Raw genomic sequence first — 129023 nt, forward strand, 5'->3', positions numbered from 1 at the left:
TTTCAGATTATTGATGAACAAATACCGGAGGCTTTCAAGGCCTGGAAGGCCCTCTCCCTTCTCCAAATCTAGCTCTTCACAATTCTGTATATGTAACTTTTGAAGGCCGACAAGCAACTTCATATTGTTCGGAAGACTTGTCAATTTTGGACAGTCATTGATGCACAAGGTTCGGAGGGAAGTAAGGTTCCCAACATCTTCCCACATTGATATCATACTTTTACATGAATCAAAACTCAGGAATTGTAGAGAGTTCAATTCAGAGAAATTGGAGTCAACTAAGCTCTCCTGACATGTTGTCACCCTGAATTTCTTTAAGCTTAGCAATTGATGTATATCCTTCGGCAGCTCTTTTAATTTTTTCACATCCATTAATACAAAATGTTTCCAAATTCAATAGATTGCATATTGTATCTGGAAGACATCTAATGATGGGATTATTGGACACATCAAGATACCTTAAATGCTTCAATTTCCCAATGGACCTTCGCAACTCGTCAAACCATAGATTCCCAAATTCTAAAATGCGCAAATAGCCGAACTTGGATATAATAGATTCAAGAAAGGAATGAGGGAGCCCCAATTCCTCATTATGAGAAACACTTTTGTTTCTTATAATGGCATTTTGGAAAATAATGTGATGTTTTTCACCAGTGGGGACCACGTATGTGTCATGAGTGGGAGCCCCATATCTTGACACATACCCCATGAGAAACAAAACTTGTTTCTCACAATGAGAAACAGAGAATTACCTGAAAGGAATGGCTTACATGTTGATTCATTTCAAGATTGAATCGTAACGTTCGGGCTTTTATGGCTTCAAGGGGCTCTTTCTGAGATTTTATATCTTCAAAGTTATGACCACTCTTTACTTTCCAAACTATATGCCTCGCTGACTCTCCAATTATCCCGTAATTCACACTATCCGAAATTACGTTGATAGCTAATGCTTCCCCCATACTATGGCGGACAGCTAGATCAAGCAAAAGATCATGCATTTCACACTTGAGATAAATTCCATCGAAGTGAATACTCGGTTTTTCAATAAGGGACTTAGATGCTAGTTCGATAAAGTTAGAGTATCCCAACCCTTCAATATCCTTGTGTTTGTCTTCTGTTGGCAATAAACCAAGTGCACTCCAGATGTATGGTACATGATCCGTAGAAAGATCCGTATCCTTCATAAGTGACATAGAAGCAAAACATGGTTTTAAGTGAGACGAAAGTTCACAGTAACTCAATTTGAAGACTGCCATTGATCCAAAAACATCCATTTCACTGATTTGTAGCCATTTATGCGCATCTCTCTGACTCTTTAACAAAATCGCTAGAACTTTAATCACAAGAGGGATGCTGCCACATTTCTCAATAATGGACTTGCCTATCTCACAAAGAATCGGATACATGTCTTCTTCACCTTCCTTGAATGCAAATTGTTTGAAAATTGACCAGCAAACATCATTTGGAAGACTGTCCATATGATATGACTCAATTGTCCCACTAATAGAAGCCACCTTGTTGCTTCTTGTAGTGATCAAGATTACGCCCTGAGCTACCAACAGCCAGCACTTCCTTTAGCTATAACCACATTCCTTGATCGTCTTCCCAAACATCATCCAACACAAGCAAGTACTTGTTCCCATATAACAGATGATGGAGCTTTTCCACCAACATACTCATATCTTCGTTGGGTGTACCATCTTTCAAAATGTCCTTTATGATCTTGGATATTTGAAACTTGTGTGGGACTTTTAACCAGAACTTTAAATCAAAGTGTTGGACATCTTAATACACTAATAACTTAGCTAATGCAGTTTTTCCAATCCCACTAATCCCAATTATAGAAAACACGAAAAGCTCAGTAACATCATTGACAGCTATGAATCTTTCTATAATATAATCCTTAGCCTTATCTCTACCAATAACATCGGGTACATGGACATATGAACTAGCTTAGTATCAAAAGGATCTCTGTTGTCAACAATATTGTACTCAGCCAGACGCTTAGTAAAAAAAACACGAACCCTATTGTTGTGCGACTGATAGGCTTATCGCGTACCTAACAAAAATAACCTAACTATTCCTTCTAACTGTGTAGTAGGGCAAGTAAGGATCGAATCCCAAGAGACTATGGTTCATTCAATTAATCAGACTCAATTAATCACTAAGCACGTGACCAATCAATAATGGATGATAATAATCAACTAATTTATTAAATAACACAATTAACTAGAGGAAATATTAATCAATAAACTAAAGCATCCAAGATCAAGCATCACCACGATTATGATTGATAAACTAATAAATCTACCCCCAATATATAAATCAATTGACAAGAAGAAAAGCAATCCCTAATAATAATACCAAAGGTCTCTTCCGAGTTATCAATGGCTTCCCAAATTAACTATCAAGCCTACTTCCGTGGAATCAAGCGAATAAGGGACATTAAACACCATGCCTAGATTCCTAATTATTCAATCATCTACTTCCGTGATGATCTTCAAACCCTTAATTGAAATAACCTAATCCCGTTAATACCCAACTTCCGTTGCAATAAGAACAAAGGGATGATAACAATACTAATTATCCCTAATCTAGTATTGGCATAAACACAATCAATTAAGCATGTCAATTGGGATTATTATTGGGGAATTTAAAGATCTACTTTATACATCAATCATAATCGGGCTTAGCAAGATCCCGGATTAAGGAAACTACTCACAAATCATAATTAAATCAAAAACAAGATCTAATAGAGAACACATAATTAAAGAACTATAAAATAAATAAAAGAGATGGAAAGTAAGAAATACCAAATACTTCAATTGATGATCTTGAATTCTTGAGGAACAATTAATAAAACTAGGATTAAAGATTGAAATTGCTTAAGAAAATAAAACTAGGGTTCTTGAGAGTTTTCTAGGGCTTAAGGAGAAAACTAATGAAAAACTAACTGTCTAAAAGTTAATTACAAAAGGGTATTTATACCCCCAAAAGATAATATTTCGGAAAAATAAGAAAATACGCGTTCTTGAGCTTTGCCCGGTCTGACCGGGCGGACCTCGCCCGATCGGGCGGAGGAAGGCTGCGTAAAATACGACAGTTTTCCTTCTTTGCCCGGTCTGACCGGCCTCGCCCGGTCGGGCGCGCGTAACACGTTTCCAAAATTGCATCTCATAACTTGATTTCTTCATCGCCCGGTCTGACCGGGCGAAGCCTGCCCGATCGGGCGCGCGTTGCACCGTTCAGAATTGGGCTTCTTCCTGTGAACTCCTCATTGCCCGGTCTGCCCGGGCAAGCCATGCCCGGTCGGGCATTCCACATAAATTGCAGTTCTTGGCTATCAACTCTTCCGAATCTACTAAAAACACGTCCAATTGCCTAGAAACGCTTCATATTCCTGAAAAGCTTACTAAAACAATCGAATACACTAAAGAAGAGATTGTTAGCAAGAAATAGCTCCGTAGAGCTCAAAACCATGTAAAATCATGCAATCAAACCGGGGAAAACCATTGTATAAAACACGTATATCAAATTCCCCCAAGCTAAACCTTTGCTTGTCCCTAAGCAAAGCAATGAATAAATAAATCAATACTTCACCCCAAAAGTAACTCAAATCAATAAATACGATTAAAGGTAAACTCGACAGTTATGCATCAAAGTCAACCAATCAAATCCATCTAACTACTCATCCTGTCTGACAATGGTCAAATAGAGCAAACCACAAGAGCATATAGAATTCAAGACTAGTGTTCACACACTCAACTCTCATTTATGTGGCGAGTAAAAGATATACTCGGTCGCTCTCCATCCAACTCCTTTAAATGTGAACAATGCCCTCCCAAGCTCACGCACTCGTGTGTTTTAAGAAAACAAGCACTCAACCTAGCAGTCGACTCGAAATATATCAAATCATTCTTTGCATTGGAAAACAACTAATTTCACATTCACACAACTCTATGCACAAAGGTCAGAAGGTCTTCAAAGCTTGTAATGTAAGGCTAGGGTAAAAGGTGGGAAATATTTGGGAAAATGTAAGAGTAAAGCTATGCTTAAGGGAGCCAAAATCCTAATAAATAAAACCAAGGTCAAAACAAATTAATGACCAAATCATCTCCAACACAACTCAGCTCTACCAAAAATTCACCAAACATCCCAATTATATTAAAAATTTCCAACACTTAAAATTTCACTCATATATACAAAATATAAAATTATAGAACTTGAGTAAACAAACAAACTTTGAACTCTCTTTTTTTTTCTTGAGCAGCCTTCAATTAGAACACTTGAACATTGAAACAATTTTTTTTTCCTTTGCTCTTTCTTTTTCTTTTCTCTCACATTGGAATTTTTTTTTTTTTTTTCTTTGCACAATAAATTTTCAATTTTTTTTTCTTTTTTTCAATCCACAACAATAAGAACAAATAAGAAACTTCTCAAATCCACCCAAAATTGTGCAAATTACATGCACACTACAACTCCCTCGCCTCACTCACTATTAGCTCCCCCAAGCTAAGCTTGGGACTAGTAACCAATGGGGCTTAAATAGGCTTGTAATGTGGCAAAATAAACAATAAAAGGGCACAAGCAACAACATGGGTAGCAAGAAGGGAACAAATGTATCTAATATCGTCTGAAGGCCACCTAGAGGAACAAATGCCTTCGTCCTCCTCAATGTGCATATTAATGAGTCATGCAAACATTACTCAAAGTTATAAACCAATACTCAACTTCATTGACATACCAGGAACTAACACACATTCCTAACCAAATCAACTAGTCAAGCACTATATTCACAAGTAGTTGGGCAAAATTGACTCATGGTAAGACATCCAAGCAATCAAACATCAAATCATGGCTAACCTATCCACAATACTCGTCATCATATACCAAGAATTAAAACAATTTTCATGAATGGGGCACAGGGAAGCATGATTTATTATTCATTGGATCGTATTTTTGTATTTTTTTTTTTTTTTTTTAAGAAGAAAATAACTAAAATAACTACACTAAAATAAAACAAGAAAGATAAGAGAGATAAGGAGAGAGAATACCAACATGTACGAAGTAACTCCCCCAAGCTAAACGCGGCAATGGCCTCATTGCAGCTTAAGGAGAGCATAGCAATCTCGACGGCTCCTCAAAAGGAAGCGGAGGGGCCATCATCATCACCACCAACATCATCATCATCAACATCATCATCATCAACATCATCATCATCAACACCATCATCCTCGACACCAGCTGTGCCACTGCCACCTGCCATATCTCCCGCACCGGGAAAGTGATACCAAGAAGGATGGGGACCATCCCTCGGGATATACCCTTGCCTGCAGAAGTAGTCATAAACAGGATACATAGACAAGCGAAAATCCTGCTGGCCTGCGTTAAGCTCCCGAAGGTTAGTCTCTATGGTCTGGACTCGGGTAGAAAGGTCCAGCTGACCTACCCTAAGCTCCCTAATACCGGCCATAATGGCCTCGTGATCGCTAGGAGGAGGCGGAGCAAGGGAGGAGGTAGAGGGTCCAGCAGACTCTCTCCTAAAATAGGTCCTAGTGGGGGCAGCTGGTACAGGGGTAGACGAATCACTAGGGAACTGGAGAAGGTAGGAGGGCTGGTGAGGCATAATCTTAGTTAGGTCAGGGGAAGGTAAAGGCACAGAAAGCCTGTTGGTTCTCCCTATGATCCAACTAAATCTATTAAAATCTATGGATAACCAACCCGCAGTAGTGAGATAATGCTGATCTAAGGTAATGGGGCCAGGCACTGGGCATCGGCTGGCTTCATCAAAGCCTTCCCGAAGTGCTAGGTGAGTGACAAGGCCTCCTAGGACGATAGGAATGTTAGAGCGTTCACCATTCGATTTAATTGTCGTATAAGTGGTGCCTTGCTTTTTAAGGTGAAGGGCAAACAAGTGTGCAATATTCATTTTAAAGTCTCCATCCTCATCCCCACGCCTTAAATAGCTACCTAAGATCGAAATCTCGTCCGACCTAACATTATTAGGTTCGATTCTACCAAAAATAGTCCACCCAGTGAATCTAGTCCACAGCCTAAGGAATGGTTGGTGGATTTTGTGTGAAAGGGCGTGCTGGAAAGATTCAATGTTTTCACCAGTCATAGCAAACCAAAGTTCCCCAGAAATGAAGCTACTAGGTTGCACAGTTAAGCCGGTACAAGGAAGTCCAAACTTCCTAGCAAAGCCTTCTAAGGACATTCTATGAGACCTATTCAGCAACCTATACACAACATACTTCACCAAACCATTCCTACCCTTTTCAATATCAAATGAGCTCAAAAATTCAAGAGTTAAATCTTCATAAGTTCTATAGTTCATATTGAATAGTTGAGACATTCCTAATTTTGCAAACAAATTCTTACATTCCGAATCTATTCCTAGCTTAGAAAGCAATGAACGGTCAAAGAATCGGGTAGGGATTACCTTTCGGCGCGAGAGCTCGATGAACCGCTGCTTTTGGTTTGGGAATTCCGGAACGAAAACCACGTGTGGGCACCCGGTTACACTTTCCAAGTCCAATTGTGGTTGTTGTTGGGGTGTGCTTCTCGTTCTTTTCCTTTGAGACATCTTCAAAAGCTCGAAATTATGTGAGTGGTGAGATAGCCTGGGGTTTTCTTGAGGTTGAACAAAGAGGAGGGACGGAGTTGCAGAAATATTTTGCAAAAAAAAAAAAAAAAAAATTGGGTTTGTATGGTGAATTTGAGGGATTTGATTGTTGAATCTTGATGAAATTGGATGGGAGATGAAGTTAGGGTTTTAGAATTGGGGATTTTTAGAGAGAGAAAGAGTAGAGGGTATGAGAGTTTGAGGAATGGGAATGAGAGAAGATGCTGAAATCCTAATATAAACCCGCAGGATTCCATCGCGCCCGATCGGGCGCTCTTTGCCCGGTCTGACCGGGCGAAGAAGACTGGACTTCAATTCCTTTTTTTTTTTTTTTTTTTTTTTTTTTTTTTTTTTTTTTTTTTTTTTTTTTTTTTTTTTCAGATTCTGCTACTCGCGCCCGATCGGGCGGGCTTTGCCCGGTCTGATCGGGCGGAGAGAAGCTTAGCTTCATACTCTTCTTTTTGGCTCTCTGTTTCTCGCGCCCGATCGGGCGGAATTTGCCCGGTCTGACCGGGCGAAGAGCAAAAACGCGATAACTCGATCTTTGACTGCTCTCTTGACATCCCACTTCGTGCTTAGCTTGATACTCTCTGTAAAACAGCATAACACAGACATAAACTGAAAGATAAAGTATAAAATATTAAGGAAAATAGAAAAAAGAATCGGGTTGCCTCCCGCAAGCGCTTGTTTAGAAGGTCATTAGCTTGACCGTATTCATCCTCATTGAGTTTGTGGCGGGGAAGAGAATGTGATATCTGACTTCTCTTCAATAGGATCTCCCGCTCGATAGTGCTTCACCCTTTGTCCGTTGACTTTGAAGGTGCCCCCGGTGTTGTTCCATAATTCAATGGTGCCATAAGGATATGCTTTGTAGACCGTGAAAGGGCCCGACCATCTTGACCTGAGTTTCCCTGGAAATAGTTTCAACCTTGAATTGAATAGAAGGACTTGATCTCCTTCTTTGAATTCTCTTCTTATGAGGCCCTTGTCGTGCCACCTTTTTGTTTTCTCCTTATAAAGCTTTGAACTCTCATAGGCTTCGAGGCGGAGCTCATCTAGCTCATTCAACTGCAATAGCCTCTTCTCTCCCGCGGCCTTAGCGTCAAAGTTCAGGCTTTTGATGGCCCAAAATGCTCGATGTTCTAGCTCGACGGGTAAGTGACAAGCTTTTCCGTATACAAGTCTGTACGGGGTTGTACCTATTGGAGTTTTGTAAGCTGTTCGGTAAGCCCAAAGTGCATCATCAATTTTGTCAGCCCAATCCTTTCTCGTTCTTGCAACTGTTTTCTCTAGGATGGACTTTATCTCTCGATTTGATACCTCTACTTGGCCACTGGTTTGGGGGTGATAGCCAATTCCAAGTTTGTGCTGCACTCCATATTTCTTCAACATTGCTTCGAATCGGCTCTCCATGAAGTGTGTTCCCCTGTCACTAATCAACACACGTGGGATACCAAATCTATTGAAAATGTTTTTCTTGAAGAATTTACTTACCACACGGGCATCATTGCTTGGTGTAGCAATGGCCTCAACCCATTTTGACACGTAGTCAACGGCTACCAAAATGTATCGATTCCCCTTAGAGGAAGAGAAAGGGCCCATGAAATCTATCCCCCACACATCAAACAACTCGACCTCGAGTATGTTGTTGAGTGGCATTTCGTTCCTCTTGGAAATATTTCCCGTTCGTTGACAACGGTCACAGGCCTTGACATAGGAGTACACATCCTTAAACATAGTGGGCCAGTAAAATCCGCATTGTAGGATCTTTGCAGTTGTTTTCGAGGGGCCTGCATGTCCACCACAAGGTAAGTCATGGCAATGAGAAATTATATTGCTTACCTCACTTTCGGGAATGCACCGTCTGATCACTGCATCGGCACATAGTTTGTACAAGAAAGGGTCTTCCCAAAAGTGTCGGTGTGCCTCATAAAGGAATTTCTTCCTTTGTTGATAGGAGTAACCGTGAGGCATTGTACCTGTAGAAAGATAGTTAGCTAAATCAGCATACCAAGGAGATTCAACCTGTAAAAGAGCTAACAAACGCTCAACGGGAAAAGAGTCATCAAATGGGAGGTTATCCTCATCCTCCTCATCAAGGAGGAGGCGAGAGAGATGGTCTGCGACGACATTCTCTGTCCCCTTCGTATCTCTGATCTCTATATCATAATCCTGCAATTGGAGGATCCATCTAATCAACCGCGGCTTGGCATTGCTCTTGCTCATCAGATATTTCAATGCCGCATGATCTGTATGGATAATCACTTTCGACCCAACTAAATAAGAATGAAACTTATCTATTGCATATATGACAGCTAGCATCTCTTTTTCAGTAGTTGCATAATTCATTTGAGCAGGGCTAAGAGTTTTACTAGAGTAATATATAGCATGCAATTTCTTATCCTTTCGTTGCCCCAGGACGGCCCCTATCGCATAATCACTAGCATCGCACATGATTTCAAAGGGTAGGGCCCAATCCGGGGGTTGTATAACAGGAGCAGAGGTTAAGGCTTCCTTCAACCTGTTAAAAGCTTCAAGACAAGCATCATTAAAATCAAATTGGGCGTCCTTAGCTAACAGTTCAGTTAAGGGTCTAGCAATTTTTGAAAAATCCTTGATAAACCTGCGATAAAAACCTGCATGGCCAAGGAAACTTCGTACTCCTTTCACAGAATTTGGAGGGGGAAGTTTCTGTATTACCTCTACTTTGGCTTTGTCCACCTCAATCCCTTTGTTTGAAACTACATGGCCTAAAACGATTCCCTGTTGTACCATAAAATGGCACTTCTCCCAGTTCAATATCAGATTGACATCCTGGCATCTATGGAGCACCTTTGTTAGATTTTCAAGACAAATATCGAAAGATGAACCATAAACAGAAAAATCATCCATAAAAACTTCCATAGAATTTTCTATGAGACCTGAGAAAATAGCCATCATACACCGTTGGAACGTGGCTGGGGCATTACACAGTCCAAATGGCATTCTGCGATATGCGAAGGTGCCATATGGACATGTGAATGTAGTCTTTTCCTGATCACAAGGGCGGATGGGGATTTGAAAAAAACCGGAATATCCATCCAAGTAACAGAAAAAGGAATGGTTAGCCAATCGTTCGAGCATTTGATCAATGAAAGGCAAGGGGAAATGATCTTTACGGGTGGCTTTATTTAATTTTCTGTAATCAATGCACATCCGCCACCCTGTAACAGTTCTTGTGGCAACAGGCTCGCCTTTGTCATTCTTGACAACTGTCATACCTCCTTTCTTTGGTACTACTTGTACAGGACTAACCCACTTACTATCTGAGATAGGGTAGATTATTCCTGCAGCAAGCAATTTGAGAACCTCTTTCTTGACTACCTCCATCATAGTTGGGTTTAGTCTTCTTTGAGGTTCTCTAGAGGAGGCATGATCGTCCTCAAGAATGATCTTATGCATACAAAAAGAGGGATTAATACCCTTGATATCATCAATGGTATACCCAATAACATTTCTATATTTTCTTAAAACAGCGAGAAGTTTCTCTAATTCAATGTTATTAAGCTCAGCATTAACAATAACAGGGTATGTATTTTTGGGACCAAGATATGCATATTTAAGATTAGATGGAAGGGGTTTCAACTCTACCTCGGGAGGCGTTGAACTCTCCCCAACACTCGATGTACTAAGGACTTCCTTGACTGGAGCGATGATTGGATTAGCTTTTGCGTCTTCTAGTAGCCTCGTGTACTCCCTTACTTCCCAATCTTCATCATGGATACTTCCTATCAACACCGTTTCAAGAGCATCTTCCTTTTTGATCAGGGGAAGTTGTTCTTGTTGTAGATCATCGAGGACATCCACTTGACAAATAGTCTCACCCATAGACGGATTTCCCATAGCATTCAGTAATGAATACTCCATTTTCTCATCCCCTACTTCAAATGTTATTTTCCCATTCTTCATGTCAATAATTGCACCTGCAGTAGCTAAGAATGGTCTACCAAGAATAATAGGGACATGGGCATCTTCTTCCATTTCCATAACAACAAAATCACATGGAATAAAGAATTTACCAACTCGCAATGGAACATCTTCAAGTATACCGAGGGGAAATTTAACTGACCTGTCTGCAAGTTGCAGAGATATCCTTGTAGGCTTTAGCTCACCCATTTGAAGCTTTTCGCAGATGGAGAGCGGCATAAGGCTTACACTTGCACCAAGATCGCATAGCGCTCTATTGATCTCTATATCTCCCAGCTTCACTGGGATTGAATAGCTGCCTGGATCACCTAGTTTCTTAGGAAGAGTGTTTTGCAGAATGGCACTACATTCTGCAGTTAGAGAAACAGTAGCATTCTCTGCAAGCTTTTTCTTGTTAGATAGCATGTCTTTCAAAAACTTTGCATAAGAAGGCATTTCAGAAATTGCATCCAAGAACGGTATATTAATGTGAAGTTTCTTAAGGATGTCTAGAAATTTACCGTACTTTTTCTCTAACTTAGCCTGGGCTAACCTCTGTGGAAAAGGGACGCTTGGAATGTATTCCCGTGGCTTTTCTTGAACATCATTCCTTGGAATTGGGCTGTCTGGATCTCGCGCCCGGTCGGGCAGTGATTGCCCGGTCTGACCGGGCGAAGAAGAGCTGCTTATGTTCTTTTGTTTGTCTGGAATTTCTTCGTGCGCCCGATCGGGCGGACTTTGCCCGGTCTGACCGGGCGAAGAAGAAATTCGCACATTCCCCTGTTTTTCGTCGACTGCTTCTCGCGCCCGATCGGGCGGACCTTGCCCGGTCTGACCGGGCGAAGAAGAATTTTGCAAAATCCCCTGTTTTTCGTCGACTGCTTCTCGCGCCCGATCGGGCGGACCTTGCCCGGTCTGACCGGGCGAAGAAGAACTTTGCCGATTTCCCTGTTTTTCACTCATTCCCTCAATATCTATCGTTGATGGTTCCCTTACGGGAAGGCCTTCCAACTGTTTTCCACTCCTTAAAATTACAGCATTCATGTGCCCCTTTTGTGGTTGCTCTGTTTGGCCAGGAAACGTACCCGGTGTTTTTGAAGATTGGCCGACTTGATGAGCAAGTTGGCTTATTTGATTTTCCATGAGCTTATTCTGGGCTTGTAACTGTTGGATGGAATTATTTGTGGTGTTGATGAAGTTCTCCATCATTAGTTCGAGATTGGATTTTTGAGGGGGTGGTTGCATGGGTTGCATGGGTTGTTGTACTAGGGGTGGTCTTGGTTGGAAACCAGGTGGATTATAATTGTTGTTTCGAGGTGGGGGCGGAGGTGGATTTTGCTGAGCTTGGGTGTTTTTGTATGAGAAGTTTGGGTGATTCTTCCAACCTTCATTATAAGTATTAGAATGGGGATCGTATGGTCTTTTAGGGTTGGAATTGTAGAAGGCATTGGCTTCCTCAATTGATACCTCATTCGAATTTCGTGGGCAATTAGGTGCGATGTGACCTTGAGTATTACACATTTGACAAGTTTCTAGCACATTATTGGAAGATCCAGTTTGTAGTCTATCGAACTTGCTTGAAAGTGCCTGCACAGAACTAGTTAAAAGAGTTAGAGCATCAACATCTAATTTACCTCCTTTCTTGACATTATTTCGGCCGCCTGGGTGATAGTTGTCATTGGCTGACATCTTCTCAACCAGCTCCTTTGCTTCGGTTGGATTTTTAGTTAGAAGGGAGCCTCCAGATGCGGCGTCGATATAGATCCGGAACTCATGGGTTAGACCATTATAGAATGTTTGGATTAACATCCATTCAGGTATGCCATGATGGGGGCACTGTCTCTGTAACCTCTTGAATCTCCTCCATGCGTCATATAAGGATTCTTCATCTGATTGCCTGAAAGTGGATAGCTCGTTCCTTAATCTTGCAGTCTTTTCTTGTCCCAAGAACTTGACCAGAAAAGCTTTTACTAGTTTATCCCATGTATCAAAGGAACCAGAACCCTCATCTCTTAACCATTCCTTCGCCCTATCCCGTAATGAGAATGGAAAAAGGCGAAGTCTAAGAGCATCATCTGTAACACCATTCAGCTTCATAGTGTCACACTTTTCCAAGAAACCATCTATATGATTCACTGGGCAATCAAGAGGTGTGCCAGCAAATGAATCATTGGATATGAATTGAATAAATTGCGGTTTCAATTCAAAATTCTGAGCGGTGATAGGTGGTCTAATAATGCTAGAAAGGAGTCCGGTTGTTGTGTCAGGGATACCGTACTCCAAAAGAGACTTTGTTGCTTGGTCTTCCATATTTCTGTTACCTGCTCTTCTTCTACCTCTTCGTCTTCTTGCAGTCGCTTCAATTTCTGAATCGAGAGGCACTAAGTCGTCTGACCCTGAGTGACGTGTTTGCATACAACAAAGAACTAGGCAAAGAACATCAAAAACACAGGAGACAATAGCCGAAGCAACAAACAACGCTTAGTATAAACGAATCACGAAAAATCAATATGAAACCGTTAGTCCCCGGCAACGGCGCCAAAATTTGATAGGCTTATCGCGTACCTAACAAAAATAACCTAACTATTCCTTCTAACTGTGTAGTAGGGCAAGTAAGGATCGAATCCCAAGAGACTATGGTTCATTCAATTAATCAGACTCAATTAATCACTAAGCACGTGACCAATCAATAATGGATGATAATAATCAACTAATTTATTAAATAACACAATTAACTAGAGGAAATATTAATCAATAAACTAAAGCATCCAAGATCAAGCATCACCACGATTATGATTGATAAACTAATAAATCTACCCCCAATATATAAATCAATTGACAAGAAGAAAAGCAATCCCTAATAATAATACCAAAGGTCTCTTCCGAGTTATCAATGGCTTCCCAAATTAACTATCAAGCCTACTTCCGTGGAATCAAGCGAATAAGGGACATTAAACACCATGCCTAGATTCCTAATTATTCAATCATCTACTTCCGTGATGATCTTCAAACCCTTAATTGAAATAACCTAATCCCGTTAATACCCAACTTCCGTTGCAATAAGAACAAAGGGATGATAACAATACTAATTATCCCTAATCTAGTATTGGCATAAACACAATCAATTAAGCATGTCAATTGGGATTATTATTGGGGAATTTAAAGATCTACTTTATACATCAATCATAATCGGGCTTAGCAAGATCCCGGATTAAGGAAACTACTCACAAATCATAATTAAATCAAAAACAAGATCTAATAGAGAACACATAATTAAAGAACTATAAAATAAATAAAAGAGATGGAAAGTAAGAAATACCAAATACTTCAATTGATGATCTTGAATTCTTGAGGAACAATTAATAAAACTAGGATTAAAGATTGAAATTGCTTAAGAAAATAAAACTAGGGTTCTTGAGAGTTTTCTAGGGCTTAAGGAGAAAACTAATGAAAAACTAACTGTCTAAAAGTTAATTACAAAAGGGTATTTATACCCCCAAAAGATAATATTTCGGAAAAATAAGAAAATACGCGTTCTTGAGCTTTGCCCGGTCTGACCGGGCGGACCTCGCCCGATCGGGCGGAGGAAGGCTGCGTAAAATACGACAGTTTTCCTTCTTTGCCCGGTCTGACCGGCCTCGCCCGGTCGGGCGCGCGTAACACGTTTCCAAAATTGCATCTCATAACTTGATTTCTTCATCGCCCGGTCTGACCGGGCGAAGCCTGCCCGATCGGGCGCGCGTTGCACCGTTCAGAATTGGGCTTCTTCCTGTGAACTCCTCATTGCCCGGTCTGCCCGGGCAAGCCATGCCCGGTCGGGCATTCCACATAAATTGCAGTTCTTGGCTATCAACTCTTCCGAATCTACTAAAAACACGTCCAATTGCCTAGAAACGCTTCATATTCCTGAAAAGCTTACTAAAACAATCGAATACACTAAAGAAGAGATTGTTAGCAAGAAATAGCTCCGTAGAGCTCAAAACCATGTAAAATCATGCAATCAAACCGGGGAAAACCATTGTATAAAACACGTATATCAGCGACAGCGGAAGCAAAGGTCGAAAACAAACAAGAAAACAATAAAGAAATTCAATGCAAACAATAAGAACAACACCAAGAATTTACGTGGTTCACTATCGATGTGATAGCTACGTCCACGGGCACCGAGATCGAATGATTTCACTATAAACTGCAAAGATTACAAAGATGATTCTTGTATTTCTCAAGAACGGCTCTCACTCTGTCTATCTTCACCCTAATACTGATATTAGGGAGGTTTTATATTAATCCCTAATTAAAAGATACTTGGGCAAAAAGATAATAAAATAAGATAACCTAAAACCGCAAAATCCGCGTTCCGTATTTTTCCTTCTCCGCCCGGTCAGACCGGGCAAGGTCTGCCCGATCGGGCGCGAGAAGAAAACTCCATACGAATGCTTCAACGTATCCAACCCCCACCGCCCGGTCAGACCGGGCAAGGTCTGCCCGATCGGGCGAAGGCTCGCCCGGTCGGGCGAAGGCTCGCCCGGTCGGGCGCGAGAGCAGCTTCTTCAACGAATTTGCCAGGCACCTCTTCTTCTTCCGCCCGGTCAGACCGGGCAATGTCCGCCCGATCGGGCGGACAAAGCTACGAAGTACGAGTCACCTAATATACTTATCAACAATCTCCACCTTGACGAGAACTCGTAGTCAGCAAACAACCCCATCAAGACATAGTGAAAAAACATCTCAAGCCAAACCCGATGCAGGACTCATGCATAAGCCATACATCCCGATAAGTCTTCAACCAAGACCCATCACATACTCGTCTCCAAGTATAACAACTCATAATGCTCCACCTGCATCACAAGCCCCGGGCAAGCTCCACCTTAAGGCCAACACACCTACACCAGGAGCTCCCCAACTTCGCCCCTCAGGGCCTACTACATCACGTAGTAATCAATATTTAACAAGTCTAAGCAATGTTTAAACTTGCTAAACGGAACAGGCTTAGTGAAGAAATCAGCCGGGTTGTCAGCAGTCCCAATCTTCTTCACCTTAATCCTCTTGTCAGTACGCAAGAAATGATACCTGACATCAATGTGCTTCGTCCGATCATGGTGTACTTGATCTTTAGCTAAGCAAATCGCACTTAGACTATCACAATACACTGTAGCAAAATCCTGTGCAATACCCAGTTCACCTACTAGGCCTTTGAGCCAAATAGACTCCTTAGCTGCAGAAGTTAAAGCCATATACTCAGCTTCAGTAGTTGACAACGTAACTGATGACTGCAATGTAGACTTCCAACTAACCACAGAACCACCCAAAGTGAACACATAACCAGTCACAGACCTCCTGGTATCCACATCAGCTGCATAATCAGAATCACTGTACCCAGTGACCAAGCATTCCCTACCATTCCCGTACACAAGACCAATATCAGTTGTCCCTCTCAGGTAGCGAAAAATCCTTTTCACCCCTTGCCAGTGTTCCCTCCCAGGTCGAGCCATAAACCTGCTTACAACACTAACAGCATGCGCAATATCCGGCCTAGTACAGACCATAGCATACATCAAACAACCAACCGCGTTTGCATATGGAACTCTAGACATATAAGACAACTCCTCCTCTGATTGAGGTGACATAGACAAAGACAACTTACAACTAACAGTAGTTGGCGTACTTATAGGCTTCGATTTTTCCATCCCAAAACGAGACAGAATCTTTTCAATGTAGCTTTTCTGAGTCAAGAAAAGCTTACCTCTAGCCCGATCCCTGTAGATCTCCATACCCAAAATCTTCCTAGCTGCACCCAAGTCTTTCATGTCAAACTCCGAGTTAAGCATCTCCTTTAATCTAGCAATATCAGATTTATTCTTTGTGGCAACCAACATGTCATCAACATATAACAAAAGATAAATCATGGAACCATTATCCAGCTTACTATGATACACACAGCAATCATATGAATTCCTGTCAAAACCTTGTGAAACCATAAAAGAATCAAACCTTTTGTACCACTGTCGGGGGGATTGCTTAAGTCCATACAATGACTTTAGTAATCTGCAGGCATAGTGTTCCTTTCCAGGAACTTCGAATCCTTCGGGCTGCTTCATCAGAATCTCCTCCTCCAAATCGCCATGAAGGAAAGCCGTTTTAACATCCAACTGCTCCAGCTCAAGATCAAAATGTGCTACAATTGACAATAACACACGGATAGAAGTATGTCGAACCACAGGTGAGAATATCTCAACAAAGTCAACCCCTTCTACCTGACTGAACCCCTTAGCAACTAGCCTAGCCTTAAAACGTATTTGCTCAGTTTCCGACAACCCTTCTTTCTTCTTGTAAATCCATTTACAACCCACAAGCTTCCTCCCTTCCGGTACCTTTACCAGTTCCCACACTCTGTTCTTGTAAAGAGACTGCATCTCTTCACCCATTGCGGCAAGCCATTGCGCAGACTCACTACAACTAATTGCTTGTTTATATGTGGCAGGTTCAAATGACTCTACATCATCAGCTACACTCAATGCATAACCTGTCATCGCATCAACACAGCAATTTCTTCCCTCCATCTCTTCAATCAATCTAACAGGCTTCTTGATAACTCGTTTAGGCATCTCAAGAATGGTGTCAGGTTGACTAGATGACCCCTGATTAGATTGCTCCACCTCATCCCCAGAGTTAGAATGAGTAGGAGTAATCTCAGGTTCAGGAGTACCCGGCACTGGAACATCAGCATCATCATCAATATATTGTACCCGAGGTAAATCAGCAATGGTAGACTGATGTACCTCAAGTACCCCATCTGTCTGTAATAAATTGTCTCCTTCCCTTCTCAAATCTGAAATCTCTGCATTTTTAATTGAATACATGGTGTTTTCATCGAAAGTAACATCCCTACTAAGAATGACCCGACCCTCCGAAGGTGAAAAAATTCTAAACCCCTTCACACCATCCCCGTACCCAACAAAACACCCCTTCTTGGCTCGTAGATCCAGCTTACCCTCAATAACATGATAATAAGCAACACAACCAAAAATCTTCAAATTCGAAAAATTAGGCAACTTACCACTCCAGATCTCAAACGGAATTTTGGAATCAATTCCAGAATGAGGACCCCTATTAATGACATAACAAGCTGTTAACACAGCTTCACTCCAGTACCTCCTCCCAAGCCCTGCATTAGAGAGCATGCATCGAACTCTCTCTAGCAGTGTCTGATTAACCCGTTCTGCTACACCGTTCTGCTGTGGTGTCTTCCTGACAGTATGATGCCGACCTATACCCTCATCTGCACAGAACTGATTAAACTCGTCTTTGCAAAACTCTAGCCCATTGTCCGTTCGTAGCTTCTTGATCTTCCTTCCTTGTCGATTTTCCACCAAAGCTTTCCATTGCTTGAAAACTTTGAAGGCCTCATCCTTTGACTTAAGCAACCTAAGCCATGTGTATCGGGACTTGTCATCAACAAATGACACAAAATAGTGGTAACCTCCCATACCTTCAACTCTAGATGGACCCCAGCAATCTGAATGGATGTAATCGAGCACTGCATCAGTAATGTGAGCACCCTTGCTGAACTTTGACCTGTGTTTCTTACCAAACACACAATGCTCACAAAATTCAAGGTTGGCAACCTTGACCCCGGATAGAAGACCCCTCTTGGACAATAGCTGCATCCCCTTCTCCCCCATATGACCAAGCCTCATGTGCCAAATCTTAGTCATCTCCTGGTGAGATACAGATGCGCAAACCGCAGAACTAGGCAGTGTAACACCCTCAAAAACATAGAGGGTGTTCCTTTTGATACCCTTAAGTACCAACTCAGAACCTCTGAAAATACACAACTCCCCATCTGAAAACACACCATTGTACCCCAATTCATCCAGGGTACCCAATGAAATCAGATTCTTTCCTAAAGCAGGAACATGCCGTACATTAGTCAAAGTTAACCTCCGCCCATCAACAGTCCTCAACCTCATGGAACCAATACCTGTGACCTTACATGGAGCATTGTTACCGACTATAACCATACCCCCATTGCGAGGTTCATATGTATCAAACCAATCTCGACGTGGACACATATGGAACGAACACCCCGAATCTAGAACCCAGTTATCAGATAAATCATCAGACCTAGCAGAACTGACTAATGCTAAATCTTCCTCTGAATTATAGCTCTCATTCGGTTTCTCTTCAACTACAGCAGCCTGGGACTTGTTTTTCCTCACCGGACAATTATTCCTAAAGTGACCCGGTTCTTTACAGTAATAACATGTTTTAGTAGTAGTTTTACTAGATCCATCCTTGCCGTTTCCAGCACCCGACCCAGCATTGTTCCCCTTGTTAAACCCCTTATTCTTTTTAGACTTTCCGGACTTAACAAACAACCCACTACCATTATCCCCATTATCACTCGTAGCTTTCATTCTGAGTTCCCTAGTATGAAGTGCTGCCTTCACTTCTTCTAAGGTTATAGAATCCTTACCAACAACAAAAGACTCTACAAAATTCTCAAAGCTAGACGGTAGAGATACAAGTAAAATCAACGCAGCATCCTCATCATCAATTTTAACATCTAAATTACGTAAATCAAGCAAAATAGAGTTAAGTTTTTCTAGATGTTCCCGTAAGGAAGTACCTGACTGCATCCGGAGGCTAAACAACCGCTGTTTCAGTAATAATTTGTTGGTCAACGACTTAGTCATATACAATGACTCCAGCTTCAGCCACAATCCAGCCGCCGTTTCCTGATCAGCCACCTCCGTGATGATTTGATCATCAAGACTAAGTAATATGGTAGAGTGTGCCTTCTCTTCCATAACTTCTAACTGCGAGTCAGTCGGTCCCTCTCCTGACTCCGAAGTAGTACTCTTTGGAGCCAACGGACGCCATATCTGCTGTTGTTTTAACAGAGCCTTCATCTTAATTTGCCATAGCCCGAAACTATTTTTCCCGGTAAACTTCTCAATTCTTATTGTTGAATCTCCTGCCATTGTTATCTTCAAGAAACTCTCCAAGGATTGAACCTGAGCTCTTGATACCAATTGTTGTGCGACAGCGGAAGCAAAGGTCGAAAACAAACAAGAAAACAATAAAGAAATTCAATGCAAACAATAAGAACAACACCAAGAATTTACGTGGTTCACTATCGATGTGATAGCTACGTCCACGGGCACCGAGATCGAATGATTTCACTATAAACTGCAAAGATTACAAAGATGATTCTTGTATTTCTCAAGAACGGCTCTCACTCTGTCTATCTTCACCCTAATACTGATATTAGGGAGGTTTTATATTAATCCCTAATTAAAAGATACTTGGGCAAAAAGATAATAAAATAAGATAACCTAAAACCGCAAAATCCGCGTTCCGTATTTTTCCTTCTCCGCCCGGTCAGACCGGGCAAGGTCTGCCCGATCGGGCGGACAAAGCTACGAAGTACGAGTCACCTAATATACTTATCAACACCTATTATCAGTCAGTACAGCCACAAGGGAACCTAGATTGTCATGTAAGCCTCGTAATTTTTGCCTCAAACTCAAAGGGAAAAATAAGGGATTTGAGGACAAATAGTACCTAAGCTTGCGACGAAGATAGCCTTCATTGACAAAGCTTCGTAAAGCATCAAAGGCCATTCTATCCAAGAGATCATCAATTTCATAAATAAATCGCCTGAGATCTCCGTGCCAACCTCTTATAGAATTGATTGAGTATCCCATGAATTCTGCTATTTCTGCATCTTCAAGGATAGAAAAAATAGCAGTGAGATTTTCAGCTATCTTTTTGAGACCTTTATTAACGGAGTTGGGAGCATTGATTGAAAGAGTTTATGGAATATTTTCCTCAAGGGATTTCATTCACTGACTTCCCAATATATACAAGATAGCCGCATGTTGCTAGCCATAATACAAGGCACCTATTTAGGAACTAATTACAATCATATCAATCTAAATATATGCTTAGCTAAAATACAGTAACAGAATATATTTACATATATATCTTAACACACCCCCACAGTCGAAGCGGGAGGACCACGGACGCTAAGACTGTCACGAAAATCCTCAAACAAGACTCGCGGAAGACCCTTAGTAAAGATATCCGCAATTTGATGTCGAGAAGGCACATGTAGAACCCGAACTTCCCCCCGTGCAACCTTCTCGCGTACAAAATGAATATCCAACTCGATGTGTTCCGTACGTTGATGCTGAACTGGATTTCCTGACAAATAAATAGCACTAACATTGTCACAATAAACCAGGGTAGCCTTTTTAATCGAACAATGTAACTCCAAGAGAAGATTCCGAATCCAGCATGATTCGGAGACAACATTTGCCACCCCACGATATTCGGCCTCTGCACTAGATTTAGACAACGTGGGTTGGCGCTTAGACGACCAAGAGATTAAATTATCCCCCAATCTGCATCAGTATATGCAACCAGAGAAGAAATAGACGAGGGATACAAATGTAAGCCATAATCAAGAGTACCCTGAACATACCGAATAATCCGTTTGAGAGCAGACATATGATCAACCCTGGGGTCGTGCATATGTAGACAAACCTGCTGAACAGAATAAGAAATATCCGGTCTGGTGAATGTAAGGTACTGTAGAGCCCCTGCAAGACTCCTATACAAAGATGGATCAGCAAAAGGAGCACTAGTAGAAGCGCCGATCTTGGACTTCGTGTCAACCGGTGTTTGAGACGGTTTACACGATGACATCCCTGCACGATCAATTATTTCTTCGGCATATTTCCGCTGTGAAAGAAACAAACCATCCTTATGTCGAGTCACAACAATACCCAAAAAATAATTTAAAGGACCAAGGTCCTTCATAGCAAACTCAGAGCTAAGAAGAGATATAATAGAACGGCAAAGAGCATCAGAAGAGGCCGTCAGTATAATGTCATCCACATATAACAAAAGATAAGCCATATCTGACCCTTTGCGGTAGATAAACAAAGAGTTATCCATCCTGCTGTGAGTAAATCCAATAGATAACATATAATCATCAAAACGCTTATACCAAGCCCGAGGTGCCTGTTTAAGTCCATAAAGAGACTTATCCCTGTAACCAACTGGTTGATGCATATAAACTGTTTCCTGCAACTCACCATGTAAGAAAGCATTTTGCACATCCAACTGATGAATATGCCATGCCTTTGATAGAGAAAGGCTAAGAACAGTGCGGATTGTAGCCGGTTTGACAACCGGACTAAATGTCTCACCACAATCAATGCCAACCTGTTGAGTTTTGCCATCACCTACAAGACGGGCTTTGTGCCTCTCAAAAACACCGTTAGACTGGACTTTATGAGTAAAAATCCACATAGAACGAATAACATTCACATTAGGTGGACGGGGCACCAACTCCCACGTCTTATTTTTAATAAGAGCACTAAACTCATCATCCATGGCCATTTTCCAATTAGGATCACGTAAAGCCGCGACCGGATTACGAGGTAAAGGAGACCTCGTGACAGCAACATTGGAAAAGTATTTTTTTATTAGGCTTAACAATGCCATTTTGACTTCTGGTCACAATACTTGGCTTCTGGATTGGAATATGGGCAGAAGGTGGTGCGGTTGGGCCATTCTGCATCTGGGCCGAGAGAGAGGGAGGTGATGAATGTTGTGGGGAAGGAGTTTGTGGGCTTGACAGCAAGGGTGGCCCAAGCGCCTCTTGGGAACCCACTGCAGGGGAGATGGGAGGAGTGTGGGCCTGGGCTGGATGGGAGGGAGGGGTAACGGGCTGGGTCGCAGGGGAGGGAGGTGGAGAATTATGCTGGACGGTTTGTGTAGGTTCAGCAGCTTGGGTCAAGTGATGAACAACCAAAGGATGTAATCCATCCCCCAAAAAATCATACGAGGTAGAAGTTGGAGTATGAAGATTAGCAAATGGGAACACACTCTCATCAAACAAGACATGGCGACAAATAATGATTTTATTTGACGATAAATCAAAACACTTGTAACCACGATGATTAGAAGGAAAACCCAAAAAGACGCAAGGAGTAGACCTTGGTTGTAACTTATTAATGGTGGTAGAAGGAATAAGAGGGTAGCATAAACACCCAAACACCTGTAAGTGTGAGTAAGAAGGAATTCGTTGATAAAGAATTTCTAAAGGAGACTTATTACCCAACAACTTACTTGGAAGAATATTGAGAAGGTATGTAGCCATTTGCAAGGCATGATGCCATAAGGAAGGAGGTAGAGATGCATGAGCAAGAAGAGTTCTAGTGACATTGTTAATAGTTCTAAGTTTCCGTTCGGCTTTCCCATTTTGGGAAGAAGTATGGGGACAAGAAAAACGGAAAGATAGGCCATTGCGTTTGCAAAATTCCCAAAAAGGACCATTATCAAACTCCCTCCCATTATCACATTGAATATTTTTGATATTTCGTTCAAATTGAGTGTGGATATGGGCTTTAAAAGCTAGAAAAGTGTCATACACATCCGATTTCTTGGCTATAGGAAAAGTCCATAGATATTTCGAAAAATCATCCAATAACACAATGTAATAACGATGGCCTATAGAACTTAAAATAGGTGAAGTCCACAAGTCACTATGAATTATATCAAAAGGCATAAGAGTATTAGAAGTAGATGGAGCAAAGGGCAATTTAACATGTTTGCCATAAACACAAGAATTGCAAATGCTAGAACAAGAATGTTTATTACAATCAATGTTTTTATTATGCCTAAGAACATCTAAGATAGGAGCACCCGGATGACCCAACCGATCGTGCCAAAGCTTAGGTGAGATGGCGGCAAAGGTAGAATGAGGAGCCTGATTTGTGGTAAATGGATAAAGGTCCCCATGGCTATCACTCCTCATGATTGGCTGCCCCGTCCGAAAATCCTTCACAGAAAACCCAAAGGGATCAAACTCAACTTTCACAGAATTATCGGTGGTAAATTTTCTAACAAAAATGAGATTTTTGATGAGTTTAGGTGCATGAAGAACATTTTTCAGAGTAAGGGGAGCAGTAGGGGAAGACAATTTAGTATGACCATAACCAAGTATAGGAATAGTATGACCATTACCAACAACAATGCCATTATTAGGATGAGTGCTCAAATTAAAATAAGACGAGAAATTACCGGGAGAGGAGGTCATATGAGAAGTAGCTCCAGTGTCCATGTACCATGCCGGATCGGGTTGAGAAAGAGTCATAGTGTGCATCGCGGACTCAATGTCAGTTGGAACATAAGACGGAGCATAGGACGTGGGCTGCCCAATAGAAGAAGCTGCATAGGCCTGCTGGCCTTGTTGTGGTCGTGGCCCCAAGATGCCAGGTTGCTGCCTGGGTTGGAAATTGGGCTTGGCCCAATTCTGAGTTGGGTAAGGACATGGTGGCACGGGCCACCCTTGAGGCATCCACCCCCATGGTGGACACTGTTGCTGCCAGAACGGGGAGAAGGACTGCTGGCCGCCTGTCCCACGTGGCGCACCGCCGGAACCACCACTAGAAAACTGACCCGCCTTGCCGCCACCGGAGCCACGGCCTGCACCACCAGAATTCTTGCGGTTGCCGGAATTTTTCCCTTTTTTCTGATTTTTCCCTTTCGAGTGACCATGAGAACCGGAGTCAAGCTGAGAATTATCAAATGATGCCGCAACCATTGCCGAGTCCGACCCTTGTGAAGCATCCTTGGCCAAGCCGACCTCCTCTAAAGTAAGCATGGATCGTGCTTGATAAAAAGCGGGTAAGGGATTGCTCTGCCTAATAAGCGTACCAACACCACTGTACGCTTTCGTAAGGCCCCCAACCATCTGAAGAACCAGTCGACTGTCCGAAACCGGTGCACCTACATTCTTGAGTTGATCGGCAAGAGACTTCAAACGTTGACAATAAGCCGAGACATTAGGAAAGTCCTCTAAATTTGTGGTTGAAAACTCCTGCTCAAGAGTCACAGCCCGAGAATGTTTATTGTTCTGAAATAGGTCACGCAACCTATTCCATATTTCCATTGCTGTTGCATCTGGTTCGATAACGGTGTTGATAAGGTCAGTCGAGATAGTACCATAGAGCCACGATAAAACCGCAGCATCAAGGGTCTGCCATAGTTCCATTTCTTCCTCGGTAGAAGGAACTTTCTCCTTGCCGGCAGCAGGGGGAATGATATGGTGAAGGACTCGATGAGATTTTGCGTGAAGCTTGAACAACTCCGCCCACGTAGAGTATTGCATATTTGCCATTTCGAGAGTAATGGGAATGTTTGCCTTGATGTTAGGGACAGCAAGAGCAGGGTGATATTGAGACTTGGATTCACCCATGGTGAAGAATAGAGAAGAGAAGAGAGTAGATGGAAAGAAAATGTGAGCAATAGAACAATAGCCGAGGAAAGCAGCGGAAGATGAAGGAAATTGTGCCCTAGGCAACTGATACCATGAAAGAGTTTATGGAATATTTTCCTCAAGGGATTTCATTCACTGACTTCCCAATATATACAAGATAGCCGCATGTTGCTAGCCATAATACAAGGCACCTATTTAGGAACTAATTACAATCATATCAATCTAAATATATGCTTAGCTAAAATACAGTAACAGAATATATTTACATATATATCTTAACATTGATTTCTTTGGAACTGGCGATATTACGAACTATGGATTTAGCAATCGGTAATGTCATTGGTTCCGCTATTTTCCGATCTGTGCGTGAAAATACAGAGAGAGGTAAATCCATAGTTCGTAAGGGAGAGGAGAAGAAAACAGGTTCAGATTTTTGAGTTGTGGTTGTAAGAAAGGAGCAGGAGCTAGCTGAGCAGTCGGAGATGATCAATATGAGGCATTTGGCAGCCCTTACTAATTGAAGGGCAAATATGTCATTTTAATCTTACAGTAAATCCAATGAAAAGCCAAACAACCAAATTGGCTCTTTCTCCCTCATCAGACAGCATATTCTACGGAATTTTTTTTTTCTATTTTCTTTTTTTTTTGGTGGTAAGCTTATTGAAAAGTTTATTCATCTCAATAAGCTTATCATTCTATCACATAATTTTTTACGACATTCACACATTTCCTCGTACAACAATTTGATTCGGGACTTAAGAGTTATGATTTATGGCAATTAGTCGAGTACTCTCTCTACCTCTAACTATATCGTCGCATTAATAGGATAACTTAGTCCTATATAGATATATACTAGTACATACTAATTATATGCATAAGTTTTTCCGAGGTTAACAAAAAGCAAAATGTTACATGATATGGGCATGCGCACTTCAACGACAAGGAGTAGACAACTTCTGCTTCTGCTTTTGAAACAAGGATAATAGCTCTTCATTCAACTTGTCGTAGTTGACAACATAATTTTCTTCCAACTGTTAAATAGATTAATTAACAGCATAATCAAAACATTGATCTTTAATTATCCTTATTAAAGAAAAAAAAATAATAAATAAAAGAAAAGAAAGGAAATTGAATATTGTACTCCTTAAGTCCTGCTTTGACAACATAATATTCTCTTAATGAAGCTATGAACACTACGTAGCACCTAATTTTATTCTCTAATTATTTAATTACTTAATGATTATCTAGATTAACTAGTACGTCCGCATTTAGGTGTGAAATGACCTTGCTACTAATATAATGTGTCGAACAAATATTGGCCACGACATTAAAATAATAATTGTAGAGTTACAACAATATACAAAAGTTATGGTTATGAACTAATACATACAATGTATACTTATAGTAGCTAAAATGCGACATATATGAAGTCAACGATTATATTGTGGACTTATGGAGAATCTTGTGCAGCAACCCTTCTTAATTTGTCAATACCTCATAAAATTTACTCCTATTCGATTACTTGACTCATAATATTAATTGTACCAAGTATATAATAATACTACTTGTAAATATATGACTGAAGCTAAAATTGATCTAATCCATTGTATTCGATTACTTGACTCAAAAATTTAATTGTACAAAGTATATAATAATACTATTTGTAAATATATGACTCAAGTTAAAATTGATCTAGTCCAAACCAATGCAATTGAACACATAGAGTTATTGTGACTAATGATATTAGACTATCGTAAAAACCTAATCAAAATAAATCTGACATGACCATGCATACAATTAAATAACCAAATCAAATTTGAACTAAGTGAATCATCATCACTGAAATATAAATTGAACTGAATTGACATGAACAAAACAACTCATCATTTGTCATCGTCACTAAACAAGCTAAATACAATGTATTTGATAAAGATAAAAATATTTTCTTTTCGAATAAAGGTAAAGATGAATTAAGATACTTACCCATAAATGTATATTGTAGAAAAACCTTCCTCCAAAGGATTGAAAAGAAGAAACATCAATAATAACATTACCATTCTTCTCAAGCAATATAAGCACTTCACTCAATGATACCCTTTCAAATAATGTTGATATTTGAATTACCATTTCTTTATCACTCAGATTATTCATAGAAACTGAAAAAGATGTTGATTTCTCCTTGATTTTGTCCATTTTCGGCTTTTCCTCGTGAATATTTTCCCTTGTATTATTTCCTTGTAACACTGAAATTTCTGATAAGAGTTCTTCTTTTCTATGTGTTAGATCTTTCACTTCTTCTTGTAGTTCTGGTATATACTTCAGCACCCGTGCGACAGTCGCAGGAATGCTTAATCTTCTCTGTAATTAGATGTAAATATTATCATTGTTAATTACTTAATTGTATTTAGAATAAAATGCTTAAAATAAAGTACAACTTGAATCAGTAATGTGTAAATTAACCCTATACGTATTAAGTACTTAATTAATGACTACTATATTGTACAGTACTAGTTTAATCCTATTAAGCATACTTTAAACTTGAAATCATCCAAATGTCGACACGTATGTTAATGTACCATCAATAAATACGTTACATTTTTATTATTCTACCATCAATTGGAAATAGATTAATTTTAAACTGGAGTGTACAATATGAAGTATCCCTGTCAAAAAAAAAAAAAAAAAAAAAAACAAACGAATTAAAGTACTCCGTATTACTTAATTAATGGGTAACTTTCATAGTTTTAAAAAAAAAAAAAATTCATGTGCTTTTATTACTTTTGTTATGGTGCTATCTAAAATTTTTTAAAATTAATAATAATCTTATATAAATTATATGGGAGATTAATCACAATTCATTGAAAATTAGGATTATCAAATAAAGGTATAAGTGTAAATATGTGAAATTATTTGTCAATATGGCTGTTTTATTGATCAAAAGAAAGAATTATTTTGGTAAATGAAGTGAAAAACACTTAAATTTTGAGTGAGTTGAACCAATCCACATAGGCAAAATCACAAGGGATGTGCATGCAATGTATGTACAACCTTAACAATTCCTTCCCCCCCCCCCCTTCTTTTTCTTGTATTCTTATAAGAAAAAATAAATAATTTTTGATATACCATGCACTTTATACAACCTATTATATATATATATATAAATAAAAAATTATACGATAATTATAAGTTTAACTCCAAGTTTTGAGTTTAGACTATAGGCTAATTAAACATCTACTTTCTGAACTAATCCTCTATAGTAATTCCACGGTCCATTTATTGAGGATTTTGAGAGTTTAATTCCCCCATAGGTCTTGATACCTTGTCTATCTCATGTCACTTTTTTCGGACACCTACATTGTTCAGTAACTACAGAGAATTCTTATGCGTAACTTTAATCATTATATATAAACCTCACTTTAAACAGGTAAAACATGACTAAATTAAAATTATAAAATCATGTTTGATGTATATACAGAAGTAGAAATTTAGCATAAACTTACAATTTGATCATTAGCAGGAAGCAAGTCACGTAGAGAAGAATACAAGACATTGATCTTCTTCCTCCGATCCCTCTCACTAGCGTTATGATTAATTTTTCTCTTCATTGTTGTGGTCGTCGTAGTCATGGCTGCACCAAACTGATGATCTGCTGAGCTTGTACTTAGCGACGATTTTCTTTGCTTAAGCTTAACATGATCATTACTATCATCTTGAGCTTGAGACAGCAAAATATTAGGAAGAAATATGGCGTCCAAGTTTAGATAATTATTATCTAGTAAAACTTGATCATATGTTTCTAATTCTAATTCTATAGCATACTCCAATCCTAAAGTGGGTACAAAAGGACACATCGCTACTATATTTTGGTCTTAATAAGGAGATGGGAGGTTTGGTTGTTTTGGAGGCTAAGTTATTTTCTTGGGATCAATTCCTTGTAAGAGGCAAATGTGTTTTAGAGAATGAAGCTCTTTATATAACTACACTTACATATATACTATTGGACTTTTATATATAAAATATAAAGCTTTAGGATTAGATAATAAAACATGTATATCCATAGTAATTATTATAATTATTCTTAAACTCTCTTCATACAAATGCATATTGAGTAGTAAACCTATTTGTTACCTCTTATTTATTTATTTTTATTTTTATTTAAGTTATTTTTTTTTTTGGTTAAGGTAATAAGGAGGATATAATAATCAATTTTATTAAAATGATATCTCTTACATGCTAAGTTAATCTAGTCTATATTAGTTTGTAGGGCATATTTTATTGGGGGGGGCATAAGGGAATCACTACCCCAAAGAGTCCATAAGTGACATGGAATTTAAACAATTATAATCTGATTTATTTAAAATTACAACTAGGGCCCTAGGGGTACGTGCTTATGAAGCAAGTTGAGTTCGGCTTTAAGTTGAGTGCAGCTTTGGGATAGATCAACTTGAATTGAATTTGCTCGCTAACATTTCGAGTTGAGTTTTGACCAAGCGAGCTTTAACCGAATTTTGACTAATTTGATTTTAATTTGAGTAGCTCACTAATTAATTGTCAGACTCTGTAACATTAATGGTATATGTAAACGAATATTTTGAGTATTAATTGCATAATTTTCCTGTAATTTTGTTGACCATAATTGATATGAGATTTTTTTTTTTTTTTCACGTTTAATTTCTTATTGGTTTTCAAGTCAAGTTTTGAGTATCTCAACTCAACTCGCTAACATCTCCAGTCAAGCCTATTTGAGATAGTTTTGACATCTGATGAGCTCAAGTAGCTTGTAAATTGTCTCATCTTCTTGTTGCGAATTAGTTAAAATTCATACGGTGGTAATATACTTATTACTGTAGTGATTACTTAGATGTAGCTAAAAAAAAAACTAGTCCGTACAAAATATTGTTAATTTTGAGAGATGCTGAATGAATAAACTTAGCTTCTCGATCAATTAATTGCTTAGATCAACTACTTTGACCAACAATGATTTAATTAAAGTGTGAGTGCGCTAGCTTTTGCTAGGGTTATGCATACTTAATTGTCAATATTTAATTTAATCCAATAGGATAAATTGGTGACTATAAAGAGATTAAAGTTAAATACTTAAGAATGACAAAAGTGTGTCATGCACTAGATTTACACGCGGTTGCCTCAAGCTATCTTTTGCACCACTTATCTTTTTTAGTTAAAAGTATCATCACTTATCACCTAAATTGTACTTATATACGAAGTAATACATGTATTTTTATATGCTTATCTAGTTTCGCATTTTACGTACGAGTGGTGTATGATTGTTCATAATGCGTTTAACTAGCCAATTAAGAATTAAATTACTATTATATGCTATTAAAGTTGTTAAAAAAGTATTGTGATAATGTCTTATGTTTAACAGCAACAACTATAATATGGTTTATTTAATGCGCTACTTGATCATTTATATATACATTGTTTGATGTGTAGTTGTTAAATTTGCAACACGCAATAGTGAATGTCTAATTAGTTAGCAACTAAACATCAAAGATTCAAAGCAATATAAATTGTCTTAATTTATTACATGACAATATGGAAATAATAAATAAGAACATAGTAATTGTTTTCCTAAAATGGAACAAATCACTCGCCTTTGTTTTAATCCCTTGTTAGAGAAACACAATTTAATCTTTTCTTTTATATTTCAAATAATAAAAAACTTTTTAATAAAGTGGCACGAAAATAAACGTATCAATTATTTATGAGAGGAGATATACATGAATGTTAATCTCATAGATTAACCTGGACATGCTCTAAGTGGTTAATAATGTTGGATAGCCTAGTTTGCATGCAAAACACTTGACGTGTATTTCAGACTTGTTTTCTAACAATTGGGAGAAAAGCTTCTCAATAATATGGTTGGTCCTTGAGTTGGAAAAATGGCACAAATCACTCTACTTTGTTTTAATCCCTTGTGAGAGAAACATTGTCAAAACTTGATCAGCCATAAAATATATCCTTTTCACCTTGTTTAATTAGCACCTCAACTGTTTATAGCTACTAACTTGACATTGGTTTCTACATTATATTCTTAGTATGGTCATGAGGTGGCTGGAAATTGAAATTAAAATCAACTTCTATGAGCTTTGGATTAAAATTGAAGAAATGCTTCGTTTACTTCTCCTTGTTCCCTCATTACTATTAGGCCAAATTAGAAAATAACACCCAAAAAAACCCCCGATTTTGATAATAACACCACTAAAAAAAAAAAGTTTTAATATAACACCACCAAAAATCCCAAAATTTTGGTTTCACCACCCACTAACGGATTTTTGAATGGAAACCGTTAGTGGGATCCCTATGGACACGTACTAATTAGGTATTGGTTTAAAAAAAAATTAAATTAAAAAAAAAAACACCCTAACCCAGCCACTAGCCTTCTACCGGCAGCCCAATCCTAGTCGCCGGACACCAATCCTCAGCCGCTGGCACCCTCTGTCCCACCAAAACCAGCGAAATCAGGCCAACCACCACCCTCATAACTAGCGACAACCATCCTAATCCTATCAACCGCCGTGAAAACGAAATCCACCGCATAATTCGCCGCCACTTTGGTTTCTGGGTAAGGGTTTGGGTTTGGGTATGGGTGTGGGTTGGGGTTTCGGCGGTTTGGCGACGGTTTTGAGTAGGGAAAAGGAGTTCGACGAAAGTGGTGGGTGTGGGCTGGGGTTTCGGCTGGCTTAGGTTGGGGTAACGGTGGTTCGGCGAAGGTGTGGGCTGGGGTTTTGGCTGGTTTAGGTTGGGGTAACGGTGTTCGGCGAAGGTGTGGGTTGGGGTCATGGTGGTTCAGCGACGATTTCGGAGCTTCGTCGACAATTTCAGGGGCTGGGTATGGGTGGGATCGGCGCTGGTGGTGGAGGTGGCTGGCTGGGTTAGGGGGTAAGGTTTGTTTTATTTTTTTTATTTTTCTGTTTTTTAAACCAATAAACAACTGACACGTGTACATGGCGGGCCCCACTAACGGTTTCCATCTAAAAACCCGTAGTGGATGGTGAAACCAAAATTTTGGGATTTTTGGTGGTGTTATAATAAAACTTTTTTTTTAGTGATGTTATTATCAAAATCGGGGGTTTTTTTTGGGTGTTATTTTCTAATTTGGCCTTACTATTACAAATTCTGTCGCGAGGATCTAATTTATATGTTGATTGTTAAACGCCTGGTTGAACCTTATACTTTAGGTTACTTCTCTACATTATAGCCGGGGGTGGATTTAAGATTAAGGTAATGTCATCATAGGTAACAAGCATATATCAAGGAATTGAAGGCTCTTGGTTCAATACATAGATTTTGATCCTTAGCTTGTTTTAAGTGTCGGACCATGTGAGTATTGATGAGGAGTTAAAAGTAGATTAAGCCCAACACAATTAGTGATACTTTTTTTTTTTTTTTTTTTTCGGAAAAACAAACGGTGTTATAATTAATTAATGGACACATAGTCCGAGAGTACATACGGAGAAATTTCCAGAGGACAATGACTCTCCCACACTTGTTCTACACGAAAGACCTTAACTTAGCTAAGTGATGAGCAACATTGTTGCCATATCTCTTCACATGAGCCCAAGAAACAGAATTAAATTACTACAAAAAAATAAAATGTCTTCAAGCACTCCATCAAGATCAGAGAAGTACACCGCACCCTTGGACAGTCGATTCACAACAACTTGGCATTCCGTCTCAAGAACAGCATCCCTGCACTCGTACCTCCTGGCAAGCCTGGCAGCCATACACAAAGCCTTTGCCTCCGCAACTTCAGGCGGCCACCACGCCCGCACTAGCTCTTCAAACAGCAGTAAAAAGAACCTTCCCTTCCTCATTCCAAGCCACAACACCCATTCCCACCCAACCCTCATCAGCTAACGAGGCATCAACGTTCAATTTAATAACTCCTCTAGGAGGTGCAAGCCAACACTTACTGCTGCGTTGACGTTTCGAGGTGGGTAGCATGTAGATTTTCTTGCTGTACTTCCCATAATCTTCCACATGTCTTCCAACTTGAGCCAAGAGGATAGCATTTGGAGTGAATTTATCTTCAGATTCCTCTCACCCATATACACCACGCAAGAAACGCTGCACTAGGGGTGAGTACGGATCGGATATCCGTATCCGAAAATCCAGATATTTGATATCCGATATCCGATCCGAAACAACTTTCGGATATCCGATTTCCGGATATCCGAAATTTTCGGATCGGATAACTCGAATATCCAATATACGACCCTATTATATATTTTTTTAATAATATTGTATACCTACTAATTTAATGGCAAAAAAAAAATTAATGGCAAATTTAAACGAAGTATATACGTTGAATTGTATATGAACAAGCATTTTTTTTTAATAAACTTGAACAAGCAAATTAATTCTACAACAATTCTTAAAAAAAAGTAAATAATCTTGAACAAGAAGATCAAATAGACTAGAAATATAAATAAATCCAACAAATGATTTTCAGATTTTTCACAAATTACAAAACATAAAAATTTTACACAAACCAATTAATTAAACAAAGAAATTTTAATTAGAGAAGCCATCGTTGGTGTTGTGAGTTGGAAGATCGAGGATTTTGACCCATACGGTTGCGGTTGTTGTTGCGGGTTGTTGTCATCGTTGTCTATGAACACTACACCCACCCCTTCTCACCTGAACTCCCCCTCACTAGACCACCATAGAAATTTCGAGGAAGGGGGAATGGGAAGGGGGCTGCTGTTCGTCGACGGGGAAGGGGTGGGAGGCTGTTATCGTCGGCAGAGAAGGGGTGGGGGGCAGCTATTGTCGACGGGGACGGAAGGGGTGGGGACTACTATCGTCGATAGGGGAAAGGGGTGGGGTTTCTCCGGTGGGGTTGACCAGTGGTGTTGCTCCAGCGGGGAAAGGGGTGGGGTTGGCTGGTGGTGCTGCTCCGGAAGGGAATGAGAAAGGCAGAGGGGCTTTGGGTTGCAGAAATCTAAGAGGAATGAGGAGAGAGAGAAGATAGAGAAAAGAAAGGAGAGAGAATCAGAGAATATAGAGAGAAAGTCAGAGAGAGGCGGTGAGTGAGGTTGGAATTTGAGGGAATTATTTAGGGTTTTCTGGTTTGGGACTTTGGGTATTTGGGCCTTTGTCTTTAGGGCATCTAATAATATGAAAATATTATAAAAGGGTAAAAAAATTGTTTTTACGGATTTCGGATCGGATATCCGATATCCGATTTTTTTCGGATATCGGATATCCGAAATCCAAAATTTGGATATCCGATATCCGATCCGATATCCGAAAAATCCGGATCGGATATCCGATCCGAAATCAAATTCGGATCGGATATCCATAATTTTCGGATCGGATGCGGATCGAATCATCGGATTTTCGGATCTTCAGATAGTTTTGCTCAGCCCTACGCTGCACGCTGCAAGAGCTTTGCATTCGCTTTATCCCAATTCACAATCATTTCTCAAAGATCAGCCACACCATTATTTATCAAAGCATCACAGTAGCTATCTTCCCATAATTCTCTTACCCGTTGGCATTCAAAAATAGCATGAGTGCTAGTCTCCACCTCAACTCCACATCACGGACATAAGTCAGTGTCAAGCAAGTGACATTCAGCAAGCAGCGCTTTAGTAGGAAGGGTTCCTGTACATTAGCGCAACAAAATGCCTGACCTTCAGTGACACTTCCGACTTATCATATCGTAGTTAATTTTCTGCCTGGATGCTACTTCGTATTTGTTGAGAATATCAACTATGGCTTCACATTCCTGTCGGTTAGCTCTGGCAAAAAGGAGACTATCATCTGCAAAAAGGAGATGTGAGATTCTTGGCCCATTGAGGCTAGCCTTAGCCCCATGCAACAACCCGGACTGAACTCTACTCTGTAACATAAGAGAAAGCGCATTTGCCACAAGAATAAAGAGGTAGAGGGATAGGGGATCCCCTTGCCTTAAGCCCCGGGTTGGGAGCACATCACCACAAACCCTCCCATTTAAAATGAAAGAGTATCTTACTGTCGAAACACAAGACATGATTAGGTTCACCCATGTACCATCAAATCCCATAGTCAACAACAACTTCCGTAAGAATCCCCATTCCACCCTATCATATGCCTTGCTCATGTCTAATTTCAAAGCTATAGTGCCTTTTCTGCCCTTCTCTTCTTCATTGTGTGAAACAACTCCATAGCAATAAGAGCATTATTAGTGTAACACTCTAGAAATTCCTTTCCTTTAAAATACTTGTTTTGCTCCTTTTAAATATGAAATAGGAAATTCTAAGACATTACCGCCACCGTGAAAACAGCTTAGGCAATTATCAAAGACACACAACGGAAGACTCTCTTTAAAAACCATTCAAAAGAAGTTAACTTAAAAAGTCAAACCAAACGAAAGTAAAGTCAAACCAAAGGTAAACGAAGTCAACCTACAACTTGGAACCATTGTAGGCCCTTGTCAAAACCCAAAACGAAATTTAAAAACCTTTGTGTTAGTCTCACAAGCAAAATATATGATAATCAAAACAGTAAACCACATCATATCCTTATAGAAACTAAGCATGATTCGCTCTTCACTCATGCCCATCATGAATATGCTTCATCACCTGAAAAGCTTCTCTTTACTTTGTCCCCACTACTCACCATTAGAATTGGGTCGTTGTAGGGCCAAGATAAAGACAAGGCAAAACAAACATGCAAACACACAATCAACAAAGCTGAGTATATAAACGCAAACAGTACACACTAAATGCTTTGATTGCTTTTGTCCTATCAACACACAACTTACCTTGTTCCACCTGTTTACAAGCATACAACATACCAAACTACCAACCAATAAATAAATAAATTGCTTATTTAATTTGATTACGCATCGAACGGGTTTTCCACCAAATCCCTGCCCCAAATAAATTGAGGTAAAATACACCGGGAGCTAACTGGGTAGGCAAATGCCACATGAAAGTGACTGGACGTCCTGCGCATAAAATAAATAAAGGAAAATATAGCGTTTTTGTACTCCCAGTAGAAGTTATGATCAAATGTAAAGTCGCATAACTCCCCCCATATGTTCATACTCAAGGTATATACGTTCTAAGAGTTTTGGTGCGTAATCTCTTTCACTTTACGTTATTTACATATTTTTAGACTTGGTGATGACTCTCAAACCATAATACAATCAATCACAATAAATCATTGAAGCAATAAAACACACCAATTTAATTCTTGAATAAATAGTGACCACATAAATTTAATGTTGAACCTTTTTTAAACTACCTCGGCGTTAAATAACACCTTAAGCCCATAAAGCACTACAAATCCTATCCCTCGGTGTTTAGAACACCTTAAGTGCACTTAGGCACCGCAATACATTTTATTCCTGTGTACTAAGACACTTAATAGATCAATTCCCATGCTTAAAGCATCAATAAAAATTATATGAACCATAAAAAAAATTTCTTTTTTATATTCCAAACCAAATTAAACCTTTAATTTAATTAAACATGCTCTCAATCATGCCAATAATAAAAGTGTGGTTCATATTCAACATGCCAACATAATAAATTCCAATCATCAATTCACCACTAATAATTTATACTTCACAAATCAATCACCAACATCAATCCAATCAACAATTCCATCCAATACCTATCATGATACTACCTTGGAATTAATTAAACAAAGCCTAGCATGCTGCTATACACTTAAATAATTACCGAGTACGTGAACCCTACATACCACGAATATGATCTCAAAATTGCCACGACTACATGAAATCACTCACTTGGAAATCTCCTAACACCCAAAATTACAAAGAGATATTAATACCTATTCAAAATAAACTTTCAGCAATATATACACTCTTTAAATCACTTATAAATCCTCTAAACATGTTGAAAATTAATTTAAAACCCCTACTTTTATTCCCAATTAATGGGTAATTAAAAATCCTTTCAAGAAACATAATTCTAACCTTTATATAAAAAATTCCAGCTTTATAAAAACATGTAAAAATGCTGTAATTATGTTTAAAAACACCTATTTCAATAATTCCAACCAACTACTATCAATTGCCATCAATATACATTAATTTAGAAACCTAGGGTTTTCAATTTGGGGCTTTTTAATTCAAAAATTAAATCTGAAAATTATATACATAATAATCATAATCAAACATCATGAAAATCATCACACAACCCAAAAGTAATAATTAAATCAAGGCTAGATTAAGATTGAAACAAAGAAGAGTATTTTTTTTTGAACCACACGCATAAGGGGAGGGTGGACGGCTGTCGCCGCCTCACACGGTGCTGCCGGCGAGTGCTGGTGGTGACCGTCCGGTGGTGGTGGTGGCAGCCGTCCACCCGTGCGGCATGTGTGTGTGTGTCGTGCAAGGTGAAAGCAAAAGGGGAGGGGGAAAAATTAAGGGAGAGAAAATAAGAGGAGAGAGAGAGAGAGAGTTTACCTTTGGTTATTCTCCACATTGGGCAAGATCTAACTTGCTCATAAGATGGGTATTTATACCCCCTCTCAAAACCCTCCTAACCATAAATTCCCTTTCTACCCTTAATGACCTCTTCTCGTATTCAAACTAGTCATTTGACTTTCTTTAAAATTTCATTGTTTTTAAATTTTTTTTTTATAAATAATATATTTCAAAGTTTTTAAATAATAAAATAAAATATTTTCAAAATAATTAAATAAATAAAAATGGACCTTTAATTAAAATAAACCTTTTTAAATTAGTAAAATATCATAAATAATTCATTTCAAATTTTTTTAAATACTTCATAAAATAATAATTTAAATTAAAATACGTATCAAAATACGAGGTATTACAATCAGTAATTAACCTTCCCGGAACAAAGGCGCTTTGATTCTCAGAAACAATTCCAGGCAAGATCAATTTTAATCTCATAACAAGCACCTTCGAGACAAGCTTACATAAGACATTACACAAACTAATAGGACGGAACTCTGCAGTCACTTTTGGCTCATTAACTTTCGGGATTAAAACAATATTAGTTCTATTAACATGATCCAGAGACAAAGAACCATGTAATACACCACTCACAAAATTAGTCACCTCATCACCAACAACATGTCAAAATTTCTGTTAAAAGATAGCATGCATACCATCAGGGCTCGGCGCCTTAAGGGGTGCATTTGTTGCAAAGCTGCAAAAATTTCATCTTTCATATGGGCTTGAAAAGACTTAAGTTCTGCTCCGGAGAAATAGTACTCTGAACATGCCGGAGAACTTCATCAAGGGCTCCATCGGAAGGCAAATCTGACTCGAATAATCCCCTGGAGTAATAGAAAATAATTCCTTCAATTTTCTTGTCATCACCTTGCCACTCCCCGTCTGAGTCAAATAGTCTTACAATCCTGTTCTTCTTCTTTTGTTGTGATGCTTTATGGTGGAAATAACTAGTATTCCTATCTCCATCACGTATCTCCGCAACTCTAGAACGCATATACCAGTGAGCCTCACGTTTCTCCTGTAATGCATCCAGTTCTTTCTCAAGTCGGACACATGCTTCACAACTTGCAGGGGAGATTCAGTTTTGCCGGGCAACCCTTAGAGCTGCTTCTTTATCCTCTATTTGGCGCCCAATATCATCAAACTTTACTCTACTCCACGCCAAAAGTTTATTCCCAACTGCTAGCAATTTTTGAACCACACTTTCACCTGCCACAGCATTGCACACACCTCGAATTGTAGCTTCACAATCATCATCAAGCAACCAAGCTGTTTCAACCATATATCTTCTCTTACTCTTCTTTTTGCGACCATTCTTTTCTTCAAATCGGGTGTGAATAGGAGTGTAATCCGAACGATACTTTAGCAAGTGTTCTACATAGACCCCTAAATGAAGTCTAAACCAAGATGGAGAAGCAATGTAGCGGTCAAGTCTCTCTCGCACCTTTGTTGAAGTCGAAACACCCCTCTCCCAAGTCCACCATTACCCCCTATAGCCAAGATCTCTAAGCTCACAACTATCCATAGCCTCTCTGAAGTTTTCCATCTCTCTTTTATCTCTATCTGAACCCCCCTCCTTTTCATCATAGGTAAGGATTTCATTAAAATCGCCTATAAAATTAATCGATAACTCCACTCCCTCACATAAATGATGAATGTGTTTCCAAGTACGATGCTTATTGGAAGAATCCGGCCACCCATAAATACCTACAAATCTCCAAATCACACCACCCTTATTCACATCCTCGCAAATTAAATGTGATTTTCCGAGAAAGAAACAAGAGAAAAATCCACCTTGTCCTCATTCCAAAATAAACTAATACCCCCTGAATTCCCTCTACTAGAAACACCAAAGGCACTCGAAAAACCAATCCTCCCTTTTAAACCTTCCACATCAATTTTACTGATCATAGTCTTTGAAATGAACACCATGTCAGGGGCATAGAGATTACTCCACTTACGGAGTCTACGAACTGACCAGGGGTTGTCCACCCCGCGGCAGTTCCAGCAAAGTAGTCTCATTGATCGCGTCAGGGTTGGTTTAAGCCAATCTCCGCCATAATATCATCTTGGTAATCCAATCCTACAAACTTCATTCTCTTTCCATCCTCCTAGCCACTTGGTTCTTGACTGGTCAGCAGGGCATTAGCCCCTCTCTTTTGCCCCATAGTTGAATCCCCACATCCACCTTGTGTCCCCACACTCACTTTAGTTATTCTTGTAAACGCTTTCCCCCCACTAGGCTTAGAAGAAGACTCCTTAGCTGCTTCAAATGTAAATGTTTGGTTGGAAGCCAACACCTTATCATACCCTGTAGCCTTCTCACCCAGTAATATCTCCTATCCTGCATTCAGTCCAACCATAATTTCTCCCCGCACATCTCCCTTTTTCCACCCATCCCCATCTTTATTTTCCCCTGTTATGGCCTGGGACACAATTTGTTCATCTCTTGATTTATCAACACACTCAAATTGCTCTTCCACTTCCTTCGTCCCAAACAATTGGCGTTTGCCCTTGGTTATGTTCTCAAGCTCCTCCACTTCTTTTGCTCTACCCTTTCTCGGCGAGGCTCGAAGAAAAATCCCCCACCCCAACCGCTTCTCCTTCTCCTCCTCTGACACAGCCAAACAGTCTTTCTCCGAGTGCCCAATTACCCCACAAGCAAAGCAAAAATACGGCAACGGTTCATATTTGAATTCCACCTTTATCTCATTCCCTCCTCTATCTCGAACTCTCTAGTATCTGCGCAAGGGTCTATCCACATCAATCATGATGCAAACTCTCCTGCAACGGTTCAAGCCAAGGGTGTCTTCCTCCAATTCAATTAATTCTCCCAGCCCAGCAACTAAAGCCTTCACATAGTCGTCTGATCGGCAATTGAAGGGTAATTTACCCACCCTCACCCAGAAGGGGGTGAATTGCAGATTAACTTGGTCGGGTTGTTCATCCCCCGGCACTTCGTTTAGCACCACCGGATGGTTATCCCAACACCACGGTCTCCCTTTGAATACTTTCTCCTTATCACGCCAGTGAAAGAACTGGAAATCATACAAATTAGGGCTTAAAGTTCTAATAATCAGCCCCTCAGACGGAGCCCAGACCTTCAACATTGTTCGCTTGAAAGCCTCGACATTGTAGGGGCAAGCAGTACACACTCGCCCTACTAAAAGCAGCGCAAGGTATTCTTCAGGTTTCGTACTATCAATTTCTCCTAAATCCACCACACTACAGTCATCATCATTCAATCGCAAAGAGGAACACTTCTCAATCAGGTCCTCCGCCATAACGTCGGAGCGCAATCGTTCGTGACAAAGGTTGATCCTTTTTCGCAAGAGAGCAAACCCTATCTTTCGAGGGAGTTTTTGGTTACAAGTATATACATTTATATTTTTTTAAACTTGGAACTTCACGATAAGTGATATTTGAAGACACATTGTAGGTGAGGGTTTAGGTTGTGTTATAAGTCAGATAAGCATTAATAGCTTCAGAGTTTTACGTGCAAGTAAAATTATTTGTGACCTTTTGGGCTTCTTAAGGTCATGTCCATTAAATAAATTTCTTCAAAAGAGTTTTGTAATTTCTCATCAAAAATACATAACATATGATGTGTTATTCTTGCTTGAGTAACTTTTAGATCGTAAAGGTTTTAGTCAATGTACTTCCAAAACTCCAATGTTAATGTGATAAGAATTAGATTCATCAAAAATTCCATCAATCACAAAAGGTTAGATCGATATTTAAACAAAACTAAAATTAGGGCAGTTCTTCAATTTTGCTAGGAATATACATGCATCTGCATCATTTGTTGCTTTTGAAGCTGGAACATCAGTGCTTCATTCAACTTTTCGAAGTTAATGTTGCAGTTTCCTTGTATCTGTTACACATAATATACACACATAACTAACAAACATAATTAACATAATGCTCATGGAAGTATAATTAACCAATAGATAATCAATTAAATTACTTAATATATTTAAACTAAGATATACAGTATACATGGTTAAGGGTAATGCATCAAAAGAGTGCCTAACATTTTTTTTGGCTAAGAATATTCTGATTAAGATAATGTTATGTTACAATTATTACTTAAGAAAAAAAAAATTAAATTTCCATTGCAGTGTACTAAACAATAATATATAATTTTAATCTTAATTGTAAGATGAAACTTAGGAAACGGACAGGAGACCCGTCCCCACTAGGGCACTAAGTTTTTTTTATTTTTAAATATGAAGAAATAATGTGGTAACTTAGATACGTGCTGAATTTCTTTACTCAAATCTCTAATAAATTATAAAGAAATAAAAATTGATCATTTTCAAAGTAAAATCGTCCTAATTCCACCACTAACTATGTTTATAATTAAGTTCACAAACTAAAAGACTTAATCCCACTAAAATAAAATTCACAATATAGCATGAGAAAAAGGGACAAACTTAGTAACTTACCCACAAATGTATATTGTAAAAAGTCGTTCCTCCAAAGGATTGAAAAGAAGAAACATCAAGAACAAGATAACCATTTTCCTCAAGCACCAAAAGCACTTCAGAGATTGATATTCTCTCAAATACTGATATTTGAATCACCAATTCTTTATCACCCAATTTATTTGAAGAAATCGAACACGACGACGTCGTGTTTTTAATAATGCATTTGTTTGGGTTTTCCTCTTGAAGGGTTTTCCTAGCATTTCCTTGTAATATTGAAGTTTTTGATAGAAGATTTTCCTTTTTATGAATTAGATCCTCCACTTCTGTTTGTAGTTGAGGTATATACTCAAGCACCCGTTCAACTGTTGCTGGAATGCTTAATTTTTTCTGCAACGAATTTAAATATTTATTATTTGCGTATTAGAAAAAGGTCACCATTACACTATTTTTTTCAATAATATGACAAAATCTCAATTTTTGGAAAGCATATTATATATAGTGAACAAATTGAACCTCGGATATAAATGTATTATTCTTATATAGGCCGTGTATAGTTTTAGGAGGACATTTTGACCCAAAGTTTAATTTTAATTTCATTGGTAATATATAGATACAGAGTATTAAATAATGTACGAGTAAATTAACTTTCAAACTTCATATTTCTTTATTGGTTCAAATTCTTATAAAAGAAAAAGTGAAAAACTAGAAATTAAAATATATGAGGAAGGATAGTAAAATCTAATTAATAGAAGAAAATTAAACAACAAAAAATGAGAAAATTAACTTATAAAAGATTTTCCTTCCAACCTCGAAGTGCAAATAAATACGAGAGAAATTAATATACGGAAAATAAGAAAGTATGTACATACCCTTTGGTCATTTGTAGGAAGCAAAGAACGTAAAGAGGAATACATATTATTGATCTTCTTTCTTCGATCTCTTTCACTTGCATTATGATTAAGCTTCTTCGATATCGAGGGATTATTATTAAATTGATCTGTTGAACTTGTACCTTGTGGTGATTCACTTCGCTTAGCTTGATCACTAGACATTTGATTATCTTCGTAATCTGGAGTTTGTGATGATGATACATTAGCAAGAAATATCGAATCCAAATCGAAGTTATCAAAAGGTTGTTTTGTCTCTAATTCTAAGGGATAATCCCAACCTAAATTAGTAGGACATAAAGAAGACATTGCTAACATTTTTTCAGGTAATATAATTTACTTAATAAAGGAAATAAGAATCTTTTGAGTACAAAACAAAGTAATTTTAACTCAATTTATATGACCATTATAAGTGAACATACTAGTAATTTTATATTAAGGTACTATTTAAGGAATAATAATGTACAAAAAAAATTACTTTCTCCGTCCCTTATTTATTTATATGCCTACATCTCTTTATTATGTGAGTACTAAATATTAGAAATAGGCATATAAATAAGGGACGAATGGAGTAATTAATAGATGGTGAAACAAGGAGATTCAATTAATCTAATGCTAGGCTTGTATAGACTTGCGATGATTTAATTTAAAGAAGGATTAATTAAGAGATAAAATATAGATTTAACTTATAAAAATCATTACTGCGCGTGTTAGGCTCGTGTATGTCTTAAGAAGGCTCGTGAATTATTTATTTAATATCATAACATCTTAGGTGTAATAGCATATTCTTTGGATCTTTGCTATTTTATGTGAATAATGTCTATTTGATGTTTTTTTTAATCTACAAAAAATTAATGAATTTACGAATACATTAATACGTGTATATGTCACTTTGAAGACCTAATAAACGTAATTTAATTTAATTATTTAATTAATAAGACAAACCGGCTAAGTCCTACCAGGGTGGCATATGTTGTAACTTCAGTTAAGTCAGATTAATTACTTGGTTCGAATCAGTTTTGTGGAATTAATTAGTGGAACATTAAGGATAAATATGTACATATGATGTAATCGTACATGTTTGGTTATTATTGGACAACCGGTTAATTAAGCTTCTATGTGACAATGTTTCTGCTTCGTATCTTGTTCAAAATACGTCAACATTGATTGTTGATTGCTTGTGTTATATGTACGGATTACTTACTTAATCACAATTAGTTGTTGACATTTTTATAAAGAGTTTGTCTTGTCAACTTGCTAATGAGTTTTTAAAATCCAATCTATACGTGGTATATGTACATATGGTATAACTGTTTTTGGTTATTCGACTAAAGCTTCTTTGTGACAATGTTTATTTTCATCCTATTATCTTGCTACCAATTTAACTTAACATGATTTTTGAAGCAAACATACCAAAATGGAATATCATTTTATCAGCTCATGGTGATAAAATGGAATCTACTTTATTTTAATTAAGAAATAGGTCATTCTAAAATATATTATTTAAATTTTAATCTTTTGATATTGCAAATTATACGCATTTTATAATTCCTAATTAACAATAAGCGTAATTGATTAATGATCAGCAAATAAGTTCTATTGAAACTAATAATGATGACAAAAAATGTAAATAAATCAAAATATATGACTGGACAGACGATATCTAAATTTTCAAAATTTGGCTAATTCTACCCGACCTACACAAACTTAAGTAATTGTAATAAGTCTTGTGTACAACGGGTGTACATTAATTTTATTGTAAAACGGTCGGTTTGAGCGTAACCTTAACTATTTATATGGTAACTTTAACCACTTAAAAGGTAACTTTTAATTTGTCGTTGTTTTGAATTTTATTTTAATGTGTAATTTCTTATAGATACGTGATTACATAATATAAAGATTAATATGATTAATTTAATACATTAAAAGTTTTTTGTAAGATAAAATTTATTAATAGAAATAATAATAACTTTAGCAATACAAAGAGGAACTTTAAGTACTTTTAACATAACTTTAACCCGTTTTACAATAAATTAACGTACATCCGCCATTTTGAAGAATTTGTGAAGTAATTGAGTTTGAGCATTTAATAGATAAAATAAAAAAATGAACGGAAAAAATTCGACAATTCTGAATCCTAACAGTACATATCCTAAAGTTGATGAAACTAACAGCTCACTTTTTAGTTCTTTCATCACCTTATTTTCTTCAAAACTTGTTGCTACCAATAAGGAAGGCGTTAATGTAATGGAAGGAGTATATGTGTTAAAATGTTTCTAAAGCTAAATTTAATAATATTTTTCATACTACATTATTTAAGGATATTTTTAAAAATTATTAATGCAATTGTCAACTTAGCTTGTCAATGCAAATTATAAATGTAGAAGAGATTCTCTTTGATACCTATGACCTCAACATGATTCTTTATTAGGGTGCATATAGTGTAGTTTACAACTTCATTTCCAAAAACAATGGAATATATTACCAATAATATTTACTATTTTAATGGTAATGTAAGAGCTTGTGCCATGCAGTACGAAAGGACTACACTAGCACGTGCCTCACTAATGTAAAGATCAACTAAAATTAAAGACCTCTTAATTAAATTAAAGGATAACTATTTTGTAGATTTACATTAGCGGATGAACTTTTAACTAAGGCAGTAGAATTGTGTAATTCTCCTTAGTTGGAGTATTCTCATTAACTAAATATATATTGGTGATTACAAACCCAATTACAAGAATACAATATTTACTAAATTACACTTAGATATATCTTTACAGAATATTAACAAGATAATAGTAACCTATTATCTATCACACCCTCGTAGTCGAAGCGGGAGGAGGTAGAACGCTGGGACTGGATCTGAAGTCTAAAAGTAGTTGTCGCGGTAAACCTTTTGTGAAAATATCCGCATACTGATAAGAAAAAGGAGCATATGGAGTACCTTGATATGACCAAGACCGACCTTATCACGTATAAAATGAATTTCCTTCTCAATGTGATGTTTGGTACGATGATATTGAGCCGGATTGCAAGACAAGTATACGGCAAAAATATTATCACAATAGACCAAGGAACCCGTTGAATAGGACAATGTAGCTCTAGGAGAAGATTCTAGAGCTAACAAATTTCGGCAACGACATTAGCTTCACCTCTATATTCTTCTTCGGCACTAGATCGTGACACAGTAGCCTGTCATTTTGCAGACCAAGAGACAAGATTATCACCCAAATAAACACAATACCCGAAAGTGGAGTGCCGCGTGTCCGGGAAACCGCACCAATCTGCATCTGTGTATGAAATAAGTCTCGAAGGAGCAGAACGATATAAATGTAGATCATGATCCAAAGTGCCTTTGATATATCTGGTAATACGCTTAAGAGCGTTAAAATGAGGTTCTCGAGGAGCATGCATGAATAAACAAACCTGATGAACAACATAAGCAGTCAGGTGTGGTGAAAGTCAGGTACTGGAGTGCACCGGCAAGGCTCCTGTAAAAGAGGGATCCTTCATTTGCTCACCATCGTGAGCCCTAAGCTTCAACTTAGTATCTACTGGTGTAGCAACCGGTTTACAATTATCCATCTTTGCCTTGTGAATAATTTCCTCTAAATATTTACTCTAACCAAGAATCACAGAATATCTTGTATGGCTCACGGAAAATCCCAAAAAACAAATTAGCTTTCCCAAGTTAGACATAGAGAATTCGGACTTAAGAAGAGCAATAATATCACACTTGAGTCTTTTGGAAGAAGCTGTGAGAACAATGTCATCAACATAGAGTAATAAATATGCTACATTTGCACCGTGGCGCAGAATAAAAAGGGAATTATCACTTTTGCTGCAAACAAATTAAAGCCAATCTGCAATTAAGAGATAAGTAGCAAACCGTTGATACAAAGCCCAAGGGGCCTGTTTAAGGCCAGAAAGAGACTTGCGAAGACGACAAACATGAGTAGGAGCATTGGGATTCACAAATCTCAGAGGTTGATGCATAAATACGGTTTCTTTGAGATCACCATGAAGAAACACATTTTTGACATCTAACTGATGAATAGGCCAATCTCTCCCCCATATCAATACTCAAAACAGTACGAATAGTTGTCGGCTTCACCACAGGACTAAAAGTCTCATCACAATCAACACCAACTTGTTGAGACTTGCCATTGAGAAAAAGTCTCGCCTTATGTCTCTCCAATTCACCATTTTACCTGTACTTGTGTTTAAACAACCACATATAACGAATAATATTCACCCGTTCCGGTCTGGGAACAAGATCCCAAGTATGCTGCTTAGTTAGAGCATTAAATTCCTCATTCGTGGCACAATTCCAATTATGGTCAAGCATGGCTAATTTCGGACTTTTAAGTAAAGGCGAAATAGCATGAACCGTAATATTAACTTAATATTTGAGGTTCGGCTTGAAAGTACCACTCTGGGTACGAATGGTCATAGAGTGTGTAAGTTGGACAATGTGCGGTGATTGAGGAGTGTGGACCGATGTAGGGGTAGCAGGGATCTGAATTGGATCGAATTGGGAGAAGTTGGGCTGCTGGGTAATGTTAGAGAAGTGGGAAGGAGGGGTCCGCGGATGGGCTGTAGTGTGTTGGGTCTGGCCGCGGACCACCTACAGTGTGGACTATGTATTGCAGGAAGTAAGAGGTGATTTTGGCGGGTTATATTGCGAAGCTGGGCTTACTGGGTTAGGTGTGGGCTGCGTGTGTGGGTCAGTGTGGGATTTATGTGCAAGAACATGGGGTAAAAATCAGAACTATAATTATGTTTAAAAACACCTATTTCAATAATTCCAACCAACTACTATCAATTTCCATCAATATACATTAATTTAGAAATCTAGGGTTTTCAATTTGGGGCTTTTTAATTCAAAAATTAAATCTGAAAATTATATACATAATAATCATAATCAAACATCATGAAAATCATCACACAACCCAAAAATAATAATTAAATTAAGGCTAGATTAAGATTGAAACAAAGAAGAGTTGTTTTTTTTTTGAACCACACGCACAAGGGGAGGGAGGACGGATGTCGCGGCCTCACACGGTGCTCCCGGCGAGTGTTGGTGGTGACCGTCCGGTGGTGGTGGTGGCAGCCAGCCACCCGTGCGGCGTGTGTGTGTGTCGTGCAAGGTGAAAGCAAAAGGGGAGGGGGAAAAATTAAGGGAAAGAAAATAAGAGGAGAGAGAGAGTTTCCCTTTGGCTATTCTCCACCTTGGACAAGATCTAACTTGCTCATAAGATGGGTATTTATACCCCCTCTCAACCCTCCTAACCTTAAATTCCCTTTCTACTCTTAATGATCCCTTCTCGTATTCAAACTAGTCATTTGACTTCTTTTAAAATTCCATTGACTTTAAAACTTCCTTTTATAAAATAATATGCCCCAAAGTTTCTAAATAATAAAATAAAATATTTTCAAAGCAATTAAATAAATAAAAATTGACCTTTAATTGAAATAAACCTTTTCAAATTAATAAAATACCATAAATAAATCATTTTAAATTTTTTAAATACTTCATAAAATAATGATTTAAATTAAAATACATAAAAAATACGGGGTATTACAATCAGTAATTAATTAACTTTCCCGGAACAAAGGTACTTTGATTCTCAGAAACAATTCCAGGCAAGATCAATTTTAATCTCATAACAAGCACCTTCGAGACAAGCTTATATAAGATATTACACAAACTAATAGGATGGATTTCTGCAGTCGCTTTCGGCTCATTAACTTTCGGGATTAAAACAATATTAGTTCTATTAACATGATCCAAAGACAAAGAACCATGTAACACACCACTCACAAAATTAGTCGCCTCATCACCAACAATATTCCAAAATTTCTGTTAAAATATAGCATGCATACCATCAGGGCCCAGCACCTTACAGGGGTGCATTTGTTGCAAAACTGCAAAAATTTCATCTTTCGTATGGGGCTTGAGAAAGACTTAAGTTCTGCTCCGGAGAAATAGTACTCTGAACATGCCGGAGAACTTCATCAAGGGCTTCATCGGAAGGCAAATCTGACTCGAATAATCCCCTGGAGTAATCGAAAATAATTCCTTCAATTTTCTTGTCATCACCTTGCCACTCCCTGTCCGAGTCAAATAGTCCTAGCTACAATCCTTTTCTTCTTCTTTTGTTGTGATGCTTTATGGTGGAAATAACTAGTATTCCTATCTCCATCACGTATCTCCGCAACTCTAGAACGCATATACCAGTGAGCCTCATGTTTCCCCTGTAATGCACCCAGTTCTTTCTCAAGTCGAACACATGCTTCACAACTTGCAGGGGAGATTCGGTTCTGCTGGGCAGCCCTTAGAGCTACTTCTTTATCCTCAATTTGGCCCCCAATATCATCAAACTTTTCTCTACTCCACTCCAAAAGTTTATTCCCAACTGCTAGCAATTTTTGAACCACACTTTCACCTGCCACAGCATTCCACGCACCCCGAATTGTAGCTTCACAATCATCATCAAGTAACCAAGCTGTTTTGAACATATATCTTCTCTTACTCTTCTTTTTGCGACCATTCTTTTCTTCAAATCGGGTGAAAATAGGAGTGTAATCTGAACGATACTTTAGCAAGTGTTCTACATAGACCCCGGGATGAAGTCTAAACCAAGATGGAGAAGCAATGTAGCGATCAAGTCTCTCTTGCACCTTTAATGAAGCCGAAACACCCTTCTCCCAAGTCCACCATTGCCCCCTATAGCCAAGATCTCTAAGCTCACAACTATTCATAGCCTCTCTGAAGTTTGCCATCTCTCTTCTATCTCTATTCAAACCCCCCTCCTTTTCATCATATGTAAGGATTTCATTAAAATCGCCCCCAAAAATAATCGATAACTCCACTCCCTCACATAAATGTTGAATGAGTTTCCAAGTACGATGCTTATTGGAAGATTCCGGCCACCCATAAATACCTACAAATATCCAAATCACACCACCCTTATTCACATCCCCGCAAATGTGATTTTGCGAGAAAGAAACAAGAGAAAAATCCACCTTGTCCTCATTCCAAAAGAAACAAATACCCCCTGACTTCCCTCTACTAGAAACACCAAAAGCACTCGAAAAACCAATCCTCCCTTTTAAACCTTCCACATCAATTTTACTGATCATAGTCTCCGAAATGAACACCATGTCAGGGGCATAGAGATTACTCCACTTACGTAGTCTACGAACTGACCAGGGGTTGCCCGTCTCGCGGCAGTTCCAGCAAAGTAGACTCATTGTTCGCGTTGGGGTTGGTTTAAGCCAACCTCCGCCATAATATCATCTTGGTAATCTAATCCTGCAAACTTCATTTTTTTTCTATCCTCCAAGCCACTTGGTTCTTGATTGGTTAGCAAGGCATTAGCCCCTCTCTTTTGCCACGTAGTTGCATCTCCACATCCACCTTGTCTCCCCACACCCACTTTAGTTATTCTTGTAAACGCTCTCCCCCCACTAGGCTTAGGAGAAGACTCCTTAGCTGCTGCAAATGTAAAGGTTTGGTCGGGCGCCAACACCTTATCATACCCTGTAGCTTTCTCACCCAGTAATATCTCATCTCCTGCATTCAGTTCCACCACCATTTCTCCCCGCACATCTCCCTTTTTCCACCCATCCCCATCTTTATTTTCCCCTGTTATGGCCAAGGACACAATTTGTTCATCTCTGGATTTATTAACACACTCAAATTGCTCTTCCACTTCCTTCGTCCTAAACAATTGGCGTTTGCCCTTGGTTATGTTCTCAAGCTCCTCCACTTCATTTGCTCTACCCTTTCTCGGCAAGGCTCGAAGAAAAATCCCCCACCCCAACCGCTTCTCCTTCTCCTCCTCTGACACAGCCATACAGTCTTTCTCCGAGTGCCCAATTACCCCACAAGCAAAGCAAAAATACAGCAACGGTTCATATTTGAATTCCACCTTTATCTCATTCCCGCCTCTATCTCGAACTCTCTAGTATCTGCGCAAGGGTCCATCCACATCAATCATGATGCAAACTCTCCTGTAACGGTTCAAGCCAAGGGTGTCTTCCTCCAATTCAATTAATTTTCCAAGCCCAGTAACTAAAGCCTTCACATAGTCGTCTGATCAACAATTGAAGGGTAATTTACCCACCCTTACCCAGAAGGGGTTGAATTGCAGATTAACATGGTCGGGTTGTTCATCCCCTCGCACTTCGTTTAGCACCAGCAGATGGTTATCCCAACATCACGGTCTCCCTTTGAATACTTTCTCCTTATCACGCCAGTGAAAGAACTGGAAAGCATACAAATTAGGGCTCAAAGTTCTAATAATCAGCCCCTCAGACAGAGCCCAGACCTTCAACATCGTTCGCTTGAAAGCCTCGACATTGTAAGTGCGAGCAGTATACAATCGCCCTACCAAAATCAGCGCAAGGTTTTCTTTAGGTTTTGTACTATCAATTTGTCCTTAATCCATCACACTACAATCATCATCATTCAATCGCAAAGAGGAACACTTCTCAATCAGGTCCTTGGCCATAACGTCGGAGCGCAATCGTTCGTGACAAAGGTCGATCCTTTTTCGCAAGGGAGCAAACCCTATCTTTCGAGGTAGATTTTGGTTACAAGTATATACATTTAAACTTGGAACTTCACGATAAGTGATACTTGAAGACTCATTGTAGGTGAGGGTTTAGGTTGTGTTATAAGTCAGATAAGCATTAATAGCTACGTGCAAGTAAAATTATTTGTGACCTTTTGGGCTGCTTAAGGTCATGTACATTAAATAAATTTCTTCAAAAGAGTTTTGTAATTTCTCATTAAAAATACATCACATATGATGTGTTATTCTTGCTTGAGTAACTTTTAGATCGTAAAGGTTTTAGTCAATGAACTTCCAAAATTCCAATGTTAATGTGATAAGAATTAGATTCATCAAAAATCCTTCAATCACAAAAGGTTAGATCGATATTTAAACAAAACTAAAATTAGGGCAGTTCTTCAATTTTGCTAGGAATATACATGCATCTGCATCATTTGTTGCTTTTGAAGCTGGAACATCAGTGCTTCATTCAACTTTTCGAAGTTAATGTTGCAGTTTCCTTGTATCTGTTACACATAATATACACACATAACTAACAAACATAATTAACATAATGCTCATGGAAGTATAATTAACCAATAGATAATCAATTAAATTACTTAATATATTTAAACTAAGATATACAGTATACATGGTTAAGGGTAATGCATCAAAAGAGTGCCTAATATTTTTTTTGGCTAAGAATATTCTGATTAAGATAATGTTATGTTACAATTATTACTTAAGAAAAAAAAAATTAAATTTCCATTGCAGTGTACTAAACAATAATATATAATTTTAATCTTAATTGTAAGATGAAACTTAGGAAACGGACAGGAGACCCGTCCCCACTAGGGCACTAGGTTTTTTTTTATTTTTAAATATGAAGAAATAATGTGGTAACTTAGATACGTGCTGAATTTCTTTACTCAAATCTCTAATAAATTATAAAGAAATAAAAATTGATCATTTTCAAAGTAAAATCGTCCTAATTCCACCACTAACTATGTTTATAATTAAGTTCACAAACTAAAAGACTTAATCCCACTAAAATAAAATTCACAATATAGCATGAGAAAAAGGGACAAACTTAGTAACTTACCCACAAATGTATATTGTAAAAAGTCGTTCCTCCAAAGGATTGAAAAGAAGAAACATCAAGAACAAGATAACCATTTTCCTCAAGCACCAAAAGCACTTCAGAGATTGATATTCTCTCAAATACTGATATTTGAATCACCAATTCTTTATCACCCAATTTATTTGAAGAAATCGAACACGACGACGTCGTGTTTTTAATAATGCATTTGTTTGGGTTTTCCTCTTGAAGGGTTTTCCTAGCATTTCCTTGTAATATTGAAGTTTTTGATAGAAGATTTTCCTTTTTATGAATTAGATCCTCCACTTCTGTTTGTAGTTGAGGTATATACTCAAGCACCCGTTCAACTGTTGCTGGAATGCTTAATTTTTTCTGCAACGAATTTAAATATTTATTATTTGCGTATTAGAAAAAGGTCACCATTACACTATTTTTTTCAATAATATGACAAAATCTCAATTTTTGGAAAGCATATTATATATAGTGAACAAATTGAACCTCGGATATAAATGTATTATTCTTATATAGGCCGTGTATAGTTTTAGGAGGACATTTTGACCCAAAGTTTAATTTTAATTTCATTGGTAATATATAGATACAGAGTATTAAATAATGTACGAGTAAATTAACTTTCAAACTTCATATTTCTTTATTGGTTCAAATTCTTATAAAAGAAAAAGTGAAAAACTAGAAATTAAAATATATGAGGAAGGATAGTAAAATCTAATTAATAGAAGAAAATTAAACAACAAAAAATGAGAAAATTAACTTATAAAAGATTTTCCTTCCAACCTCGAAGTGCAAATAAATACGAGAGAAATTAATATACGGAAAATAAGAAAGTATGTACATACCCTTTGGTCATTTGTAGGAAGCAAAGAACGTAAAGAGGAATACATATTATTGATCTTCTTTCTTCGATCTCTTTCACTTGCATTATGATTAAGCTTCTTCGATATCGAGGGATTATTATTAAATTGATCTGTTGAACTTGTACCTTGTGGTGATTCACTTCGCTTAGCTTGATCACTAGACATTTGATTATCTTCGTAATCTGGAGTTTGTGATGATGATACATTAGCAAGAAATATCGAATCCAAATCGAAGTTATCAAAAGGTTGTTTTGTCTCTAATTCTAAGGGATAATCCCAACCTAAATTAGTAGGACATAAAGAAGACATTGCTAACATTTTTTCAGGTAATATAATTTACTTAATAAAGGAAATAAGAATCTTTTGAGTACAAAACAAAGTAATTTTAACTCAATTTATATGACCATTATAAGTGAACATACTAGTAATTTTATATTAAGGTACTATTTAAGGAATAATAATGTACAAAAAAAATTACTTTCTCCGTCCCTTATTTATTTATATGCCTACATCTCTTTATTATGTGAGTACTAAATATTAGAAATAGGCATATAAATAAGGGACGAATGGAGTAATTAATAGATGGTGAAACAAGGAGATTCAATTAATCTAATGCTAGGCTTGTATAGACTTGCGATGATTTAATTTAAAGAAGGATTAATTAAGAGATAAAATATAGATTTAACTTATAAAAATCATTACTGCGCGTGTTAGGCTCGTGTATGTCTTAAGAAGGCTCGTGAATTATTTATTTAATATCATAACATCTTAGGTGTAATAGCATATTCTTTGGATCTTTGCTATTTTATGTGAATAATGTCTATTTGATGTTTTTTTTAATCTACAAAAAATTAATGAATTTACGAATACATTAATACGTGTATATGTCACTTTGAAGACCTAATAAACGTAATTTAATTTAATTATTTAATTAATAAGACAAACCGGCTAAGTCCTACCAGGGTGGCATATGTTGTAACTTCAGTTAAGTCAGATTAATTACTTGGTTCGAATCAGTTTTGTGGAATTAATTAGTGGAACATTAAGGATAAATATGTACATATGATGTAATCGTACATGTTTGGTTATTATTGGACAACCGGTTAATTAAGCTTCTATGTGACAATGTTTCTGCTTCGTATCTTGTTCAAAATACGTCAACATTGATTGTTGATTGCTTGTGTTATATGTACGGATTACTTACTTAATCACAATTAGTTGTTGACATTTTTATAAAGAGTTTGTCTTGTCAACTTGCTAATGAGTTTTTAAAATCCAATCTATACGTGGTATATGTACATATGGTATAACTGTTTTTGGTTATTCGACTAAAGCTTCTTTGTGACAATGTTTATTTTCATCCTATTATCTTGCTACCAATTTAACTTAACATGATTTTTGAAGCAAACATACCAAAATGGAATATCATTTTATCAGCTCATGGTGATAAAATGGAATCTACTTTATTTTAATTAAGAAATAGGTCATTCTAAAATATATTATTTAAATTTTAATCTTTTGATATTGCAAATTATACGCATTTTATAATTCCTAATTAACAATAAGCGTAATTGATTAATGATCAGCAAATAAGTTCTATTGAAACTAATAATGATGACAAAAAATGTAAATAAATCAAAATATATGACTGGACAGACGATATCTAAATTTTCAAAATTTGGCTAATTCTACCCGACCTACACAAACTTAAGTAATTGTAATAAGTCTTGTGTACAACGGGTGTACATTAATTTTATTGTAAAACGGTCGGTTTGAGCGTAACCTTAACTATTTATATGGTAACTTTAACCACTTAAAAGGTAACTTTTAATTTGTCGTTGTTTTGAATTTTATTTTAATGTGTAATTTCTTATAGATACGTGATTACATAATATAAAGATTAATATGATTAATTTAATACATTAAAAGTTTTTTGTAAGATAAAATTTATTAATAGAAATAATAATAACTTTAGCAATACAAAGAGGAACTTTAAGTACTTTTAACATAACTTTAACCCGTTTTACAATAAATTAACGTACATCCGCCATTTTGAAGAATTTGTGAAGTAATTGAGTTTGAGCATTTAATAGATAAAATAAAAAATGAACGGAAAAAATTCGACAATTCTGAATCCTAACAGTACATATCCTAAAGTTGATGAAACTAACAGCTCACTTTTTAGTTCTTTCATCACCTTATTTTCTTCAAAACTTGTTGCTACCAATAAGGAAGGCGTTAATGTAATGGAAGGAGTATATGTGTTAAAATGTTTCTAAAGCTAAATTTAATAATATTTTTCATACTACATTATTTAAGGATATTTTTAAAAATTATTAATGCAATTGTCAACTTAGCTTGTCAATGCAAATTATAAATGTAGAAGAGATTCTCTTTGATACCTATGACCTCAACATGATTCTTTATTAGGGTGCATATAGTGTAGTTTACAACTTCATTTCCAAAAACAATGGAATATATTACCAATAATATTTACTATTTTAATGGTAATGTAAGAGCTTGTGCCATGCAGTACGAAAGGACTACACTAGCACGTGCCTCACTAATGTAAAGATCAACTAAAATTAAAGACCTCTTAATTAAATTAAAGGATAACTATTTTGTAGATTTACATTAGCGGATGAACTTTTAACTAAGGCAGTAGAATTGTGTAATTCTCCTTAGTTGGAGTATTCTCATTAACTAAATATATATTGGTGATTACAAACCCAATTACAAGAATACAATATTTACTAAATTACACTTAGATATATCTTTACAGAATATTAACAAGATAATAGTAACCTATTATCTATCACACCCTCGTAGTCGAAGCGGGAGGAGGTAGAACGCTGGGACTGGATCTGAAGTCTAAAAGTAGTTGTCGCGGTAAACCTTTTGTGAAAATATCCGCATACTGATAAGAAAAAGGAGCATATGGAGTACCTTGATATGACCAAGACCGACCTTATCACGTATAAAATGAATTTCCTTCTCAATGTGATGTTTGGTACGATGATATTGAGCCGGATTGCAAGACAAGTATACGGCAAAAATATTATCACAATAGACCAAGGAACCCGTTGAATAGGACAATGTAGCTCTAGGAGAAGATTCTAGAGCTAACAAATTTCGGCAACGACATTAGCTTCACCTCTATATTCTTCTTCGGCACTAGATCGTGACACAGTAGCCTGTCATTTTGCAGACCAAGAGACAAGATTATCACCCAAATAAACACAATACCCGAAAGTGGAGTGCCGCGTGTCCGGGAAACCGCACCAATCTGCATCTGTGTATGAAATAAGTCTCGAAGGAGCAGAACGATATAAATGTAGATCATGATCCAAAGTGCCTTTGATATATCTGGTAATACGCTTAAGAGCGTTAAAATGAGGTTCTCGAGGAGCATGCATGAATAAACAAACCTGATGAACAACATAAGCAGTCAGGTGTGGTGAAAGTCAGGTACTGGAGTGCACCGGCAAGGCTCCTGTAAAAGAGGGATCCTTCATTTGCTCACCATCGTGAGCCCTAAGCTTCAACTTAGTATCTACTGGTGTAGCAACCGGTTTACAATTATCCATCTTTGCCTTGTGAATAATTTCCTCTAAATATTTACTCTAACCAAGAATCACAGAATATCTTGTATGGCTCACGGAAAATCCCAAAAAACAAATTAGCTTTCCCAAGTTAGACATAGAGAATTCGGACTTAAGAAGAGCAATAATATCACACTTGAGTCTTTTGGAAGAAGCTGTGAGAACAATGTCATCAACATAGAGTAATAAATATGCTACATTTGCACCGTGGCGCAGAATAAAAAGGGAATTATCACTTTTGCTGCAAACAAATTAAAGCCAATCTGCAATTAAGAGATAAGTAGCAAACCGTTGATACAAAGCCCAAGGGGCCTGTTTAAGGCCAGAAAGAGACTTGCGAAGACGACAAACATGAGTAGGAGCATTGGGATTCACAAATCTCAGAGGTTGATGCATAAATACGGTTTCTTTGAGATCACCATGAAGAAACACATTTTTGACATCTAACTGATGAATAGGCCAATCTCTCCCCCATATCAATACTCAAAACAGTACGAATAGTTGTCGGCTTCACCACAGGACTAAAAGTCTCATCACAATCAACACCAACTTGTTGAGACTTGCCATTGAGAAAAAGTCTCGCCTTATGTCTCTCCAATTCACCATTTTACCTGTACTTGTGTTTAAACAACCACATATAACGAATAATATTCACCCGTTCCGGTCTGGGAACAAGATCCCAAGTATGCTGCTTAGTTAGAGCATTAAATTCCTCATTCGTGGCACAATTCCAATTATGGTCAAGCATGGCTAATTTCGGACTTTTAAGTAAAGGCGAAATAGCATGAACCGTAATATTAACTTAATATTTGAGGTTCGGCTTGAAAGTACCACTCTGGGTACGAATGGTCATAGAGTGTGTAAGTTGGACAATGTGCGGTGATTGAGGAGTGTGGACCGATGTAGGGGTAGCAGGGATCTGAATTGGATCGAATTGGGAGAAGTTGGGCTGCTGGGTAATGTTAGAGAAGTGGGAAGGAGGGGTCCGCGGATGGGCTGTAGTGTGTTGGGTCTGGCCGCGGACCACCTACAGTGTGGACTATGTATTGCAGGAAGTAAGAGGTGATTTTGGCGGGTTATATTGCGAAGCTGGGCTTACTGGGTTAGGTGTGGGCTGCGTGTGTGGGTCAGTGTGGGATTTATGTGCAAGAACATGGGGTAAAAATCAGAACTATAATTATGTTTAAAAACACCTATTTCAATAATTCCAACCAACTACTATCAATTTCCATCAATATACATTAATTTAGAAATCTAGGGTTTTCAATTTGGGGCTTTTTAATTCAAAAATTAAATCTGAAAATTATATACATAATAATCATAATCAAACATCATGAAAATCATCACACAACCCAAAAATAATAATTAAATTAAGGCTAGATTAAGATTGAAACAAAGAAGAGTTGTTTTTTTTTTGAACCACACGCACAAGGGGAGGGAGGACGGATGTCGCGGCCTCACACGGTGCTCCCGGCGAGTGTTGGTGGTGACCGTCCGGTGGTGGTGGTGGCAGCCAGCCACCCGTGCGGCGTGTGTGTGTGTCGTGCAAGGTGAAAGCAAAAGGGGAGGGGGAAAAATTAAGGGAAAGAAAATAAGAGGAGAGAGAGAGTTTCCCTTTGGCTATTCTCCACCTTGGACAAGATCTAACTTGCTCATAAGATGGGTATTTATACCCCCTCTCAACCCTCCTAACCTTAAATTCCCTTTCTACTCTTAATGATCCCTTCTCGTATTCAAACTAGTCATTTGACTTCTTTTAAAATTCCATTGACTTTAAAACTTCCTTTTATAAAATAATATGCCCCAAAGTTTCTAAATAATAAAATAAAATATTTTCAAAGCAATTAAATAAATAAAAATTGACCTTTAATTGAAATAAACCTTTTCAAATTAATAAAATACCATAAATAAATCATTTTAAATTTTTTAAATACTTCATAAAATAATGATTTAAATTAAAATACATATAAAATACGGGGTATTACAATCAGTAATTAATTAACTTTCCCGGAACAAAGGTACTTTGATTCTCAGAAACAATTCCAGGCAAGATCAATTTTAATCTCATAACAAGCACCTTCGAGACAAGCTTATATAAGATATTACACAAACTAATAGGATGGATTTCTGCAGTCGCTTTCGGCTCATTAACTTTCGGGATTAAAACAATATTAGTTCTATTAACATGATCCAAAGACAAAGAACCATGTAACACACCACTCACAAAATTAGTCGCCTCATCACCAACAATATTCCAAAATTTCTGTTAAAATATAGCATGCATACCATCAGGGCCCAGCACCTTACAGGGGTGCATTTGTTGCAAAACTGCAAAAATTTCATCTTTCGTATGGGGCTTGAGAAAGACTTAAGTTCTGCTCCGGAGAAATAGTACTCTGAACATGCCGGAGAACTTCATCAAGGGCTTCATCGGAAGGCAAATCTGACTCGAATAATCCCCTGGAGTAATCGAAAATAATTCCTTCAATTTTCTTGTCATCACCTTGCCACTCCCTGTCCGAGTCAAATAGTCCTAGCTACAATCCTTTTCTTCTTCTTTTGTTGTGATGCTTTATGGTGGAAATAACTAGTATTCCTATCTCCATCACGTATCTCCGCAACTCTAGAACGCATATACCAGTGAGCCTCATGTTTCCCCTGTAATGCACCCAGTTCTTTCTCAAGTCGAACACATGCTTCACAACTTGCAGGGGAGATTCGGTTCTGCTGGGCAGCCCTTAGAGCTACTTCTTTATCCTCAATTTGGCCCCCAATATCATCAAACTTTTCTCTACTCCACTCCAAAAGTTTATTCCCAACTGCTAGCAATTTTTGAACCACACTTTCACCTGCCACAGCATTCCACGCACCCCGAATTGTAGCTTCACAATCATCATCAAGTAACCAAGCTGTTTTGAACATATATCTTCTCTTACTCTTCTTTTTGCGACCATTCTTTTCTTCAAATCGGGTGAAAATAGGAGTGTAATCTGAACGATACTTTAGCAAGTGTTCTACATAGACCCCGGGATGAAGTCTAAACCAAGATGGAGAAGCAATGTAGCGATCAAGTCTCTCTTGCACCTTTAATGAAGCCGAAACACCCTTCTCCCAAGTCCACCATTGCCCCCTATAGCCAAGATCTCTAAGCTCACAACTATTCATAGCCTCTCTGAAGTTTGCCATCTCTCTTCTATCTCTATTCAAACCCCCCTCCTTTTCATCATATGTAAGGATTTCATTAAAATCGCCCCCAAAAATAATCGATAACTCCACTCCCTCACATAAATGTTGAATGAGTTTCCAAGTACGATGCTTATTGGAAGATTCCGGCCACCCATAAATACCTACAAATATCCAAATCACACCACCCTTATTCACATCCCCGCAAATGTGATTTTGCGAGAAAGAAACAAGAGAAAAATCCACCTTGTCCTCATTCCAAAAGAAACAAATACCCCCTGACTTCCCTCTACTAGAAACACCAAAAGCACTCGAAAAACCAATCCTCCCTTTTAAACCTTCCACATCAATTTTACTGATCATAGTCTCCGAAATGAACACCATGTCAGGGGCATAGAGATTACTCCACTTACGTAGTCTACGAACTGACCAGGGGTTGCCCGTCTCGCGGCAGTTCCAGCAAAGTAGACTCATTGTTCGCGTTGGGGTTGGTTTAAGCCAACCTCCGCCATAATATCATCTTGGTAATCTAATCCTGCAAACTTCATTTTTTTTCTATCCTCCAAGCCACTTGGTTCTTGATTGGTTAGCAAGGCATTAGCCCCTCTCTTTTGCCACGTAGTTGCATCTCCACATCCACCTTGTCTCCCCACACCCACTTTAGTTATTCTTGTAAACGCTCTCCCCCCACTAGGCTTAGGAGAAGACTCCTTAGCTGCTGCAAATGTAAAGGTTTGGTCGGGCGCCAACACCTTATCATACCCTGTAGCTTTCTCACCCAGTAATATCTCATCTCCTGCATTCAGTTCCACCACCATTTCTCCCCGCACATCTCCCTTTTTCCACCCATCCCCATCTTTATTTTCCCCTGTTATGGCCAAGGACACAATTTGTTCATCTCTGGATTTATTAACACACTCAAATTGCTCTTCCACTTCCTTCGTCCTAAACAATTGGCGTTTGCCCTTGGTTATGTTCTCAAGCTCCTCCACTTCATTTGCTCTACCCTTTCTCGGCAAGGCTCGAAGAAAAATCCCCCACCCCAACCGCTTCTCCTTCTCCTCCTCTGACACAGCCATACAGTCTTTCTCCGAGTGCCCAATTACCCCACAAGCAAAGCAAAAATACAGCAACGGTTCATATTTGAATTCCACCTTTATCTCATTCCCGCCTCTATCTCGAACTCTCTAGTATCTGCGCAAGGGTCCATCCACATCAATCATGATGCAAACTCTCCTGTAACGGTTCAAGCCAAGGGTGTCTTCCTCCAATTCAATTAATTTTCCAAGCCCAGTAACTAAAGCCTTCACATAGTCGTCTGATCAACAATTGAAGGGTAATTTACCCACCCTTACCCAGAAGGGGTTGAATTGCAGATTAACATGGTCGGGTTGTTCATCCCCTCGCACTTCGTTTAGCACCAGCAGATGGTTATCCCAACATCACGGTCTCCCTTTGAATACTTTCTCCTTATCACGCCAGTGAAAGAACTGGAAAGCATACAAATTAGGGCTCAAAGTTCTAATAATCAGCCCCTCAGACAGAGCCCAGACCTTCAACATCGTTCGCTTGAAAGCCTCGACATTGTAAGTGCGAGCAGTATACAATCGCCCTACCAAAATCAGCGCAAGGTTTTCTTTAGGTTTTGTACTATCAATTTGTCCTTAATCCATCACACTACAATCATCATCATTCAATCGCAAAGAGGAACACTTCTCAATCAGGTCCTTGGCCATAACGTCGGAGCGCAATCGTTCGTGACAAAGGTCGATCCTTTTTCGCAAGGGAGCAAACCCTATCTTTCGAGGTAGATTTTGGTTACAAGTATATACATTTAAACTTGGAACTTCACGATAAGTGATACTTGAAGACTCATTGTAGGTGAGGGTTTAGGTTGTGTTATAAGTCAGATAAGCATTAATAGCTACGTGCAAGTAAAATTATTTGTGACCTTTTGGGCTGCTTAAGGTCATGTACATTAAATAAATTTCTTCAAAAGAGTTTTGTAATTTCTCATTAAAAATACATCACATATGATGTGTTATTCTTGCTTGAGTAACTTTTAGATCGTAAAGGTTTTAGTCAATGAACTTCCAAAATTCCAATGTTAATGTGATAAGAATTAGATTCATCAAAAATCCTTCAATCACAAAAGGTTAGATCGATATTTAAACAAAACTAAAATTAGGGCAGTTCTTCAATTTTGCTAGGAATATACATGCATCTGCATCATTTGTTGCTTTTGAAGCTGGAACATCAGTGCTTCATTCAACTTTTCGAAGTTAATGTTGCAGTTTCCTTGTATCTGTTACACATAATATACACACATAACTAACAAACATAATTAACATAATGCTCATGGAAGTATAATTAACCAATAGATAATCAATTAAATTACTTAATATATTTAAACTAAGATATACAGTATACATGGTTAAGGGTAATGCATCAAAAGAGTGCCTAATATTTTTTTTGGCTAAGAATATTCTGATTAAGATAATGTTATGTTACAATTATTACTTAAGAAAAAAAAAATTAAATTTCCATTGCAGTGTACTAAACAATAATATATAATTTTAATCTTAATTGTAAGATGAAACTTAGGAAACGGACAGGAGACCCGTCCCCACTAGGGCACTAGGTTTTTTTTATTTTTAAATATGAAGAAATAATGTGGTAACTTAGATACGTGCTGAATTTCTTTACTCAAATCTCTAATAAATTATAAAGAAATAAAAATTGATCATTTTCAAAGTAAAATCGTCCTAATTCCACCACTAACTATGTTTATAATTAAGTTCACAAACTAAAAGACTTAATCCCACTAAAATAAAATTCACAATATAGCATGAGAAAAAGGGACAAACTTAGTAACTTACCCACAAATGTATATTGTAAAAAGTCGTTCCTCCAAAGGATTGAAAAGAAGAAACGTCAAGAACAAGATAACCATTTTCCTCAAGCACCAAAAGCACTTCAGAGATTGATATTCTCTCAAATACTGATATTTGAATCACCAATTCTTTATCACCCAATTTATTTGAAGAAATCGAACACGACGACGTCGTGTTTTTAATAATGCATTTGTTTGGGTTTTCCTCTTGAAGGGTTTTCCTAGCATTTCCTTGTAATATTGAAGTTTTTGATAGAAGATTTTCCTTTTTATGAATTAGATCCTCCACTTCTGTTTGTAGTTGAGGTATATACTCAAGCACCCGTTCAACTGTTGCTGGAATGCTTAATTTTTTCTGCAACGAATTTAAATATTTATTATTTGCGTATTAGAAAAAGGTCACCATTACACTATTTTTTTCAATAATATGACAAAATCTCAATTTTTGGAAAGCATATTATATATAGTGAACAAATTGAACCTCGGATATAAATGTATTATTCTTATATAGGCCGTGTATAGTTTTAGGAGGACATTTTGACCCAAAGTTTAATTTTAATTTCATTGGTAATATATAGATACAGAGTATTAAATAATGTACGAGTAAATTAACTTTCAAACTTCATATTTCTTTATTGGTTCAAATTCTTATAAAAGAAAAAGTGAAAAACTAGAAATTAAAATATATGAGGAAGGATAGTAAAATCTAATTAATAGAAGAAAATTAAACAACAAAAAATGAGAAAATTAACTTATAAAAGATTTTCCTTCCAACCTCGAAGTGCAAATAAATACGAGAGAAATTAATATACGGAAAATAAGAAAGTATGTACATACCCTTTGGTCATTTGTAGGAAGCAAAGAACGTAAAGAGGAATACATATTATTGATCTTCTTTCTTCGATCTCTTTCACTTGCATTATGATTAAGCTTCTTCGATATCGAGGGATTATTATTAAATTGATCTGTTGAACTTGTACCTTGTGGTGATTCACTTCGCTTAGCTTGATCACTAGACATTTGATTATCTTCGTAATCTGGAGTTTGTGATGATGATACATTAGCAAGAAATATCGAATCCAAATCGAAGTTATCAAAAGGTTGTTTTGTCTCTAATTCTAAGGGATAATCCCAACCTAAATTAGTAGGACATAAAGAAGACATTGCTAACATTTTTTCAGGTAATATAATTTACTTAATAAAGGAAATAAGAATCTTTTGAGTACAAAACAAAGTAATTTTAACTCAATTTATATGACCATTATAAGTGAACATACTAGTAATTTTATATTAAGGTACTATTTAAGGAATAATAATGTACAAAAAAAATTACTTTCTCCGTCCCTTATTTATTTATATGCCTACATCTCTTTATTATGTGAGTACTAAATATTAGAAATAGGCATATAAATAAGGGACGAATGGAGTAATTAATAGATGGTGAAACAAGGAGATTCAATTAATCTAATGCTAGGCTTGTATAGACTTGCGATGATTTAATTTAAAGAAGGATTAATTAAGAGATAAAATATAGATTTAACTTATAAAAATCATTACTGCGCGTGTTAGGCTCGTGTATGTCTTAAGAAGGCTCGTGAATTATTTATTTAATATCATAACATCTTAGGTGTAATAGCATATTCTTTGGATCTTTGCTATTTTATGTGAATAATGTCTATTTGATGTTTTTTTTAATCTACAAAAAATTAATGAATTTGCGAATACATTAATACGTGTATATGTCACTTTGAAGACCTAATAAACGTAATTTAATTTAATTATTTAATTAATAAGACAAACCGGCTAAGTCCTACCAGGGTGGCATATGTTGTAACTTCAGTTAAGTCAGATTAATTACTTGGTTCGAATCAGTTTTGTGGAATTAATTAGTGGAACATTAAGGATAAATATGTACATATGATGTAATCGTACATGTTTGGTTATTATTGGACAACCGGTTAATTAAGCTTCTATGTGACAATGTTTCTGCTTCGTATCTTGTTCAAAATACGTCAACATTGATTGTTGATTGCTTGTGTTATATGTACGGATTACTTACTTAATCACAATTAGTTGTTGACATTTTTATAAAGAGTTTGTCTTGTCAACTTGCTAATGAGTTTTTAAAATCCAATCTATACGTGGTATATGTACATATGGTATAACTGTTTTTGGTTATTCGACTAAAGCTTCTTTGTGACAATGTTTATTTTCATCCTATTATCTTGCTACCAATTTAACTTAACATGATTTTTGAAGCAAACATACCAAAATGGAATATCATTTTATCAGCTCATGGTGATAAAATGGAATCTACTTTATTTTAATTAAGAAATAGGTCATTCTAAAATATATTATTTAAATTTTAATCTTTTGATATTGCAAATTATACGCATTTTATAATTCCTAATTAACAATAAGCGTAATTGATTAATGATCAGCAAATAAGTTCTATTGAAACTAATAATGATGACAAAAAATGTAAATAAATCAAAATATATGACTGGACAGACGATATCTAAATTTTCAAAATTTGGCTAATTCTACCCGACCTACACAAACTTAAGTAATTGTAATAAGTCTTGTGTACAACGGGTGTACATTAATTTTATTGTAAAACGGTCGGTTTGAGCGTAACCTTAACTATTTATATGGTAACTTTAACCACTTAAAAGGTAACTTTTAATTTGTCGTTGTTTTGAATTTTATTTTAATGTGTAATTTCTTATAGATACGTGATTACATAATATAAAGATTAATATGATTAATTTAATACATTAAAAGTTTTTTGTAAGATAAAATTTATTAATAGAAATAATAATAACTTTAGCAATACAAAGAGGAACTTTAAGTACTTTTAACATAACTTTAACCCGTTTTACAATAAATTAACGTACATCCGCCATTTTGAAGAATTTGTGAAGTAATTGAGTTTGAGCATTTAATAGATAAAATAAAAAATGAACGGAAAAAATTCGACAATTCTGAATCCTAACAGTACATATCCTAAAGTTGATGAAACTAACAGCTCACTTTTTAGTTCTTTCATCACCTTATTTTCTTCAAAACTTGTTGCTACCAATAAGGAAGGCGTTAATGTAATGGAAGGAGTATATGTGTTAAAATGTTTCTAAAGCTAAATTTAATAATATTTTTCATACTACATTATTTAAGGATATTTTTAAAAATTATTAATGCAATTGTCAACTTAGCTTGTCAATGCAAATTATAAATGTAGAAGAGATTCTCTTTGATACCTATGACCTCAACATGATTCTTTATTAGGGTGCATATAGTGTAGTTTACAACTTCATTTCCAAAAACAATGGAATATATTACCAATAATATTTACTATTTTAATGGTAATGTAAGAGCTTGTGCCATGCAGTACGAAAGGACTACACTAGCACGTGCCTCACTAATGTAAAGATCAACTAAAATTAAAGACCTCTTAATTAAATTAAAGGATAACTATTTTGTAGATTTACATTAGCGGATGAACTTTTAACTAAGGCAGTAGAATTGTGTAATTCTCCTTAGTTGGAGTATTCTCATTAACTAAATATATATTGGTGATTACAAACCCAATTACAAGAATACAATATTTACTAAATTACACTTAGATATATCTTTACAGAATATTAACAAGATAATAGTAACCTATTATCTATCACACCCTCGTAGTCGAAGCGGGAGGAGGTAGAACGCTGGGACTGGATCTGAAGTCTAAAAGTAGTTGTCGCGGTAAACCTTTTGTGAAAATATCCGCATACTGATAAGAAAAAGGAGCATATGGAGTACCTTGATATGACCAAGACCGACCTTATCACGTATAAAATGAATTTCCTTCTCAATGTGATGTTTGGTACGATGATATTGAGCCGGATTGCAAGACAAGTATACGGCAAAAATATTATCACAATAGACCAAGGAACCCGTTGAATAGGACAATGTAGCTCTAGGAGAAGATTCCGGAGCCAACAAATTTCGGCAACGACATTAGCGTCACCTCTATATTCTGCTTTGGCACTGGATCGTGACACAGTAGCCTGTCATTTTTCAGACCAAGAGACAAGATTATCACCCAAATAAACAATTACCCGGAAGTGGAGCGCCGCGTGTCCGGGAAACCGCACCAATCTGCATCTGTGTATGAAATAAGTCTCAAAGGAGAAGAACGATATAAATGTAGACCATGATCCAAAGTGCCTTTGATATATCTGATAATACGCTTAAGAGCGTTAAAATGAGGTTCCCGAGGAGCATGCATGAATAAACAAACCTGATGAACAGCATAAGCAGTCAGGTCTAGTGAAAGTCAGGTACTGGAGTGCACTGACAAGGCTCCTGTAAAGAAAGGGATCCTTCATTTGCTCACCATCGTGGAGCCCCAAGCTTTGACTTAGTATCTACTGGTGTAGCAATCGGTTTACAATTATCCATCTTTGCCTTGTGAATAATTTCCTCTACATATTTACTCTGACCAAGAATCATAGAATTTTTGGTATGGCTCACGGAAATTCCCAAAAAACAACTTAGCTTTCCCAAGTCAGACATAAAGAATTCGGACTTAAGAAGAGCAATAATATCACACTTGAGTCTTTTGGAAGAAGCTGTGAAAACAATGTCATCAACATAGAGTAATAAATATGCTACATTTGCACCGTGGCGCAGAATAAAAAGGAAATTATCACTTTTGCTCCAAACAAATTAAAGCCAATATGCAAGTAAGAGATAAGTAGCAAACCGTTGATACCAAGCCCGAGGGGCCTGTTTAAGGCCAGAAAGAGACTTGCGAAGACGAAAAACATGAGTAGGAGCATTGGGATTCACAAATCCCAGAGGTTGATGCATAAATACGGTTTCTTTGAGATCACCACGAAGAAACGCATTTTTGACATCTAACTGATGGATAGGCCAATCTCTCCCCCATAGCAATACTCAAAACAGTACGAAAAGTTGTCGGCTTCACCACAGGACTAAAAGTCTCATCACAATCAACACCAACTTGTTGAGACTTGCCATTGACAACAAGTCTCGCCTTATGTCTCTCCAATTCACCATTTTCCCTGTACTTGTGTTTAAACAACCACATATAACGAATAATATTCACCCGTTTCGGTCTGGGAACAAGATCCCAAGTATGCTGCTTAGTTAGAGCATTAAATTCCTCATTCATGGCACAATTCCAATTATGGTCAAGCATGGCTAATTTCGGACTTTTCGGTAAAGGAGAAATAGCATGAACCGTAATATTAACTTAATATTTGGGGTTCGGCTTGAAAACACCACTCTGGGCATGAGTGGTCATGGAGTGTGTGAGTTGGATAATGTGCAATGATTGAGGAGTGTGGACCAATGTAGGGGTAGCAGGGATCCGAATTGGATCGAATTGGGAGAAGTTGGGCTGCTGGGTGATGTTAGAGGAGTGGGCAGGAAGGGTCCGCGGATGGGCTGCGGTGTGTTGGGTCTGGTCGCGGCCCACCTGAGGTGTGGACTGTGTATTGCAGGAAGTAAGAGGTGAGTTTGGCAGGTTATTTTGCGGAGCTGGGCTTGCTAGGTTAGGTGTGGGTTGCGTGTGTGGGTCAGTGTGGGATTGATGTTGCAAGAACATGGGGTAAAAATCAAAAGTGTTATTTGTCTCCAAAATATCATAATCATTTTCCCTAAATTGCTGAAGATTAGAGAAAGGAAAGTGGTCTTCAACAAAAATCACATGACGAGAAATAATTATTTTATTTGAAGAAAGATCATAGCACAAATAACCTCTATGATTGGACAGAAATCCCAAGAAAACACACGGTTTAGACCTAGGGGCAAGCTTATGGGGTGTCGTGGCACTTAAGTTTGGGTAGCATAGGCAACTGTAAATACGAAGATGATCATAGTTAGGAAACTTACGAAAAAGAATTTCGGTTGGAGTGTGATTTTGTATGGTTGTTGATGGAAGAATGTTTAGAATGTAAGCAACCATATGTATCGCATAGACCCAAAACGAGGGAGGGAAGGAGGCACGGAAAAGGAAAGTATGAGACATGTTATTTATTGTGCGTATAATTCTTTCGGCTTCGCCATTTTGAGAGGAAGTGTTCGGGCAAGAAAAGCGAAAAACCATGCCATTATTTGCACAAAATTTGTGAAATGGGGAATTGTCAAATTCACAACCATTGTCACTTTGAAAGGTTTTGACGTCCCTTTCAAATTGAGTTTTAACATATATATATGCTCGGAAATTAAGCAAAAATATCATAGACTTGAGATTTATATTTAATAGGAAACACCTTAAGAAAATGAGATAAATCATCAAGCAACACAAGATAGTATTTGTGACCCAATTTGCTAGAAATAGGAGATGTCCATAAATCCATATGAATAATGTCAAACAGGTAAAAGTAACAGAAGTAGATGACTTGAAAGAAAGTCGTACATGTTTGCCCAATGGATAAGAATAGAAAAAATGAGAACTATTTCTTTTATTACAACAAATTAAATTTTTGTTTCTAAGAAGATTAAAAACTGGTTCGCCGGGGTGCCCAAGTTTATGATGCCAAACAGAAGCAGAAATTGCAACTAGAGATGCCATTTTGAGCGGAAGAAGTTAAGAATGGATAGAGGTCCCTCACACTATTGCACCGAGCTAGAGTTGTCCCCGAAAGAAGGTCCTTCACAGAAAAACCGAGAGGGTCAAACTCGACAGAAACAGAATTGTCACAAGCAAATTTTCTAACAGAGATTAAGTTTTTAATAATGTTAAGAACATATAAGACATTCTTAAGGTGGAAAGGTGGATTAGGTGAGTGAGTAGTGGTTGTGCATAAACATAGACAAAAATACGTTTGCCATCACCAACAAAAATATATTGAGGAATGCTCAAATTAAACAGTTTAGAAAAGTCACCCAAATCTCGAGTCATATGAGAGGTCGCCCTCGTATCCATATACCACCCGTTGTCGGGAGATTGAAGACTCATCGAATTGTAAGCTTGACCCAAATCAGTAGGGGACATAGGTAGGCCGTAACCGGGTGGAGCCAGTCCAGCGTAGTATGCCTGATTTTGGTCTAGGCGTGGGCCCAGGATTGATTGCTGCTGCCCACGGTATGCAAACTGAGGAGCTGGGCTAGTGGAAATGGGCATTAGGGAGAAGCCCACTGACCCTGCTGCTGGGGCGCCCAACCTTGCTAACTTCCCCACAGAGGGGCCTGCTGGGCCTGATTGCTGTTGGGCCCAGTAGCTTATTGCTGCTGATTATTGTTGTTGTTGTTTCCGTGACCTTTCCCACGACCCTTTCCCTTGAAATTGCTGCCACGGCCTTTGCCTCGACCCCAACCACTACCGCCATGCTGCTGTGTTGACGAGGCTGGAGCTTGAGAGTGTTGGGCCATAAGAGCATGCTGGTCGGATTCGTCTTGTTTATTTTGGCGATGAGTTTCCTCCAAAATGAACATTAACCGTGCTTTATTAAAGCTTGGAGTTGGTTTGGATTGAGAAACAATGGCAGCCACGGTATCGTATTCGCCCTTGGTGAGGCCCGCAATGAGTTTCATAAGCATCTTACGATCGAACATCGGGCAATCAACAATAGCAAGTTGATCCGCAAGAAGCTTAATTTGCTTACAATAATCAGTCATGTTAACAAAATTTTCAAGTTTTGTTTTTGCAAAATGTTCCTCCAAATACACTGCCCTAGTATGCTTACTTGTTATCATGAAATATCTCCTCAAGCTGGGTCCATAATTTGAGAGTCGTGGCACCCGGTTTCATGATTGTGTGAACGAGGTCTTTGGAAATAGTGCCATAGATCCGTTGTTTCACAATAGCATCTAATCTCTTCCATGTAGCATCATTGATCTCCTTCAGACAAGTTACTTTAGAGTCAATGTGGTCTAGAACATTGAAAGCACATGCCGTAATTTGAAAGAGTTCAACGCACGTTGCGTATTGTCCCTCCTCATGATCAAGACTGACGCACACGTGATTTTTGATGTTTGAAACGGCAAAAGCCGGATGGAAGGTGGGTATGTTTGGGGGAGGAGGAGGAGGAGGGGGTACATCATCATCACCGGCCATGGTACGGATTGAAGGAGGTGATGTACGGTGGTTGTTGGTGGAAAACGGCTAGAGTAAAGATTGAGTAGGGTTTGGAAAAAGAGAGAAAAGAAAAGAAAACCCTAGGTGGAATTTGATACCATGTAGAATTGTGTAATTCTCCTTAGTCGGAGTATTCTCATTAATTAACTAAATATATATAGGTGATTACAAACCTAATTACGAGAATACAATAATTACTTTTTTTTTTTGAGAAAAATACAATATTTACTAAATTAGAGTTAGATATATCTTTACAGAATATTAACAAGATAATAGTAACCTATTATCTATCAAAGGCAATATTAATACATGTGATCAGATCAAAGTATCAAACTAAACCAGAAAAATTCATATTAAAGAATCAAACTAGATCACCTTAATTTTCAGGTGAATAAAAATTCTAAAATCTAAAGTGATGTGTTTATATCAATTATATGTATGATTGGAATTCAAGCAACTCTATAATATCCAGTAGATAATTGCTCTATAGGATATAAATTTCCTGTTACAATTTACAAAAGATCGATCGACCGTTCGAAATGAATAAACAACTACGCTACGAATATAGGTATTATTTCCATCTGCATCTGCAATTGTTGCTTCTGTAGCATAGATAACAGCGTTTCATTCAACTTTTCAATGCTTACAACATAGCTTCCTTCCATCTGCAACACGAAAATGCACAAAGTTTAAGGCTCTTGATTTATAGAGATAACTTAAATGCAATAATATATATTGTGTATTTGTGTATAATACAGTTAATCATCATGATGCTTTTATTTTTTATTTTTTGAGAGGTTAATAATAAAAAAAATAAAAAAAAATAAAAATACTTATTCCTTTAAATCCCTTTTATAGTATTTGGAGTTTTGAATTATTTATTGACAACTAACATTTTTTATATGTTCTCATTTTTTATCCTTTTTTGAGTTACATACTTACATGTATTCTGTATATAATAGACGATAGCCAAATTACAAAGTAAATAAAAAGAAAATTGCGATTTCCCATTAACAAGACAAATTTAATGTTACAATTGGTTGTATAAGCTAAGGGAGGAACTTAGAGGATAGGTGAAAGCCTAGGGCTCCCCCGACCCCTAAATTAAAATAGAGAAAGATTGCTAAATTTTTTGAGATTAGGTTAAAATTTTCATTTACCCCGCCTTCAAATTTTTTAAAAAAATTACGAGTAATTTGTAATATAGCATGACAAAAATCATTTTTCTTTTATTATATGGCCTGAGATTCAAAAAAAAAAAAAAAAAACAAAACAAAAAAAACAAAAAAAAAAAAACCCCCGTAAAACTTACCCACAAATGTATATTGTAGAAAGTTGTTCCTCCAAAAGATTGAAAAGAAGAAACATCAATAACAACATAACCATTCTTCTCAAGATGAAGAAGAACCTCGGATACTGATATTCTCTCATATGTTGATATTTGGATCACCATTTCTTTATCACCCAATTTATTTGAAGAAATCGAACACGACGTCGTCTCCTTAGTTGTGCATTTTCTTTTGTGCTTTTGTTCTTGGATAAACTCTCCTGAATTTCCTAGAATTGCTGACATTTTAGATGTAAACCCTTCCTTTTTATGAGTTAGATCCTCAATTTGCTTTTGTAATTGAGGTATATACTCAAGCACTCGTGCTATTGTCGATGGTATGCTTAGCTTTTTCTGTATTAAAATAGAACATAATTAGAAGAAATTAGTGTTTAATTTGTAAAGAAATATTATTTTCACAATATTAGATTAGCCGTTAAGGGCATTAACCATTTATTAATTTTGCAAGTGCTTATGATATGGAAAATAAAGTTGTTGAATAACATTTAGCAAGCATTATCATGAACAAACGCGAGAAAATAAAAAGGGTTTTGCCACAAACCATAACATTTGTAAATTACGTACTCATCTCATTCTTTTTTGTTCTACTCATCACTTGCAATTTGTGCGACCTCTAACATACATTTTTGACCAGTTATATTTTTAATTATTACATAAGTTTTATTATGAAGTAATCGGATTCCCTGCATTAAAACTATTTTAACAAGATTACACATAACAAGTTTTATTTGTATATAAATAGCAATTGATAGTTAAAGTTTTAAGTATATATAATCTAATGAATATTAGGAGAGTAGAACTAAAAATAATAAGGGTCGTAATACATAGTATTAAATAGGATTTTCAAAATGTTATCAATTATGTTAGGTATTATATTAAATTAAAAAAAAAAATTATTGTATATGTCCTATATATACTGTTATTAATAATAAGACTATATAAGTAGTTAGTGAGTTTACTTTTAGTCTTTTAATTAAAGATATGTACAAAGTTTTTTTATAAGTTGAAGAAGACAAGAATAAGATTTTTAAATAATAAAATAAAACAAGTACATTGATTTTATTTAGAAAATAAAGAAATTAGGTACTCACCCTTTGATCAGTTGCAGGGAGCAAAGCACGTAGAGAAGAATACATGTCATTGATCTTCTTTCTTCGATCTCTCTCACTTGCATTATGATTAAGCTTCTTTGATAACAAGGGATTATTATTATCAATTTGATCTGTTGAGCTTGTACCTTGTGGCGATTCGCTTCGCTTAGCATGATCACTAGATACTTGATGATTATCATCACAATCATCTTGAGCTTGAGAAGAAGAAAAATTAGCAAGAAACATAGCATCGAAATCGAAGTTATTGAAAGCTTGGTTTGTCTCAAATTCTAAGGGATAATCCCAACCTAAATTAGTAGGGCATAAAGGAGACATTGCTAACATTTTCAATAAAGATTTTTATTTCTTTGATTTAATTCCTTTAATCTTTTTTAGTTCTATGTATACCTATAATTAATGTTTAGTTGAGTTCTACTATATATATGTCATTGATAAATTATATGCATGTAATTATTTATTTGAATCATATGACAAGTAGGTCGAAAGAAATTAAGTGGGATAATAATTTCTATGATTGACTCGTGTATTATTGTGTTCATTATTCATCATTTGGATTAAATTAGAATAAATACAAGGATTTGAATTAATAATATGATTTCTAAGTGCTTCAAGCTCGTGTATTTCTTTAACTGGCCCATGCATTATTTATTATTTATTTTTACTTTTTAAGAAAAAATTAATTTATCTTACTGTTCTTATCGTTTAGATGAGATGTAGTTTCTATGAAACTATGACTATAAATATAATAAACGTAGTATATGAAATTTAATATATATTGAGTTCTGAATGTATACTAATTTAAGTATAAATTAAACTAACAGAAAATTGTTTACATTATAATTTAAAATATACAAATATACAATTATAAATGTCAGCGCTGATCAGCTTATGGAAGAAGTGAGTGCAAAATTGGTTTCAAATATTGTTTGAGACTTTTTTTTTTTTTTTCCCAAATAGTATTTTTCTTCTTGGGTTTAAGATGTTCTTTACATTATAATAAGATTTTTTCTTGAGCGTTAGATTTTTTTTTCTTGATTATAATTTACTTTATGAATATGAACGTTCAATAAGCTCATTAGAGAATTGAACTTTCATTTTTCATCAATAAGGACCTCATTACAGAAAAAACAATTATGGCTACATTGGTAAAGTTTGTTAAAGTACAGTTATATAAAAGGTCAATTTCAATGCGAAAATAGGATATTGATTATTGCTTGTGCTTTACATTGGCCCCATTCCTCCTTCCGACGTTCCAGAGCTAGAAGAAACACTGATTTAATGAGCAGTAAAACTCCCTCGGTTGTTACTAATAACTCCTTGTTTTTCAGGATGAGTGACTCTAAAAGAAGAACGTCCTGCTCCTCCGAAAACATCTGGTTTTCCAATAAATTGTATGATCCCTCCCCTAACTTTGTAGTGTGTAATCTGTTTTATGATTAGTATATTGTTGAATGTGATGTCAAAAAATAAAAACATTGGCAACATTGCTATAAAAGAGCTAGCTAGATGTTCAATAAAAAAAAAACTACATTATGTCTTTTTTTTATTTCTAATACTCGTATGAGTTTACGATAACTCTCTTATATATATATATATATATATATATATATATATATATATATATATATATATATATATATAAATTAAAAAAAAAAAAAGAAAAAAAAAACAACGTTATTTTAATTTGTATGCTAAGCTAACATACGTGTATATACCATACAACCATATATGGAAATATGTATCAAAGTGATCTCATTTTCTCACCATTATTATTTCTCTATGTCACATAGGAGGGTCAAGGGTGATCCATACAATTATCTTCAACTAGGTTTTTTTTTTTTTTTTTTTTGTTGGAGAACTAATCTTCTAATTAATTGATTAATTAATTACCATTGATTATGATTAAGATATTCGTGCCATGCAAGGTAGGGCACATGTCTAGGCGTCCAGACCTCGTTTTCCCCTATGGTCGCGCACTAGCTAGTAGATTATCAGTTAAACCTTAAACTCTAAAAAAAAATGAAAAACGAAACGAAACGAAACAAAACGGATAAAGAAACGTTGAATTAATTAATTTTAATACTACATACTTGTTATAAATAGAAACTTAATATAATAATATAATATGGACAAGATTTTGTTAGAAGATTTACCCCTGAAAGAATATATAGTTGACAAATTTAATAGTCTTTATTTTAATATTTTTTATTCTTTTTAGTTTCTACTCCATTATATGTAGAAAAAAGAAGAAAATTTTAGGCTCGTACTAATCATTGCTAGTATATTCAGTCCAGAATCATTGTTTAGACAGCTAGATATAAATTGTAATTTTATTATATCAAGCTTTCTACTACAATTAGTGGTTGTATGAGTCATAAAAGCGATAAGACTTTGGCTATATATAATATGTTAAGTGAGACTTGTTAAGTTTAATTTGCTCCACGTTGTAATGCTTTGTTTTAATTTGTTTTCTTCTTCTTCTTAATAATAATAATAATAATAACAATAATAATAATAATAATAAGATGGGAGTGGAAATGGCCTTGCTAGAAGTTCTTTGATCAAACATCTTTGTGATCGTCATTGTTGTATTGGTGCGCGGGATATCACCCGACATTCTCTTACTTCTAATTTGGGTGTTTATAATGAAGCGGAAGTTACTTTTACGCGTATGGGGATTTGGTTATGTGGTGTTTGCTACAAGACGCATACGCTTCGTACTAAGTGTCGTCATAGTACGGGTGAGATTGTGTCCCCCCCGAATGAAGGTGATGGTATTGTTCGTTTTGTGCTTTATGGTTTCTCCAAGCCACAAGCTCCATCTTCTCCACCTCGGCTTGGGCGCATGGGTGGTATGGCGCAAGATCAACATTGTGGTTTTGATGTGGCACTTCTTTATGGTTTGTTCTCTAGGGGGTTTCGCACTGTGAAGTCTATCCCTCCCAAGTGTCGATTGGGGTTTTCTCGGGTTCTGAAAGGTGCTCTTGATAAGGTGATCTCTAAGCCTGATGACATTTCTAATTGGGTCTCTTTGTTGGTGTTACCTCTTTGCACCCTTAAAACCTTTCGCCCGCGGAGTAGTCGTGAGTCTCAGTCTTCAGTGAAGCGTAGGCATCAGGAAGAGAGTATTTCCAGTGCTATTTGTTCTTGGAGTGCACCCGGTGGTAGTTTGCAGCTTGTGAGGGAAACTCTGGCAGAGGATTCTCCTACTTTAACGGTCGTTGATGATAAGGACCTTGATTTGGAAGAGCGTAATATTAAGTAGTGTCGTAGGAAAATATGTGATGGTCATTACACCGCTGCAGTCCGGGTTCTTTCTTCTTCAGGCGCAGCTCCTTATAATGACGCCACTCTCGCGGATTTACAGTCTAAACACCCTACTTCTCCAGCTCCATCCTTGCCTGATATACCTGTTGATGGCCTTCATCTCGTTACTACTTCTGATGTTGTTTTGGATCGGATTAAGAGTTTTCCACGTGGCACATCTTGTGGTAGGGACGGTTTACGTGCTCAACACCTTATGGATTGTTTGAGTGGTGCTGCTGTGGTGGTATCAGAGGAGTTAGTTGACTCTATTTCCAGGGTGGTTAATCTCTTTCTAGCTGGAAAGTGTCCTCTGGAACTAGGAGAGTATATTGCTAGTGCTCCTCTTACACCACTGGTCAAGCCTGGTGGTGGTATTCATCCTATAGATGTGGATACTGTTTGGCGGCGTCTGGTTTTGAAGGTCGGTGCTGTTATGGTTGGCCAGTCTTTAGGAAGTTACTTTAATGGTCTCCAATTTGGTGTTGGGGTTTCTTCGAGAGGTGAGGCGATTCTTCATGCTGTAAATCGGTTGATTGAGGATCGTGGTTCCAATGTTGGTCTTTCTATGTTATTAGTGGATTTTCAAAACGCCTTCAATCTAGTTGATCGTGCGGTCATGTTACGTGAAGTTCGTCTTCGTTGTCCGGGCCTTTCGTGATGGGTTGAATTCTGCTATTTTAATCCAGCTAGATTGTATTATGGGGACCACACCTTATGGTCCTCTCAGGGGGTGCAGCAGGGTGATCCCCTTGGTCCTCTTCTTTTTGCTTTAGTATTACAACCCTTGATGTGTAAAATCAGGACAATTTTGATGTATGTCTTCAGGCCTGGTATTTGGATGACGGCACTGTTATTGGTGACACGATGGTGGTGGGGAAGGTTCTACAGTTGATTATGGAGGAAGGGCCTCGTTTTGGGTTACATCTTAACGTGGAAAAGACTGAAGTTTTCTGGCCTACAGAAGACCCTCGAAGCAAGCTTATGGGTGTTTTTACACCTAATATTGCTCGACCTTTGCGTGGTGTTAAGTTGCTTGGTGGTCCTGCTAGTTCCGATTCCGGTTTTAGTGGTGAGCTTGTGATGTAGAGGGTGACCAAGACCATTGCGCTTATGGAAAAGGTTGTCATGCTTGATGATCCTCAGTGTGAGCTACTGTTACTTAAGGCTTGTACCGGAGTTTCTAAACTCTACTTTGCATTGCGTACTTGTCCCCCTAGTACTTTTGAGGCGGCTCAGCGTACATTCGACGTGGCTCTTCGATCTTCCTTGGAGTGTATTCTTACTGCTTTGGGGCCCGGGTTTGGCGATTGGCAATGGAGGCTTGCTACCTTACCATTTGCGTTTGGAGGGCTTGGGGTATATTCCGCAGGTGATGTTCAACATTATGCTTTTCTTGCTTTTCGGTTACAGTCTGCTGGGTTGCAAACACAGCTTTTACGACATGCTGGCATTATTGGTCTTGGACGAGCCTTTGAAGATGCATTGAGTCTGTTTAATGGAATAGTGGAGTCTGACATTATGAGTAATCCTAGTGAGATCGCTGCCCCTAAACTCATGAAGAAATTGGCAGATATATATTTCACAAAGGTTACCGCTTCTGCAGAATCCGCCTATTCTTTGTCTCCTCGGCAATCAGCATTGTGGAAATCGCAGCAGGGAGATCACACCTCTGCTTGGCTCGGGCAGTCCCTATTTCTAGGTTAGGTCAGACGATGAACGCAAAGACCTACCGATGTGTGTTGTGCTACAGGATGGGTGTTCCATTGTTCTCTATCTCGACGCCATGCTCTACTTGTTCTCGGGTTTTTACTGGGGATATTCGGCGATCACGCGGTGTCGTGTGCTGGTATTGTGGGTATTATACATCGGCATAATGTTGTTCGAGATACCCTTGTTGATATCTGCTACAGATCTGGGATTTCAGCAAGAAAGGAGGTTGACATAGGGTTGTCTGGAGGGAATGATGGGCCCCTCAGACCTGCTGATGTGTTACTTTATTCCTGGGATCGTGGTCGCGATGTTTGTGTGGACTTAACAGGGACTTCTCCTTTGACACATACAGGGCTATCTGACTTTATTCCTGGACGGGTTGTGGCTAATGCGGCTCATTAGAAGCGGGTGAAGTATGAAGCTAGTTGTCAGCTGTTTGGATACGGTTTCATTCCCTTCCCCTTTTCTTCGCTTGGGGAATTAGAGAAGGAGGCTGTTGTGTTGCTGAAACGGGTTCAGAGGTTCTCGACGACACAAGACATTGGGGCTCGTGCTGCAGCTCATATCTTCACTAGGGTAGGCTTTGCTATAGCTAGAGGAGTGGGGGCCCAGATTGTATCTCGGCTTCCCACTAATTTATTGTAGGTTGTAAGACTTTGTCTGCTTTTTAGATAGAAGAAGAAGAAGAAGAAGAAGAAGAAGAAGAAGAAGAAGAAGAAGAAGAAGAAGAAGAAGAAGAAGAAGAAGAAGCATGTTCTTCATCTCTCTGGTTTGTAGCTTATTTGTCTTGCATTTGTAGCAAAAGCACACATTGCAATTTAGTGAAGGCTTATAGATCCCTAAAATTTAATAAAAAAAATGATTATCAATATGTCCTGTATATATTGCAACAGAAGGTCATTAAGAAGAGTTTCTAAGACAGTTAAGCATCCTTTTATGAGATTTCTAATATGCCCAAACTATAAAACAAGTGGATGGGTGTGATTATATTAGGTGGTAGGTGGGTTAACAGTCCACGTGAGTCAGAGTTAGCTTATGAGACGGTCAAGATTTTTAAGAGAAATGTGGAGTTGGAAGGTCGAGAATGTAATGAAAATGATGAAGGAAATAAACATTCAAAGTATTGTAATTCTTTGCCTTATTTTTGTTCCAAAAAGAGGACGGGACTCTATTTTTTATTGGTCTTAAATTAAAATATTTATAAAAATAAAAATTAAACATACTCCTTTTTTTTTTTTTTGGTTGACCAAAGGGACTCAATTGTTTAACCAAGGGGACTCAATTGTTTAACCTAGGGGACTCAATTCTTTCCCTTATTTAAATAAAAACCACCGAAAACCCAAACTCATTCTAGCCCAGTTCATTTTCCCTCTGTAAAATAAATAGAGTCCCCTTTCTCCACACTTTGTAACATACATGTTTGCAGTAATAGTATTTTTTTTTAATGTTTGTTATGCACGATGATTATTATATTGAATGCACATTATATAAAATACTTATCTCCATTTTTTTAGTTGGTACGTATTCTTTTTTAGGAAGTTTTTTTTAGTTGACACGTTCTTTTTGGGTAAGATTTATACTTTACATTTACTAGCTACCCCACTTGCTTTATTAATCTCTCTCTCCTCTCCTTAATATGTGTGCCTAAATTGAACATGTCAGCTAAATAGAAACGGATGAAGTACTAGATAATGCTCGTGCGATGCCTGGGGTTCTAACTTCATACATCTATTTTTTTTTTTAAATTGTATTATAAAAACAAATTGTGTAGGCAATAATTATCAATAGATAGATTCTAAAAATATATTATAATAAATAAATATAATAATAAAATAAAAAATAAAAAATAAATAAAAAATAAAAGAAAAATAAAGAAGAAGTATAGTTTAGGAGGGAAAATTCCCTTCAAAAAAGACTTCACTTTAGTATAGAGTAATAGATATGTGTGTGTCTAAAATAAATTTCCGGATTAATTACCTTTATATTAAATAAATTAAAGTTAAATTATTGTTATGATTGTATAAATGTTATTTATATTTATGTAGAACATAATAATTCATAATTATATTTTATTATAAATATGACCATAAAAGATCAAAATAGATATTATAGACTATAAATATTTATACTGCAATAAAATTTTGTCACATATTTAGTGCATGTACGATACTTATGCACTAAAATAACCATGTTGTAAGGATAAATTGAGATATTTAGCATTTTGGATAATTATTTCAACTAGTATATATAAAGTAACGTTGGCATGATGGCAAGAATTTCAACCTTTCAAGCAATGCAATAACCGGAGATCAAGCATCCTAAGTAGCATAAACATTGACATTATATTAGCTAAAAAAAAAAGAGTTGGAAAAAATTGTTGATTTTTTATGAGTCACCTTTTTCAACACAAGCGACACAACAGATTAACCCATGAAGTCACCTCATCTAGTATAAGTGAATCAATAGCTTAACATATATAGTTGCTTGACAGCTAATAGGCAACTTATACAAAAGCTATCAAGTCGCCTCAAGAGGCGACTCCTAAAATCGGAAGCTATCGCGTAGGTGGTTGTGGAGTCGCCTCTGAGGCGACTCGTTAGGTCATTTACAAGCAACTTGCGCGATAGGGGTTTATTGTAGCAGTGATTATATGTTCATTCTTTTTCTATACAAGTATAGTGACAAGTATGTTTAATTTTTAATGCTTGTATATTCATTTTTTTTATGCATATTGATTTATTATCAGTATACTTTATGTCCATAATCATTTAACTTTAAGTTCATATTTATTTTGCTTTTATGTCTAATATTTTAATTAATTTCCTATAGCTCATAAAATTGTTGTGTTTATTTGATGAAGCAAATGGAGATATACATATCAGATCTTTTGTTAGTGTAGGTTTGTGACTTAAAAGCTAATGATGTAAGTTTTTTTATATCTTAAATATTCATTTATAAACGTGTCTTTATTTTTTAATCTTATATTCAAATATTTAATTAATTTGTTCATATTTTTGTTTTTCAGACTGATCAAATTAGGAAGCTAAGGATGAGAGATTGTGCTGAAATATACTAAAGTAGCACAAATAGAGAAGGACATAGAATAAAGATGGCTGCAAGTAGGGTGGTTTAAATTAGGACAAGTGTGGTTTTCATTTTTATTTTTTTTATAAACAAGTGTTGTTGCAAACTGTTAATACATTTGGGATTCCGTTCATATAATATTTGTTCAGTTTCATAATTTAGGATTAAAATCTAAAAAAAGTAAATATAAACATAAATTGTAAATTGTAAATGATTTATAGAATGGAACTTCATAATACTTTAACAACTTTTTGCTAAATAAAAAATTTATACAATTATTAACAATTGAAAAATCTAAAGATTAATTATCTTGTTAAACATTGTTTACATTTCATTGTAACGTGAACCATTAGAAGACCCATCAACATTAGACCCTTCATTAATTGCAATACCCCCAACATCAAATGCTATAAAAAAAAATTACAAAACATTCGTGTGACGAACTCTTCGTATTTTCCCCTTCCTTATACTAACCAAACTTAAAGGCATAATTATATCATTATACATATCATAAGCTTCTTCATCACTTCTTACTTGCTTCTTCAATAATTCTAACTCTTTGCCTTCCACCAATACATAACAATTGCATATGTACTCACTGATGAAATATAATAAATAATAGCAAATGTTAAGAAATTTTCATAATCATCACAAAATATGTTCATAATACGTGTTCATAATGTACATAATATATAATCATCAAAACATATTACAAATATAAATAATCACTCTATATGTGTTCATAATTAACACTACAAACGTTCATAATAAATAACGAAACACATATGTTTATAATAAATATATAAATTGTTCAGATATTCAACATTAAATGTACAGATTATTCATTTTAACATATTATTATTCATCAAATCAATAATTTTGAACTTCATCAATCAACTGACATTCATCTATCAAAAATTCAAGAATTGAATTAATATTCAAATAATCACAAAAAAAAAATAAAAAAATGAACATTTAGTATTTAAAAATGAACACGTAAAAAAAATGAATATGTCAAAAAAAGTTATAAACATTTAGCATATTAAAAATGAACATGATTTTCATATAGGTTCAAATTCATAGTATATAATTATTACCGAAAAATAAAGATAAAATAAACTGTTGAAATATGTTCATTTTTTATGTACTAATTGTTGATTGTCGGTGTACTAAATGTTCATTTTAAAATTCCTACGTGTTCCTTTTTTTTTTTTCTTACAGAAATTATACTAAAGTTCGATTGTAATTATCCAAACTCTAAAAAATTGAATATACCCCTTAAATCTAATCTTGATTCATCATAAAGAAATAATTATTGATTTGTAACTTGATTGAAAATCAAAAGAATACCAAAGAGAGAGAGAGAGAGAGAGAGAGAGAGAGAGAGAGAGACTACGTACAAATTTAGCAATGCAATTGATATTCATTAAAAATTATGCAATTTAATTGATATTCATCACAATTTATAAAAGTTTCAAATAATCAAACAATAAAGCATCATGATCAACGAAATCATACAAATTACAATTACAAATTGATAAAATCCAACCTCCATTTGTTTTCTTTGACCTTTAACTTTCTCTCCCCCACCATTTTTCTCTTTCCTCTTCAATAAAGCCAATTGATTGAATATGAAACTCATAGATTTATAAAAAGAGGAGTATATCCATCAAAACACGAATCACTAACTCTAAAAATTATAAAAACGAAGAAAAATCACGCGGGGAAAAATAATGTTGACAAAGGAACACTAGGAATGAAGAATATTGAGGAAGAAAGGAGGAGGATAAACAGAGCTTACGTTTTGTTACAAAATTATTGCATTTCATTAACTATGTGCTTCGTTTGGAGGTGATGCAGCTATCTTAGCTGCATAAGAATGCAGCCAAGAATTTGCGGTAATGACTCTGGCATAGCCCACTAACCCCAAGACTAGGGGTGTACACCGGTCCAAAACCGGACCGGATCTGGACCGGACCTGTTTGGACCGGGGACCTGAATTAGGTAATTTTGTGGACCGGGGACCGGACCTGATTTAACAGGTCCAGTTCCGGGCCAGACCTGAAAAATCAGGTCCGGTCCGGGTTTGGACCTGAATGGACCTGTTTTGTGATTTTTTTGTTTTTTTTTTTATTTTTTTTTTTTATGAACAAAAGCAAAGTCACCAGTCCTAATCTAATGACTCCATAAATCCTCAAAGCAGCATTCTTATTTTTATGAACTGCAAGCCATATACCAAAATAGCAAGGTTCCTATCTAAGAATAAAAACAGCTACTATAGCTTGAAGCCTTGAAAAACACATCATTTTGTTACTTTTTATTCTTATTCACATACTTGCGGTCTATGAACCCAGTAAACTAACTACTCTACTGGCTACGCTATTCCATATAGCACACTCACTAGTTGGTTGCCCAGATTCTAAACCAGAATCCCAAACAACAAAGACCAAATCAACATTACTCACTGTACTACATAGCTTTAAAACTAGCAACCAAAACAAACCAATACATGCATCTTTAAATTCAGAAACCAGCCAATTGCTGAAACAATCACTCCCCTAATTCCCTAGCCCCCAAATAATTTTTACCATTCATTATAAGCAATTGAAACAAGAATAAACATATAAATTCTCACACTTAATTTATTATTTCGAATAAAAAGTACCAAAATTATAAGCGAATACACCGGAGATTATCGGTGTGCGTCGCCTGAGAGAATGAGGGAGGTGCCGACGGTGGGTGGAGCGACAACCAACAGTGAGAATTGAGAAGTTGAGATTGAGGGAGAGTGGGAGTCACGGAGTTAATCAGTTAGGGCTTAGGGTTAGAACTTAGAAAAATGAAAGAGAAAACAGTCACCGTTAGTTTCAATGTTTCATAGTTTGATTTTTGATTTTTTTTTTTAAAATTACGATTTTCCCGTGTTTCAGGTCCGGACCTGAAAACCCCGGGTTTGGACCGGGTCTGGACCGGAACCGGAATCCTGGATTTTTAAGAACCGGGACCGGACCTGAATCAACAGGTCCGGTCCGGTCCAATTTTTGTACACCCCTACCCAGGACCCAGGCACAAAAACCAGTTATAAGATTTATAACTGTACCAATGTATTCCCATAGCATGATAGCAATGGGCTGTTTATAAAACTAAGTTGGCTGATACGAAATACATATCTGTTGGGCTTCTTTGTTTCATTATGGACACATGCAATTCCATGTGCTGTGGTTTGGTCATATGGCAGGATGACCTTCATCTTGTACTAGTTATAAGTGAAATAAATAGTGATAATTTTTTTTTGATATTAGAGAGTCACAAGGGCAAGTGATGAGAATCGATCCCAAGATATTTTGGAATCGAGAGGGGAATTCTAATCACTTGAGTTATCCCTCACTCTCAATAAATAATGATAATAAAACTGAATTTTAAGTTCAAATCTAATAATGTTGTAAGGAAAATTTGTCAATTCTATTTAATTAGCAGACTTGCCTCGTTATAAATTACTACGGATCGGAGTACCTTTTATCTTCGTTTTTTCCGAATTATGAGTAAGAACTATGAGACCTAAGTGTTTTTTTTGGTGAAGTTAGTCTAAAGATGACGTCATAATAGTAGAGAATTTAAATGACAAAAAAATGGAAAAATATAATTGTTAGGTAGTATTTAATATTTGGGGTTTTTTTTTCTGTCTTTTAAATTCAACTTCTTTGCATTTTAATAAAACTCTAATTGCATATTACGACGTCATTGGCTAGATTCATCAGAAAGTTTATTTAGGTAGCGATAGTAAACATGACTTAGTTCAATAGGCAGTAACTCGCAAAAATTAAATTAAAAGATAAGGAGGCAAGTTTTTAAGGTAATAATTGATAAATTTTTCATGTTGAAATACTAGTATTTAATTAAAAGGAATTGATATAGTACTAATCAATTAATCGTAATTAACAAGCTAAGGTGTACTTTTATTTTAGAGAGTTCATGTACTGAGAAATTCACATTGGTATTGATGTTGCGACTTGCGATAAGTGATCTCCTTAGAAATTACCCAACTTGTGCATATATAAGAACAAAATGCCTCAGAAAAACTTGAATTGAATTGTGTTGATTAATTGGGACAATTATTGGTTTTAAATGCTCATTTTGTGATATTCCATATGTTGTGTTTTAATAAGTGTTATACTTATCAAATGCGACCGTGTTTTAATAAGTGTTACACTTCTTTTTTTGGCAGCTACATGTTAATATTATATCTATCTTCTTTCATGGTCTCCACCCAAACTCACTACTACTCTTTTATTATTTCTTTCTTCTTACATTCATTATTTTTCAATAAATTATTAACCTCACTATCTTTCTTTAACAATTTTTTTAATACTCTAACTACCCCACTTATCTCTTATTTTATTTAAGTTAATTAAATTGCCTAAAACTTTATGCTGATCAAAGTGTAACACTTAATAAACATGGAGGGAGTAATAAACTCCACCACAATTAGGGTATACCATGTTTCCATCCTATGCAAAAGTGACCAAGCAAGCCCTTCAGTCCAGTGAGTTGAAGGTGAAATTAAAGGCAAACTATTCAGTTACATTTCATTTCTCTGTTGCTTAATAGACTTTCCTTACAGCTAGCTTGCTGGTAATTGTTCATAAATAAATAAGGGTGATGATAATGAATTTGTGTGTAAATTTTGAAAGAAAAAAGTCAATATTTATTTATTCCGTTATCATATGACAATTATCTCTATTGTCTAATTTCCATGCTACTTTACACTTAAATATCATTCTCATTATCATAATTTACTACTGGCTACCAAACAAGTCGTTAGGTTATTTTAATAAGCCACATATAGAAATTTTAACAAATCGTATATTAAAGTGTTTGCAATAGTGTGCATGTACACTTTGACATTTTCCCTGTATAGTTTAGTACATAGATACACGTAATGTTTTTTTATGAAATTATTCCTTAGATTGTAACGTAGCTAGGAATGTAAACAATTTTTTTAAAAGAGGATACCTAAGGATATACTTATAACATGCAATACAATATCGTGTTTATAATTAATTAGTTTTAAATACTTTAAAATTTAGTTATTGAATCTAGGAAAGATACTAAATATTTTGTTATGTTAAGCTCCTCGTTTGATATACTTCTTACTTTATTGTATCTTCACTTTTATTTACAACAATTATTGAAATTTAAGCAATCTTATGGCACCCATTGCATAAGCTCAAGGTCTGGCCTTTAATTTGGTCTTATACGATTTACAAAATCTCAAATAGATTAGTACATATTCAACTATTTATGAGGGTTCTTGTTAAATTCATCTCAATATATATAGTTTTGAGTATCAACTCGTTATGAGTTTTACAAATACGTAATAAGTGCTATTAATGGTTTAATTGACATAGCACATGTAAAGTTAAAGTGTTAAATTATGTACTCGGTAGTATTAAGTATTGAATAATATATATGTTCAATGTATATTCGATTCACCTAATCTTCACTTAAATTATCTGATCTTATTAAATCGTATATGAACTTATCGAACTTAATCAACCTTATTAAACATATTTTTTTGTTGTAAATTTGATTTATTAGATAACTCTCACTAACCATCATTAAACTTATCTGAAATAATAAGTGGAATAGAATAGACCTTGGTTATTAATACGAAGTACTCAATATGAAATAAGAAAAGTTAGTTAAGTGAAGCTTTATTTTGCATTATTAACTTATAATCGCGATTGTATGTATCTTCAAAACTCGGTAAATAGATTTTGATAGTGACAATGTACAAAAATGGTTAGATGTTCAAGGAACCAAAGTGCATTGTAGGTCATTCCTCTGCTAAAGTCACTAACAATACACTTGCATTTGCTTCTGCACCTTAAGCAAGGACATCAGCTCTTCATTTAAATTTTCGAACTTTAAGGTATAGCTTCCTCCCATCTGTTACACAAAACATATACATACATCATTAGAGCTTGTACACAAAATAAATATATCTATATCATTGTAGCAATCACATAAAAGAACTTTGCAATTTGGAAAATATTAACTTCAATTAGTGAAGATTTGAAGTATGTAGTCTATTGTATAGGAGATCAAACTTATTGTCTTATCCTCATCTGGTCTTTTGCCTTTTGGTATCTTCATGTTTGTATATATAAGGTGTTCTAATTTAAAGATGAAAAATGAATCCGAAGAATTAAAGATAAATAGCTTTATTAGATAAACAACAGGTTATAATGCACGAATTTAATCGACATTTTTTTTTTTTTTTTAGGAAAATTGACTAATTATTTAGGTCCATAAACGACAAATTTTAAAATTTTTATATTGAACAATCAAATTACGGAGAATATTGACAATGTAGCATGAAGAAAAGTATGTCAAATTTGTATATATAGAATTGAAAATTACTTGTATGTACTTCGTATGTAACACCTAGCACTTACCCATAAATGTATATTGTAAAAAGTCCTTCCTCCAAAAGATTGAAAAGATGAAATATCAATAACTAGATAACCCTTCTTCTCAAGAAAATCAATCACCTCAGATAATGATATTTTATCGAATGATGAAATTTGGATCACCGTTTCTTTATCACCCAATTTATTTGAAGAAATGGAGCACGAAAATGTATCCTTGATCATACATTTTTTCATGGGTTTTTCCTCTTGAATGGTTTCCAATGCATTTTCTTGAATTGCTGAAACTTTTGATAAGAGTTGCTCCTTTTTACAAATTAATTTCTCCACTTCTTTTTGTAACTCGGGTATATACTCAACCACACGTACAACTGTCCCTGGAATGCTTAGTTTTTTCTGTAATAAATAAAATTTATATGAAGCACGGAAAATTATTTAGTAATAATTAGACGAAACATTAGTACAAAATATGAAGTTTATCATGATTTATGGACTGAAAATTAAGATCATAAAAGACTAATGATAATAATAATAACCAAGTACCTTTTGATCAGCAGAAGGAAGTAAAGCACGTAGAGATGAATATAAGTTGCTGATCTTCTTTCTTCTTACTCGTTCACTTGCATTATGACTAAGTTTCTTAGATAACATAGGGTTAATATCAAATTGATGATCTGTTGAACTTGTATCTTGTGGCGATTCGCTTCGCTTAACATGATCATACAGTTGATAATTGTACTCTTGAGATTGAGATGATGAAAAATTAAGAAGAAATACAGAATCTAAGTCAACATTATTAAAACCTTGGTTTGTACCTAATTCTACGGGATATTCCCATCCTAAATAAGTAGGGCAAAGTGAAGACATTTCGAATAATTGTTTAGAGCAATTATGTGTAATTTCTAAGTTCTATTAAGTATTTCTTAATTTGGCAAAGAGTTTTGAGCTTTTCTGGCTAGCTATGTACATTTTGATCGATCAATAACATATTTATAGGTACATGCATGATGCATCTAATTAATTTTAAACATAGAAAGTGATCGAAAAGTTTCATAAAAAAATAAAATAAAAGGGGAAGTGGTACAATATTATTACTCCCAGGTATATACAATACGTGTAATGTTTTTTTTTTGCTCAAATGACATATGCATGAGAGCTCTTAAAATGAGCATTTAATGTGGATGAGTGTACATGGTACAATCAGGTGTATAATATAACGAAGATTTTAAAAGATCGAGTTTTTGTGATCATCAAATCAAGATAGACTAGATTAACTTTCATTTATTAATTTATTTTAAACTACCCCATCACTATAAAATGTTAATACATTTAATTTGAAATACGCCATTTTAATATGTCATTGCATTGGTAAATGTAAACAAATTAATGATAATTATAGTGACTGGCAATATGAAATAATTTGATTTGTTTTTTTTGTGCACATGAACCACATATCGTACATAAACTGATAATTTTTACCATTAAGTCAAGATCTCATATATATAAGTAATAAATTAATATTATTGTACAAAATACTTCATAAGAGTTATGAGATCGTCAGATATTCTGCATAATGGGGGGCAAACCGTTTTGCTTGTATTATATTATGAAAACAAAAAATTTGTTTGCCCATTATAAACAGAATATGCTGGTATTGTTGTTAACATTAATAATTAATAAAACATATAATATGTACATTTATGCGTGTGCTATGCTCGAGCAATGCTCGTGGATCTATTGAATATTAAGGCACATCTTGGCACCTTGCACTAATTAGCTGAGGTGTATGCCACTTCACTACAATGCAATCATATTCTAGTATTTTGGTGTACTCCATAATCAACTAATCACCTAATTTTCAAAAATGGATCTATTAAGATCATATAGGTTAGGCACTTATTAGTCCATTATATAAATAGTGGTAACAACAATTTGAATTTTACGACCTCTTTTAGTATAAGTTATTGCCCTTCATAATGGCTTGTTGTTGCTCCATTTATGTTAAGCCAAGGAGCATAACAATAGGTTCAAATTCATTATATTGTCTATGGAAAATTGATCAACTGTTCTGCTCATTCAATTTAATAAGGCGGAGTCTAGGAAACTTCAGATCCACCAATATATTGACCCGATTTAGACAACATATATACTTGATGATGCTTTGTATTTGAGCTCTTATTATGATTATGGGTCTTGGCCCCATATCATAAGAGATGCCAATTTTATTGCGCATAATCTTGCTAAATTAGTGCATGCCTTTAAATCGGAACTAAACAAGTTGGGAAATTCATTGATCGTGTAAAATTTCTTTGTATGGTCTTATTGCTATTTGGCTGTTAATAGAATTAATAAGGTCTTCCCTTCAAAGAATAAATATACTGACTCGTTTGTTAATATTTTCTTTGTTTCGTAAAGTTCTTGTCACTTTTTATCTTGTTTTAGGTTGCTCTTAAAAGTTACTAGTTTAGGTCCCGTGTCATGCACGGTAATTTTTAATGCTATTATCAATTTACAACTATTTTAATCAATGTAAAAAAAATTGTCAAAAATTAGTGTGAATTAAACTATCGAAACAAATACTAAAATGAATCATAGTTATGAAAAAACCGATTAGCTAAATATGTACTTTAAGTTTAAGCACTTGAGCATATGGTTATTTTATGAATTTCGGTGTGCTATTGTTAAAGTGTTATTTTTCTTGTTAACTAAATGTAAAATTTTAAAGTTATGTACTAACCTTATGCATAAATTTTCTTTGCACACACTATTAAAATCACTCTATTATTTCATCCAAAACTATGCAACCTAAAATAATATTATTACTTATCATTCCGACAACATATTGTTTCTTATTCAACTTTTCTTCTGAGATGAACTCTAATTAGATACCAATATATTTTAAATTATATTTTGTTAATATTTTATATAATAATTAATAGTTATCAATCAATAAATTATATAATTATTGATTGATGTTCTTACGTAAATATTGGTTATCAAGGTAATTTACTTAACAAAAATAAGTAATAAAAATCTTTTGTTGATAATCTACTAAGTATATGATATTTTTCCTTCCTAAAGAAGTTATTGTATTTTATTCTTTCTATAATTAAAGATCTAGATAATAATTATTTTGTTACAATTAAGGTTATTTACATTTTAGTCAACTTTTTTTTACCTCATTAAAAGATTTTCTCCTAGGAAATAAAAGAAAAAAAAAAATATTGTATCTAAGGACACACCAGGAGATGACATGTGTCATGACTGGTGTGTCTTCTAGTATATATTTATTGATTGATTTCCACTTTTGCTTTATTTCAAGTCTATTAGTGTAAAACACATACTACTAATTTATCCTATTTTGGCTCATGTACTTAGCGGGGCTAGTTTTCTTATTGCACTATATCTTTGCCCTTACAAAGTAATTGAAGGTATGCATTTTCCTTAGTTGTATATTCGTACATATTGCATTTTCTTGCTAAGCATATTTATATTATTGCAGCAAGAATTTTGTGGAATAGACGGAGTAATATGTATTTTGTGTTTACCTTTTCCTTTTTAAAAAGTAATGTTACATTAAACATAATAATATAAAAAAAAATAAAGGCCTATAATTAAGGCTAAAGTTTAGGTCAAATTGATGAATTTTGACTTTAAAAAGTCAAATTGAGCAACTAATTTGAAATTGAGGGTATAATGAATTGAATCTTGCTAATGAACGTCCCCGGCGTTAAATAAGCATTTAAAATCTTTACTAAAAGGGTTTTTTTTAATGCATGTCAAAATCACGCATCGATTCTTTGTTATTAGGGGCCGTTTGGTTGGGGTTAATAATCAAAGGGAAAGGGAATGAGCAGGCCTCATTCCCTTTGTTGGTGTTTGTTTGTCACTTTTAATCAGTCCCTTTACCCATTTTTATTTTTGAGCTTACCCAAAATTACTCTACATTGATTCCCCACCCCCTTAGCCTTTTCCATTCCCTTTCCTTAGCCAGCATTACACCACTGTGCCTACACCAGCCACCACCTTTCTACCCTACGTACCCCCAATGCACAACCACCACCCAGCCACCTAACCGCTTTTCCCCCGGCCATTGTCGTCCCTACTTTGCCACTCGCCGACCTCCGATAAGCTCGCACCTCACTCGAAAATCTTCCCCAGCCCCTCATCGAAACTCATTGCCCCTGTTTGCACCTCCCCCACCCCTTGATGGAGGTTGTCGCACCTCCACTACAGAAAATACCTAATCAACGACGGAAATAATCCCTCAGAATATCCTGAAAACCCGTCGGAACTGCGGTTTTCGACGAAACTCCGTCGGAAAGCACCGTCGTATTATATTTTGTAGGAATTTCGCGTTTTTCCGACGAAATTTCCGTCGGAAAACATAATTCCGACAGAATACTGTCGGAAGTGAAATTCCGGCAACGGTAAAACGGACTTCCGACAACTGCAACAAAAAAAAAAAAAAAAAAAAAAAAAAAAAGAAAAAAAAAAAACAGACCACCACCTCTACTCACCACCGCCACGCCCTAACCCTTAACCCCCACCCACCAGAACCGTAACCCCTAGCCCACCCCACCACCATAACCCACCCCACACCCTTAACCCACGACCCATCATCTAAACCCACCTAATTCGAACCCACCCACCTTAAACCACCCAATTAACCCACCTAATTTGAACCCACCCACCTTAAACCACCCAATTAACCCACCTAATTCGAACCCACGACCCATCATCTAAACCCACCTAATTCGAACCCACCCACCTTAAACCACCCACGACCCACCATCAATCATCTAAACCCACCCAAACAAAACCCAAAACCACCAACACCGAACTCCAGCAGCCACACCACCCACCACAACCGTATATATAAAAAAAACTGATTAAAAAACAAAATTAAATCCGAAAAAATAAGAAACATACCTTAATTCGACCACACAAACCGCGAAATTGGGTTTACGAGGTCAAATTCGTCCATGAAAACTCTAGATCTAGAGTATAGAGTTTTCATGGTCGGATTTGACTTGAAAACCTTTGTTTTTAGCAAATTTGTTGTTGTTAGTGTCGGTATTAGTGGTTTTGGGTGAGGAGGACGAGGAGGGAGAAGGAGTTGTTGTTGGTGTCGGTGTTGGTGGTTTTGGGTGAGAAAGAGAACGAGAGGACGAGGAGGGAGAAGGAGTTGTTGTTGTTGGTGGCGGTTATGGTGGTTTTGGGTGAGAAGGAGAGGACGAGGAGGGAGAAGGACAGAGAAGAGACAAGGAGGAAAAAGGAGGGCGAGGAGGGAGAAGGACAGAGAAGAGACGAGGAGGGAGAAGATGAAAGAGAAGAGAGGAGGACGGGGAGGGGGAAGAGGAAATGAAGGAGGAAGAAGAGGAAGGAGAAGAGAATAGGAGAGGAGAGGAAAGAGAAAGAGAAGGAGAAAAGGGAAAGAAAGAGGCGGGTCGCGAAATTAGGGTTGCTTGTTTTTTTTTAATTAGATTCCGACGGAAAATCCGTCGGAATGTTCCCACGGATTTAAATTCCGTCGGAATATTACTGTTCCGATGGAAATATCCATCGGAATTTACATATATTCCGAAAGACTTAAATTCCGTCGGAACTTTCCGACGAATTTTTCGACGGAATTGTTGAATTTGTCGGATATTTCCGATAGAGTAAAAATCCGTCGGAACATACGAATTTTCCGATGGAAAAATATGTCCGCCAGAAGGGGTCCGTCGGAATTTGGCCTATTTCTAGTAGTGCTCCCCCATCCCTCGAAAACCTTCCCCGACCCCTAGTCGGTCATCGCTGCCCCTGTTTCGATTGAGCAAAGTTCGAATAGAAGAAAAACGGGAATTGTTGGATTTCTTAATTGGGGTTTTCTGGGGTTTGGAGGGTATTGATGATGAATAATTAGGGTTTATGAGATTGGAATTGACGGCAATGGCTGGTTCAAAGGAGAAAGAAAGGTGAAAGGGATTAGGGGAAGGTTTTCCGGGAAGGGGGAGATATTTTCGGGGGAGGGAAGGTGCGACGGGCTCCGGGGGATTCTGACAAGGTGATGGCTGGGCAGTGGGGTGGCTGGAGAAGTGAGAAAGTGAAGGAAAAAGGCGTTGTGTGGTGGTTTTGGTGGTGGTAATTCCCTTTATATTTTTAAAACAAACAACACACCATGGAATAGTTTTTCATTCCATTCTCTTTCATTCCCTTTGTTCATTCCATTCCATTTACCCTTTGCGAACCAAGCGATGTTAAATTCAATTTAATATTTTTACTTTTAGTTATCTTATCCAATGCCCGGATGTTCACTAGTCACAAATCTTTTTCTCTGGCCTCTGTTTCGTTAAATTCTTTTCCCTTACCGTTTAAAAAGTGTTCCTTTGAGATCCTACCTATTTCATTTTATTCATATTAGCCAAAACAATAATAATTCTACTTGTCCTTCCTCAATCCTCATCATATGAATCCAATAATGTAATTATTCAAACCATCGTATACTTCGTATAATTGTTTAAATAACTCATTATTGCTAAAATTAATTATGTATAAAAGTGAATTGCTTTCCACTATTCTCCTATTTCCTTGGTTTTTGTTTCTATAGTAAGTCATTGATAATGACATAATAGGCAATAACTCTATGACATAATTGGAATAACGTATTATGTCTTAATCACATATTCAAGTGTTCTTAAATCATGAAGTTATATAATGCTCTTGCAAGTCATCTCCAATTAAGCTTCCAATTATAATAATAACTAAAATACTTGTTCATCATTATAACATAATATAATCAGATAAAAATGAAGGTTAAGAAAAGACGACGTTAAAAAAATTTGGAATAATACACGAAGGTGTATGTCAGGGTCAACGGAAAAGGATCTATGGCGGAATTGTTCCAAGAAAATGGGATATTCTTTCTTAGAAATAGTAATTTATTATCATTGCTTCCAACCTTAAAAATGAAATTTATGTATCTTTAAAAGAAAAAAAATAAGAATAATAATTATAAGTATTATAACTCTTCCCTCCCGCTTTTAGGAGATTCTAGTATAGATTCTCATCATCTGTAGAGGTGTTCGCGGTGTGGTTTGGATCCTAAACCGCACCAAACCGCAAAATTGTGGTTTGTATTTTTTTCAAACCGCTCTTCTAACACAATCGCACCGCGAAATGCGGTTTGGTGCGGTGTGATTTGCGGTTTGACCACATTTTTAAAACAAAACTTTTATTTTATTTTGATATTATTAATTTATAATTCAAATATTAAACTCTTGTTTAACCTTTAATTAGCTAATGATCAAAGATGAACTCATATATTTTAGTTCTTTTATATTTATTTAATAAAAATAACTCAAAGTGCGGTTTGATCTAATTTTATTTTGGAAATTGCACCAATCCGCAAAATTGTGGTTTGGTCATTTTCAAAAATCGTACCGCAATTTTAAAACCGCAAACCGTATCAAACCGCAAAATTGCGGTTTGGTGCGGTCTAAACCGCACTCTGAACAGCCTAATCACCTACCCTTGTGGCACATTAAACACCAAAACAAAAAAAAGGAAACTAATAATCCCACCTTTAGTGTGTCTTCCATAATTAATCTCACATGTGAATGAAAGTGTTGTCCCATATTGAAAGAGTGTAAAAGTGTTGGAAAGTGTATCCCACATTGAAGAAACAAGAAAGTAACAAGAAAGTTGTATCCACTTTATAAGGTTAAGCGACTACTCCCCTTATTGGCATATGATTTTGAGGTGGAACTTCCTTGGTCATATAAAGTGGATACTCGTGGCAGGTGTCGCCCAAGCCCGTTTATCACAACTACTAATACCAAGTTCTTTTGGACAAATTTTTCAATTTTGTTCGATTTTAGTTTGGCCATTTTTAGTTTAGTTCAGTTCAGGTCAATTCCATCAAGTTTGTTTCAGCTTTATTCAGTTTATTATATTGTTACTATTTTTCTTTACTTCTATTAAGTTCATTTTAACTTCATTATTCATTTAATCTCAATTTAAAGAGCACAATCTAACATGCTAAAGTTTATATATGAGAATCCACTGCACTCGATCATAAGATCAAATGTCGTGTGGTCTATATAAAATCCAAAACCCGACATCATTTTGTTTAGTGATGCAACTATACTCCTATCGATCCATTACTTTAATTTATACGCATATTTTACATGGAATTGAAGAACAAAAAGATAGAAATAAATAGAGACTTCGTTGGAGTTCTACCTCAAAATATTGCCAATTAAAAAGGGTTATACAAGAGGTTAGTGAGAACTGAGAATACTTGCATTATCATGACCGAAGAAAAATGCCATTAAATTTGCTTGTTTCCAAACCCCCCACCCCCCCCCCCCCCTCAATTTTACTCATGTTATGAAGCCCTACTGTTTTTTTTTTTTGAAGAATTATAAAGCCCTACTCAAATCTCCCAAACGCGATCAATAAATAAACGACAATAATAGTAAGTTATTACGGAATATAAATATCAATTATAAGTACTTGTATTTATGATACCTTGTATTATGTACTTGTACTACCTCTGTCCCCATTTTTTTTGCATCATTTGATTTTGCACGGTCTCTATGACGCGTCTTAAAGTGTCTATATCTTTATTTCCATACACGTAAAAACTATAAAAACGTGATATTAATAAAATATATAATAAGACGAATCTAACAAGATCTCACATGACTATATTATTTCTTATAAATTAACGGTAATATATGGACAAAGTTTTCTAAGTTTAATCCAAAAAGAGCAATGAGACAAAAATAAAGAAATGGAGGGAGTATATATCATATCGAGTATATATCATATCAACATTATTGTACATTAATCAAGAAAAGCTCAATCTTCTGTGTGGACCAACCAAAATCATTAGCTACCCCTTTATTTTTGTCAAATAGTTAACTTTTTAGAATTTTCTTAAATTTGAATAATAATTTATCAATCACTTCTATCTCTCGTTTCGGAATACAAAAGAATGACATACTCTCTTAGTCTTTGCTTTTAATATAGGTTAATAGATTGTTGGAAAAATATCTGTTGAAATTAAGAACAAAGACAAGGAATACCGTTACAAAACTGATTAGATACGTCCTCCTTCAGTTGTGCCGTTTTTTGGAACTCACTGCCTTTGAAGCAAAATACGCCACCACCAGTACAAATATCCTAGTGACGCACGCCCCCTCCCCCCCAAGTTTTACACAATGACCTCTGTAATCCGTGTACCCGAACTCGAAGGTTGGAATTGCTCAAGAACTGTTCAGATCTCAAAGGGTAGGCTTGTATTCAGGTTTCGTATGAATGAATGATAAAAAGAAGAAGATACCACTCATATTTATATGTGTCCCAAATTAGGAAACAAATAAACAAACCGACCCCCAGGAAAAGACACGCCCTGTCGGGCGAGAGTGCATTCTCCCTTTCACAAGCAATCGCGCCCAGTCGGGCGAGAACCATTCGTTCGACGCAAAATTCTAGGCGAGCCACCGGGCGAACCTTGCCTTGTCAGGCTCGTAATCTCAATGTTCCGCCCCGGATCGGGCGAACCAACCCCCAGTTGAGTGCGAGAACACAAGAAATTCTAGGCGTCAATTCTCCCGGTCGGGTGGTGCCTGCCCGGCCGGGCGCGAGTGTACTTGCAAAAAAGAGTTAAATCCATTTGTCGGGCATAGCTCACCCGATCGAACACGAGTAAGGATCATAACAATTTTGCAATTCATCCGATTACATTACCATTTTCAATGATAATGGATAAGAAAGTAAATTGTATAATGTAAAGTTAAATTAAGGAAAAGTTGTCAGAAAAAACCTTTTAAAAGCACCATTTTGCGAAAAAAAAACCTTTTAAAAGCTTTGTGGTTAAAAAAACCACCACATTCATTTTCTTGCAAGAGGAAACCTATTTCCTTAATCACCCTCTAATTAACTTAATTAGACTCTAATTTGCTCTCATTTCTTCTAATTAACCTCTAACCCACCCAATTACTAAATAATTAGATTTAATTTATATATCAAAAAACCACCACCCCTACAACCAACCAACCACCCCTTCCCCTTCTCCTCCCTTTCCCCCTCCCCTGGCAACAACCCCCTCACCCATCGGACCCGCCGCCCAGACCCCCCACCTCCGGCGACCTACCTTCACCACCGATTGACCCTCCCTTTCCCTCTTATCCCCGTTGGCAACCACCACCACCCTTCAATTGTTTGGTTCTAATCTACTTAAACATGTTCAAATCAAGTCCAAAACAATTGTAATTTGCTTCTAAATCACCTTAGCATCACATACATACATAATCAAAGCCAAAACAAGTATCAATTACAAGCAAGATGCATAAAATTATAAACCCCCAAATTGATTTTCCAGGGGTTTTCAAAATCAAGGAGGTGGTTGTCGCCGCGGTGATAAGAGGGAAAGGGAGGGTCGTTCGGTGGTGGAGGAGGTCGCCGGGGGTGAGGGGGATCTGGGCAGCAGGTCCGATGAGGGAGGGGGGTTGCTGCCATGGGAGAGGGAAAGGCAGGAGGAAGGAGGAGGAAGGGGAGGGGTGGTGATTTTTTTATTTTATTTTTTTTATATATAAAAAATCTAATTATTTAATAATTTGGTGGGTTAGTGGTTAATTAGAAGAAATAAGAAAAATTAGAGTCTAATTAAGTTAATTAGAGGGTGATTAAGGAAATAGGTTTGCTCTCGCAAAAAAAATGAACGTGGTGGTTTTTTTTAACCAAAAAGCTTTTAAAAGGTTTTTGTTCGCAAAATAGTGCTTTTTAAAGGTTTTTTCTGATAAATTTTCCTTAAATTAATGGATTCATTTTATTTAGTTGAAAAGTGACATGTGATGGTGGGTACGTTATATTTAGTGGACTATGATGAATGATGTAAATTTAGTTTAGTAACGATGATTTCTTTTTATTTAAGGTAACATGTCCATTGTTCTAAAACACCTTGAAAGGAAACAAAAATGCTTGTCTGTTGATATTATCATATGGTTAGTAAAGTTTTTTTTTTTTTTTGGGATGTCGACTAACTTAATTTGTCAAATACGGGTGTAGACCGCACTTGCAACTAAGAGATAGAGTCCAATTCACAAGACTAAAGGAGGTTTCATCCAAAAATCATATAGGAGAAGTAGTATCCCCTTAGTCATATAAAACATTTAACTCTCTCTTCTTTTTCTTAATGTGGGACGCTTACATGTGTTTGAAAAATTTATACTTCAACACTCCCTTTTACATGTAAAGTCCCTTAAATTTTGTCTCGTGTGATGTTTCATGGGGTTAGAGTATATTTTTTCACTCTCCCTCACATAGACCCACTCAATTTGGCCTAGTGTACTCATTATCCAAGCCATTAAATGTCACAAACCGTGGGTTTGACTCTGATACCATGTCAAATATAGGTCTAGGCCGCACCTGCAACCAAAGAGAGAATCCACTTCACAAGACTAAAGGAGGTTTCATCCCAAAATCTATGATAATAGAAGTAGTAGCCTCTTAGCCTTATAAAGTGTTAGCTCTCTCTTCTCTTTTCAATGTAAAACACTTACTTGTGTTGTTTGAAAATTTAAAATCTAATATATATAAATAAAGTAGGCATTTTTCGAGAGCATTTGGAGCGCCACATAATCAAAGGTATTATTTCGACCAATTAAAAGCTAGATTTGTATTTTATTTTTGAATTAAAAAATTCACTCGCCACATAAGCAAAAGTGACGAATGAAATTTAAAATTTTTGCCACGTAGGTAACAACGACGAATAATGATTAATCAAGATTTAATTTATTTTAAAACTAAAAATTATATTTTTTAAAAGATGATTTTATGATATTAGGATTTAAATTAAAAAAAAATTCACTCGCCACATAAGCAAAAGTGACGAATGAAATTTAAAAATTTTTCCACGTAGATAAGAACGACGAACAATGATTTATCAAGATTTAATTTATTTTAAAACTAAAAATTATCTTTTTTAAAAGATGATTTTTTGATATTAGGATTTAAATTAAAAAAAAAACTATAAATTATATAATTATTATACACAAACACTTTACAATTAAATATTTGAAAAAGGAAAATATAAGTTCATTTTGTTTTTAAGAAAACGTTCAATCAATTTTTTTTAAAAAAACATTTTAAAAGAAATATAAATTATTAATAATTAACTAATATTCTTCAATTTTTTTTTCAAAAGAATCAATATTCATAAAAAAAAAAGTCTTTAAGAAAACGTTCAATCATTATTTTTTTAAAAACATTTTAAAAGAAATATAAATTATTAATAATTAACTAATATTCTTCAATTTTTTTTTAAAGAAGAATCAATATTCTTCAAAAAAATAAATAACATAACGTTCCGTCTTTATCAATATTCTTCAGAAAAAAAAAATGAAAAACAATAATGTTCAATTTTTATCCTATCTAGCAACCCATTTTATGATTAGATAAGAAATTTTATTAGAGATTTATTTGCTACTCTACAAATATATAAGATAGGATGATATTAAAGATTTGTATACATCCTCTCAAAAATATAATTGTGATTTTTTTTTTTCAATTGTAAATAAACAATATATATACTATACAAAAAACACAAACATGTGAATATTATTTATCTACACATTTTCCTGGCATTCTGATGGTAAACAAAATAAATTGATTGTTATTCATTATTTTATAAGATGTATGTTTTGTTTTATTTTACCTAATCTAATTATGTTACTTATCGTATTAAATTTTGTTAAACAACTTAATTGTAACTTAATATTAATTATTTCATTTCCTAATTTCCTTCTCCCATAATATTCAATTCAGCTTCAATCAGTTCAGTTCAGTAAATCAGAACAGGCCCTGAGTCAACTATAATGTTACAATAGTAGGGAAAAAAATTAAAGATTGTAAGACATGTCTCTGATAATTTTAATTTTTTGTGTATTATAGTTTCTAGTAGAATATCTACATTATTATTGTAAAAATCATTGTAGTAGTGTATACATATAACTCTATTATTAAGGACATATGATAATGAAATTTCATTATAAATATTTAATTTTATTCATTAGATTAATTTTAGTAATGCAACACTCTTGATAGTATATATATATATATATATATATATATATATATATATATATATATATATATATATATATATTTCATTTAACTACTTAAAAATTTATAAAGTCATATCTTTTACTATTACTCCCACCGTCTTTATTTTAACCTTGTAGTTTTGGGTTTACTTTATTAATTTTTCATTGTATAAAGGTTATACGGAATAAAATAATAATGGTGGTCTAAGTTATTGTTTGTGAAAGAAAAATAGTGATTTTATAAATATATATGTATAGTGGAACAGAATCATAGGTTAAAAAAATACGAACATGATTATGATTTTATTCTAATATCTATTATACTTATAATTTTCATATAGCTTATATTAGTAAATTAAGGTCGCATTATAAGTTGCATAAAAATAAAACAAATTATCCGTTTTCTAACAAGCAAAAAAAAAAAATAAAAAAAAAATAAAAACTTATAGGGTTAAATTAAGAAAATAATCTCTTCATGAGATATAAGTAAAAAAAAAAAAAAAAAAAAAAACCGTGCATCGCACGAGCTTTCATCTAATACTTCAACATAGTTGGTTAAAGATTTGGCCTTTGGGAGTAGCATTCAAAATTATTTAGATCAAATTCTTTTTACATCATTGCTCTTACAACAAAAAAAAAATTATTTTTTTTTTTTTTTGAAATCCTTTCATCATTTAGCTGACTTTTTTTCCCTATTTTTTAAAACTTAAAATGTATTTTGTTTAATTATTTCATAATTGACCCAAAAAAAAAAAAAAAAAAATTGCGTTTTTAAAAGCACTGTATTTCAAAAGGAGAATTTAACAAACTTTTGTATTACGTATCATATATACGTACGTTCAAATGGATTTATTGCCTAAAAACGGAATTAATAAAACTACATCGTCACCTATTTTAACTTTTAAACATGTAGACAATTTGGAAGGTCAGGTGTAAGGTGTAACTGATTAGAGGGAACATATTGTCCATTAAGCTAGATACGCAACTAACGCAAGACAAAACTTCGATATTGGCTCACCTAATAAATTAACTGCTCTAATATTTTGATTAAGATTTGTGTGATTTAAGAGGCCGATTTTATCATTTTAATTATAAAGGATCTTGTTGGGACGTAGATAAATATTTAAAATATTTCCTACAAATTTATCTATTTTAATTAATTTGGGAATAATTCATTTATTTGTACAGTTTAAAATGCACATATTCAAGTATCAATATATTTTACTCTGTATATTTTTTTTTTGTCTCATTTTACTTTTAGTTATGGCCATAAAACACGCCTTTTACAAGAATTGGTAAAAGGAAAAAAAAATTGATAAGAAAAATGGTAAATGATAATTGAAGATAGATAGAGTAATTTGTATGCTTGTGTAATTAGACCAATTTAAGATTACTAAATTCTACTTTATCTGTCCTTATTTTTTGCCCCATATAACTATGCACGGTCCTTAAGACGTGTATTAAAATGTCTATATCTTTATTTCCATACCCATAAAAATTATAAAAACGTGATATTAATAAAATATACAACGAGACGAATCTAACAAGACCATTCATGACTAAATTATCTTTTATAGATTAACGGTAATTTATGGTCAAAGTTTTCAAATTTTAACACCAAAAATTGGCAATGGGGCAAAAATAAAGGGATGAAGGGAGTATACAAGTTGATATTTTTAATTATTTATGCTCCATTTTTAATTATGATATGTTTTCAGACTTACGAGTATAATTTAATTATTTATACACCTATAAGTCTATAACTGTATGATGTCAACATTATTCCTCCTGCTGTCTAGGAGGAAACAATTTTTGTTGGTATGAGGTCATACTACAGTATAATAATTAGTGGATTCAATTAATTAATGAATAAGTTATACTTAGTTTAAAATAAATCAATTTAAATTCGTTCATGCAGTTCATAAAATTAAAATGAAAGCAACACGTTCAAGTTGATTAGGAAATGTGCTTCCACACACGTAATTATGGTCTTCTGCACTAGTTAAACCTCAATTCAATCAAATTTTAATACAGGGTATTCGAGTATATTTTATTAATCTCTGTAACATATTGTTTATTATTTTTTATTAAATATATACTATGAAGTACTTCGTATATAAATTTTATATTTCCCTTCATGTCTCCAAATTAAGCACTCATGTTCATCGTATCATATGGACTAAGGTTTTTGGCCGCCCTTACTCCTCTTCTCCCTTGTAAAGGTTGTTTTTTAAGAAAAATTGCTCGGAATAATTCCACTTTTGGAACGTCTGTCCAAAATAATCCCACATTTGGGTTATTTTTAAATAATCCGATTTTATACCCAATCTGCTCAAAATGGTCCCGGGTGACCTGTAACCGGTCGAGTAGGTAATTTTTTCTTATTAAGTTTAATTTACACGTGTCACCATGTAATTGGTCAAAAAATAAGTTTTAATATTAATTTTGTTTTAAGAAATGATTATTAGTAATTACAACAATTAACTATTTTTAATTTTTTTCTAAACAAAAAAAAATTCAAACAAAACCCGCCCCACCGCGACCCCAACCACCTCCCTGCTCCGATCATCGCACAGATGAGGCCCAGAGCGGCCATCCCCACCGCGACCAGACCTTAGCTCTCGGGCACCGTTCGGCGACCCTCCCCTACCCCCTTCTATCGCCACTAAACCACCACAACCGTTACCAAAATCAAGGTGTGGGAAGGAGAGAAGGGCCGAAATCGAGGCGTTTGAAGGGGATAGGGCCAAAATCGGGGCGTGGGGAAGGGGAGGGGGAGGTTGCTAGAAAAGGGACCGGGGAAGGGACTGGGATCGAGACGGAAAATGGATTTTCGAGGGGTGTGGGATGGTTTTATGGCTCTTCGGAGCTTCGCCTGCGCTTTCCTAAACAGTAAACACTGCCTAGCTTTTCGTGAGGGAGGGGGTTGGTGGTTCAGGGGAGGGGGGTCCGGCACTGTCGCCGACGCTGTGGTTGGGGGCTGGGTGGCCGGAGCCGCTAGGCAAGGGATCAGGCTCAGGCGGCGGGGACGGTGGCTTGGGCAGTTGGTGGGTGGTTTTTTAAATATTAATTTTTTTTTATTTTTCCTTTAAAAAATTTAACTTTTTTTAAAAATTTTATTTTATTTTTTGACCAATCACAGGCCACCACGTGTCAGGTAACTTGTTATAACAAGTTACATGACTGGTTGGGATCATTTTGAGCGGATTGGGTATAAAGGTCGGATTATTTAAAAATAACCCAAAGGTGGAATTATTTTTAGCGGACGCCCCAAATGTGTGATTATTCCGGGGAATGTTTCCTTTTTTTATGATCCCGGAGTTATAAAACATCGTTAAATTGTCTTTTTTTTTATACGGTACAAGATGCACTAAACGATAGAAGTTTGATGAAGGATTTCTTTATACGACTAAGGGTGCGTTCTAATCACCTAATTTTTAATTATCTGAACTTATATGAACTTATCTTTAACTTATCTGAACTTATCAGAACTTATCTGATCTTATCTGAACTTATTAGCCTTCATTAGAACTTATTTTAGTTATAAATTTAACTTGGGTATCCCAAATTAACCCTTATCACAACTTATCTGAACTTATTTTTCCTAAACTTATTTTTCCTGAACTTATTAACCCTTATTTAAACTTATTTTTTCTAAAATAAGTGAAAATAAAGTGAACAGAACATGACCTAAATATATTATGTATAATGTATTACTCCTATTTGCTAGAGATCAAATCTCCCCAATCTTATTGTATAAAATCACCACTCCTGCAGAATGAACCTCCCTAAAAAGGGATAATTATCTTTTTCATTTCGTACTGTTTTTCCACAAGACCACTCTAGTACTCGTGGGAGAGATAAATATTTCAATTCCACAAGTTGTGTAATTGTGTCATGGTTCATATATATATATGCTCCCTTTGTTTCCGGTAAAAGTCATGTTACTTCATAAGTTCATAACTATTCACATACGTACGTAGTATCTTCTTAACTAAAATATTAAAATAAATATTAATGTATTTATTTACTTTCTAACATATTAATTTTTCATAATTTTAGATGTTTTTTTTTTGGTGTTCCATCCGATTTACCCTTTGGGCTAATCCGGATTCAGGGCTCAGCTCTTGGTGGTTAAGTTCCACTTTCCTCCCAATTGTTGTTACGGCGGATCGAACACGCAATCCTCCCTACCAAGTACAATCCCAATAACCACTGCACCAACAACCAATTGGTTACTTATAAGATGTTAATGATTAAAGTTGTACGTGTATGGACAAGTGTGTCATCTAACCTGAAAAAGGAACACAAGTCTATTGCCAAATTGGTTATCATATAAAATTGATCAATTTATACAATTAACTACCCCAATATTGGATAAATTCCAATTATTAACCTTCGAATTAGCCGTTTTTGTCAAGACAGATTATTGGTGTATTAATAAACAATGTCATGAAACCCCTTTTAATATATGTTAATAATTTTCAAAAACTTGACTTGCAATTTCATGACATATTCCCAAGTGCCAAGTCTGGTCATCCCCCTGCACAACTATGCTATATAGTCATATAGATGATGATAGTAGCTTAAACGCAGACACAAGTGACCAAAATGAAACACATTGAAAATCTAAATTAGGACATAACATTACAAGTAATCTCCCCGCTCCACTAAAGTTGTCCCATGCCCCTTTGTTTTTGTTAGAAGTTGGTTCATTTAAAAGCATGTGAAGTCGTGATATTTGGAATTTAATTTCATGTCTTTTATTGTTGCACCTCAATTGTTAAGGGTAGTAATATACCATTAAAGAAATGAGACAGACTCAATGAGATATCTATTTTTATTATATTGAGCAATATGAGACCGAGGGAGTGCTCCGTAATACATTTAAAGCTTAAAAATTCAAACCACTATGTCACTTGGAAAAACTTCAACAATGCTTTGCACAGTCATCAAAAACAATATGCAAAATATGGGGTCAATTTTAAAGTTCAAAACAATGTCAAAATCAAAACTTTAAAAATAGACTGCTGAATAAGTCACAGATACCTTTGCTGGGGATACTGTCATTTTCAAACGACAAAACTTGTACACCTGATCAATCATATGCCTGTACCAAGAAACTATAGAACATAAATTATTTTACAAAAGCGAGCGACAATGGCGGAAATAATTACATCACCCTCTTGAAAATGCCAATAATCAAATTCTATAAAGCAATTTAGCAACACCCTTTAACACGCTAATCTGTTGAAAGATTATCAGTCTCAGCACTATACTGCATCATCCGTGTGCATATCAATGACAATGACAATACAAACTACCTTCGACAAAGTATTGTGTTAATTAATCATAATATTAGGCTTTAACATTAAGGAAACGTTTCGACTACAGTTTCCACAATATTGTAATACAGATAATGACATGACAAATTACCATCAGAAACCGCAAGGCAGAGAAAAGCATCAAAAGTTCTAACTTGATCCTTAAGTGAACTCTTTGACCTCAACGTCTGACTGCTTGCTCAATTCCTCTTCCCTCTTCAGTCCCTTTGTTCATAATTTGTAGGCTTAAGACTTTGTGACTGGACACCCCTCTTGGTAACTTCGCTGTACATCTAGATTTCTAGAAACAACGGAAATCTCCTGTAACCCTCCCGGTCCAGCCTTAACCCCATTAGGCAAACATAATGATGTTTTCTCAGCTTGCAAAGTAGCCACTCTATCTCCTGAAGGGGAAGCGTCTTCCTTAACAAGTGAGAAGTTGTAAAAGAACGATTGTGTTACCTTTCATCCTTCATACAACCAAAAATAATTTTACGAAAGAGTGGAACTAATAAATGAATAAATAAATAAAATGGAATCTGAGAGTATAACCCCATCAGTCGAACTCATCTAATCCTCCTCATGATAGGCTCAAAGTGCTTCTCCACCACAAAGCAGCCTGCTTCTGAACAACAACAGGTTGAAAGAGCCATAGATATCTGAGACTTCTCATCCATCACAGATTCCTGTACCGAGAAATTTGACGAGAGAAAGTTTGTCATGTAATACTGATACTGTGAAGCGAATGTGTTCAGAACAGAAAATCTAGCAGTATGGTGATTCCATCTAGAAGAACTGAACGGAAAACGAGCGAGAGCTACTGGATGCTAGCAGTTAATCAAAACCAAAAAAAATCACATGATGAGCATAATATATTTTTAATTGTATAATCAATCAATACGAGAATCTTAAACAAGCCTACAAATCTATCATCTTTCAGTATGTCACTGATCAACCATTCAACCCCTTCGTTTCTTTGAGGCTCTGATCTGTTTGTATCAGTATTCTTACAACTACTCATAAGTCATAATCTCATATTCAGATTATTAATTATTTGCAAAAAAATTATGGCTGGCAAACTGGTAAGAATCCCTTCACGCTAATATGGGCATACAAATAAAGGTCCAGGATTTGATTCGACAGTGCTACCACAGCCCAATTAATCATTTGAAAAAAGGTAATTGACAACAAATAGTCATCTCAGTTCTTCAATTTTGACAAACAAATGAATATAATAAACACATTAGCATTTCGAAATCACAAAATAACAAAAAAGGGCATAAAACATCCCAATTAAATGGCTAGATGTAACCAAACTGAGGGAAAAAAATTAGATTTTGCAACTTAATTTCTGAATGACAAAACTTACCAACATAGCTCATGATGCATCTATTCCAGCTTCTCCTTGGGCTACCAAATATAGGCATCATATGCAGTTTTCTGATACGCTATTACCTTCTCCTACAATTACAGAACAAAATTATCTTTCCATTCAAATGTCCATAAAACAAGGAATATCCAAAATTCATACTACAGCCAACACTATCCCATTCCACTACCCTGATGTCAACAAGGCCATTGTCTAAGGTATGGAATCAGATATTCAGATGTATGCATTCTGCTTTAGTTAAAAAGGTAACGTCACCAATAAAATCAAGCAGTAAAAGCCATGATGGTTAATAAGCATGATACATCCACAAATTACAGACAGTAATAGCACATGAAAAAACATAGCACATTCATAACTTAGCTGAATTTATCTCCTTATTCTCTCCTGCTCTCACAGAATTGTTGCACAAAAACCTTGCCATGCTTAGAAGCATTATTCTGGTCGATTGGGGAACTGCAATATAGTTCAATGAACAAGAAGCCCCACCCTCCATCCATAAATAATCACGTGCTAATGATAAGTAATTAAGTAGCCTTTGATGAAATATGTTTTAATTTCCGGATCACTGAGATTGTTCAAGTAGCACAATAAGGATCTGCATTACACTTCCAAACATGGAGAATACTAGTGACCGCAGCAACAGTCACAATGTCGGAGAAGCTGCATCTCCTAGAAAATCTTTCCTTGTCTAGGAGCATGACTCTAGTAAGTTGGGCAATTGCAAAAAGTATAGGAAAACTTGCCCCACCTCCCATTCATAATTAAACTCCTATTAATGCTACATACTCCTGTTAAAAAATTTCACTTCCAAAAATCATAAATTGTTCCAGTAGCACAATAATGGAACTGCATGTACAATTCCAACTACAACGTCAAAGCTCTAACCTCAATAGGATAGGGTCGACTTTATGAGCCAAAGATTTTATCTCCAATGGTAGACAACAAAGATCTTCTCCCTTCATTCAATTCTATTGAGTGTTATATGCTTCTTTAACCCCAATATATCCATGTCATTATCAATGCCCTTAGCTTTTTCAAAAATCCTTATGATTACAATTCTTCAGATTTCTTAATGGTGCATCTTTTGATCAACATCTCACATGCCCAAACCAATGCAACCAACTCTCTCTCATATTGTCTTCAATGCAACTCAAACCCTATATCAAAAGTATTTATTCTAAATTCAACTCCTAAAATGCTCCTGCAAATCCATCTCAAAATACAAAGTTTTCTAGTCAACTACCCCACTTTCTAACATGATCAGTCCTATACGATTTCTCCTTTAACCTTGGCTATATGTAACAATCAATAAAATTTTGATGGTCTCCAATTGAGCCAACAAATATAAGTGACATCAAGGGACTTAAAATACTCATGTGCAGTTCTTTACCATCTAATGTTACAACATCCTCATTATTTGACTCCTTAGTGCTAGATTCGCACTCCATGAAATAGGTAATACTCTGACTTTTGACACCAATGCTCTACTAAAGCATGCACCAAAGCTCTAGTGTCATCCATCTACCAAAATACTATCCACATAAACCATACACCATGTATGTTGAATACACCATGTTACAATTTCTAATTTCACTGCAAAGAGAAAAGGACTCAATATAGATCCTTGGTGCAATTCAATCGCAACAGAAAAATCCTACTTCCCAAGTCCGTACATTTGTTTTCAAAACAACATTTGCACTTAACACAAAAATACCGTAAGATGTAACTTGCTCTAAAATATCTTATCATTCGAAGTATTTTTATTACCATGATACCAAACTTTAACTTGTTTTTAAAGCAACTAGGGTCATGTGGAAACTAAAACTATTGCTCAACTGGCATAAATTTATTACTGTGTGAATATGGATCCCTTCAAACAGTTGTGATACAATGCAAGTCTTGAATGCTCTTCAGTATGCGGTACCAAGATGATGATTGGGAAATCTTTAAACATCAACATTATACAACAGGTCCCATCCCCGATTTCATGTTCCTACTCGTACAAAAAAGGGGAAAGACTTTAACCTGCACCTTAGAATATACGTGAGTGTTCTATTTGTAGTTTTGTACTAGTCACTAGTTACCCTCAAACAGAAAGCTCAATGTAATCCTTTGGATAATTTGCCAGGTATACTAACTTTTTCTTTCAAACTAACATATTTATTCACTTCTTGAGCAGGACTAGGCAAAGGGGTTCAAAAATCAGGTCGTATGATGGTTAGACTTGACACAAACTTTCTCAATCTCAAAGAAACAAATGAGAAGTGTCACTTATGTGCATTACTTCTCTTTTCTGGAACGAAAAGATATCTTATAAGCCTAATGAGATTTGGACTCTCAGAAAGATGGAACTTAATCAAGTAACACCTTCCATTCTCATCTTATTAACACTCCACTTCCTTAATATGGGACCATCACTTGAAAGAACATTTGCCAAATGCAAAAACTTATCAAAGCGATTACATGGACCAAATATATAGCGAAATTTATACCATCCCTTTCAGCATAAAGCAAAGAATAGAAAATGACAGCAAGAGATTTATTGGCTTCCTAGACATCATTACATAGTTAGTAGGGTATTAGTCACTAATTTTTGCCAGTAAAATCATTGCTTGGATGTTAAGATCTCTAGCTCACTCCTATCAAGCATCTATGCAATACCCATTTCTATAGGCATAAGCAACCGTGTACTACTAGCCTACTACTATTATCATCCATACCATTACTTCCAGTTTAAGGTTGCCAGGATGAATGCACCTTGGTACACCTCTAGGGCACTCGCATAGAGTAAGATCAAAATTCATCTCTACGGTTGTCCCGTTTGCTTAACCCTTCCATTTTCTCAAAATTTTAGCATTAGACATTGATGTCTCCCCATGGCCATAAGTAGAAAATCACTGCATAGTTCAGCATCCTTGTGAGATGAACTCTACTAAACCCTACTCCGAAGCAACAATATAGCTAAGAAGTCAAAAAAGCATGATGCATTCTTCTAAATCCTACTCCCAAGCAGCAACATACTCCCTCCGTCCCTTATTTTTTGCACCATTTGACCCAAAAACACTCACAAAAAGTGGGTTCTTTGTGCAAAATTAAGGGACAAAGAGTAGCTAACAAGCCGAAAATTATGTATGCTAACAATAATACACTCGATCACGAGAGTTCTAATCGAATCTTAATTTCCTCCACAAATTCACTCCTCTCTCCTTGTTCTAAATCATGATTTCAATTACAAAGATAACAAGGCAGCCTACAAAACATGAATCAAGCAGGACTTTGCAATGACCCCTCCTAGAAGTTTCTTCTTTCAATTGTTAATAGCAATAATAATACACCAAATACCAAAATATATGCCAACAATTATACCTTCATCTGCAAAATCCACCATTTTAAAAATTATTGGCTATAATACTTTGTGGGTATTTCTCCATCTATAAACCCCAATTGCATAATGTTAAATTGTATAAAAAAAATTAGACTATATATTCAGATATATATGAAATTAATTTCAAAAAAAATTAGAAAATGACAAAGAAAGAGAAAAGAAGGACCTTTATTTTTGCGAATGGTGCAGTAAACCAAAGTTCCTGGAACTTGAGTGTTGATTAATAGATTAACTTTGCAAGAATTTAGAAATTTTTCTAGGGTTTTGCTGAGAAATAGAAGACAAATGATATCAGTAGAGTGGAGAAGAAATCACAACGGTGGTTAACAAAGCAGCCAACCGCCTGCTTTGCCGTTAGGCTATTTTAGATTTTTTCGCGGGCCTAAACTTTAAAGGGTTTGTAACCGTAATAGACTAATAGAGGTTGATTAACCAAACTGTTGTTTTGCCAGTAAAAACATGAAACTTACTTAGGTCGGGTTGACTCATGAGGGGTTTCGGCCTGTTAAGACCCTTCATCATAAGGTCATACCTATAAAAAAACAACACATGAAACCGTATCTATCTATTGTGACCCTAGCAGATACTTTTCGTGTAAAGTTGTCGACTTGCTCGTATATACAGCTAGTCAAGTATGGTACTTTGTAGCTCATGTAAAATGGCTAGACAAATAAGACAATGGCATTATCTTGATTGCTTTTTTTACGCAAGAAGGAAATATCATATCATATATGATATATAGGAGACTAATATCAAAATTTCTTGATTGCGTGTACAAAATTCAGGCTAATATCAAAATGAAAACGATGGTCCTCCTACATTCCTCTCTTCCTTTCTCCAATTCTTCTTTGGGTATGAGGAAACTGGTAAAGTGGTAATGGTGCATAAACTTATTTACTTAACTTTCTTCATGCAAAATACTAATGCAATCAACTAATTGAATAAGCTTAGGTTGTGTTCGGATACTAGTAATTCATTTCAAATGCTTGAATTGAAATTCAGAATTTGATATTTTAGAATTCAATTCCAAAAGATGTGTTTGGAAAACATAATTATTTCAATTCTAGAATGTCAAATTCCAAGTCATGTTTGGGGTGAGTAGAATTTGTAAAGATGGAATTGAAACTTTTATGAGTAATATCAACATACTCCGTATTATTCATCTAACAGTGGCTAGTAAAATTGGAGGATACCAAAAAAAAAAAAAAAAAAAATTACAAAAACATTGCCAAATTAGAAGACTTTATCGGCAGTGGCCATCATCATCTTCATCACTAGCGTCAGATCATACAAGAGCAAATTATGAAGTAGATGCAACAACTCAATTTTATGTAAAATTGTGGCATAAATTTCAGATTTTTTTTCAAAAATCATAAAAGATTTGATGTTTTTACATCAAATTATAAACCCTAATTTTTGCCCCTTTTTAATGAGTGAATGAATAAAAAATGATTTCAGATAAATTGTCAAAAATAGATTAATCCAGAAGAAACTAAAGCTTTATTACTTTTAATTTTGGAAGTAAATTTGATACTTGATATGAGCTTCAAATTGACTAAAATATTTTGTTGTCGAGAAGTCGCGAAATATTTCGACACTCCAGCGTTTGCGGAGCAGTGGTTGCCGTCGGAGATATGTCGTGATATCGTGGCGGTGAGCAGGAATAACTAGCAGAGGAGAGAGACTGGACAGAAGAGGATAAAGGAAGGAGTGAACCAGAATAACTGCCGTTGGGTCGAATTTTGTATGATGATGTTGTTGGCGTGGCCTGCCACGTTTAGTTCCTCCTTAGACTGTTTAAATTTGTTTTCTTTCGGGGCCTAGCCCCTCTTTAGCATAAAAAAAAAAAGGTCCTTTATGTTTGAAGAGAGAGAATTTAGAATGACGTATATTGGGTTAGAATTTGAAATTCATAAAACATAACTGATTTCTGTAATGGCTTGGAATGGGGCCAAATACAATTCCAAAATTTTGAAGTATCCAAACAAGATAATTGGCCCATTTCTGGAATTTGAAATGAAATTATGCAATCCAAACAGGCCATACAATTAGCTTGTAAACAGCTAATAAATACTCCCTCCGTCCCTATTAAAAGTTCCCGTTCACCTATGCATGCGACATGCATATTTATGAGAGGTTATACATCAATGCTTTGAGCAATTACTCCTTAATTCCCTTTCTCATTTATCGTTGAAGTGCAGTTGCTACATAACCTATCTGAGCATATCTGCAGATGGCAAACAGAACAGAAATTTTCGAGTGATTCAGAATCCTTCCGCCTGATGTCTGCCTCTTATTTTCTCCGATCCTAAGCTAGATGAGATTACACTTGAATAATGTTCAAGTCTCCTCAGTGCTTTATACCCCATCTTTCTTTTTAATTGCATTGCGCCCTCCAAAGTCATCAGTGACAGTTTTTCATCAGGTTTTCATACTAAATTTAACGTGTATATAGGAGCTAAGGAAAAATGAATGACAGAAGAATGCAACAAGCTGTTTTCAAATCCAAACTCACTAGCTTATGATTGCCTAAACAGAAGATAAATCCTAAATACTAAATTCAAACTACAAATCTCTACAATAAACATTGCCAAACATGTCACAACTCACAAGTGTTTTTGCATTCATGCATGCAGGCAGTAAAAATAGTCAGTTTCAATTCTTTGTCCCAAGAGAGACTATCTTGGTCCTTGGCCATAGCTGCTCCAATCCTTTGTTCCTCCGCCTCTAGATGAGCAGCATGTGCAGACTCTAGGGTTTCCTTCGTAGTAATCAGCTCTATGGTAAACTCCTCCACAGTCTTCTCAATCTCTTTAGATGCAGAGACAGCCTCTTCAGCTTTCTTCACAGCTTCTTCTTTCTCAGTCAATAAAGAAGCATGTTCTTTTTGCAGCAATTGCAGCTCTTCCTTTACAGATTTAAGGTCAGCAATTGCAGCAGCATGTCGAGCTTTAGCCACCTCAAGCTGTTGCTTGGCTGCCACACTAGCTTCGTGAGCAATACCTTGTTCCATCTCTACAACTCTGAGCTGGGCAAGTTCAGAATCTTGCTTCGCTTGACACTCTTCTGTCTGTGCTCTTTCCAGATTCAACTTTAGTTCCTCAACAAGTCTCTTAATGTTTTCCAAGTCCTTCAGTATCTGGATCTTTGACTTTTCAGCCATCTCGGACTGCTCCTTGTACAGGGGGATCTCTTGTTGTACCTTTGTAAGTTCTTGTTCTATGATTTTGCGCCTCTGCACATCCATAAGCAGAACTTCTAAATAGCTAGAAATCAATATGTCAAATCAAAATCTCATGTTCAGGAATTTAAGGCAAAATACTGGTCTACAAAGAAGTACTAAACCAAATTCGAAACAGAAAATCAGATATATTAACCTCCACAGTCTGAACTTTATGAGCTTTCCAGTCAACAATGCCTCCAAACTTAGAAACTGCTTCTTTCACAGATTCAAATGGCGCTGCTGTATCAATAAGAATTCTGTTTAAGTCATACTCAGCAGTAACGTTGGAGGGACTAACAGGAGTTCCACCTCCAACTGCAGCCCCAGCAACCTTGCCATTTGTGGCAACATCTCCGACAGAGGGAGCCTGAATGTCTTTTACAGAATCATTGACAGAAGCAAGTTCTGGAGAACCTGAAAAGACATAAGTAAGAGTGTGTTGAAAAGAGAATGAAATGAAACAGATAAAAACAAAGCAATCTGTTCTGATATGTGGTTCTGATCTAAAACGACATTTTTTATGCGATCTAAAGTATATGATATTCACAATCCTTGGTACAAAGACATCAGCTCAAAATGTTCCTAGTTTAATATGCTCTATAGTTTATTTGAAACCATTGTTTTTATACCAAGAATAATACGTAGTACTAAGTATGAGAGTGTTTTGTCACCAGCTTTCACAATGCTTTTTTGTTTTACTTTAAGTACGCAATTAAAACTTTTTTTACCCCCCTTAAATCACCCAAAACTGTATCCTATGTTAATATTACATGAAAAATCAACTGTTTCAGTTGTATATCATATACTTTGGGGTTGCACTAAACTTCTGGTATTCCATATTGACTTTGTTAATTGCATCAAGGAAATCTTTCTCTTTCACAAACTTCCTTCGAGCCCGAATTGCAAATACTCCAGCTTCAGTGCACACACTTCTTATGTCAGCACCTGTAACAACAGCTTGCATCTAATCAATATGCATTTATGTACAATTGAAAAAAAATAAAATAAAAAAAAAGAGCAAAATCTTGAAGTTTTTCTTAAATTCGGTGTCTCTCAACAATTTAGGCCACCTTCAAGAAGTGAAGAAATTGCATACAGTATAAATTATGTTCTCTTAAGGAGAAAGCAAGGAAACCTACTTCTGCCCTCTTCGGGTCTATAAATTGAAGAGTCACAGTAACTATAATTTCATGTGTGTGATCTATCTTTCCATGTTTTACATACACTAAAGAAAAGGGGGCAAACTTAGTCACCTGTGCAGTTAGGACACATGCGAGCAAGAAGTTCAAAACGAACGCCCCTTTCACAACTCATGTTCTTGGCTTGAATCTTGAATATTTGAGTCCTACCCTCTAAATCTGGAAGACCAAACTCAACCTTCCGATCAATTCTTCCAGGGCGCAGGAGGGCAGGGTCAAGAGTATCAGGTCTGGAAAATATCGAAAGAGCATGGTGAGATACTCAACAAGAATAAAGCCTTAGTCCTAAAATTACTTATTAGGAGCATATTTAACCTGTTTGTGGCCATAAGAACTTTGATGTTTCCACGAGAATCAAATCCATCAAGCTGATATGCTATTTCCATCATAGTATGTTGTACCTCATTGTAACCACTAGCAACATCAAAAGAACGTGCACCTCCTACGGCATCAATTTCATCAAAGAAAAGTATGCAGGCCTTTTTTGACTTAGCCATCTGTAACAATGCATACGTGTATAATTTAGCAATAAAGCAACTGAACAAAGAGGGAACACACTGGTATTAATTAATTTTTTGTGATCTTAACATAGTGCATACCTTAAATATATGACGAACCATTGCAGCACCTGATATACGTGTTTTATACAATGGTTTTCCCCGGTTTTACTTAGTAATTTTATATGGTTTTGAGCTCTACGGAGCCATTTCTTGCTAACAATCTCTTCTTTAGTGTATTCGATTGTTTTAGTAAGCTTTTCAGGAATATGAAGCGTTTCTAGGCAATTGGACGTGTTTTTAGTAGATTCGGAAGAGTTGATAGCCAAGAACTGCAATTTATGTGGAGTGCCCGACCGGGCATGGCTTGCCCGGGCAGACCGGGCAATGAAGAGTTCACAGGAAGAAGCCCAATTCTGAACGGTGCAACGCGCGCCCGATCGGGCAGGCTTCGCCCGGTCAGACCGGGCGATGAAGAAGTCAAGTTATGAAGATGCAATTCTGGAAACGTGTTACGCGCGCCCGACCGGGCGAGGCTCGCCCGGTCTGACCGGGCAAAGAAGGAAAACTGTCGTATTTTACGCAGCTTTCCTCCGCCCGATCGGGCGAGGTTTGCCCGGTCTGACCGGGCGATGTTCAAGATTGCGCGATTTCAGCTATTTCCGAATTTCTATCTTTTGAGGGTATAAATACCCTTTTGTAATTAACTTTTAAAGAGAGTTTTTCATTAGTTTTTCTCCTTAAGCCCTAGAAAACTCTCAAGAACCCTAGTTTTATTTCCTTTAAGCAATTTCAATCTTTTAATCCCAGATTAATCAATTGTTCATCAACAATTTGAGTTCTTTCAATTGGAGTAATTGGTATTTATCTTACTTCACTCTTTTCTGATATTCACTGTTCTCTAAATATGTTTTCTTTACTGTTTCTTGTTTTTGAACTTGATTTTGATTTTATTATGATGTGTGAGTAGTTTCCTTAATCCGGGATCTTGCTAAGCCCGATTATGATTGATGTATAAAGTAGATCTTTAAATTCCCCAATAATAATCCCAATTGACATGCTTAATTGATTGTGTTTATGCCAATACTAGATTAGGAATAATTAGTATTGTTATCATCCCTTTGTTCTTATTGCAACGGAAGTTGGGTATTAACGGGATTAGGTTATTCCAATTAAGGGTTTGAAGATCATCACGGAAGTAGATGATTGAATAATTAGGAATCTAGGCATGGTGTTTAATGTCCCTTATTCGCTTGATTCCACGGAAGTAGGCTTGATAGTTAATTTGGGAAGCCATTGATAACTTGGAAGAGACCTTTGGTATTATTATTAGGGATTGCTTTTCTTCTTGTCAATTGATTTATATATTGGGGGTAGATTTATTAGTTTATCAATCATAATCGTGGTAATGCTTGATCTTGGATGCTTTAGTTTATTGATTAATATTTCCTCTAGTTAATTGTGTTATTTAATATATTAGTTGATTATTATCATCCATTATTGATTGGTGACGTGCTTAGTGATTAATTGAGTCTGATTAATTGAATGAACCATAGTCTCTTGGGATTCGATCCTTACTTGCCCTACTACACAGTTAGAAGGAATAGTTAGGTTATTTTTGTTAGGTACGCGATAAGCCTATCAGCACCCCCACCCGTTCTCCTGTAGATAAGCTGAGTTCCATTTACACGAATGAAGCAGGCATCAGTTCTGTTAGCCACAGCTCTGGCTATGAGTGTTTTCCCTGTCCCAGGAGGACCATAAAACAAGATTCCTTTAGGAGGATCGACCCCTAGAGCAACAAATTTTTCTGGGTGAAGCATGGGTAATTCAACAACCTGCAAACAGAAACATAGCTTAAGGAATACTAAAATAGAAAGCGAGTAAATTTTCTTACACCATTTTCATTTAGAAAATTTGAGTAAACTTTTATTTAAAAAAACAAGGACTTACTTCTCGGACCATTTGTATCTGTTCTTTGTAGCCACCAATATCATTGTATGTTACATCAGGCTTCTCCTTCACTGTCAACAAAGATGCATCGGGATGAATTTTAGGAGGTAAGGGTATCTGTATCTTGGGCTTCATTCTAGTAATCCTGTTAAAATAAGCACACCAACTTACCAGTGAGTTTATGTGTCTAAGATGGATTTTTAGCTGATATAATTTCTGTGATTCATGTCAGACACAGAGTAAAGGATGCATTGTAGTAAGGTGAGAGTAGAAGATGAGCTTGTAGAAACTCTCAATTTAACAGACAGTACTATCCATATAAAAGTAGTAACTCTCAGTTTATTCCAAAATTCAAAAAGCAGTAGAAAATTAATAGGAAATATAGTTTGAGACAAAGGGCTTAAACTCATAGTTTGAAAACACTCAACCTAAAGCCAAACAAGCCTTAGTTTATCCATGTGACAGTGCAGAATTCTGCAATAACGATCAGAAAGCGAGTAATATAGTTCAGACTACAGACACATATGCTAGCTATATAGCCAACATGGAATCATCAGCTGAGTTCTGGTGTACTAGCTTGCACTAGCACCTAATCGAAGTAATATGTTCACATTAGTGACAGTAAGTTACATCAGGGAAATGAACACACAAAAATATCAAAGAGCATCAACAACATACCCAACACGTGTGCCTTCTTCTATATCAGTTGGAGACACTCCATCATCAAGCCCAACAATCAAAACCTGTGATAATTTATTAAATGAAAATGGAGTAAGAAAAGTCGTAGGCAGATGTATTCCCACTTTTCTTCTCTATTTATGCTTTCTAAACATACAATTATGCAAAAAAAAAAAAAAAAAACCGTTAGTGAAGTCTTAACCACATAGTCAATCCTACAGTGGCAAGAGTAAAACAGTTAAGCCTTGACCTGCTACCTACTGTTACATGTAAAATGCTCTCATATTACAAAAGAAGCCTGCTAGGGAGCTGAGAAATCAGTAAAAAGAGGAGTTTGTGGGAAACAAGAGGAAAAAGGAAGCATCAATTACCTTTAAAGTTCCTGACAGTTTAACTGCATATTTAGCTTGTTCGGTGTTAGGGTTCATTATGCTGGTGCAGTATGCAACCTGAACGTACACCAGTCACCATAAGTCCACAACTATTAAGAAAATTGAAGACTATTATTCAGGAGAGAAGAGAATCAAGATAAACTTATTACATGGAGAGGTTCTTCTGTCATCTTCATTAGTATATCCGATTTGAGATTCCATTTGCCAGGAGCTGATAGTCCTGTGTCAGAATCCTCAACTCCTGTCATATAAGAAGATTAATTAGCTCAATCCTGAAAACTAAATCATAATTCAATATCTAGAAATAACATGCAATGTTTCATTAAAAAGCAAAAAAAAAAAAAAAATGTCTAGAGTTTCTGCCAAATAAATGACCTACATCACTTGCAAGATGTAACCCTGACAAATGAAACAGGAACATCAAATACAAAACAAATCAAAATATTATATTTCTAACAGCTTTTTTCCTTATCATACTCGAACTCTTCCCTTCTCCTTATCATACTCGGACCCTTCCCTTCTCCTCAAGACTTATGTATCTGTGTCAAAATCCTCAACACTCCGACATACCACTTGGGCATTGTCAATTGACACTTGATAATATACCAACTATGTGTACATACATATAATTGGTGTTTGTCCCCAAACATAATACATGACCATGAATAACAACTGATCGAGCTAAAGTTAATTGCTGAAAGGCAAGTTACTTATATTCATAGAGCCATTGGAGATGATGCAAATCATGCAAAGAACAAGACATAATTTCAAGTACTACGTACTAACTTGTTAACTTATACAAAGCATAAAATTTAGGTTGCATTATTTCCGTACCACATAATTTCTTAACCCTCCTAGCATATTTCTTAATCTCCTTTTCCAATTCATCAATGTCGGTAGAGTAAGGTCCATTTCCCTGCATATATTATCAAACTAAAAGTCTCAGGAAAAAAAAACTATCATTAAAACAAGCATAATATTTTTTTTCCTCGACCATTTTAATCAATTAATCCTTAAAATAGTAAATAAAACCATTTAAATAATCAAGAATGAGAAGAGTTTAAACTGTCTTACATATTTTTTCAAGAAATCGATGTCGAATTTGTCTAGTGGCTGAGCTGTCTCCTTCTTGTGATTATTCTCAATCTCTGTTTCCATTTTTGTACCCAAACTGAATATTTTCAGAAGCAAGTAATCTAAATTCCTGCCAAAAAAAAAAAAAAAAAAGTATGGTTATGATTTCTGCCATTGAATGAAAAAACTATCTAGGATTATACAAAACTGGGTATCTCAAATACCGTGATTTTTGACACATTAACCTGATTAAAACAGAGGAATTTAAAATTAATTTCATATTAATACGTGATTATCACAAATTCAGTCTTGTTTTTCTTTATAGCAGAAATCCCACAAAAATGCAAGTTTTTCTCCAAGAAAATTACACTGGAATAAAAAAAACCAAGTTCATCATCCAAAAATCATAGTTTATATACCAGAAATGATGCATGAAATCAGTAAAAGAAACGAAGCATGGAATATAATAATCAAGATATTACCACAATATAATGCTTGAAATAAATAATACAAGAACTAGAACAATCTTGCATGCAAATAGAATGATTGAATTATGGGTTTAAATTTCATAATATGATTGAATTTGAAGTTACAAAATGAAAAGACTAACCGATGAATGAAAACAGAATTAGCAGAACAAGTTTGAAGTCTCTCAATAAACTCAGGTTTCTTGAAAATGAAGAAATCAACAGTGTTAAAACAAGCTAAACTGAAATGGGTGATGTTAATATAAGCTGATTCTGTTAGGAAACGGTTGTACTAATATAGTCTTAACTAACTTTTGTGAAGGGTTTTATCGGGTATACTTAAAACCAATGAATGTTATGATAATCAGGGGCGGAGCCATGTAGGAACAAGGGGGGACGGTTGTCCCCCCATTTTTCCAAAAAAAAATTTAATTTATGTTAGCTTAAATAAATGCTGTAAATAAGAATAAATACCTTACATGTATACCTTATATAACAAAGACAACATTTGGTCTGGTGGTTGATGGGCTTGAGTAAAGCTTGTATTTCTCTTTGATCCTAGGTTCGATTCTTTACCCGATCATTTTTTTTGTTTCTTTTTGCTATTTTTGGACTTTATTTTTATTTCATTTTATAGTTTATACAAAGTGCTCCTATTTAACTTCTTTTTCTTGTTTTTGGATTTTGCCATTTTTTTTTTTACTGGTTTTTAAATTTCATTATATAGTATGTAATTTATATATACAAAGTATTATAAGTCTTCAAACCTCTAATTACTCTCATTTAACTGTTTAATCAAGTATCGCCTTGTTGATAGTGATTACTAATGTGTTATTAAACTATTTGTAATGAACACATGTCTCCGTATTTTTTTATCTCTCTAATTATGTGTGCCTAAATTCTATTTTTTTTATAGCTTGTTTGGAACTAAGTTTCCAATTTTATTTTTAGTCAAAGAAAGTTTATTTATTTATTATTATTTTTTTTTTTAAAATGTAACCCAAATCCCTTTACATCTACTATCAATTTGTGTAAATGCTTATCATTTGATAAATCATATTTATCGATTATTAAGGATTACATACCTTAAAATTGGGGTTTACCAGCATAAAAAAAAAAATTTGGTTAATAAATTTCTTAATATGCAATTAATTTTTTAACAACTCCTCTTTCACCATATAAGAATAATTGTCATATCTCATAAGCGATTTCAAATATATATTAAACAATTTATGTGATCAATTTCTTTTTTCTTATAATTATTGTCGATTATTAAACATCTAAAAATTGTCCCCCCGGATTACAAATCCTGGCTCCGCCACTGATGATAATACTTGCTAGTCATGCAAATCTTGTCTGTAGCAATGCCGAAGTAAATTACGAGTATTATTTTATTTTTGAGTACATAGAGTAATAAAAGAGCAAATGATGTCATCACCGGATTTAACGAACTAAAAAGTACTTCACATACCACAATAACCGATGAATCTTGGCTTAGTGGCAAAGACTGAAAGCTTGTATACAGTAGGTTACAAGTTCAAATCCCCTCACTCATTTGAAATTTGGTTTCAAACCACACTTATTTCCGATGTTAGAATAAATTGTTTAAAATTTTTGATGTAAACTTATAACAGTGAGATCAAGGAGTGGGATGTAGAGAATAATGAAAGAGGGAAGAGATAAGTACAATTTAGGCAATGTAAAACCTTTGCTTTAATTTTGTTTACGGGAAATTCTCTAGGGATAGTCGCTTTTCCACCAAATCGGCCTACTCTTTGCTAGTACGACAATTAGTCGTTTCGATTGTCAACACTCCAGCTCCTGATCTATGGTGGAAATGTTTTTGGGGTCTCCCCCTTCTTCCTCGTTTTAAGATGTTTTGTTGGAAGCTGCTTCATGATGCTTTACCGTTGTTGGCAACTTTACTTTCCAAAGGTCTTCCGGTGGATCCAGTGAGTATTTTCTGTCGCACCAACCTCCAGACGACCTCCCATCTTTTCCGAGACTGTTCCTTTATTCGTCCTCTTTGGAATTCGGCTCTTTTATCTCTGGATGGTACTTTGCTGGCTTCTATTCCATTTCCTGACTGGGTTGTGGCTGTGGTCTCGTTTTATAGGAGGTCTAAGGATTTTGATGGTCTGATATCTTTCGTTTCCCTCCTCTGGGCTATTTGGGTTGTGCGGAATCACTGTATTTTCCGGCAAGCAGTGTGGTCTCCCTCTTTGATTCATCATCTTTCTCAAGAATGGACGGAATTTCAATGACATCTTTTATCCTTGGAAAGGCATTCTCCTACACTGTGTCAAGAGTTGGTGCCTTTGTGTCTGCAGGGGGGTGCCTCGGATCGTCTCGATCATTGTCTACTTTTTGACGGTGCTTGGCTTTCCGAGAGGTTTTCCGAGAGGTTTCCTCAGATATGGTCCTTGGAGGTGGTGCGCGGGCTTGTCGCATCGATAATGCTCTTCAGGCGGAATTACAGGCTTGTTTGTGGGCTCTTCGGACGGCGGTTCGTCAGGATATTCTTTGTCTCATCATCTACACAGATTGTGCTCCTCTGGTTTCCTTGTTTCAGCATCCTGGTTCTATTGATATTTCCTGTCTGTGGTTGTTTCGGGAGATTTAGGAGATGCTCCCTCATTTTTCCGCCTGTCAGCTTTATAGGGTGCCTCGGAATTGGGTGCTCGGAATTGGGTAGCTGCTGTGCATTGATTGGCTATTAGTGCTCGTGACCGCCGTTTCCTTTGCTGGTCTTTTTAATTAGTGGTTGTTGTTTTGTTTGTTTTGTTAGTGATCTTTGTAAAAAAAAAATAATAAATAAATAAATAAAAAATAAAAAAAAAACCTTTGCTTTAATTAGTTGGATAGAAAATACTTAAAGCTTCACCATAATCGATTATCATACATAAAGTAAGCAATTAGCGATCAACAAACCTTCAATTTGCACATTGGTCCATGAAGTTACTACAATTATAATACTTAGGCATGATATTTTCAAGGCTAATTACGCACTACTATGACATATAGCGGTCAGGCCAATCAAGTAACATCTAAATAACTCATCACAACTGCCAAAACACAGCGGCATGGAGTACACAACAACGCTTACACAACCTCTAAATATTAAGAGCACTATACAGAAATGTGTGAACAAGATTGATTTTCAAAACTATTGGTTGAGATTTGAGTGGGTGCACCAGGTGTTGTGGCTTCAAGTACAGTGCCAATCGACAAGTTAGGCGTTGACATCTTCTCAAAGTGACAAACTTGACCTCACTCAAAACACGATAAAATGTTAGATATGAAGCTAATCTGTTGTTGAAAGCGCAGACTGCAACACCTCCTCCAGGTACTTCTCTGCGGCAGCAAACTGTCTTCTCTTGTCTTCAATTGCCAGTGAAGCCAATGCTTTGTCCTAGAAAAGTAAGGGAAAAAAAAATGAGAAAAACAAGCTGAGATCATAAATGAAAAATCAACTATGGTGGCAAGTAAAGGAATTCGGATTTATTACAGGAGGCAAATCTTGGTAACTTCTCAAAGTATCGAGAATAGGTTTAGTTTTCTTCTCCATCTCTTTCCTGTGTTCTGCCATTTCTACCAATACCCCATGGCTGATTTCAGGGGCATAACCCACACGATTCAGAAGTGCCTGTTCATACAAAGGAAGAAATACCTTAATCAGTACCCAGTGCAATAAAGGAAAGGCAGCAAAACTTTGATAATCTGAACAGTTTTATCAAAAAAGAAAAGGCGCCGTAATTTTTGAAAATACCAAACTAATTTTTTCATCAGTCTACTGTCTAATTTATAGAGTAAAAGAGAAAACAATCTAGCAAGCCAAAAAAAGTGTCAAAATTTTGCTGTTTCAAAAAAAGTACAGTATACTGTAACAAGATGGAGAAATCAATCCATAATGTTCTCCTCTTTTCTAATAAACACTCATCTGATCCATAATTTCAATACTATTATACATGATCAGTTGCCCATACAGCCTAGTGATTAAAACCCACTGATTTTCAAGTTTTAGCATATAAACAACAAAAATCATATGTATCTTCCCCTAGGAAACACGGAGATTCCAACATCAGTTTGCAAAGCCAAAATGATCAACACATACAAGCAGTATACAGCTTAAGCCTCCTACTATTGATTTCACAAAGAAAAAGAAGCAAAAACATCACAAATGACAAAGTAGCCTCAAAGACTCACACAGCACTGTATATTGAACCAGCATCCAAAATATTTAAATGGATGTCACATATGGAGATAAATGAAGCATTCCTATTTCTCAATCACGAGCATGCAACTATAAAAAAAAAGTCATACGAAAGGCCGGCAATTCCATTCTATTTCCCTACCAAATGATAGCAAGCAATAGTTTTAAACTATCAAACACAACAAGTAATGTACACTACCTTGTAGTTGGAATATCTCTGATTGTATTCACGCTCTTTTGAAACCAGGAGTGGCAAGTTTGTCTTCCAGTTTTCAATTTGAGCCTCGCAAGGAGCTACTTCATCTTCCAATTGAGCAAGTATTCTAAAAATATGCAAAGCAGCTACAATCATTAGTTTGACCCGAGAAAACTAAACTAGTCAAACTTCTAAACAAAAATATCCTCAAAAAAGTTATCAAGGTAACAACCACAAATTTACCAAACATAATATATACAACTACTCCACAAAGTACAAACGTTTCTGACAAATCTCACTGACAGCATACCTTTTCAAGTAAGTTAGCCTTGCTATAGCCTTTCGTGTATAATCAAGGAGCACCTTAGATTCCTTTTGTACCTTGGCCCTCTTCTCCTCTACTCCAGACTTTCTGAGCGAAAGATCTCCCATCGACACAAGGAAACTAAAAGCATATTCATTCTTGTAAATTCTCTAGAAACCTAGTTCAAAAACCAAACGGTATTCAAAAAGATAAACATTGTGCCAAGCAAAACTCACCTGCTCAACTCAGTGTCTCTTATGTTCAACAAGTTGGCAACACTCGCCAAAACTTGCGCCGAGCCCACTATGCTGGATGGCAAACTCTCTTGAGCCAAACCCACATTCTCCAATAACTCCCTAATCCTTGCAGCTAAGCAATCCAAAACACCCATCAAAATCATCAGAAAAAGAAATCAAAACCAACTTAAGCAATTTTCTTAATCTAATTTACTTTGGCTAGCCACTGCCTCATTTTTCCAACTACACACTCGAAACCACATACTCGAAAATCTAAACTCACACAAACCAATCATAAAAACCAATCCAATGTATACAAGACAAGCCAACATAAACTATAATTAATAAGCAATTCAAAATTCCAAACAAAACATACAATCTACAACACAATGCCTTTCAAAGATATCATAAACAAGTTTAAAGGGTCAAGGCCAAAACCTTGAGATCGATACTCGGCCGCCTTTTGTCGAAAATCATTGGCAACAATGCCAGCAGCTTGAGTCTTAGCCTGAGAAACAGATGCAATATTATGCAAATGTGCAATACTTCTAGGGGTGTATTCGAATTCGGGCACATCTTTTCCAACAGCATCAAATTGAGAAACAAGCCATGCTTTAACCTCCTGAATTCGGGCAGCATCAAACCCACTACCCTTTAATTCATTGCTGCCCGATGGATCGGACCCAGAAACCAAATCACTCATTTTTCTTCACAAAATCACCAAATATATAAGAAATATAACTTTTTTACCGAAAATTGAAAGTACCCACGATCACACACACTGGTGTACAAATTGATTACTTCTTTATTGAAATTTTTCTGGGGTTTAAATTGAAATCTGCTGCACAAAAGTTTCAATTCAACTACCCAAATAATAGAATTGGAGTTTGAAATGGAGTAATAATCGAATTTAATTGAGAAAAATTGGAGCTTAGGGTTAAGTAATTAATTGAAAATGAAGAATATATACCTGAATTAAACAGGGAAAAGGATTGAATTATTTCGAATATTAGTTGGAAAATGAGGATAAATTCGTTGAACAAATGCTGCGTGTGTCAGCTTTTTGGGAAATGATTTCCCGGTGAGGTTTGCGGGGATGTCAAGTGAGAGACGGGAAAACGGTTGTTGAGTGGGATGAAAGGAAATGAATTGAAATTTGAATTTGAGTCATTAAAAATAAAATGCATCGTTTTGTCTGACAAATCATGAATGGACCACTCAATATTAGAGTACTAACGACATATTTAATTAAATAGGTCGGGTTAATGTTGACTATGTTGAGAATTGAAAAATAACCATACAATATGGAATTTAAATATAATATTTTGAGTGGGACTAATGACACAACACGGCACATTATTTAAATGGTCGGATTAGTGTTGAGATCCTCCAACCCGTTTAACTTCGAACACCATCACGAGAATGACACGATACATTTGCCAGTTCTAGTCCATATATTCAGTCAGTTGGTCGGCTCAAGTTAATTTTAACTCGGCTTGATCTTGATCTAGACTTTTCTATTATGAGTTGGTTGGTTGAGTCAATAATGCTTTTGATATTTTAAGTATAAAATTTGTATTCATTTTAATGTAATTTATTTCTAAATTGTAGTTTGTATAATCTAATTTAAATGCATAAACACACAATCAGTTTTGACCTTATCAAATTCGAAACCTGCAAAGTGAGAGTACTTAAGGTACTATTTAAGATCTAGAAATGATATTGACCTAATTCCAATTGGGTTGAAAAGTAGACTTTCAGAGCTTTCCAACGATATATTATTTGTCTTAATCCGAGTTTGTAACCAGAAGTTATGATAAGATAAAAACGCGAAAAAATTGAAAACTTTAGGGGATAAACACCTAGAAATTTTGAATCTCCTACGTAATTTCGAATATTCTAGGCATTTCTCCCCTAGAATTTTGAAAAGGGGACTCCAGGGAAAGCTGGGGGGAAGAGGATTGATTCGAGGGCATAGAGGAGAGTTGTTTGAGGTTTATGCTATAAACTATGGAATGTGCACTTGTACAAAAGTTAAGCTACTTGTGGTGTTTAGGGGTTTGGCTATTGCATGGAATGGTGGGCATAAGAAAGTGCAAGTTTGTGTTGATTCGAAGGTTGTAATTAAAATGTTGGTGAGAAATACTTCCCCCAACTCTCTTTATATTCATATCTTTCGAAAGTGTCGCGCTCTCCTCACTCGTGATGGATGGAAAGTCACTCTTGGGCTTTATTACCGTGAGGCGAATCGAGCTACAGATTAGCTAGTCAACTTTGGGGTAGAAGCGTCTCAACCTCTAACTATTTTCTCGGCGGTCGCGAAGGATCTGAGGCGGTTTTATTGGAGGATTTGGGAGGTGCTACAAGGTCGAGAATGGTACCTGCTAGGACGTAGCTTTGGCTTGTTTAGCTGTTGTCTTAGGTGTAGGTGTTACTTAGTTTTTTCCTACTTTAGTTTCTTTATCTTTGGGCGTTATATAGGAAATAAGGGCACTTGTCACAAAATGAAGTCCTAACAAAAGGCGTGAGTCGTAGAATCACAGTTCAAAGTTGTCTCTCCTCTAGTTCTCTGCATCTGCACCACCTCTTAGGGGTAGAGGTGGGCATGGGCCGTGTCGGCACGGGCATGGTCGCAGCACGACCCGACACGAGCCCGCCTCCGGCACGGTGGCCCACGCGTGGGCCGTGAACAAGTTTTTTGGAAATTGGCACGGGCACGACGTTATGGCCCGCATGCCGGCCCACAAACACGGCTATATATATATATTAGAGGTGATCAACAATGGCCCAGCCCGCTAGCCCAACCCGATCCGATCCGAAAATAGGGCGGGTTTGGACAAGCTAAAAATCAATTTTTTAGTTAAAAGCCCGTTTTGGCCCAACAAGCCCGCCACTTTTGGGCGGGTTTGGGCATGACATTTGATATTAAGGCCCGACCCGACCCGAATTTATGATCACCTCTAATATATATATATATATATATATATATATATATATATATATATATATATATATATATATATATATATATCAATTCTTTAAATTAAAAAAAAAAAAAAAATTAAAGTGGCGGTCCGCTGCCCGGCACGTGGGCCGTGCCGTGCCGTGGGCTAGGATGTGCCAAAACGTGGCCCGTCACGGCACGACCCGCTTCCTGGCCGGCACGGCACGATGCCCACCTCTACTCATGGGCGGATCTAGCGTGAGTTCATTGAACCAACTGATTTTTTGAAAAAAATTGATTTTTTTTTGTTGTAAAATAACAAAAACTGAGAAACGGTTAAATAAAATATTTGTTTGTTAAATGACAAGATATAAGGGTGAGGTCAGTGGTATTTTCTACTTGGGTTCCGTTTGGTAGGGCGTAAAACATTTTCACTGAACAATGTTTTCCTATTTTACATTGTTTGGTTTGGTGTAAAACATTAAAATGTAAACCCAATTTAGAAGGAAAAT

General features: G+C 36.0%; 10 protein-coding genes and 1 long non-coding RNA gene across 11 annotated transcripts; all 11 read right to left on the reverse strand.

Annotated features, from left to right (window-relative positions):
* Positions 1–25518: 25518 nt before the first annotated feature.
* On the reverse strand, positions 25519–29770 carry LOC110707446 (transcription factor bHLH101-like). The gene is made up of 3 exons (XM_021885460.1): positions 28367–29770; positions 26850–27224; positions 25519–25897 (listed from the first exon to the last, which is right to left on the reverse strand). The coding sequence occupies exons 1-3, from the start codon at positions 28715–28717 to the stop codon at positions 25799–25801; spliced, it is 825 nt and encodes a 274-aa protein (XP_021741152.1). The 5' UTR covers positions 28718–29770; the 3' UTR covers positions 25519–25798.
* An 11084-nt stretch (positions 29771–40854) lies between these two features.
* Positions 40855–43329, reverse strand: LOC110707415 (transcription factor bHLH101-like). Its single transcript, XM_021885442.1, has 3 exons — positions 42632–43329; positions 41781–42149; positions 40855–41206 (listed from the first exon to the last, which is right to left on the reverse strand). The coding sequence occupies exons 1-3, from the start codon at positions 42965–42967 to the stop codon at positions 41108–41110; spliced, it is 804 nt and encodes a 267-aa protein (XP_021741134.1). The 5' UTR covers positions 42968–43329; the 3' UTR covers positions 40855–41107.
* An 8040-nt stretch (positions 43330–51369) lies between these two features.
* Positions 51370–53864, reverse strand: LOC110707416 (transcription factor bHLH101-like). Its single transcript, XM_021885443.1, has 3 exons — positions 53167–53864; positions 52316–52684; positions 51370–51740 (listed from the first exon to the last, which is right to left on the reverse strand). Exons 1-3 carry the CDS (start codon positions 53500–53502, stop codon positions 51642–51644), a joined length of 804 nt encoding a protein of 267 aa, XP_021741135.1. The 5' UTR covers positions 53503–53864; the 3' UTR covers positions 51370–51641.
* Positions 53865–61903: 8039 nt separating this feature from the next.
* LOC110707417 (transcription factor bHLH101-like) lies at positions 61904–64397 on the reverse strand. Its single transcript, XM_021885445.1, has 3 exons — positions 63700–64397; positions 62849–63217; positions 61904–62274 (listed from the first exon to the last, which is right to left on the reverse strand). The coding sequence occupies exons 1-3, from the start codon at positions 64033–64035 to the stop codon at positions 62176–62178; spliced, it is 804 nt and encodes a 267-aa protein (XP_021741137.1). The 5' UTR covers positions 64036–64397; the 3' UTR covers positions 61904–62175.
* Positions 64398–70095: 5698 nt separating this feature from the next.
* LOC110707461 lies at positions 70096–70491 on the reverse strand. Its single transcript, XM_021885473.1, has one exon. The coding sequence runs from the start codon at positions 70489–70491 to the stop codon at positions 70096–70098; it is 396 nt and encodes a 131-aa protein (XP_021741165.1).
* Positions 70492–71502: 1011 nt separating this feature from the next.
* LOC110707462 (transcription factor bHLH101-like) lies at positions 71503–73726 on the reverse strand. The gene is made up of 3 exons (XM_021885474.1): positions 73391–73726; positions 72264–72632; positions 71503–71616 (listed from the first exon to the last, which is right to left on the reverse strand). Exons 1-3 carry the CDS (start codon positions 73724–73726, stop codon positions 71503–71505), a joined length of 819 nt encoding a protein of 272 aa, XP_021741166.1.
* A 13641-nt stretch (positions 73727–87367) lies between these two features.
* Positions 87368–88809, reverse strand: LOC110707463 (transcription factor ORG2-like). Its single transcript, XM_021885475.1, has 3 exons — positions 88486–88809; positions 87970–88338; positions 87368–87460 (listed from the first exon to the last, which is right to left on the reverse strand). The coding sequence occupies exons 1-3, from the start codon at positions 88807–88809 to the stop codon at positions 87368–87370; spliced, it is 786 nt and encodes a 261-aa protein (XP_021741167.1).
* Positions 88810–106361: 17552 nt separating this feature from the next.
* Positions 106362–111648, reverse strand: LOC110707418. Its single transcript, XR_002508479.1, has 3 exons — positions 111302–111648; positions 107730–107821; positions 106362–107046 (listed from the first exon to the last, which is right to left on the reverse strand). It is a non-coding gene; the product is annotated as an uncharacterized LOC110707418 (long non-coding RNA).
* Positions 111649–113699: 2051 nt separating this feature from the next.
* On the reverse strand, positions 113700–114929 carry LOC110707464 (protein WEAK CHLOROPLAST MOVEMENT UNDER BLUE LIGHT 1-like; the record flags this gene model as incomplete). Its single annotated transcript, XM_021885476.1, has 2 exons — positions 113700–114370; positions 114513–114929. Coding segments are annotated over 2 exons (1053 nt in total), but the record flags the coding sequence as incomplete, so codon positions are not given.
* On the reverse strand, positions 114848–120537 carry LOC110707447 (26S proteasome regulatory subunit 7-like). The gene is made up of 11 exons (XM_021885461.1): positions 120152–120537; positions 119912–119993; positions 119227–119318; positions 119057–119134; positions 118686–118750; positions 118008–118152; positions 117703–117892; positions 116157–116185; positions 115873–116054; positions 115612–115787; positions 114848–115303 (listed from the first exon to the last, which is right to left on the reverse strand). The coding sequence occupies exons 1-11, from the start codon at positions 120233–120235 to the stop codon at positions 115146–115148; spliced, it is 1281 nt and encodes a 426-aa protein (XP_021741153.1). The 5' UTR covers positions 120236–120537; the 3' UTR covers positions 114848–115145.
* Positions 120538–123497: 2960 nt separating this feature from the next.
* Positions 123498–126716, reverse strand: LOC110707448 (AUGMIN subunit 1-like). Its single transcript, XM_021885462.1, has 6 exons — positions 126006–126716; positions 125568–125700; positions 125338–125472; positions 125031–125154; positions 124127–124264; positions 123498–124030 (listed from the first exon to the last, which is right to left on the reverse strand). The coding sequence occupies exons 1-6, from the start codon at positions 126268–126270 to the stop codon at positions 123923–123925; spliced, it is 903 nt and encodes a 300-aa protein (XP_021741154.1). The 5' UTR covers positions 126271–126716; the 3' UTR covers positions 123498–123922.
* Positions 126717–129023: the final 2307 nt, after the last annotated feature.

Source organism: Chenopodium quinoa, unplaced genomic scaffold (assembly GCF_001683475.1).
Source record: "Chenopodium quinoa cultivar QQ74 unplaced genomic scaffold, ASM168347v1, whole genome shotgun sequence".
In the NCBI taxonomy this organism is placed as follows: domain Eukaryota; kingdom Viridiplantae; phylum Streptophyta; class Magnoliopsida; order Caryophyllales; family Amaranthaceae; genus Chenopodium; species Chenopodium quinoa.

Bases quoted from the DNA above. Each gene is read 5' to 3' on its own strand.
- LOC110707447 (XM_021885461.1), bottom strand. From the start codon at position 120,235: ATGGAAACAGAGATTGAGAATAATCACAAGAAGGAGACAGCTCAGCCA. The intron at 118,751-119,056 runs GTAATTGATGCT...AAATTATCACAG, and splicing joins AACTGTCAGGAACTTTAAAG to GTTTTGATTGTTGGGCTTGA. The intron at 116,186-117,702 runs GTGCTGATAGGC...CACGTATATCAG, and splicing joins CTACAGGAGAACGGGTGGGG to GTGCTGCAATGGTTCGTCAT.
- LOC110707463 (XM_021885475.1), bottom strand. From the start codon at position 88,809: ATGTCTTCACTTTGCCCTACTTATTTAGGATGGGAATATCCCGTAGAA. The intron at 88,339-88,485 runs GTACTTGGTTAT...TATTTATTACAG, and splicing joins TTCCTTCTGCTGATCAAAAG to AAAAAACTAAGCATTCCAGG. The intron at 87,461-87,969 runs GTAAGTGCTAGG...TTTGTGTAACAG, and splicing joins TTTACAATATACATTTATGG to ATGGGAGGAAGCTATACCTT.
- LOC110707446 (XM_021885460.1), bottom strand. From the start codon at position 28,717: ATGTGTCCTTTTGTACCCACTTTAGGATTGGAGTATGCTATAGAATTA. The intron at 27,225-28,366 runs GTAAGTTTATGC...ATCTAATTACAG, and splicing joins TTCCTGCTAATGATCAAATT to AGAAGATTAAGCATTCCTGC. The intron at 25,898-26,849 runs GTAAGTATCTTA...TCTATTTAACAG, and splicing joins TCTACAATATACATTTATGG to TTGGAAGAAAATTATGTTGT.
- LOC110707461 (XM_021885473.1), bottom strand. From the start codon at position 70,491: ATGACTGATTATTGTAAGCAAATTAAGCTTCTTGCGGATCAACTTGCT.
- LOC110707415 (XM_021885442.1), bottom strand. From the start codon at position 42,967: ATGTTAGCAATGTCTTCTTTATGTCCTACTAATTTAGGTTGGGATTAT. The intron at 42,150-42,631 runs GTATGTACATAC...AATTCGTTGCAG, and splicing joins TTCCTACAAATGACCAAAGG to AAAAAATTAAGCATTCCAGC. The intron at 41,207-41,780 runs GTAAGTTACTAA...TATGTGTAACAG, and splicing joins TTTACAATATACATTTGTGG to ATACAAGGAAACTGCAACAT.
- LOC110707462 (XM_021885474.1), bottom strand. From the start codon at position 73,726: ATGTCTCCTTTATGCCCTACTAATTTAGGTTGGGATTATCCCTTAGAA. The intron at 72,633-73,390 runs GTGAGTACCTAA...ATTTTAATACAG, and splicing joins TCCCTGCAACTGATCAAAGG to AAAAAGCTAAGCATACCATC. The intron at 71,617-72,263 runs GTAAGTTTTACG...TTCGTGTTGCAG, and splicing joins TCTACAATATACATTTGTGG to ATGGAAGGAAGCTATGTTGT.
- LOC110707417 (XM_021885445.1), bottom strand. From the start codon at position 64,035: ATGTTAGCAATGTCTTCTTTATGTCCTACTAATTTAGGTTGGGATTAT. The intron at 63,218-63,699 runs GTATGTACATAC...AATTCGTTGCAG, and splicing joins TTCCTACAAATGACCAAAGG to AAAAAATTAAGCATTCCAGC. The intron at 62,275-62,848 runs GTAAGTTACTAA...TATGTGTAACAG, and splicing joins TTTACAATATACATTTGTGG to ATACAAGGAAACTGCAACAT.
- LOC110707448 (XM_021885462.1), bottom strand. From the start codon at position 126,270: ATGAGTGATTTGGTTTCTGGGTCCGATCCATCGGGCAGCAATGAATTA. The intron at 125,701-126,005 runs GTTTTGGCCTTG...TGGATTGCTTAG, and splicing joins GGCCGAGTATCGATCTCAAG to CTGCAAGGATTAGGGAGTTA. The intron at 124,031-124,126 runs GTAATAAATCCG...TTACTTTTCTAG, and splicing joins GTTACCAAGATTTGCCTCCT to GACAAAGCATTGGCTTCACT.
- LOC110707416 (XM_021885443.1), bottom strand. From the start codon at position 53,502: ATGTTAGCAATGTCTTCTTTATGTCCTACTAATTTAGGTTGGGATTAT. The intron at 52,685-53,166 runs GTATGTACATAC...AATTCGTTGCAG, and splicing joins TTCCTACAAATGACCAAAGG to AAAAAATTAAGCATTCCAGC. The intron at 51,741-52,315 runs GTAAGTTACTAA...TATGTGTAACAG, and splicing joins TTTACAATATACATTTGTGG to ATACAAGGAAACTGCAACAT.